This window comes from Monodelphis domestica, chromosome 7 (assembly GCF_027887165.1).
Source record: "Monodelphis domestica isolate mMonDom1 chromosome 7, mMonDom1.pri, whole genome shotgun sequence".
Lineage (NCBI taxonomy): Eukaryota > Metazoa > Chordata > Mammalia > Didelphimorphia > Didelphidae > Monodelphis > Monodelphis domestica.
In genome coordinates this window covers 173,556,256-173,674,029 of record NC_077233.1, presented here as the reverse complement: position 1 = coordinate 173,674,029, position 117,774 = coordinate 173,556,256, and the positions used below count along the sequence as shown (strand labels likewise).

Here is a 117,774-nt window from a genome sequence, read left to right as displayed (position 1 = left end):
CTTTAGATTGTGAGCTTACTGAAGGCAGGTACTGTTTTTATGTTTCTTTGGCACAGCAAACTGGCTCAGAGTTTAATACTTGCTGATTTGGACTCTGGTTTTACTGAAAACCTTCTCCAATGCCTCTTAGTGCTTTCTCCATTAATTATTTTCTATTTATTCTATATATAGCTTGCTTTGTCTATATTTATTTGCCTGTTGTCTTTTTATATGACAAGCTCCATGAAGGTAAATGCCAACTCTAATGACCTTTTCTCAATCTACATCTTCCTTGAGCTCTCTCAATTTCTCCCCTTGGAAAGTTTCTCCTCTCTGAATTTTCATGGCACTGCTTTCTTACAGCTCTTTTTCTACGTGTTGGATCATCCTTCAGTCTACTATAATGGTTCTTCATCCATATCATGCATACTAAGTGTCAGTCTCTCCCAATGCTCTGCCCTAGACCTCTGACTTTTTTCTCTCTCACTTGTAATCTCTTCAATTTGCAGATCCAATTAACATCTCTATGTAGATGACTCATATATAGAAATATATATATATATACATACATACATACACACATATACATGTGTGGAGAAAGAGAAAGAATAAGAAAGAGGAGGAGGAAGAAAAGGAAGAAAAGGAGGAGGAAGAAGTCAAGATGAGGAGGAGGAGGAAGACAAAGACAAGATGACAAAGATAAAGAAGAAAAAAGAAAAGAAAGAAGATGACAAAGATGAACAAAGGAAGGAAGGAAGGAAGAAAGGAAGGAAGAAAGGAAGGAAGGAAGGAAGGAAGGAAGGAAGGAAGGAAGGAAGGAAGGAAGGAAGGAAGGAAGGAAGGAAGGAAGGAAGGAAGTAGTTTGTTTTAACTCTTTAGCTGGAGTCCTGCATCACAAAATATCTTCTAGCTATCTCAAACTGGATGTCCATAGGTATCTCAAATTAAATCTGTCCAAAACACAACTCAAAATTATAACCCCAACCTTCTGATTCCAGATCAGATGCTATTTATACTAAACCATGCTGCTTTCTCTTGCTTCTAGAAACAAAAACTTCTATTAAAGAGTGACTAAGGGAAATGGTCATTCATGTGAGTTTCTCTTACAAACCTCTGTATTTCCCCTTTGTCAGAAGTAACTAAATGGTAGAATGTTAGAATAGGTGAGGAATCTATTCATTACAATCCTCTCTTGATCTTTTGTTGTTTTTGCTGACCTTCAAGTCATTCTGGCAGTTTTCTCAATGCTTTCTGAAGATGTGACTTACTTCTCTCCACTGCATCTTGACATGAGTTCAGACTCTGATAATCATGTTGAGAAGTATCCTGTTGCACTAGCCAACAAACACATAATAATTATATTCTAGCCATTTTGTGAGAAAAAATATGATTTATATGACTTATTTGATAACCTTTAAGACAATGAGATATTTATGGCATTAGCAAGACATTGTCAGGCATATCACAATATACCAAGAGTTTCCTGGCAATGTTGTGGACATCAGCAAAAAAGTCAATTACTTATAGAAAGAATAGACCACAGAGGAAGTACAGACATTCAATGTAACTCCTACGTTGCTTACTTAATCTCAAGACATCAGGAGGAAGGAAACAAGCACTTAATAAATGTTTACTATGTCACAGGCACTGGGCTAAAATATTTTACAAATATTAATATATATATGTATATATATATTATATATATATATAAAATATATATAATACAAATAAACAATGATTCTCCCAACAATCCTGGAAGGCAAGTGCTATTATTATACCCTTTTTGCAATTGAGGAAGCAGAGGCATGAAGAGGTGATTTATTCAGGGTCATATAATTACTAAATGCCTGAGATTGAATTTGAACTCGGCTTTTGCCAACTCCAAGGTCCAGCACACTGTGCACTGAACCATCTAGTTAACTGCCTCAGTGTCAGACAAAAAGAAGTTAGCCTTTAAAAATAACCTCAGTGCCTGAAGAAGAAACTTGCAAAGAGTCTAAACTGTTTTTAAATTTTCAGTGGGATATATGTAACTCCAAACCTTTTTGTAAATGGTGGTGGAAAATCACCCTCTCCAAGATGAAGGTCTTTAAAAAAGATGCTATTAAGAACCAAGAGAACATCATACCCAGAGACTGAGCCATTGTGGCACAACTGAATGTAATAGACTTTTCTATTAGCAGCAATGCAATGATCCAGAACAATCCAGAGGAATTTAGGAGAAAGAATGCTATTCACATTCAGAGGAAGAACTATGGGACCATAGGATCAATCACATGGTTCAAATGGGGATATGATTGGGGATTCTGACTTTAATTGATCACTCCATTGCAAATATGAATAATATGGAAATAGCTTTTGAACAATGATAAATGTATAACCCAGTGGAATTGTTTGTCAGCTCAGGGAGGGAGGAGGGAAGAAGGGAGGGAAAGAACATGAATCATGTAACCATGGAAAAATATTCTAAATAAATTGTAAAATTTTTTTAAAATGAATAATATGGAAATAGGTATCAAGTGATAACATTTGCACAACCCAGATGAATTGCTTGTTGACTCAGGGTGGGGGAGGGAAGAGGGGAGGGAAAGAAAATGATTAATGTAAACATGGAAAATATTTTAAAATAAAATTTAAAATAAAAAAAAGATGCTAGTAAATTAGTGTCATTAATGAGTCCCACAGTCTAAATATTTTATGCAGTGATGGCAGAAAAAAAGGCCCAAGAAAGTCAGTTGATTATCAAACCCCAAATAAAATAACTATAAAGGAAAATGATTTTCAAGATAGGAAAGGTAATACAAACCCAGTTCAGGGGCCAATTGAAGCCTATGCTAGGAGAGAAAATAGAGAGCACTTAGCTGCTTTAAATAAGTAAGTATGAATCTAAGGGGGTAATTAGGTGGTTCATTGGCTTGAGAGCCAGGCCTAGAGATGGGAAGTCCTAGATTTAAATCTGGCCTCAGTGACTTCCTAGTTATATGAGCCTGGATAGGTAACTTAACACCCCCCCCCCCCCATTGCCTAGCCCTTACCACTCTTCTACCTTGGAACCAATATTTAGTATTGTAAGGAATTAAAATAAGGGTTTGATTAAATATGTGAGAATTCTAAAATAATATAGTGGTTGCCGATTTAAAATATTATAGCTCAAGTCAAAATGACTTTTAATAGCTTTTATTTACAAAGAGGTAGAAAGAGTTAAAGTAGATAAATACAAAAAAGACAGTAGAGAAGATGTCTAGCCTATCACATTAAATATTGCTCCAGTGCTCGACTCAGCCTGGCAGGGTTTGTTAACCCTCAACCAAGCACTCACTCGGCATACTAGAAGGGAAGGCCTCTCTAGAACTAATCTCTCCAGAAGCCAGGAAATGAAGGCCAGCTACTCACTGTATCAAGGAAAGGTAGCAATTGAAAATGATTGGCAGGACTTAGAATCTCATGAGCCTATTGGGTCAAGGTTCCAAACAGTTGAGAGCTTTTTTTCCAACTGCCATTCTCTTTGGAGGAGCAGGGGAAGGAGTAAGGTGTGGCTGAAAAGATCTGGATCATTCATCAACAACTGGCCTTTGAGAATTTCAGCTGGGGTGAGAGAATATATCCGGTCAGCCTGTTGGACAGCCTGACTGGGGAAAAGACCTCTACCCTGCTGGGAGCATCTGTGCACATCAGTTGGGACTCCTGGTTCATCAAGGACTCTTGTGTGTGAGATTCTGTTACCCTGTTGGGCTTAACTTGAAGAAGCTTAGTTATTTAGATTTTAAGATAGGTATTAGAGGGTTTAATATCTGGGATAAGTGTTACCAGTTACCTTTCCCTTCTTTCTATTCCCAAATCCTTCATCCCTTTTCCTGTTAATAAAATCAATAATTTTTATATGTTTCCCTCTGTATTACTATCATTCCCTTTCCCCAATTAATGTTTTGTAATTATTAAAAAACCACTCACCCAAGAGCCAGTCCAAGAGCCAAGGTTCCAAGTTGAAGCCAAGGTTCAAGTCCAAAGTCATCTTGAAAAGGCAGGTCACCAGCCAAAGCTCCAAGCTGAATATTCAAGACAGACCTAAGCTGAAGAAGTTCAGGACTTTTTATAGTCCTTTTTCCACATCACTTCCCGTCACTTCCACTCTTCACAGGGGCCAATAACAGCTTCCAAATTGCCTAGCACTGCCTAGGGGGGCAGTGTCTATAGGATCCACCTCTCACCCTCTGAAGGTGTCAACTCTTATCAAAAGATTTATTCTGATTGATTGGGTTAAAAGGGTGGAGCTCTCCAAGTATATAACTTGTGAATTCTCTTACTTGATGGCTAACAAAGTGTTAAATAGGGGTTAAGAAGGGGTTTCTTGACTGATTAACTCAAAATAGACAAAGAGAATGAAGAATTCTCTTTCACAATATTCCCTGTGATTCTTTGGGAGACTAGTCTCCACAGTGAATCATTTACCGTAACCAACTTATACCTCTAAAGATCTTCTAGCTAAAGGTGCATATCATATTGCACTTTATAAGAGGAAACTACAATAGTTGGAGATAAGAGGGAAATAGAAGAGAGAGAGAGAGCAAAATCAGTGTTTGCTAGGCACATTGACGAAAAGCCAATTAGGGGGAAGTCCCCTTTGTAATTAGAGTTTACATTCAAGAAATATGTGTTCAACCCACTTCAGTTCAATCATTTACATCACAAAGTTCATTCTGAATCTTCTGATGAAGTGGAGGATTCTTTATGACACTTTCTTGAAACAGATCATTTTCTAGATTCAAGAAGTTGGCGAGCTTCTTTTCTTGAAATTTTTAAAAAGAATTTTAAATCTTGGATTTTACGAAAATTATATAATTCCCCCCTGAGGAGGGTGTTGATCAACACCTGGATCAACTCAAGATACATGGTTGAGTTATGGGGTATATAAATCATGTCAAAAGAAAATCAAAATCAAAACCAAAATATTGATATCTACATATATTAAAAAATTTTCTGAGTAAAACAAGAATAAATCTATAATAGGTTCTTAAATCAGGGTCCAATTAAAGTGATTTCTGTCCCACATGTCTGAAGGACAAATGCATTAATATTGCACTTACCCATTGGCAGCCAGGGCTACAGAAAGTTGCCATACTATAAGAGAGAAAAAAAAGACTAGATTTTTTTTTTTTTTGTAAAAAGGGAAATATGTTTCCCTGGTCTGATTTTACCTGCACTCTCAGGGATAGGGTAGACAAGATGGTAGCTAAACTTAGGTACTTGTCATAATGTGGCACGGGGAATGCCTGCATCTGACATATGTTAAACAGACACTACCTCAAACCTCAAAAAAGTCTTCTGTCTTTGTGCAGATCTCATTAATCCCACAAGGATTGTTGGTCTTCTTGACCTTGTGCTTCTTGGCACTGTACAATGGCTCTTTTGGGATCCCTTCTCCTGGAATCAGTCACAATTATTAATCACAGTTCCACAATATTTAACAATTAATGACAGGTTTCCATAGTCTAAAGCTTTTCATTATGCATTAATATTAGAGCAAATAGATATTTTAAACTTATTCTATTGCAAAATCAAAAAAGATTAATATTGATTATACATTATATATATACTTTAAGTACAAGAAATAAGAAAGGGAAAGAAAATAAATATTCTATTGAAAATAAAAAGAAAAGCAATAAAAAAAATTTTTTTAAGGAATTCAATGTTTCAGCCAAACCAGTGTCCACTTGTCTATGGATTCTTGTCTCCAATGCATGTGACAGGATACAGTTCAATCAATATCAATAGGAGGTACTCTCCTTACATATGAGCAATGAATCCAAGAGTCCTTTTCTCCAGTTTTTATAACTGTTGGAGTGATTAACAGGACTTGGCAGGTAGGGCAGGATGCACACACTTTAGAGGGTATGGCAGTTATATCAGGGGATATCCATACTCTTTTAACCAAGTCTACAATGCCCTGGGTGCCAAAATGACTGTTTTTATGCACAGATTGGCACATTTGGTGATAAAAACTTCTAGGGAGCAGGGGGTTAGGGTTAGGGTCTGATGACTTAGAAAGAGCATATGTAGACTCAGAAATTCAGAAGTGGAAGGAGAAATTTGGGGCAAGGAAAGAAAATGGAATATGAATTGTAGTATTAGATTTATTGGTTGGATTGAATAATTAATTTGTGGTTGCCAGGGACTTAATTTCTAAATCCCAAAATGAATTACTCAAGTAAATGGAATTATGGTAGTTTATTTTACAATAGAGGGAAGATATTAAGGAAGAGAGAAAAGGGGAGAGAGAGAGAGGGAGTGAGTTCTGGCTTCCTCTGAACCAGTTAGAATTTCTAAGGCACCAGTCAGGGGAAAGGAGTCTCAAGATTATGGGCCATTCTCAGAGGTTTACACCTCCAGAAAGGGCAAGGAAGGAAGTCAGTATTTTACACTCACCACAGTGACCATCTAAAAGGAAATCAGTCTGAGGTCTCCTGCATGAGCTCCTCCAGGGGTCCAGTTCCACCTCCAAGTGTCTTCACTCGAAGTCTGAGTGTCTATCTTCTAGTCTCTCTTCAAGTGCTATCTTCCAGTCTCTCTTCAAGTGTCTGTCTTCCCTCCAGCTCTGAGTGACTGTTCTTCACTCCAAACCCTGTCCTCCAGTCCAACTCCGAGTGACTGAATGATCCAAGTCCAAGCAACTTCCAGTCCAATTCCAAGTGACTGATTATCTTCACTCCAAGCCCAAGTGACTGATTGATCTCTGTGTGTCTCTGTTTCCACTATTTAAAGATCTTTTTCTCTTGTGTCACCTCTCCTAAAATTTGTCTACCAATCACAGCTGATACTTCACACTAGAACTGCCCACTCTTTCACATGTGGGTCACAGACCTCCCACTCAATGTATGAAATGGGTGTTCACACCTTTTCTAGTTAGTTCACACCTTTTTGTGATTAGTTCATACCTTTTTATGGTTAAAATGGTTAGATCTACTTTAAATACTGGGTTTACACTTTGGGGATTAAAATCTAAAAATAGACAGAGGATTACAATTTAATCTTCACAATAAAGGAATAGCTAAGTATCTTCATTGTTATAATCAGTAGAAAGCTAAATCCAATCTTCACAGTAGACACTGGAAAACTGCTGTTACTAAAATATTTATTTACCTATTTGTGTCAAGCCATTCACACAAAAGGTTATTTTGGTACTCAGGCTGTAATAGGCTCTGTAAAAAGGCAACTGATAGTTCCAGGTATAAGTACTGTTGCAAATAAGATCTGTACAAGTTGTTCTGTTTGCCAAAAATTCAATCAAGGTGCATTCAGAAAGAAAGGTTTGGGTGGTAGACCTTTTGCATATTGTCCATTCGAGAGTTTGCAAACTGATTACATAAGCATGCCAAAAGCTGGAAGATACAAGTTTTGTCTTGTAATTGTTGATAGATTAACAAAATGGCCTGAAGCTTTTCCATCTAATACTAATACAGATAGCTTTGTGGTGAAAGTATTGTTTAAGAAAATTGCTCCTAGGTTTGGTGTACCACTTACCATAGATTCTGATAAAGGATCTCATTTTACACAAGATATCCTGAAAAGAGTCTATGAGAATCTAGAAATAACACCTAAATATCATGTTCCTAATCATCCACAAAGTTCAGGTCAAGTGGAGCGTGTGAATAGGGAACTCAAGACTATGGTGGGGAAAATTTGTGCTGAAACTCATCCAAAATGGCCAGATATACTTCCCATAGCTTTGCTTTATATATATACAAGTCTAAGAGCAGACGTGCATATATCATCTTATGAAATGCTCTTCAGACATGCTCCATTGCAGGCAAAAACTTGTAAGAGTGTTTATACATCTCTCTTAGGAGGAGATTGTCAACTTGCTTCATATTTAACTACATTAAAAAACGGCTTCAAGAACTGCATGATATGGGAATATTGATCCAATCTGGTACATTGGATTATTCTCTCCATAATTTTCATCCAGGTGATATGGCATATGTGAAAAATTTTGCTAAAGCATCAGCAACACAAAAGAGTTGGGTAGGTCTACTAACAATTGTGTTAGTTTCAACATCTTCAGTGAAAGTACTAGGTAGAGATTCATGGTAGCATTGTTCACATATTAAATGAGTTCATGGAACTGATAATGAAAATGTACAAATTATTGAACAAGAAAATGAAGAAGAAATTGTGGAAAGCTGAGATTCATCAGTCAAATAGAGTCTTCAGTCAAAAAGATCAGTAAGAAGAGGACCATTCCAGTGGAACAGTACATTCAGATGGAAGAGGACATTACAGATGAAGAGAAGGATTCAGAAAATTGATGGACATTGTAAATAGACTGAAAGACATAAATATTAAGCAGATAAAGACTTTGAAGAGAATTTTTAATGAAGAGGATCAAGTGATTAATGGACTAATGGTTTTAAGGAATTTGAGTAACGTAATATAATATAACAACATATATTCACATGAGAAGTCACCAATACATTTTACTACCATAGATTCTGGAGAGGAAGAATTCTTCAAACAAGTTGAGAAGAGAAGGAATAATCTGAAGTTTTGGTAATTATATTGCATGCAACAGTAGCACAACAATAATACTAAAATAACACTAACAAAACAACATAACATAGCATGAATAGCAACATAACAAACACATATACATACACACACATACACAAACACAGAATGAGTGAAACAATGAATAGCTATATACTAACAATGTTATAGTTAGTTACTAACAGGTTAGTAAAAAGTAGTTAGTTACTAACAAAAATAGTTAACTACTTAGTTTAGTACAGGAATGTAGGTAGAAAGGAGATTTTATTAAGATAGAGCTTTAGTTACATAGGTTAGAGTTTAAGAGTGATAAGATAAGGTAAGATACTGATTTACAGTACAAAATACATTGCAACATACATAGCAACATACATTGCATAGCACATATGACATATAATATCACATATCACACATAAATTATGAATACATATGTAAATAGTGTGTATTATAGTTAGGATTGTAAAATTAATTGTATTATAGTGTATTTCTGTGTATATATGCAACATATCTGTAATTAGATATATGTATATGTATAGCACACACACGTGTGTGTGTGTGTGTGTGTGTGTGTGTGTATGTGTATGTGTGAATCCTCCTCCTCTCCTAACTCCTGTGAGGACTCTTCACCCTGAGACTGTTGTCTGAATCAAAGAAAGACTCTTGGTTGTGATATTTCTTTGGACTCCTGTTGTTTTGCTCCTACAAATCCCTCACTAATTTTAATTACTCCTTTAATTAGTTAGGTTAAGATAATTTTAGAAAGTATAGGGTTTTAATATCTGTGGTGGCTTTAGAAGTAAGGCATTCCCTGATTCCTTTCCATTTTCACCTTTTAGTTAAATAAATATTATATACATATATATATATATATATGTAAAACTTCTTTAACCCTACTTTTTTACCCTCCCCATAACACTCAGAGGACAGTATCTTCTGCTAGGCCAAAGCTCTCACCTATTCTCTATTTTCTCTATCTGATAATATATCCACTATGATCAATAAGGCTATTAAGGCCTTAATTCAATTCTCTGTATCCAACAAGAGAGATTGCTAGCAGTACAACCTCTCCCCAGGAGACCCAGAGACAAAAAGCCATTTCTTTTTTTTTTAAACATTATTTTATTTGGTCATTTCCAAACATTATTCATTGGAAACAAAGATCATTTTATTTACCCCCCCCCATCTTCTCCCATAGCCGACGCATGATTCCACTGGGTATCACATGTGTTCTTGATTCGAACCCACTTCCTTGTTGTTGGTATTTGCATTATAGTGTTCATTTAGAGTCTCTCCTCAGTCATATTCCCTCAACACTTGTAGTCAAGTAGTTGCTTTTCATCGGTGTTTTTACCCCCACAGTTTATCCTCTGCTTGTGGATAGTGTTTTTTAGATCCCTGCAAATTGTTCAGGGACATTATATTGACACTAATGGAGAAGTCCATTACCTTCGATTGTACCACACTGTATCAGTCTCTGTGTATAATGATTTCCTGGTTCTGCTCCTTTCGCTCTGCATCACTTTCTAGAGGTTGTTCCAGTCTCCATGGAATTCCTCCACTTTATTATTCCTTTGGGCACAATAGTATTCCATCACCAATATATACCACAATTTGTTCAGCCATTCCCCAATTGAAGAGCATCCCCTCATTTTCCAATTTTTGGCCACCACAAAGAGTGCAGCTATGAATAATCTTGTACAGGTCTTTTTCCTTATTATCTCTTTAGGGTACAAACCCAGCAGTGCTATGGCTGGATCAAAGGGCAGACAGTCTTTTATCGCCCTAAGGGCATAGTTCCAAATTGCCCTCCAGAATGGTTGGATCAGTTCACAACTCCACCAGCAATGAATCAGTGTCCCTACTTTGCCGCATCTCTTCCAGCATTCATTACTTTCTATAGCTGTCATGTTAGCCAATCTGCTAGGTGTGAGATGATACCTCAGAGTTGTTTTGATTTGCATCTCTCTCATTATAAGAGATGTAGAGCACATTTTCATGTACTTATTAATAGTTTTGATTTCTTTGTCTGAGAACTGCCTGTTCGTGTCCCTTGCCCATTTATCAATTGGAGAATGGCTTGATTTTTTGTACAATTGATTTAGCTCCTTGTAAATTTGAGTAATTAAGCCTTTGTCAGAGGTTTTTTATGAAGATTGCTTCCCAATTTGTTGCTTTCCTTCTGATTTTAGTTACATTGGTTTTGTTTGTACAAAAACTTTTTAATTTGATGTATTCCAAATTATTTATTTTGCATTTTGTGACTCTTTCTAAGTCTTGCTTGGTTTTAAAATATTTCCCTTCCCAAAGATCTGACATGTATACTATTCTGTGTTCGCCTAATTTTCTAATAGTTTCCTTCTTTATGTTCAAGTCATTCACCCATTTTGAATTTATTTTAGTGTAGGGTGTGAGGTGTTGATCTAAACCTAATCTTTCCCACACTGTCCTCCAATTTTCCCAGCAGTTTTTATGAAATAGTGTATTTTTGTCCCAAAAGCTGGGTTCTCTGGGTTTGTTGTATACTGTCCTGCTGAGGTCACTTACCCCAAGTCTATTCCACTGATCCTCTTTTCTGTCTCTTAGCCAGTACCAAATTGTTTTGATGACTGCTACCTTATAATATAGACTGAGATCTGGGACTGCAAGGCCCCCTTCCTTTGTATTTTTTCCCATTGTTTCCCTGGATATCCTTGATCCTTTGTTCTTCCAAATGAACTTTGTTATTTTTTTTTCTAAATCAGTAAAAAAAATTTTGGAAGTTCAATGGGTATGGCACTAAAAAATAAATGAGTTTGGGTAGGATGGTCATTTTTATTATATTGGTTCGTCCTATCCATGAGCAGTTAATGTTTTTCCAATTGTTCAAGTCTAGTTTTAGTTGTGTGGAGAGTGTTTTATAGTTGTGTTCATATAGTTCCTGTGTTTGTCTCAGGAGATAGATTCCTAAGTATTTTATTTTGTCTAAGGTAATTTTGAATGGGATTTCTCTTTCTAGTTCTTGCTGCTGAAATGGGTTGGAAATCTATAGAAATACTGATGACTTATGTGGGTTTATTTTGTATCCTGCAACTTTGCTAAAGTTGTTGATTATTTCTATTAGCTTTCTGGTTGAATCTCTAGGATTCTTTAAGTAGACCATCATGTCATCCGCAAAGAGTGATACCTTGGTCTCCTCCTTGCCTATTTTAATGCCTTCAATTTCTTTTTCTTCTCTAATTGCTACTGCTAATGTTTCTAATACAATGTCAAATAATAGAGGTGATAATGGGAATCCTTGTTTCACTCCTGATCTTATTGGGAATGCATCTAGTTTATCCCCATTGCAGATGATATTTGCTGATTGTTTTAGATATATACTGTTTATTATTTTTAGGAATGACCCTTCTATTCCTATGCTTTCTAGTGTTTTTAACAGGAATGGGTGTTGTATTTTATCAAAGGCTTTTTCTGCATCTATTGAGATAATCATGTGGTTCTTGCTAGTTTGCTTGTTGATGTGGTCAATTATGTGGATGGTTCCTAATATTGAACCATCTTTGCATTCTTGGTATAAATCCTACTTGATCATGGTGATTGACTCTTCTGATCACTTGCTGGAGTCTTTTTGCTGGTATCCTATTTAAGATTTTTGCAACTATATTCATTAGGGAGATTGGTCTATAATTTTCTTTCTCTGTTTTTGGCCTGCCTGGCTTTGGAATCAGTACCATGTTTGTGTCATGAAAAGAATTTGGTAGAACTCCTTCTTTGCTTATTATGTCAAAGAGTTTGTATAGTATTAGGGTTAGTTGTTCTTTGAATGTTTGATAGAATTAACTGGTGAATCCATCAGGCCCTGGGGATTTTTTCTTAGGAAGTTTTTGATGGCCTGTTGGATTTCTTTTTCTGATATGGGATTATTTAAGAAATCTATTTCTTCTTCTGTTAGTCTAGGCAATTTATATTTTTGTAAATATTCATCCATATCACCTAAGTTGGTATATTTATTGCCATATAGTTGGGCAAAGTAATTTTTAATGATTGCTTAATTTCCTCTTCATTGGAGGTGAGGTCCCCCTTTTCATCCTTGATGCTATTAATTTGCTTTTCTTCTTTCCTTTTTTAAATTAGATTGACCAGTACTTTGTCTATTTTGTCTGTTTTTTTTTCATAGTACCAGCTTCTAGTCTTGTTTATTAGTTTAATAGTTCTATCACTTTCGATTTTATCAATTTCTCCCTTAATTTTTAGGATCTCTATTTTGGTTTTCTTCTGGGGGGTTTTAATTTGTTCGTTCTCAAGTTTTTTGATTTGCATTTCCAATTCATTGATCTCTGCCCTCCCTAATTTGTTAATATATGCACTCATGGATATGAATTTTCCTCTAAGTACTGCTTTGGCTGCATCCCATAAGGTTTGAAAGGATGTCTCGCCATTGTCATTTTCCTCAATGAAATTATTAATTGTTTCTATGATTTCTTCTCTAACTAACTGATTTTGGAGTATCATATTATTTAATTTCTAATTAATTTTTGATTTGGCTCTCCAGATACCCTTACTGATCAATATTTTTATTGCTTTATGATCTGAAAAGGTTGCATTTATTATTTCTGCTTTTCTGTATTTGAGTGCCATGTTTCTGTGACCTAGTGTATGATCTATTTTTGTGAATGTCCCATGTGGTGCTGAGAAGAAGGTGTATTCCTTTTTGTCCCTATTTATTTTTCTCCATATGTCTATTAACTCTATTTTTTCTAAGATTTCATTCACCTCTTTTACCTCTTTCTTATTTATTTTTTGGTTTGATTTATCTAAATTTGATAGTGGTTGGTTCAAGTCTCCCACTAATATGGTTTTACTATTTCCTCCTCCAATTCTCCTAGTTTCTCCATTAGAAATTTGGATGCTGTACCATTTGGTGCATACATGTTGATTAGTGATATTTCCTCAATGTCTAATCTCCCTTTTAACGGAATATATTTACCTTCCCTATCCCTTTTGATCAGTTCTATTTTTGCTTTGGCTTTGTCAGATATCATGATTGCAACTCCTGCCTTCTTTCTATCAATTGAGGCCCAAAAGGTCTTACTCCATCCTTTAATTCTAACGTTGTAAGTATCACATATGGTAGAGTTTGGGGTTCTAATCCAATCTTCTATTTGTCTACGTTTTATGGGTGAGTTCATCCTATTCACATTCAAAGTTATGATTGTCACTTGTGGATTCCCTGGCATTTTTATATCTTCCCCTAGTTCTGACCTTTCTTCTTTAGCTATATCCTTTTGAACCAGTGATTTACTTTAGGTCAGTTCCCCCTAGTCCCCTCCCTTGATATGCTTCCCTTTCTAGCCCCTCCCTTTTTATGCTCCCTTCCCCTCCCCCCTCTCCTTCCCTCCCTTTTTATACTCCCTCCCCCCACCCCTCCTTAATTTTCCTTTCTTTCGTACCCTGTTGGATAAGATAGAATTCAGGATCCCACTGGATCTAGATGTTCTTCCCTCTCAGAGTTGATTTCACTGAGAGTAAGGTTTAAGTAATATCACTTCACGCTCTCTTCTTCTCCTTCTCATATGAGAGTTCTTCCCCTCCCCTTCCCATGTGTATCTTTGTATGGGAAAGATTATTCTATTTAGTTCCCCCCATTTCTTGAAGTAAATCTTAGTATCATCAACGATTCCCCCCCTCCCTTTTTCTTTCTTTTCCCCCCTTTCACCAAATCTTCTTTATGCCCCAATCTTTCTCTATGCATGATTCTTCTAACTACTCTTATGATGCATACAATTTTTGAGAGTTGCACAATACATTTTACCCACATATTAATATATATAATTTGATATAAATGTAGTCCTTATAGAAGAGAGTTTGACTTAAAGAAAAAAATAACATTTTTCTCCTTTTCCCTTTCTTTCATATCTACCTTTTTATGTTTCTCTTGCTTTCTGTGATTGGATAACAAGTTTTCCACTAAGTTCTGGTCTTTTAGTAGCAAATGCTTGGAAATCTTCTATTTTGTTGAATGCCCATACTTTCCCCTGGAAGTATATAGACAGTTTTGCTGGGTAGTTGATTCTTGGTTGGAGACCCAGCTCTCTTGCCTTTCTAAATATCATGTTCCATGCTTTGTGGTCTCTTAATATGTTAGCCGCTAAGTCATGTGTGATCCTTATGGGAGTGCCCCTATATCTGAAGCTTCTCTTCTTGGCTTCTTGTAGGATTTTCTCCTTTTCTTGGAAGCTCTTGAATTTGGCGATTACATTCCTGGGGGTTGACTTTTGGGGATTTAGTATAGAGGATGTTCTATGAACCCTTTCTATTTCCATTTTGCCCCCTTGTTCCAGAACATGTGGGCAATTTTCTTCTATAATCTCCTGTAGTATAGCATCGAGGGTTTTGTTTATCTCTGGTTTTTTGGGGAGACCAATAATTCTCAGGTTGTCTCTTCTTCCTCTGTTTTCCTGGTCTGTGACCTTTTCAGTGAGATATTTTATGTTTTCTTCTAATTCATTATTTTTTTGGCTTTGCTTTATTAATTGTTGCTGTTTTGCAAGCTCACTGTCTTCCAGTTGCTTAATTCTGGTTGTTAGGGACTGGTTTTGCTTTTCAGCTTTGTCTGCCCTTCTATTAGATGCTTCCAGCTCATTCTCCAATTGTGAAGTCTTGTCTATCAGACTGCTGATCTCTTTCTCCCATTTTTCTTTCCAGAAGGTTTCCATCTTTTGGGTAAGCTCCAATTTGAGTTCTTCCAGAGCTTGTGGATAATTTCCATTTTGGGGGGCATGTTTTGATTTTTTTTTGGATTTCATCCTCTTTCTCTTCTTTTCCTTGGGTACTCCCGCCATAAAAGTTTTCAATAGTCACCTTTTCCCCTTTCTTCCTTGAGGCTTGATTTTGGGCCATGTGAGACATCCCTTTAGTGGTTTTATTCCCCTTTCCTTTTTGGTCTGGGGTCTGGGTGATATGGGCAGGTTTTCTGTGAATTTAGGTTGCCTCAGACTAGTTCTTCCCAGCCTCTTAGGTTTTTTAGAGTGAAGGCCCCTGTGCTCTGTGCAACCTCCCCTGTGTTCAGCATGGCCACCCCCATGCTCAGTGCAACCTCCCCTGTGATCAGAGCAGTATTCTCCCATGGAACAACCCCGAGAGGTCATTTCCTAGCAGTCTTTGGATCCCAAGGACCCTGGTGTGCCCCCCGGACAGAGACATTCCTCACTCACTTGCTGTCCCAGTGAGCGTTCTGATACCTTACTCTGGTTTGGTGGAGGAGTTGGGGGGGAAGGGAGGTTCAGTTCACGTTTTTGTGCACGCTTTTCCTCCTTCTCATAGTGTGGAAATGTTCAAACCCCACATACCTTTGTTTCTGTGGGGTACTGGAGAGTCCTTCCATTCTTCTAAAGGTGATTTTTATGCTCTTTTGAGGTAGTCTATTTCGTTTGGTGCCGGGGAGAAGAAGCCATTCGCGTCTAGATTGCAGCCATGTTAACCTGGAAGTCCAAAAAGCCATTTCTAACAGTCTGCAACTTATAAACCACACTCAGCAACACCCTTCTAACTGTCAGCAACTGACAGTTTGCACTGCAGGGAGTCTCCTACTGAAAAAAGTTATTACTCCTTTTCATCTTAAATATAAAAAGTAGAAATTAATCAAAACTATCTTAACACCACAGAGTGGCAAATTCTGTGACAATAGCTGCTCCAGTATAGTGTATGCCATCACTCATAAAAGAAGAACCATAAGTGAGTAAGAATAGATCTGGGTTGTCTAAAGGAGTGTCCAGGAGGTTATCTCGAGGCTTTTCAGTCATGGATACTAAAGAGTCACAACTGTGTAATGGTTCTCCTGATACTGGTAAATCTGGAAGCAAGGTGGCAGGGCAAAAAGTTGAACTGTGGTTTAGAGTAATATTCTTGGTATTGATTCTAAGACAGAAGATAAGGTGTTTTTTTTTTCTTTAGCAAACAAGTTTAAATGTCTACATGAATTACTTACATTAAAATCATTCTCCACTTCTATCTTCCACACAACTACCAAAGTGATTTTTCTAGAAACTGTTAAGGGTAAGTTTAGGGCTGAGAGTGAATATAAATTTAGTTGGTCACCAGGGATTTAATTTCTAAATCCCAATGAGACACTCAAGTCAGAATGGAATTTTATGGTGATTTATTTACAATAGAAGGAAGAAATTAAGAATGAGGAGAGAGAGAGAGAGAGACAGACAGACAGAGGGGGGGGGAGGAATTTAAACTGCTCCAGCCTAGGCTGTTCCAGGGAGGAGTTTGGAGGCCTTGGCCAAGGGGGCCTCCCCAGAAAGCCAAAGGAAAGGGAAGTCAGTCTTATTACTCACCACATGACCATCTCAAGGAAGTCGTCTGAGAAGCTCCTCCAGGCTTGAGTTCCAGGGTCAACTCTGCCAAAGCTCCCTCCCCACAGGAAGTGATGTGAAATATAACCTCAGTTCTTTACATCACTTCCTGTGTCTTACATATGCCCATTGTGTCTTAAACTTGGCTTAGGACAGCCCAGGAGTCAGTCAGCTGTTTCTGATTTGACACTTGCTAGCACATGCCAGTCACAGGACTTTATCCCTGACAATTAATCCTTAAGTGTGGGTGTATACATTTCTGGGTGCTAGACTAAGCAAAATGGAGAAAATCTAAAATTCACAATCCCCCCCTAATGATGATTGAGGGACTAGTCTCCCCAACTGATCACTAAACATAATCATCATGCACCTCTAAATTTTCTAACTGCAGGTGCATACAAAATTTTACCTTCTAAGAGAAAACTACAATACTTAGAGATAAGAGGGAAATAGAAGAGAGAGAGAGAGAGAAAGCAAAACCAATGTTTTGCTGGGAGCACTGACAAAAACCAATTAGGGGGCCATCCTCTTTTGGCATAAGAGTGTACATTCAAAATAAATGTTCAATCAATCTTCATTTTAATCAACCATACCCCAAGATTCATTCTGGATATTCCTGAAGTAGTGTAAGGTTTTAGGTATCTTTATTTTATTTTATTTATTAATTTAAAAACCCTTGCCTTCTGTCTTGGAGTCAATACTGTGTATTGGCTCCAAGGTAGAAGAGAGGTAGGGGCTAGGCAATGGGGGTCAAATGACTTGCCCAGGGTCACACAGCTGGTGTGGGGTTTTCCTTAATGGACTTCCCTGACCAGCAGGGTCCCACAAGGGAAGGGGCTCACCTTTGTGATGGGAATGAGGAGAGATAGGAACCGAGAACCAGGGTGGAGAATGAAAGACACGGACAAGTCAGTGTTTGAATAGGGCAGGCAACCCCTATGATACTCCCTTTGATAGGAAAGTATGAGTACAAAGGAACACGAGGTGGATGAGGAGATTAAGATAGGGAATGCAGGCCGAGATGGTTACAGCCTTGGGGAAGGAGAAGGTTAAGAGGAGAGAGAGACATAGTCATTAAGGAGCCCAGTGGAGCTCCATGAAAGGGGAGAGAAAGCCAAGAGGAAGTTCATGGGTTTGCCTCTGAATTTAATCCTGTCCTGGTTGGGCAGTACTCCCAAGCACGTAGTAACCACATCACAAAGTATAGACAATTAAGATTGGGTGGCAAGGTAGAGGGAAAACCTTTGGGCGTGTAGATTGCAAACCGTGCTTTCCTGGGGAATTGAGTCCGAGCATGTTAATGAGTTTGTCTTAGCCAAGGGCCTCATGGCCAGTTCAAGGTTACATTCACAAGCCTCATTGGTATAACCTTATGCTTGGAGACACAGTAATCATACAGTCATTTATATTTCATAGATGTGAATATGCTTGGGATGCTACAAGCTGAGAAGTGTCTGAGGTCAGATTTGAACCCAGGACCTCCCATCTCTAGGCCTGGCTCTCAATCCACTGAGCCACCCCCGCTGCCCCCTTTAGGTATCTTTATGAAAACAGTTTATTCTCTGGATTTTAGGAGTTAGCAATCTTGTTTCCCTGAAGATCTTTCTCAAACAAAATTTTAAATCTTGGATTTTATGAAAATACAATCCCCCCTGAAGAGGGTGTTGAGAAATAACCAGTTCAGCTCAGGAGGCAAGGTTGAGTTATGGGTGTGTGAGCCAATTATCAGAAGAATAAAAAAACAACAACAAAAGAAATAAAAGGAAAAAATTGAAGAAAAATTAAACTTTTTTTGGAGAAGGAAGAATTCAAAATCAGAATCAAAATATTAAAAATCTATGTATGCAAAATTTTGAGTAAGCAAGAATAATTCATAATAGGCCCTTGGATTAGGGTTTAATAAATTTCTATCCCACAAACCAGTAGGACAGAATGCAGTAATATTTCACCCATTTGAAGCCAAGGTTACAGGAAGTTGCCATACTATAAGAGTTAAAAAAAAAAAGGACCAGATTTGTATTTTGATAGGGAAGTGTCATTCCCTGGTCTGATTTTACCTTCATTTTCAGGGATAGGGGGGAGCCAGGATGATAGCCAAAGTTTGGTACTTGTCTGTGAGTATTTCACAAAGAGTGTGGATACAAGGAAGTCCCATATGTCAAGCGCCGCAACCTCAAGTCTCACACTAGGTTCAAGTCCTTTTGTATAGACTTAGGAGCGCATCAATCCTACCTGGATTGGGTTCTTTCTTTTTGATCTGTGTGCTCTTTTTGGCACTATTCAGATTAAATCTGTGCTCCTTTTTGATCCTCTTTCCTAGTATCAGACACAGGTGTTCTGGCTCCAATTTAAGTGGTTCAGGGACCGAATTTTTTGTGAGTGCTACCAGGGGCTTTGTAATTTCTCCATAACAAGGGATCCATTGTCTACAGAATCCTGTTGCTCCTAAAATTGCTCTTAACTGTTTCTTAGTGGTAGGAGCACTCCATTTTTGAATATTTACAATTCACTTGGGAGAAATAGAATGGACACCAGCAGTCAGAATGAACCCCAAATATTCTACTTTGGGGAGACACCACTGAACCTTATCCTTTGAGATCTCATGCACTCTTTTGTGCAATTCCAAAAGAATGTGTCTACTATCTTCCTGACATGCTTCTGTGTCTGTTGAAGCCATGAGTAGATCATCTACATATTTGAGTAATTTCCTGTTTTTAAATTTTATATTATCTGCATCTTCACTCAAAATATGTCTGAATAAACTCAGGCTTTGCACAAAACAAAACCCTGGGGCAAACAACTCTATGTATACTAGGAGCTCTTCCAGGTGAACAAATCCACTACTGTAAAATATGCAGCAGTGCTAGGAATAGAGGAAATAATAATATTTATGTTGGAAACTATGGAGTGTCTATTTATATAATGTGATTGTTTACAGCCCTCAAATCCTGTACAAATCTATAGAGGTGCTTGCCATTGGGCCCCATTTTTTTAAATTTGTTTTTTTTTTATGGGCAGGATGGGTATGTTGTATTCAGATTTATAGGAAATTATGATGCCCTGGTCGATTAATGAGTTTATTACTGGGGTAATACCCTCTATTGCCTCCTTTGAGAGAGGATACTGAGGAATGGAAGGAGGTGGGATAGATTTAGTTTTTATTTGCAGAGGAACAGCTGATTTAAGTAAGCCTGCATCAGAAGAAGATGTGGTCCAAAGAGACTCTGGTATATCTGTAGCTATTTCAAAGGTGAGAGGCTATTTTTCCATCTGGCTCTCTGAGAGAAGTACAGGGTATAAATTTAAAGATTCCTCAGGCACTTCCAAAGACATAGAGCCATCTGGGGCACAAATTATTCTGGCCTGTAGTTTGCATAGTGTAAACCTTAAAATTCCTTAGACTTATAAATGTTGGAAATTTCACCATTGGGAAATTTCATACTTGAAAAATTTCCTATTGATAGTGGGTCTTGGCTATTGGAATGTGAACCCCATTGGCATGGGAGGTTCCTCTTCCTCCCTTCTTAAGATTACTTTAGGACAGAAACATTTTGCTGAACAATGGAAAGGACTTTGACCTATGCTTAAGCATAGAACAGGAATTTCTTTGAGTCATGATTGATTTTAGAATTGATACAATGGAGATACTTGGAATCAATCTCCACCCTATTCAGTCCTAACAGGATTGAGTAAGGGCTGCAGCCTAGATCAAAATTTAATTATTCCAATCTCTACCCTACTCAGGTTAACAGGATTTAGAAAGGGCTGTAGCAAAGGATCAAAGATTTAATTATTTGAAAATATGACCTTCAACAGACATGTGCAAAAGCCAGAAACCTCTGGGCGGTCCTGGGTTAAGCTAGAGCCTCCATTGGCACAGGGAAATTGATGGACAGGTGATTGGTAGATGTGAGGACTGAGGGGAGGGAACTTGGATGGTTTCCTTAAGGATAGGGGGGTCTGAAGACCGGAGAGGGTGGTGGAGGAGTTTGTCGGGGTGGTTGCAGTGTGCTCTGAGAAGCTTGCGCTGAGAAGCTGAAGGTGGGGGCCCCAGAGACTGTTTCTCCATTTTTGGTCACGTGAGTAATAGGGACTGATCTCCTTTCATTTCCCCAGCTATCTAAGGGCTTGGGCCTTTTGGCCCAGCCTAAACAGAAGGGGTATTTAAGCCCTATTCCCTTCTCTCCCCTTTCTCTCTCCCTCTATCTCTCTATCTATAATTCCTTTCTTCCTCCTGTTTGTAATTAAAACTCCATAAAAGGTTGACGGCTGACTTGAGTTTTCATTAAGGAATTACATAGCTGAATTCCTTGGCGACCTTAAATTAATATATATCAGTCTTTTAAAAGTGATTTCCTTGTCACAATAGTAACTTTCTGGGGGATAGAGGCATTAAAAGAAAAGAATGTTCAACAGTTAGGGGTCCCACACATACCATGAGAGGAGAAAGTTTTGGGACCCTTAAAGGTGTTTCTGATACACCTACTACATTTAGAGAGCCAATAGAGTCACATTTTGCATCTGGTTTGCTTACCAAGACTGACCTAGATGCCCCAGTGTCCAAAAGACAATCACCTTTAAAGTGACATGAGGTTCCTTACTATGTGTGTGTGTGTGTGTGTGTAATGTATAGGGATCACTGGCATTAAAATCAGGGTCTGGAAAATCAAAGGTTTCACTCTTTGATTCCAAGGCCCTCACCCCCCCCCATTTCACCTTAATAAAGATGCTTGGGCAGTTTTCTGGGATCCCCCATGCTGATGGGGATTTTCACCCAGACTATAGCATGGACGAGCTCCATCTTTTATATATTGTTGTTGGGCATTGTATCGAGTATTGTCATTTTCCTCATTTGGATCACTGTCATTATTTTGATTGGCATTACGATTCCTATAGTAATTATTTCTAAAGTTGTTATTATTTCTTTTTCCCCATAGCCAGCTGCTACAAACCATCATTGCATGCCCTCTCTTTCCACAGTACCAGCATGTTAATGATTGATCTGTGAATTCCTGCATAGGGGCTATGGTCTCTCCCTTATTTTTCAATTGTCCTTGTAACCTTTCAATTTCTTTCTTTAAGTCTTCCACCAATTTATTGTTTTCTCACATCTTTTTGCATGGCCCTCATAAACATAGACTGCTACTCTCCTCAATTCTTCAAGGTCCATAGAGTCCCAATTAGGACAGCTAGTTTTAAAGTAGTCTTTTACCACTGAACAACAATTCTCAACAAGTTGTCTATGTATTTGTCTGATGTTCCATTCTCTGGACAAATCAAGGTCCATATATGTATGTATGTCCTACATCCTACATCCTAGACATATATATGTCTATGAAATGGGAGGAGGTCTCATCAATTTCTTGTTGGGTTCTTTCAAATTTTGGCCATGAATCAGTCTATCAGAGCAAGCTCTCATGGCTGTCAATAATGCTTCTCTGGCCTGGTTTAGTTTTGTGTAATCTAGTTCAGCATTGGGGTTCCAGTGGGGAGCTTCACTTGGCCAATAATTTGCTCCACTACCTCGCTTCTGATTAGCCAGAGAGATGACTTTATATTTTTCTCTTTTTGTCATAATTTCTAATAAATTTTCAACATCCATCCAAGTGAGGTCAAAAGTTTTGAATATGTTCTCCAATTTGTTAATAATTAATATTGGTTCTTCCTCAAATGAGGGCAGATGTTCCTTGAATTTTTTTAAATCTTCAGGGCTGAATGGTGTATGGTGTCTTATAGATATCAAATCCCCATTTTTATTAAAAGTGAGTACTTCCCTTAATGGAAATAAGCTTCTATCTGAATTATCTGGTGTTCCTGTTTCTAGGATTCTTGCTCTATTTTCAATGGGGTAGGTAAGAGAAATGGAAGGGGTGGGATTGTGAGGAGTGTGTTTGGGGGATTAAGGTAGTGTGGGCAGGGCAGGTAGCATGGGTGGATGGGGTAGCCAGGGCAACAGGGTTGGCACTGGAACCATCATGGGTAGGGGTAGGGGCTAGGGTTGAGGGGTCAAGGCAGGAGGCATGGGAGGGGGTGGGGCAGGAGACATTGGTGTGGTGGTGACTAGGGCAGAGGGGGTGGGGCAGGAGGCATGGGCAGGTGATGAGAGGCTAGGGCTGAGGTGGCAGGGCAGGAGGCATGGTCAGGGGGAGGAGAGAGAGTTGAGGGGGAAAGGCAGTAGGCATGGGCAGGGGGAGGAGATAGGGTTGAGGGGGAAGGGCAGGAGGCATGGACAGAGGGAGGGGCTAGAGCTGAGGGGGTGGGGCAGGAGGAATGGGCAGAGGGAGGAGTGAGTTGGGTAATGGGGGGGGAGTTGGGTAAAGGAGGGGGTGATTTGAGAACTAGGAGACAAATTGTGTAGAGCAAATTGTGTACACCAAATTGTGTAGGGACAGGGATTCTGATGATGATGAAGCATGGAGGTATAAACCATTCCTATTATAGGATGTTATTGAGTCTCTTTTAATGCTTTTTATAGAAGCTACAAGCTCCCCAAACTTTCCTCTATAAGCTCAAGCTGAGTATTGTGTTCACCATATTTTGGAATAGTAGAAGGAACAATTGGTTGGTTTGGCTGGGAAATATGTTTTCCAGGGGGAGACTGATGTAATTCTCCTACTTGAGTCTCTAACTTATGTATGGTATTTTCCAGGTCTCTCTTAGAGAAAAATAGAAACAATATTACAGGTCCAACAATCAAAACCCCAAGGAGGAGTAGTGTGGTGATTAGACATTGCCATAAGTTCTCTGGGATGAGCCATTTCAGTGATACAAGGAATAATACATTTCCAAATTTGGTCATGGAGCTGAAAAGACAGTTGTTAAGTAATTTATGAATTGGCTGTAACCACATATTCCTAACGTTAATCATTAAGTTGCCTGTGATTTTGCCTTTTGTCAGTAAATGACTCTACTGCCTAGGATCATATTTTGTTGTGAATTTTCTTTTCTTTCTTTTGGCTAGGCATTTGGGTGTGGTTCTATGCACAGCCCTAATCCACTCAATTCTTCTTCATGAAAGGGCAGACAAAAACAAAGCCTTTTGCCTGAGGCTGAGGCTCCTTTTAAAATGAAGTTTGGTAGAGGTCAAAAGCTGTCTTCCCTTATCCCTCAGGCTAAACTGCTAGGACCATCTGCTATCTTCTTCGAGCAAAACCCACTTAATTTTTAAAATTAGAAAGGCTGAAACACAGGTAAGTGGGCTTTAAGCTGACTCTCTATGTTTACTCTGGTAGTCTAGCCACTTTTGTTGTGAGAGATCAAATCAAGGGCTCCTTTTTCCAGAGTTTCCTCACTGCTAATCAATGTGGATCAGCTAATTGGGCTGTTTGTTACCTATTTAGAAACAGCTTCCCCAGCTAATACCCCAGGGCCCTGTCACGTAAGGTTAAAAAAAGAAAAACAGCTGTTTTCAATTCAATTTAAGGAGAAAAGAGAAAAATAATTTTATACTCACCTGCGCTAGCAGCTGTGTTTTGAAGCCAAGTTAGTTGTTTAAAAGACTGACTAACTTGATGAGGAAGTAGAGAAAGAGGAAAGTAAATTCAGGGAAATTTGAGGGTACTTGTCACAACCTTCATGGATTAGCCAGACTGTTAAGAGTAAACCTATTTCCATGTTGTTGATATTGCACTAGGATGTTCATTTAGAGTCTGCATCCTGAACCATATCCCTTCGACCCATGTATTCAAGCAGTTGTTTTTCTTTGGTGTTTTTACTTCCATAGTGTTTCCTCTGAATGTGGATAGTGGTTTTTCTCGTAGATTCCTCCAAGTTGTTCAGGATCGCTGCATTGCCACTAATGGAGAAGTCCATTACATTTGATTGTACCACAGTATATCAGTCTCTGTGTACAATGTTTTCCTAGTTCTGCTCCTCTCACTCTGCATCAATTCCTGGAGGTTGTTCCAGTTCCCATGGAATTCCTCCAGTTTATTATTCCTTTGAGCACAATAGTATTCCATCACCAGCAGATACCACAATTTGTTCAGCCATTCCCTAATTGAAGGACAACCCCTCATTTCCCAATTTTTTGCCACCACAAAGAGCCATAAAATTACTTTTAAAGAAAAAGAAGAAGAGGCAAAAAAAACCCCAAACACCCCAGCAAAAACAAAAAAAAAAGTTCAAAAATGTACGCAATATATTATTCTCTTGGAACTCCCACTTCTGCAAAGGAATAAGGTTAGAGTATATTCTCTTCTCAGTTATTTTGAGTCATGCTTCTCTTGAAATTCTGCAGCATTCAATTTGATTCTTTATGGTTGTTCTTTTCATTTACATCATTGTAGTTTTACATATATTTTCTGGGCTTTGTTTATTTCACTCTACATTAGCTAATATAAAACTTCCCATATTCTATGTAGATGTCATCTTCATCATTTCTTACAACCCAATAACATTCCACAGTATTCATATTCCACATTTTGTTTTGTGGCATTTAAAAGAGTGGATGCCTTAAACTGTAAGAGTTAAAATAGGTTGAGGTTGTAAACTATAGTGAGTAAAATAGTGGAAGACTTAAATTGTAGTAGATATAAGAGTGGGTGAGTAAATTGTGACCACAGAAAATATGTTTTCACTACAGTGTCTTGTTTTTAATCAATATTTAAGGTGGTCACCAGGGAAATATTCCCAATTATGAATATACCCAAGTCAACTGGGTTTTATAGAGAATTTAATTAATAATATAATGATGAATCAAAGAAAGAGAGAGAGAGAGAAAGGAAATAAATGAGAAAAGAATAGGCTGGCCCACGCAGCCCTGGCCAACTCAGGCCTAAGCCCTAAAAGAAAAGATCAATCAGTCCTAATCACTCACCATAAGATCTGTTCAAGTGAGGATTAAGGGGGATTCAGTCTCCCCAGAGGGTGTTTCAGCCAGAGTCAGCCTCCCTTGAAAGACCTCCTTAGAGATTGTCTCTCAAGAGCCTGTATATCTCAAGAGATCTCTCAACACTCTGTCCTTTTTCTTATATAGCGGGTTTTCTATTATGTTACCTCCCCTGAGTTCTTCCATCTACCAATCACAGTAGACATTTTCCAAAGGACAGCCCATTCTGAATTCACAACTGAGTAGATTAATCCTTTTAGTAATCCACACCTGAAGAATCTCTGTGTAAGTTTTTTCCTCTTTGGTCCTTTTAAGTTCACAAGTTGCCTGACCTTTATAGGTACTTAGCAACCCTTTGTAATAATTCTAAAAATAGGCATGGCTTAAGTATGGGTTTAAGTACTTTTCATTGTTCTGCAAGGAGTTTTCTTCCCTAAAGCAGTCTTAAGTATGGTGGAGTAGAGGTCTTCCCATTTCTGATCTAAGTAGAGTTCTCACATTTTAGATCTAAGTAGCTTCATTGTTTAAAATGGGGAATGGTCTTAACCAAATGTTCTAAGGTAGAGTCTGAGAATCTTTTAACATTCACAAGTCTGAGAAATTTCAAGATTCACAGTTTAGCCACATCCCCATTACATCCTTTTTTGGGCACTTCCCTTAAGGGGAAAATGAATTCATAGTAATCATCTGATGGCTGTGATTCCTTAGAAATTTACTGTGGGGATGCAGAGGCAACATGGGTAGGAAAAGTATGGTAGCAGAATGAGATTTCTTTGGGGTTGGGGCTGGTTGTTGGATGGGAGAAAGTGCAGGAGAGGGTGGGGGATTAGAAGAAAGATTAGGGGAGATAAGATCAGCCAGGAGTTGCAGAGCATGAGAGAGATTTTGCAAAGTACAAGAGAGAAGGGTCTGCACCCGATGTATATGAGAGGGGTGTCTCATCTCCATTTTGGGAGAAATAGGATTGTCTTCCATTTGTGGTTCAGTAACAGGCTCACAAAATTCATACTTGTTGTGGATGGGATCAGTATTTTTCATTAGATCATGTGTTTGAAAGTTTTTGATTGAATTTTTCTGTTGGCCTGCATTTTTGCTTTAATCTCTCGTATAGTAGCATTTTTTTGTTGTTTTAAGAATGAAGATCAGAAAAATAAAATGTCCTAGGGGTACAAGGAGGAGAGAAGTGATGGAATTACACCTGTAATAAATTCCCTGATTGACCAAAGCATCAAAATTCTCTGTAAATTTGAACACAAAGCGCCCATACCACCTGTTAAAAAGTCAAAACTGGGGCCCAATGACAAGCATCTCTATTGATTTGTCCAGGATTTGAGAGCTGTGAAGAATCTCATTATAAAGAGACACCCTGTAGTTTCCAACATAAATACTGTTATTTCTTCTATTCCTAGCACAGCTACATATTTTACAGTAGTAGACTTGTGCTCAACTTTCTTCTCTATACCTATAAATGAGAATTCCAGGCATATCTTTGCTTTCACCTGCAAGGGTTTCCAGTGTACCTGGTCTCATCTGCCCCAAGGGTTCATGGACAGCCCTACTTTGTTTACACAATTCTTAACTGCGGATACAGAGGCCATTAAATTTAAATGCAGCCATTTAATTCAGTATATGGATGATTTGCTCTTGGCCTCAACAAATGCTAAAGTATGCCAAATGGATAGCAAACACCTCCTCTTAGAGGTACATAAGAGAGGCCACAAGGTCTCCAAGGACAAATTTCAGTGGTATCTTCCCAAGGTACAATATTTAGGCTTTATTTTGACTGCTGGGTCCTATTTAATTTCTCCCAAGCTTATTGAAAATATCTAAAAATTAAGTGCTCCTACAAGTAAAAAGCAATTGAGAGCTATTCTTCAAGCAATAGGATTTTGTAAGCAGTGGATCCCTTACTATGGGGAAATCACTAAGCCCCTGATAGCACTCACAAAAAATTCAGTCCCTGTACCACTTAAATTGGAAACACCTAACAGGTCTTTCAAATTTAAAACAAGCTATCCTGTCTGCCCCTGCTCTAAGCATACCAAATTATGATAAACCATTTACCTTATATGTCCATGAACAAAAAGGGGTAGCTTCAGGTGTTCTAACTTAACTTTTGGAACCTGCTCAACACCCAACAGCCTATTATTTATCCCAGCTTGACCCAGTAGCTGTTGGAGTACCACCATGCCTTAGAGGAGTAGCTGCCACAGCTTTACTGGTAACCAAATCCATCAGTTTGGTATTGGGATGCCCTCTAACCATAATGTGCCCACACAAGTTCGGGTCATTGTTATTAAGACACAGGACACAGGCATTTACTGACAAAAGGATTACTAGGTATGAGATAACCCTATTAAATAATGAACATACACACTAAAACACTGTGGCATTCTTAATCCTACAACCTTGCTCCCTGATTTACCAATTTCCAGAGAACTTTTACATGATTGTACATCTTTAGTGTCCACTTGTAAAGGTTAAAATTATGGTTGAGACTGAAAATCTAAATTTAAGTGGTCATCAGGGGAAATCCCAAATAATAAAACACCCAAGTCAGCTGGAATTTTTTATGGTGATTTAATTGATAGTGGAGGAGATTAAGGAGAAGGAGGAAGGAGGAGTAGGTTTTTTCTCTTCCTCTCCCCCACCTGGCTAGTATTGGGTGAGGAGATCAGGAGATAAGGAAGTAAGGTTTTGGAGTATGAAGGAGGAAGTAGTCAGCTGGAACTCCAGAAAAAGAAGGGCTAAACCCAGATGCCCGAACCTGAATCAACTCAAGGCAAACTCACCACCACCACCCCAAGATTTCAAAATGAGTCGCATCTCCAGGGAAAGAGGAAGAGAGGAAGTGACGTGCCTTATATAGATGGTTCTTTGTCACTTTCCTGCATCTCATCTGTACCAATGATAGCTTAGCTTGATTTAGGACAACCCAGGGGTCTGGCTGCTTTTTCTGCACATGTCTGTTGAAGGCCATTTCCTCAGATAATTAAATATTGAGTTTGGTGCAGACCATCCTAATCTTGTTAAACTAAGGAGGGTAGAAAAATGTATAGTTCCCAAGACTTGATTCTGTTAAACCAAGTATCTCCATTATTACTAATCAGGAAATAACTAAATCAGATCTTCTAAAATACGGTCTAATTAGAGTGGAATAGTTTTAAAATTCACACACTGTTGATAAACATTGTAATGATTTATTGGACACCCCTTGGATGATTCTGATTTAATATTATTTACAGATGGTTCTTCATTTATGAGGGATGGTGTGCGCTATACAGGAGCTGCAGTGGTTACTGAATTTGATATTTTGTGGTAAGTTTCCTTTCTCTCAAATGTAAGCACACAGGGTGCAGAACTCACAGCTTTGAAACAGTCCTTTATCACTGCAAAGGATAAAAGAGTCACAATTTACACAGTCTCCTGCTAAGCCTTTGGCATATGTCATGCTGTTGGCATGCTATGGCTTCAGAGGGGATTCTTAACATCAGCTGGAAAAATGTAAAGATTAAAATTAATATTCAATATTCCAAGAATTATTTTAATACTATTTATTAAAATCCACTTAGAGCAGAGAGAAATTAAAAACAGAGAAATTTAAAAATCCAGAAAAAAGTAAAAAAGCCACTCCCCCCTTCATGCCGATACCAGCCAAAGAGACCATGTGGGCAGGAATGGAAGCTCAAAATTCATTCTACATAAGGACACTCACAAACAGGAAAAGGAAAAGGGGATTGTGGGAAATGTAGTCTCTAGGGTTCAAGATTCTAAAACAATATATAGAAATTTATTTTGTTTAGTATTCTTTGCTACCACAGAAAATGTTGCTATAGTTGGAGACTTCGTTATTAATGGCATTGTGAAGATTGGATTTAGCTCTCCCCTGATTGTAACAATGAAGGTACTTCGCTCTTCCTTTATTGTGAAGATTAAATTTTAATCTCCTGTCTAATTTTAGATTTTAATCCTCAAAGTGTTAATTCAGTATTTAAAGTAGATCTACCCATTTTAACTACAAAAGGTGTTAACTAACCAAAAAAAGTGTTAACTAACTACAAAAATGTGCTAACTAACCTAAAAGGTGTTAACTAATTTAAAATGGTGTAAACACCATTTCATACATTGAGTAGGCAGTCCTGGAGAGGAGCATCTGCTGTGACTGGTAGACATAAAATTTAGGGGAGGTGACACAAGGGAAAAAGATCTTTAAATAGAGGAAACAGAGGCACAGGAAGGTGAATCAATGGATCATTCAGTTGAATGTTGAACTGGAAGTGATCAGTCACTTGGGCTTGGTGTGAAGAAATGTCACATCGGAGGAGAGACTGGAAGAGTCATTTGGAGTTGGAGTGAGGAGACTTGGCTGTGGAACTGGACCCCTAGAGGAGCCATGCAGGAGACCTCAGATTGCTTTCCTTTTAGATTGTCACTGTGGTGAGTGTAAAGGCTGACTTAGTTTCCTTGCCTTTTTGGATGTGTGGACTTCCGAAAGGCCCATTGTCCTGAGACTCTTTTCCCCTGACTGGTGCCTTAGAATTTCTAACTGGTTCAGAGGAATCTGGAGCTCTCTCCCCCCCCCCCCTTTCATTTCTTCCTTAATATCTCCCCTCTTTGTAAATAATCTATCATAAATTCCATTTTACTTTAGTAATTCATTTTGGGATTTAGAAATTAAATCCCTGGAGACCACAAATTAAAATATTCAGGTCCAACCATATGAATCTAATAGCATTCTTATGGTATAAGCCTGGTAACAGAACCTCTGGGTCAGTTATTTTAGTTATTTTATTTGCATATTCCAAATTGCTTTTAGGAGTGATTATAGTACTACTAACAAGGTACTAGTGTGCCAATCTTCCCACAATCCCTCCAACATGGACTGCCCCCATTTTTTGGTCAACTTTGCAAATTTTCTGAGTGTGAGGTGAAATCTAAGGGCATCTCTCTTATTATTGTTGATTTGGAGCATTTTTTCATATGGTTATAATTTATTATTTTGAAAACTGTTTGTCCACATACTTTGGCCATTTGTCTATTGGGGAATGGCTTTTGGTTGTGTCCCTGTAGCCACAAATTAATATATTCATGGGTGGACACCTGAGAAGGAAAGTTAGAAAACGAGGGAAAATGGGTGAAGGAGACAGAGAGAAAGGGAACAAAATAAAGTAGGAAATACTTAGACATAAAGAGTTCAATAACATGGGCTCCAGCATGCATGTTCCTCTGATGGTAGAAGAGAGAGGAACATAATAGGGAAAGACAGACACAAAAATAATACCAAAGAGTAGGCCTTATAGCTAGTAGGCTCTAGATGAAACAGAGCTCTGACAGCGTGTTGTCAAGAACATGGTGGAAAAAGCTTGGTGGAAAGAACTTCCTGTTCAGCCATACTCATTTTTATTGGGGTTACAAATAGGAAGTGGGGAAGGGACAAAGGTGGTCTGACACATTAACATTATGAGGTAATCATCACAAGATACAAACAGCTGGATCCCTAAGACAATAGGTAGAGTTAATGCCCAAATCAGGCATTCATATGGCCCAAGGTATATAAGCTCGTTGGATACATATGTTAATTGATTGTTATTGGCAAAACAGGTAAACTGAGATAACTAGCCAATCTTCTGGAGTGTAGCCTCAGGGAAAGGCTAGGAATTTGACAAAGTTAAGGTTCAATTTAAATCAATGTTACAGAAACCAATCATAAGAAATATCATAATGGCATGGGCATTGTATCCCCAGAAAATTTGTACCTTTACCTCTGCTGAAGAACAAAATATCATTGAATAAGCCCATGAACATCTTGTCTAAAACCCTTGTCACTAGATCCATCGAAGATCACATGTTGCCTTTGTTAATTTTCACATAGATGATGATGAATGGATTTCAATAAAACTGGTTAAATTATATACAACCTTCAGAGAATTTAATAAGCTAAGCATTTAATTGTAATTTTAAGGGGTCTTCAGAAACAATTTTAGTAACTAGTAGTTTCTGAATGGAGGATTTTAAAAAATATACATATATAATAAAGAATGTTGTATTAAAGGTAGAGAAACAAAGAAATATTCCTACCAAGGTGTTTATATGTAATCAGGAAGCCAGAAAAAGATTTCCTGAAAAACTCTTTATTTTAATTTACTTCCAGCAGAACAGTCTAGATTTCTTTTTTTCCCATTTGAATAAGTTTATTTAGTCAATTTAGAACATTATTCCTTGGTTACAATAATCACATTGTTTCCCTCGCTCCCCTCCACCCACTCTTCCCACAGGCAACATGCAATTTCATTGGGTATTACTTGTGTCCTTGATCAGAACCTATTTCCATGTTGTTGTTTATACTAGGATGTTCATTTAGAGTCTACATCCCCAACCATATCCCTTCAACGCATGTATTCAAGCAGTTGTTTTTCTTTGGTGTTTTTACTACCACAGTGTTTCCTCTGGATGTGGATAGTGGTTTTTCTCGTAGGTTCCTCCAAGTTGTTCAGGGTCATTGCATTGCCTCTAATAGAGAAGTCCAATATGTTCGATTGTACCACAGTGTATCAGTCTCTGTGTACAATGTTTTCCTGGTTCTGCTCCTCTCGCACTGCATCACTTCCTGGAGGTTGTTCCAGTCCCCATGGAATTCTTCCACTTTATTATTCCTTTAAGCACAATAGTATTCCATCACCAACATATACCAAAATTTGCTCAGCCATTCCCCAATTGAAGGGCATCCGCTCATTTTCCAATTTTTGGCCACCACAAAGAGTGCAGCTATGAATATTCTTGTACAAGTCTTTTTCCTTATTATCTCTTTGGGGTACAGACCCAGCAGTGCTATGGCTGGATCAAAGGGTAGACATTCTTTTATCGCCCTTTGTGCATAGTTCCAAATTGCCCTCCAGAATGGTTGGATGAATTCTCAACTCCACCAGCAATGAATTAATGTCCCCACTTTGCCACATCCCCTCCAGCATTCATTACTTTCCATAGCTGTCATGTGAGCCAATCTGCTAGGTGTGAGGTGATACCTCAGAGTTGTTTTGATTTTAATTTCTCTGATTATAAAAGATTTAGAGCACTTTTTCATGTGCTTTTATTAATAATTTCGATTTCTTTAACTGAAACTTACCTATTCATGTCCCTTGCCCATTTTTCAATTGGAGAATGGCTTGATATTTTGTACAACTGGTTTAGCTCTTTATACATTTGAGTAATTAGACCTTTGTCAGAGGTTTTTGTGATGAAGATTGTTTCCCAACTTGTTGATTCCCTTCTAATTTTGGATGCATTAGTTTTGTTTGTATAAAACCTTTTAAATTTGATGTAATCAAAATTATTGATTTTACATTTTGTGTTTTTTTCTATCTCTTGCTTGGTTTTAAAGTCTTTCCTTTCCCAAAGATCTGACAAGTATACTATTCCATGTTCTCCTAATTTGCTTATAGTTTCCTTCTTTATATTCAGGTCATTCACCCATTCTGAGTTTATCTTGGTGTAGGGTGTGAGATGTTGATCCAAACCTAATCTCTCCCATACTGTCTTCCAACTTTCCCAGCAGTTTTATCAAAAAGTGGGTTTTGGTCCCCAAAACTGGGATCTTTGGGTTTATCATAGGCTGTCTTGCTGAGGTCATTTACTCCAAGTCTATTCCACTGATCCTCTTTTCTGTCTCTTAGCCAGTACCAAATTATTTTGATAACCACTGCTTTATAGTATAGTTTGAGATCTGAGACTGCAAGTCCTCCTTCCTTTGCATTTTTTTTTCATGATTTCCCTGGATATCCTTGGTCTTTTGTTCTTCCAAATGAATTTTATTATTTTTTTTCTAAATCAGTAAAAAAGTTTTTTGGTAGTTCAATAGGTATGGCACTAAATAAATAGATTAATTTGGGTAGGATTGTCATTTTTATTATCTTAGCTCGTCCCACCCATGAGCAATCAATGATTTTCCAATTGTTTAGATCTAGTTTTAATTGTGTGGAGAGTGTTTTGTAGTTGTGTTCATATAGTTCCTGTGTTTGTCTCGGCACACTTAGATTCCTAAGTATTTTATTTTGTCTAGGGTCATTTTAAATGGAATTTCTCTTTCTAATTCTTGTTGCTGAAATGGGTTGGAGATATATAGAAATACTGATGACTTATGCAGGTTTATTTTGTATCCTGCAACTTTGCTAAAATTGTTGATTGTTTCAACTAGCTTTTTGGTTGATTCTCTAGGATTCTTTAAGTAAACCATCATATCATCCACAAAGAGTGATAGCTTGGTCTCTTCATTGCCAATTCTAATACCTTCAATTTCTTTTTCTTCTCTAATTGCTACTGCTAGTGTTTCTAGTACAATGTTAAATAATAGAGGTGATAATGGGCATCCTTGTTTCACTCCTGATCTTATTGGGAAGGCTTCAAGTTTATCCCCATTGCAGATGATATTTGCTGATAGTTTTAGATATATACTGTTTATTATTTTTAGGAAAGGCCCTTCTATTCCTATACTTTCTAATGTTTTCAGTAGGAATGAGTGTTGTATTTTATCAAAGCCTTTTTCTGTATCTATTGAGATAATCATGTGATTTTTGTCAGTTTTCTTGTTAATATGGTCAATTATGTGGATGGTTTTCCTAATATTGAACTATCCTTGCATTCCTGGTATGAATCATATCTGGTCATAATGAATAAACCTCGTGATCACTTGCTAGAGTCTTTTTGCTAGTATCCTATTTAAGATCTTTGCATCTATATTCATTAGGGAGATTGGTCTATAGTTTTCTTTCTCTGTTTTTGACCTGACTGGCTTTGGAATCAGTACCATGTTTGTGTCGTAAAATAAATTTGGTAGAACTCCTTCTTGGCTTATTCTGTCAAAGAGTTTGTTTAATATTGGAATTAGTTGTTCTTTGAATGTTTGATAGAATTCATTTGTGAATCCATCTGGACCTGGGGATTTTTTCTTAGGGAGTTCTTTGATGGCTTGTTTAATTTCTTTTTCTGATATGGGGTTGTTTAGGTAATTTATTTCTTCCTCTGTTAGTCTAGGCAACTTATATTTTTGTAAGTATTCATCCATATCACCTAGATTGCCATATTTTTTGCTGTATAATTGGGCATAAGTTTTTAATGATTGCCTTAATTTCCTCTTCATTAGAGGTGAGGTCTCCCTTTTCATCTTGGATACTGTCAATTTGGTTTTTTTCTTTCCTTTTTTTTAATTAGGCTGACTAGTACTTTATCTATTTTATTTGTTTTTTCAAAGTACTAGCTTCTAGTCTTATTTATTAAATCAATGGTTCTTTGACTTTCAATTTTATTAATTTCTCCTTTGATTTTTTTTATCTCTAATTTAGTCTTCATCTGAGGATTTATAATTTATTTGCTTTCTAGTTTTCTAATTAGCATGCCCAATTCATTGACCTCTGCCCTTCTTAATTTGTTAATATATGAACTCAAGGATATAAATTTCCCTGAGTAATGCTTTGGCTGCATCCCATAGGTTTTGAAAGGATGTCTCATCATTGTCATTTTCTTCAATGAAGTTATTATTTCTACGATTTGTTCTTTAACTGATTTTGGAGAATTGTATTGTTTAATTTCCAATTAATTTTTGATTTACCTCTCCATGTACTCTTACTAATTATTATTTTCATTGCATTTTGATCTGAGAAGTTTGCATTTATTATATCTGCTCTTTCGCACTTATTTGCAATGTTTTTATGCCCTAATACATGGTCAATTTTTGTGAATGTACCATGTGCTGCTGAAAAGAAGTTATATTCCTTTTTGTCCCTATTTGTTTTTCTCCACATGTCTATTAACTCTAATTTTTCTAAGATTTCATTCATTTCTCTTACCTCTTTCTTATTAGTTTTTTGGTTTGATTTATCTATTTCGGATAGAGGAAGGTTCGGGTCTCCCACTAGTATAGTTTTTCTATCTATTTCATCCTTGAGCTCCACTAGTTTCTCCTTTATAAATTTGGATGCTATGCCATTTGGTGCATATATGTTGAGTACTGATATTTCCTCATTGTCTATACTGCCTTTTATCAGGATGTAATTACCTTCCCTGTCTCTTTTGGCTAGATCTATTTTTATTTTGGCTTTGTCAGATATCATGATTGCAACTCCTGCCTTCTTTTTCTCAGTTGATGCCCAATTTGGCTCCATCCTCTTACTTTCACCCTCTGTGTGTTGTAATGGTGGAAATTTTTAGCTTCTGGGAGAGGTTATAATATTGAACAATGGCCGCCAAGGAATTTACTTATGAAATTCCTAAAATGAAACACTCAAGTCAGAATGGAGTTTATGGAGGTTTAATCACACTGGGAGTAGGGAAAGGAGAGGGAGAGAAGGAGAGAAGAGAAAAGGGAAAGGGGCTACTCAACCTCTGACCAAGGCAGAGTGAGTTCTAGGCCCAAAGGGCCAAGGTGGAAAGAATCAGTCCTTAACTCACGTGACCAATCTGAAGGAAAGCTGTCTGCGGGCGTCCTCTCCCTCCAAGCTCCTAACACCAACTCCTTCTAGCTCTCTCCACAGGAAGTCAGCGAAATCCAGAGGCTGTTCCTTACCTCACTTCCTGTGTCTCACAAGTGCCAATGGTTGGCTCTAGCTTGGCTTAGGACAGCCCAGGTGGGCAGTTAGTTATTTCTGATTTGTCATTGACTAGCACATGCCCGTGTAGTGTGGGTGTGCACAATTTTTGGGTGCTATACCAAGATGGAGACTTTTAAAATTCACAGTGTCTACCTTCCTCATGTGTGTGTTTCTTGTAAATAACATATGGTAGGGTTTTGATTTGTAATCCACTCTGCTATTTGCTTGCATTTTATGGGTGAGTTCATTCCATTCACATTCAGAGTTATGATTACTAGCTGTGTATTTCCCAGCATTTTGATTTCCACTCCTAGTTATGCCCTTTCTTCTTTCACTATCCTTCTACACCAGTGTTTTGTTTTTAATCAGTCCCCCTAGTTCCCACTCTTATTTTACTTCCTTTTCTACCCCCTCCCTTCTTATTCCCCCCTTATTTTCCCTGCAGTCTTCCTAAAATTAGCCCCCCTCTCCCTCCCTTTTACTTCTTCCCTCCCCACCAATCCATTTGTTACCCTTCTACTCCCCTATAGGGTGCAAATCTATTCTCTGCCCCAATGGGTTGGATTGTTCTTCCCTCTTTGGGTCAATTTCAAAGCATGTAAGAGTTGAGCATTTCCTATCTCCAACCTCTTTAGCCTTCTAGTGTATTGATGTTCCACCACCCCCCCCCCCCCCCCCCCGCCATGGGCTTCTTTGTGACATATGAATTTACCCCCATTTTTTTCTTTTCCAATTTCTTTTAGTATTAACCTTTTTTTAGCTCTAGTTGTATATATATATATATATATATATATATATATATATATACACACGCACACATGTATATGTATTTATGCATGCATATATCTATATACCTATTTATGTCTTGTACTTTCATCCTATAGAGTTTGTCACTGTTCCCTCTAAGTGTAATTCTTCTAGCTGCCCAGGTGATAACAACAGTTTTTAAGAGTTACCAATTATCTCTTTTCTTATAGGGTTATGCATCATTTTAACGTATTGAGTCTCTTAAATTTTTTTTGTTTTGCTTTTCTTTTATTCCTCTTTTTTTAATTACCTTTTGATGATTCTCTTGAGTTCTGTGCTTGGATGTCAAATTTTCTGTTCAGGTCTGGTCTTTTCTTTGCAGATTCTTGGAATTCTTCTATTTTGTTGAATGACCATACTTTCCCCTGTAAGAATATAGTCAGTTTTGCTCAGTAATTGATTCTTGGTTGTAGACCTAGTTCCCTTGCTTTCTGGTATATCATATTCCATGCCTTTTGGTCCTTCAATGTGGATGTAGCCAGATCCTGCATTATCCTCACTGTGGTTCCATGGTATCTGAATGACTTCTTCTTGGCAGCTTGTAATATCTTTTCTTTGGTCTGAGAGTTCTTGAATTTGGCTATAACATTCCTGGGTGTTGTCAGTTGGGGATTAAGTACAGGAGGTGATCTGTGAATTCTTTCAATCTCCACTTTTCCCTCTTGTTCTAGAATATCAGGGCAGTTTTCTTGAATAATTTCCTGTAGTATTGTTTCCAGGCTTTTTCTTTTGTCATAGTCTTCTAGTAGACCAATGATTCTTAAATTGTCTCTCCTCGAATGATTTTCTAAATCCTCTGTTTTGTGAATGAGATGTTTCATATTTTCCTCAATTTTTTCATTCTTTTGGTTTTGTTTTATAGTGTCCTGCTGCCTTGTGAGGTCATTTAGTTCTAGTTGATGTATTCTGGTTCTTAAAGCCTGGATTTCATCCCTGAGTTTTTTGTCATCCTTCTTCTGGTCTGATTTTCTTTGAAGGTCATCTTTAATCCTCTTTACCTCATCTTTCATCTCCTTTGCCTCGTCTTTCATCTTTCCAGTTGATTAAAATTTTGGCTTTCAAGACACTGTTTTCTGTTTCCAGATGACATCTTGCTGTTAAGGTTGTCTTAAGCCTCTCTTAATTTTGTTTTGAATTGTATTTTGAGTCCTTCCAATGCCTTCCAATTCACTGGGATTTCTGATTTAAAGTTTGCTGATCCCTCCCTCTATGTTCCGTTCGCTGTATAGAAGCTATCTATTGTAATTTCTTTCTTCTTTTTCTGCTGTTTGCTCATATCCACCCCTTCTTTGCTCCCTGTATTTGTCTGTGCTCTTGCTCCTCTCATTTTTTTGGTTTTGGGGGCTTCTATCAGTCTCCCCTCTTGGAGCTTTGACAGATGATCTCTCAGTGCAGTCTCAGGGGGAGGGTTTTTGGGGGTTTCGGCTTCCCTGTCCTCTGGAGGCTTTTGATTGGATTAAAGTCCAGCCAGCAATGAAGCAGGGGTATGGAGCCTGGATTTCCCTGAGTTCTGAAGACTTTTGATGGGATTAAGTTCAGCTTGGTTGGGCTAGGTGTGCTCTGAGGCCAACACCTCCTGTAAGGCTGGAGCAAATATGGAGGATCTCCACAGGTCTGGCCAGGCTGCCAGCTCTATGTTCCCTCTCTAGCTCCTTCCCTGCCATCTGTGTTTGAAGCTCTGAGCTTGGCACAGCTCTGCCCACAAGGTACACTTTCCAGACCAGCACCTTTGCCCACTCAGAAATTCCCGCTGCCGCTGGAGTCTCAGTGCTCTAGGTAGGCGGGAGGAGGGGTCCTGGGACCTTCCTTCTGCCTTCCCCTTAAACCAGAATGTTCTCAGTTTCTGGCTTTTGTGGTGGTGTACCTTTTGAATTGAGTTCAGCCAGGAGGGTTCCTTGGCTCTGTCTTGTTGTTAGGTTTGATTTTCAGTCACCCAGGAGCATTCAGTTTGTGATTAGTAAGGAAGGGTATTCAGAGGTCTGAACTTCTGCTCCTTCTAGGCCGCCATCTTGACTCAGCCTCTCTAGATTTCTTGATGATGTTCGAGATCCAAATAAGTTTTACTTTATTTAAAAATATATTTGCCAAGGTTGAAAGACTTGCTACATCTGTAAAAATTGTGACAAATATCCATCAGGTCATAGGTTTTTTTATGTCATACAACAACTTACGTGAAATAATAGTGGGTTTGTTTGCTATTATTATTAACTGGGATATTGTGAATTTTGGGATCTTTGGTACTTCCTTGAATGTACATTATCTACTGTGTTACTGTTTTATTCTGAAAATCATTTTGTACTCATACATGGCTGACATATTGTGTCACTGATTTTAAGCTATATATTTTTTATTTTTAATACTTTAAAATAACCTTTGATTTTCCCCCCTGCATGTGCAATATAGTATCTGAGTTTTATTTTTCTCTCCTTTTTATATTTGAAGCACATGTCACCAATATTGAAAGGATTTTTCTTTATTTTTTTATTTTATAGTAATATAAATTTTAAATACATTTGTTCTAATATCAATGCATACCCAAAAAGCTTTAGACTATAAAAATGATGCCCTTGATCATTTAAAAAAAATTATGGGACTTTGCTTAATGATTCTGTCTGACTCCAAGACTAGAGAATACAAAAAGAGCCATTTCACAGTGCCAAAGAAGTACAAAGATAAACTGCATAGTGCCAATCGAGCACAAGGTCAAATAGACCAACCAATCCTGGTGGGATTGATGTAATTTTGAGCCAAGACAAGAGGACTTGAACTTGTTTGGAGTTTGAGGTTGCGGCTGTTTAACATGTGTTAAAGGCAGGTTTTCCTTGTCCGACATTCTACCAAGTATCTCAAATTTGGCTCCTACCTGACTCCTATAATCTAGTCCCTTTTCTGTCTTTCATGGTGTGGCAAACTTTCTATAGTCCTGGCTACTGATTGGGTAAATGCGTAATTGCTTAAATCATTTTAATCGGGCCCCAATTCAAGGACCTGTTATAGATCTGGTTTTCTTTTACCTAGATTTTTTTTAGACATAAGACTTTTACATTTTGTATTTCATCTACAAGTTATTTTTCTCTTTTATTTAGATTTTTTCATGTTTTTTTGGTTTTCTTTTGCAAATTGATTCATATACCTCATAACATAGCCATGCAACCCTGAGTGATCCCTGTGTTTGTTATTATTCACTTCAGGGGGACCAAGTTATTGTTGTGAACTTTGATTTAAATTTGAACAATTTTAGGATAAGAATCTTGCTACCTCCCAGAATCCAGAATACCCCATGAAGATAGGTGCCTGCAGAGATCACATGCTGTACCAGAAGATCCAGAGTGAACTTTGGGATGTGAATTGAACTATGGGGGGTTGAAATGCCTTTGTTTTGAATGTATACTCTGATGCCAAAGGGGACTGCCCCCAAATTGGCTTTTTGTCAACCTCATAATCATTGATTTTGTTCTATTTTCCCCTTATTCACAAATTATTGCAATTTTTAAGTTATGTTTCTATGATCCTTTTGGGGAAACTGGTTTCACAAATAGAATCACAAGGGGGATATGTATAAATGGAGATTTTGAGCCTTTGGACTTCATCCCCCAGAAGTCCTTTAAAATTTCCCAAAATTCCATTTTTCCTGTGTCCCCATGTTTTGCATAATTATATTTAAGTGACTGTAACCCCTCCCTTGTTCTCTTTTGAACCTGCGACCGGGCTGAAGTCAGGCAGTTCTTTTGCTTTAGTTATTTAGTTATTATTAGTAAAACTTTATAAAATATAATACTTAGTTATTGATTATTAATTTTAAAACCCATACCTCCCAAGGAGAAGCTTTTCCACCCATGTTGTTCCACCTAGGAGGCAGGCTTCCACCTATGCTGCCCTCCTGGCCAGATTCAACATTACTTTCCAAATTAATAAATTTTTCCTTTTATTTTTTTAAGCTAAGTTTCATAGTCTTGCATTCTTGCAAAAGGTATTCTTCCCCAACCCCAGGGGTTCACCTCTGTACCCTACATTTTGGCACCCAACATGATTGGCTCTCCTGAAAGCTACTTCTGTACCCCAGATCGTCCATGAGGACAGTTTCACAGGTAGGAAGGAGCCTTTTTTGGACTCCTGAAACCCCCATTTTTTTGGATGACTTTTTGAGCACCCTTAAAATATTGTCAAGATTAATATATGCCTGGACTGCTACAGATTGTAATTATTTATAAATTCTAGCTAATAAACCCTTAATAAATATAATACAAAGATTTTCTCCTCCATTTGACTGCTTCTCTTTTTGTCTTAGATCTATTAGTTTCGTGCAAAGCTTTTGTTTCATTGTTATTGCTGTTATCTTTTGTAATTTTTTCCATTCCCTTTAAATTTAATAATACCTCTCCTACCCCATAGCTGTGCAAAGTATAAAATCTGCTTTATCTCTATTTTTTCTAATGGTATGATATTTAATAACAAAGTCATTTATCCATGTTGAATTTATTGTGGAATAATAATTATGGAATTTCTTCTAGACAATAGTTTTCTCAGCTTAATTGAATGGGAATCTTTTTTTAAATTATTTTTATTTAGTTAATTTAGAATATTTTTCCATGGTTACATGATTCATGTTCTTTCCCTTGCCGCCCCCCTCCTCCTTTAGCTAATAAGTAATGGGAATCTCTTTCTTAAGTAGCTTGTTTTCAGGTCTATCAAATATGGAGTTCTGGAGTCCTGTAGTATTTGGATTCTCCTCTGTCTGGTCTGTTTCCTTCATTTGCCTCTTTTTTTTTCAACTTAAACATTATTTTATTTGGTTATTTTCAAACATTATTCATTGGAAACAAAGATCATTTTCTATTCCCCCCCAACCCCCAGCCGATGCGTAATTCCACTGGGTGTCACATGTGTCCTTGCCTCTTTATTTTTTAACCAATACTACATGACTTTGATACAGTCTGAGGGTCTGGAAGTGTTATTCCTCTTCATTATTTCCTTTTCATTATTTCCCTTGGTATCCTAGATATTTTGTTTCTCCAAATGAATGATTGAGTTCTGGAAAGTATCTTTTTGATAGTTAGGTGAATATAGCATAAAAACAAAACTTTGTGATTATTACCATTTTTATTACGTCTGACACAGCCTAGTCTCACGATACATCACATTACTCTTCTTCACTTACATTTCCTCTTTTGTCAATTCTATCTTCAATTTTGTGATTTTTACATTGGCTGACCCCAAGCCTAGAATGTAGTCCTTCCTCATCTCTGCCTCTTAAACCTTTTCAATTTTAATCCTTAGTTTCCTTCAAGATTTGACCCAATTAACAGTTTTGAAATACAGCTTTTTAAGATCCCCCAAGTTGCTACTATCTTTTGTAAGGGGTATATTTAGGGTTGAGACTGAATATAAATTTAGTTGGTCACTAGGAATATAATTTCTAAACCCCAATAAAAATACTCAAGTCAGTTTGGGAATTTTATGGTGGTTTAATTAATATAGAGGGAAGGAATTAAGAAGAAGAGAGAGGGAAAAGGGTATAAGATTTCTCTGCCCTAGTCTGAGCCATGGGGAGTTCAGAGACTTGCCAGCCACAGGGCCTCCTCCAACATGAGGCGCCTCCTAGGAGGATGGTGTTTTAGGAAAGGTAAAGGAAAAAACAAGAATCAGCCTAAACTCTGAGGGAGTTCAGGGAAGACGCCTCACCTGACTCATGATATTGAGCTTCTCCCAGTCACCGCACTAAGGACGCTCACCGCCAAACCCAGACAAGAGCTGCAGGCATGCCAAGATGCCCAGCACACTGCCACCAGCCACGTCTCCACCATGAAAGAGAGGCTGGAGAGAGGAAGTGACATGAATATATAGACTCTCTTTTTTTACATCACTTCTTGCATCTCACATGTACCAATGGTAGCTTAAGTTTAATTTAGGAGTCTGTTAGCTGTTTCTTATATGCCACTTGCTAGCACATGTTGGTCATAGGCCATCCTTCTCAACACTTAATCCTTAAGTAGGGGTGTAGATATTCCTGTTTGTTAGACTAAGCAGGGTGGAGTAAATATAAAATTCACACTTCCCCAAATTACCTTCAACTATTTTGTAAATTTCTCCATCTATATATCTCTCCTGGCTAGAGAAATGCAAATTAATCAAACTAGCAAAGATGGCAAAAAAAGGAAATGACAAATACATCTCCTAATTGTATTGGGCATACTCTTTGATTCAAGTTGGCCCTTACCTCAAAGAGATCAAAGAAAAAGGACCTAATGTATGAAAATATTTATAGAAGTTCTTTTTGAAGTAACCAAAAAATTGGAAACAAAAAACTCCATTCTATTTGGAACAGCTAAACAAAATTATGGTATATTAAAATAATGGAATCACTGTGCCACAAAAAAAAATTATAAAATGGACAGTTTCAGAGGAAATTGGAAAAATTTTTATGATATGCTATGGACTGAAGTGACCAGAAATAGGAGAACAATTTAAATGACAATTTAACAACAGTGACAACATTAGAGAGAAAAAACTGAAAGACTTTTAGAACTCTGATTATTAATGCAATGATAAAATGAGAGTCCAGAAGACTAAAGATGAAGCATTCCACTCACCTTCTGCCAAAGTGATGAACTTAAAATAGAGATACATAATTTTAGGGCATGGCCAATGTGGAGATTTGTATTGCTAGTCTCTGCATGTTTAAGAATTTTATATTCTGAGGTTTGTGTTTCTTACGGAGTTGTTTAGTTATGTGTATGGGCGGTGGTGGCGGGGTGGATAGGAAGTAAAAGGGACTAACTGAAGATTATCATTATCATATAATAAGCTAACCATAAATTACTAGACTATATAAAATAAGTTCCCTTTCCTTAGAGTTCTTAAAATTGATAAGTTAATGAGAAAAAAAAAACTATTTGTCAAGCAGAGTATTACAAAATTAAAATTTATTAGCACTTCAAGTTTAAATTATCAGGTAGTCTGTCCATTTTCAAAAATAAATGTGCAAATGTGGAACCAAGAAAAATATCAACCAAATTATACAATTAAAAAAAACAGTATTAATGAAACATTCAAAGTCAGTATACTCCCCAGAACCAAAAAAGCCTCTGAATATACAAGATTAAAATGACACTACCTCATTTTTTGAGTAGGAGGATTTATCAGTCAGAAAATACTTGATTTGTTTCAAATGACATCATTTTCCTTTTGAGTTACAATCCCAGAGGTATTGAAGGCATTCACATTTGTCCACAGATCTATTTGCTTTCCTCTTGGGCTAATTTATATGTAGCTGTATACAAACACACTTCCATTTTTCTGTCCAGCTAGAAGACAAGAATCTGTATCTGACCATTTAACAAAAGACCAGTTTCCATCAGAATTGGGCAGAAGCAGAGCTGTACAATGTCCTAGAAACAAGTCCCAAACAGCAACTGTTCCAGAAGTTAGGACAGCTGCCGCTAAATTATCCTTCACTTCACCATCCAAAAACCTAATACCAAGCACAGAAAACAATATATAATTTCTGCATTTAAATTACATTAATATAACTCAAAGAACATTTCCCTTCTATATGGGTAAAAACACAGTATGATTAAATGCTGGTCATAGCACACGTTTATGAAATATTAGATTTGTTGTGACAATTAGCTGATAGACTTGGAAACATCTACATATTTGTGTTATAAAGAATTATCGTCCTGCTAATTTGCAAAAGATTACAAGTTCATTGGCCTTCAATTTCTTTATCTGTAAAAAATGCCTCAGTTAAACTAGATGACCTCTAAAGGAGAATGTTATAATAATAAAAAGGCTCTGCTTTGTGGGTGTGTGACCTTGTGCTGTGTGACCTTGCATATGTCACTTCCATTAGCTTGCAAAATCCTTAAGGGAAGGGATTGGCTTTTGCTACTTTTTGTATTCCCAGTGCTTAGCACAGTCCCTGACACATAGCAGGTGCTTAATAAATGTTTATTGACTGATTGATTTCAGTTCTTCTGGCCTCATTCTCTATATTTGTAAAATAAGGGGGCTGGGCTTGATTTTCTCTAAATTTAATTTCAGCTTTAAATTCATGATCTTACATTTGTCCTCAGTTTCCTCAGTAGGACAGTGCAGAGGACAAAAAAGAGGAAGTCTGGAATAAATAAACTTGTACTGTGCTTTATAAAAAGAAATTTACCATTTCAACTATAATAAGGATAAAGTTGTGCTGCATTGCTATACTTTTAGCTGTGGTTGTTAAGAGAAATTTCATTATATAATCAGCAGCTTTCAGAGAGAATTTTATTACCATAACAATAACAAGCAATGCATTACAAATAAGTACTATCCATCCCAGGAAATCCTGTAAGATATTACTATCTTGGTGTGGTGCCAAAAGTTAAATATTTCCTAAAATAAAGAGGGGAACAATTCAGGCTACAACCAGGGACACCATGAACTTAAGTTGACTTCAATGATTTCAAAGCCAAGATAATTACATAAACTGTTAAAAATGAACTAAAAAAGTTTTCACAAAATGACTTTAAATGAAGAATTTCCTTGTTGCTAAACATTACATAAAAAACAAATATTTAGCTTTATGTAGGAATATTTGCAATTTCCATGTAGGCATTGTGATGGTTGTATTTTAAGTTTTCTTTATGGAAATATACAGAGTAGGAGTAGTAGAGGAATGTGTTAGCTCAAATGACAATGATGAAATTGGCTCTCACACACAAAAAACAAATTCCACTACTCTAAATTCCAATAATTAAATTTGTAAAATGCTCTGAAAACTTTAAGATACTCCATACAGTTTAATATTATTATTGTTGTTATTCTACTTTTCCTTCCTCACATATAGGAATTTCATGGCCGCCTTTTCTCTTCCCCTAGTACCAAACCTTTTGGAGACAGAATTATTTCTAAGAAATATGAGGCTTTATATAGTATCCCCTCTATATACTTGCCTTCCAGTATGGCCTTGGGGAAGTGAGTAAGGTCTTACATCAACACTTAAGGCCGTCTTTGGATTAATAGCAATCAACCGAAATATGGGAGTTCCCATTGATTCAATTTCTTTTCCATGTGGATGACTTAAAACAACAAACAGGAGCCCCTAATTTGGAAGGAAAAATAGTTGTCAACAAAACCATTAGGCAACTTTTAAAAATGAAGATTTGGAGGGAATGAAATCAAATTGATGCTGAATTGTTCCACAGAATGTCAATGATGAGAATACAGTTGCTAGTAGCTAAGATTTAACCACTGATCTAACTTTTTTTCAAACAGGAATAGATAAATCCACTGTTAATCTGGCCTAGGTGATACTCTTGAGTTCCAGGTTTCCTGACATTTTTCAGTCAAGGACATATTGGTTGTCTTGCCAGGACACAACATGGGAGAGGGACATTGTTTCTCCCATCTTGCTATCCACTGGAACAACCAATTATTTACCTATACTAATTGCCAGCTTTATACCATAGCCAGCTTTTCTCCAACTCTTTGTCTATCATGTTTACTACTATTTTCACATTCCATTTTTTTCATTCCATAAATTGGCAAAGAAGAGTGAATAAGTTCAGGACATAGACATGTCGAAGTTATTCATTCAATACACATACATAGTATCCAACTCATACTGGCTTTTTCAAAAGTTTATTTTTAGGCAAGTAGTTTGGAAGTTTGAATGCATTTTCTCATAAAAGTGACAGTATTAATAGTGACTGGGTTCCTGAAATACAACAAAAGCCAGATTTCACCCATGAAATAGCCAAACCATACAATAGTATTAATGATACTATAAAAGCTAACCACAATTTCAAAGAGTGTTTTTATGGGGAAAATATTTAGATTTTATCTCTGGATGTCAGGAATACTTCTCCCTATGGCCTAGCAATGGTGACACACTACAGCTACTGAACCTGCCAGGCCTACTACTACTGATGATGGTAGATTTTCATATTGATGAACCACTTGTAAATCAAGGATGGCCTGATACATCAAGTAAAAAACATTCCCTTTCTCTTTTCTATATTGGAACTTTCTATGAAAAAAAAAAGAGGGGATATAGAGGAGTTAGGGACTAATTCATCACTCCCTTTTTAAAAATCCAGCATAAGTAGTTGCTTTATTAAAAGCAAATCTGGGGGGGGGGGGGGGGGGGAGAAGCAGCTAAGTGGCATAGTGGGTAGAAATCCAGGCCCAGAGATAGGAAATCCTGGGTTCAAATCTAGTCCCAGCTACTGCCTAGTTAGCTGTATGACCTGGGCAAGTCACTTACCTCCCATTGCCTAACCCTTACCACTCTTCTGCTTTGGAATCCATACTACTGATTCTAAGATGGAAGGTAAGAGCTTTAATAAAAAAGCAAATCATATAATTTTATTAGCCAAGTAGAATGCCAGTAATAATATTAGAATACTTTTTCAGCCTTATTTCTAGATATTAGTTCATAAATATTCATAATCACTGAATTTATGGCTATGGGAAATCTTATTACTTTGCTCTAAAATTTCTTTTCGTCCACCACCTTCATGACACCAGAATAAGTTTACTAATATCCTCCTTTGTAAAGATAAAGGAAATGGGAGAATGAATTTATTATTATTCATTAAGTCTCTATTCCTATATAAAAAAGGCACTAAAATTTGACAAAGATACATACCATATCAGAATAGGCTTTGTGACAGATTGAAGCTTGGTAGGAATTACCAATTTGCATCTTTTTCAGAAGTTGACCAGTTTTTAAATTCCTAAATACCAACAAAACAAGAATTTTTTTTATAACCCTTAAATAGGCAACTTAATGTTCCAAAAAGAATGCCATTACTTTCATTCTAGGGAACTGAATGAATTTCACATTAAGCATTCTCTTGGAAAATCCTCACAAACTATATTACTGAAAAACTAAAGGACAGAGTTTCAATAGAGTAAATCATTTTCAGGTGTACACACTGGCTTTCTCAATAAACTAAATTGTCACAGTAAACTGAGGTGGTATTTACCAAGTCACCAAGAACTGGAAAGAAAAATTGCATTAACAGGAATCTTTTACTGTTTCATTCTAGTGGATTCGGGGGAATAACAAAGGTTAGAGTTTTCTAGTTCTTTTGATTGTGTAACATATCCCACGATGTCAAAATTTTCCAAGACAAATGATAGACTGGGAAGTCCCCTTAATAATAAATTTGTCTGAGAATGAATCCAAAGGAATTCATATGGTGGGGATTCGGGAGATCAGACTAGGCCTTTGAAATATACATGTTAAATAATAATAATGATAACAATAAGCATAATAATAAACCAGTATTTAAACACACTCTAAGGTCAATGAAACACTTTACAAATATAATCTTATTTGATATGCATAAAACCCCTGATAAGTGCTATAATAATTGAAGAAATTAAAACAAATATGTTAGTGATATGCCCAATGTCACACAACTGGTAAGTACCTGAATCTGAATTTGAACTCAGATCTTCCTGACTCAAAGTTCAGCATTCTCTCCACTGTACCACCTAGGTGCTCTAATAATGATAATAGAACTTTTAGAAAAATTAAAAGAATGGTATGGGAAGAAAAGAGGAAGGCAAAAGAATGGATATGAAATAGAGCAGAGACAAAAAAAGAGAAGTGTAATAAAATTTCTACTTAAGTTTTAATGAAAACTAATATGGAATTTGATCGTTCAGAGCAGAAACCAAGTTTGCCTAGGACTCCTGGGGGAAATGATTGGTTGCAGAGAACCTTCAGAATGGTTCTACAGGGGTTCTTTCCTGAACCTCACAGAGGAAAGCAACCTCCTTGAGGTTAAGGGGTTAATGTCTTATTTTTATGTCCCCAGAACCTAATAAAAATGTCTTGTATGTAGTAGGTGCTTAACAAAATGTCTGTTGAATTGAGTTAGATTCTCTAAGGGCATTCACTTTAGAAATAGGGCATAAATAATTACAATATTGACCTCCTTACATTCTACTTTCAACTTCCTAGGAGCTAAAGCTCTAGACTCTAGATAAGGAAAGAAGAGGGGGTATTACTCACTATGGTAAGGTTAATTATCAAGCAAATTAAAACAATAACACATAGTTGCAACAATAAGCTCTGTACTTGTGACTTGACTCCCAAATCTATCTCCATCTCTGATCCCTCTTTTAAAACAATAGCTTTTCTCCAACTGCATAATGAATATTTCTACATTTTGCCATCACCTCAAAATTAAATATGGGAAATCTCCCCTCTCTGCCTCCAAACTAGCTCTTTCTCCTAAATTCCCTACTTCTCTCATTCTCTCAGTTATCCATAGCTTAAATCATAATTATCTGATTCACACTTAATAGTGAACCAATAGGACAACTTACATAGATTTTTCCTTGATATTCATCCATATCTCCCTTCCCATTCCCACCACGATCATCATAATGTCAGTTCTGTCTCCCTGTTCTTATATTGCATTAACTTCCTAATTATTCCCAACAGAACAGCTTTTCCTACTGCCAATCTCCTCTCTACCCAATACATCCTACACATTGTTGCCAGATTTAGCTTTCTAAAAGCTGTTTTCCTTATGTCACTTCCCTATCTTCAGTGGTTCCTTATTACTTAAAGATAGTATCCAAATTCTTTAGCCTGGCAATAAATAATTTTTATAATATAGCACAATAGTGATCTCTATTTCATCTGTATACAGTACCTCATAAGTATGAGGCACTTAATAAATGCTTTTTTGGATTGATATAGATTCTTAAATTGAGTAATTCTTCTACTCCCCAAAAAGCACCTGCTTCACTGTCCTAGTAGTATAACTGTATTTTGTTAATCTGCTAATTTGGAACTCCATGTACCCCTCCCCACCCACCCTAGCTTCTACTTATCCAAATTCTATGTACTCCTTATACTCAAGTACTCCTTGAAGGCTTCCCCGATTACTGTAGCATGCGTGTGTGCGCGTATACACACACACATATCTCTATAGACAAACATATTCTATAATTCAGATTGGTCTTTTCCACACTGTGTGTGAATTAATGAAGTTTTGTTGGGTATAGACTTCAAAATTCACCACAAAAGGAAAACTTACCAGATAACAATATTGCTAGTCAGCGTTGTACCAAGCAAAGCATCTTGCATCCCTTGAATTTCAGCAAAAGCCAGGATAGTTTCTTCTGGGGACATCAAAGTCTGTTTTTCTTTACTTCTAGATTTTAAAGAGTATTAAGAATTGGAACCTCATACCAAAGATTTTCCTAGGCCACTCTACTAAACTCTACCTAATAGTTCCCAATACCACTTTTTAAAGAGAATAAGCATACTAAAGGCAAGAACTTGGTCTTTCTACATTCCAAAAGTGGAATAGGCATTTAGGATTCATTCATTATTATAAACATTATTTGATAATGTCAGAAATTTAATTCAATTCTTTTCTAACAAAGTTATTTCTCTTTTATTGCCTGTTTCCTTTTAACCAATCAAAGACAAAACAGTGAATGGAAAATTAAACAAAGGTAACTTCAACGCTATTCAAAATAAAGTAGAACAAAGGTATAATTTCTAATTCCTGAACATCCTTTTTCCTTTGTCTCTCTATCAGGAAGGCCTGAACTTTGCTAAGAGACCTATCTTCTAACAGAGTTCTTGCTCCTATTATCTCTCTTAACTCTTCTTTTATACTTGCACCTGTCATGCCCCTTCTACCTTTGTATCTGAAATGTTTCTGGAAAAATCTCTATAAATGCTCAGTTTGACCACTGCCCTTTCCAGTTACAACTCTGAAACAGGGAAAATGCTCTTTTTTGCCGTTCAGGTTATACTCTGAGCCCTGTAACCAAAATAGCTCATTATCTTAAAAGTTATATCCTTTACCTTCCAGATTCTGAAAAAGTCATGAGGTCTACTCGGTGATCATGAAGAGTCCCATTGCTGCAGACTAGTCTCTTTTGTCTAAGTCCAAGCACAGCTTTTATATTTCCAGATTTTACTAGTGACTGCTTTAAGCATTCATCATCATCAGAACAAAACAATAGCCTAAACCAAAAGAGAATGAAAGAAAAATAAAGAAAATTCTGTAGATGTGAGGAATAAGTCAAAATAGAGAAGGGAATTTATTGGAGGTATAGAAAAGTTTCATGGCATATCTTTGAAACTTCACATTAGAAAAAGAAACAATTGTTGACTCAGGTTTATATGGTATTTTAGGACTTACAAAACATCCTAAAACAAGCATTATTAATCCCTTCTTCTAGACAAAAATGGAAGCTCAGAAAGATATTGCTAACATGAATTAGAGATAAAACTTGAATGTAGATCTTTTTTGACTAGTCATCAATCTTTCCAATAAAACATGTATTCAAGAATGCTATTTTTATGCCTATGAATTTTAAGTCTTGCTCTTTTAATGAAAATTCAAAATCCTTTCAAGATCACAGTATGAATAGGAATTTAAGGCTTAACAGAGTAGGAGGCACTCAACAAAAACTTGCTTATTTACTGAATTCAATTATAAAGAAAAAACATAGTTTTAGATTTACACACCTGATTTCTCTAATTTCTAAATGTCCCAAAGCAACGCACACAAGATTACATGCATCCAAAAGGGGAACGATTTGTAGGACTGGAATCTAAATCAAACAACAACAAAAATTGAACCATTTCTCAACTGTTATATTTAATTTTTTATTCATTTCACTAAATTTTCCAATTTCATAATGATCTAGACTGTTCTTACAATACCAGAGAATTCTCCCAAACTTTAAGAAGTGGGTGATACACCCATTCCCTTAAAAAAAGATACATCTTACAAATACCTTTTTTTTTCTTTCCTAAACCCTTATCTTGGGGGCAGTTCCGTTGCTCAGTGGATTGAGAGCCAGGCCTAGAGATGGGAGGTTTTTAAAAAAAAACCCTTACCTTCCATCTGTTACAAGGGAATCACTTTAAAAGACTGATATATATTAATTTAAGGTCGCCAAGGAATCAGCTATGTAATTCCTAAATGAAAAACTCAAGTCAGCCGTCAGCCTTTTTTGGAGTTTAATTACAATAGGAGCAAGAAAGGAATTAGAGATATATATAGAGAGAGAAAGGGGAGAGAAGGGAATAGGGCTTAAATACCCCTTCTGTTTAGGCTGGGCCAAAAGGCCCAAGCCCTTAGATAGCTGGGGCAAAGAAAAGAGATCAGTCCCTATTACTCACGTGTCCAAAATGGAGAAACAGTCTCAGAGGCCCCCACCTTCAGCTTCCTTCAGAGCAAGCTTCCTCAGAGCCCAGGAACCACACCGACCAAAAACTCCACCCCCTCCAGTCTCCAGACCCTCCTATCTTTAAGGACACCATCCAAGTTGCCTCCCCTCAGTCCTCACATCTACCAATCACTCTTCATCAATTTCCCTGTCAATGGAGGCTCTCGCTTAACCCAGGACCGCCCAGAGGTTTCTGGCTTTTGCATATGTCTGTTGAAGGTCATATTTTTCAAATGATTAAATCTTTACTCCTTTGTTACAGCCCTTTCTAAATCCTGTTAACTTGAGTATGGTAGAGATTGGAATAATTAAATTTTGATCTAGGCTGCAGCCCTTACTCAATCCTATTAGGACTGAATAGGGTGGAGATTTATTCCAAGTATCTCCATTGTATCAATTCTAAAATCAATCAAGACTCAAAGAAATTCCTGTTCTATGCTTAAGCATAGGTCAAAGTCCTTTCCATTGTTCAGCAAAGGGTTTCTGTCCTAAAGTAATCTTAAGAAGGGAAGAGAAGGAACCTCCCATGCCAATGGGGTTCCCATTCCAATAGACTATCAGTAAGAAATTTTCCAAGTATGAAATATCCCAATGGTGAAATTTCCAACATTTATAAGTCTAAGGAATTTTGAGGTTTACACATCTTAGAATCAATACTATGTATTGGTTCCAAGGCAGAAGAGCAGTATGGGCTAGGCAATGGGGGTTAAGTGACTTGTCCAAGGTCACACAGTTAGGAAGTGTTTGAAGTCATATTTGAACCCAAGACCTCCCATACCTAGGCCTGGAATTCAATCTGCTAAGCCACCCAGGTACTCTGACAAATACTTTTTTTTTTAGTGTTATTAGAGGATATAAATAAAACTCAGTGAAAGGAATTAGTATTAGTAAAGAATTGGTAAAGCCAAAAGAATTTTGTGATCCAACAAAAAAATTTATTGTGATAATTGGTATAATAGAGAATCATGTTTTAGAAAGCAGAGGTAAGAACAAATATAGAAATTCAAGTTAGAAATCTGATAAAATTCCAAATCTTTTAAGTAGGGCTTGTATAAAAATGGAAATCTACACTCATTTTTGCTTACCAATTACAGCCCTAGTAGGCCTCTTTGTTCTTATGCAAATGAAGTTTTTTAAAGTCAATTCCACCTATAAAAATCCTACCTCTGTGATTCCTACCTCTGTGAAGTGCCAAGTGTAAACTTTCCTCCATTGCCAGTTATCCAGAGATTTCCAGAGAGAAACTGTAAATTCACAGGCAGTTATGATACATGACTCTTTACAGCCTGTTACTTCCCACCACACAGAACTCACATCCACAGAACAGGAATCTGAAGGATTCTGTCACAAAAGAGGAACAGCAGTTAGTGTGAAGTAGTAACAAAAGCTCACACAAATCATTCTTTTAAGGTTTAAGAGGGGGTTCCCTCACAGTGACCCTTTGCTTGGTACAGGGAGTACAAGTGTTACAATCTCCATTTTATCGGTAATAAAAATGAACTTAAATGACTCCAAAAAATTACTCAAAGTTAAATAGCCAAGTTTTGATTCAGACCCATGTCTCTTGACTCCAAAGCTATGCTCATTCTACAGCATTCTATATATCTATAATGTTAAGCTCATTTAATGTAAATTTTACTAATTTCTGAGGCATCCAACCTCAGGCCGGATGATTAACTGTCTGAGATGTCTATACAAATGGGAGCCTTGTGATTTAGGTAAGGCTTAGACAGATGATCAATGTGAATCTGAGATAGACAACTCTGCCAAAAAACCCTCATTCAAATGTAATCATTTGATAGGACCCTAACTAAAGTAGATAGTAACAAAATTAATGTTCTATTCAGGACAAAGGAAAATTGTATTCCTGAGTCTTGCCAACTATATAGTAAGCTTCTTAAGCATTGAATAAGCCTCTGTCCTAATCATCTTTTTGATTCCTAAGAACCCAACAACACTTGATGCTCCAGATTCACTAACTTGAATTCAAATATTTACCTCCTAGTTCCCACTGCAAGATTAATACCCATTTTTATACTACACATAGCCTTTAAAAAAAAAAAAAACTTTTCAAATAATACATGTTGTGGAAAGGAAAACTGAATCAAACTTTGGGCCTTTCTGCCACTGAGGTGGAACCAACAGCAGTTGGAATGTTGGAGTGAAGATACTGACAGTGATGACACTTGGTGGGGGATGGGAGACTGGGAGAGTGACAGTTGTTCTTGAGGTCTCCTTCCTGGCCCTTGGACTGGAAGGAGCACTCTCTCTTCCAGTCTCTGGATAGAAGTACATCTATTCCTGGATAATTCCCAACTGTGTGCTTTACCTGGATTCCTGTGATTGTGTCATCGAACAAAAGGATTAAAGTGGAGCAGCTTGAACTGTAAGGCCAGTCTTTAGGGCTCTAGTCCAAAGAGACAGGCCCAACCAGCTCTGAAGGTCAGAATCTTTTCTTCCTCTTGTTATCTATTGCTAAGATTTTGAACTTAAGAAAACTAGCATGGATTAGCATAGACAGGAATAAAAGAACCCCTCCACCAGCCTGTGAGGCCTGGCCTCAGCTCAAAAGCTGAGAGATTCAAACCCAATCTGGGAAAAAGTATAGGGAATCCTTCTTCCCTCTACCCTGATATCTTTCTGATCCAAACTTGTTATTAAATTCATCTTGAGTTAAATAACCTACAGTCAGATAAGAGAACTATCATTTCAGGGGAACATAGAGGGAGCAGAACCTAAGGACAGCCATTCAACCATAAATGGTCCTTATCTGACCCCTGCCAAGTGACCTTGGTGGGAGATGGGGAGGTTTGTCCCTCAGGAGGGTCCATGCTTACCTGCCCTGGGGTATCTTCAATGTCAATCAATAGAGAAGACATCCCTTCAGGCTATCATAGGTGATCCATTTCTCAGGAACTCCACTTTTCAAAGACAGCCTCTCAGCAAGGGGTACCTCTCTCCTTTTACCTCACTAGGATCCATATTCCCTCTATCCCTTCAACCCCTCCATTCCCTGTTACAAAACCTTCCTTATCCCCTATACCTCTTCAATCCTCAACAATTTTTTTAACTATTACAATGTGTCAACTTGAAATCTGGAGACCCCAAGTTTGCCTTTGTCAGATGAGAGTTTGCCTCAAAGGAAGTCTCAGACTTAAGTCATTTCAGATTGAATAATAGACCTTAAAGTAATTTGCAGTTTAGGTGGAGTTTGCAGATCTAATTAAATGTTAAGTACCCTTTTAGTCTTAGAAGTTTTCCCCCATTGTATCAGAGATTCTTCCCAAGAAAACCAATACCTGGGCAGGGACTATCCTTTTAGTATCTATTAGGCCACTCCCTAGTATCCCAGCCTTTGGCTATGGTTCCTTTCCCAAGCCAGTTTGTGTCCCATATACTTTGAACTTCTTATTTCCTTATAACCATGATAATGTCAATCAATCATATTTTCCTGTCCCTTAGTTCCCCAAAAGGTATATAAGTTCCCCAAATTCCATTGTTCCTCCCATCTAGTGTGGTGATCTTCTCAGGGATATGTTCTGCTGATTAAAGACTTGGTTTTTCTGACTACTTTAAAAGTTCTGTGTTTTTTCCAAATTAACATATGTATAACCCAGACTGGATTGTTTGCATCTCCAGGAGGGGAGAAGGAAGAAAGGAAGACTGTGGATCATATAAATTCAGAAAAATTATGTAGAAATTTGTTATTTAAAAAAAAAAAAACTTTTCAAATAGTCACCTTAGATTTGAAGTCTATGAAATATAAGATAATGCTTGTATTTTTTTATCTGCAAGAGTTTATCTGATTTAAGTGTTTATTTTCTCTCATTTTCATAACTATAAATAGGATAATAAACTTAAATTAAGTAAAATATACTTCACTCTATAAAAATGCAGCTAGGTGGTTCAATGGATAAAGAGTCAGACCTGGAGATGGAGATCCTGAATTCAAACGTGGCCTCAGACACTTCCTAACTGTGTGAACCTGGGCAAATCACTTAACCCCAATTGCCTAGCCCTTACTGCTCTTTTGCCTTGGAATCAATACCCAGTATTGATTCTAATACAGAAGATCATTTTAATACATTGCTCTATGTACTAATCAAGAGTACAAATCAAATTTTACAATAAATGCACTAGAGAAGCTAAAGTACAATGTGCAATGTAAATCACTTTGACTTGGAGTCTTGGGACCTGGATTGCAACTCCAACTCTGTCACTTATCTCTGTAATCCAGAACAAACCCCTCTGTTCCTCAGTCCAGCTGTAAAATGAGGCAGCTGGACTTTGACGACATTTGTCCTGCAAACTGAAATCAGAGTTTATATAACAGAAGACTCCTGGATTAGCCCTTTCTTCCAATCACTGTTTTTGGCAGATGGTATTTTTGGTGTGGACTTACCCTGCTAAAAAGATAATTGTTATTTTATTTTTAAATCAGCTTCTGTCTTAAAATTGATATTAAGCATCACTTCTAAGGCAGAAGAGCAGTAAAGGTTGGCAACTGGGGGTTAAGGGATTTTCCTAGCATCACACAGCTAGGAAAATATCTGAGGCTTGATTTGAACCCAGAGGACCTCCAGGCCTGGTTCTATCCACTGAGCCACCTGGCTGCCCCAAAGATTCTTTTAAAAGTCTATACCTTTAAATTAAGGAATGTTATTCACATTACTAAAAGATCACCAAAATATTGGTGACTGCCTCACCTGGCCCACTATATATCCGGGAGCCCATGCTTCACTCTTCTTATTTCCTGGATGCTACACCAGCAGCCTGGTGGCTCCTTCAGTTTTAGAACTAAGATCAAAATTAACTCAGCTATTATTCCTGGAAAAAAAGCCAATTAATCTTACAAAGCCTCACTAGCCAACCCAATAATTTTCACATTTAAAGTACCCTCCTCCAAGCCACTAGTGCCCTTCAGAGTCTTCTCCAATTAGAAAAAATAGGAGTTCCATGAGGGCAAGGACTATCTTTGTTTTTGCATTTGTACCAGTAGTAGCATTTAGCAGAGTAGTCAGCCACAGAGTAAGTGCTTAAAAGAATACTTTTTCATTCATTCAATCCATTCTTCGGTCTCAGGGAAGTTCTAAACATCCTTACTAAAACTTCTTAAAAGAAAGTAGTGGCAAATCTGTTTCCAAAATGAAGATCTTTTTGTAATGTGATAACACTCCATAATTTATAGGTGTGGATTTTTAAAATAATGATTATCTTTATCAGAGCATGTCCACACCAAGAATACCATCTGCATAGCACAGAGATTAGAAGAAGGCTAATCCATGAATTAGCTATGGAACCTCCATGTAAGTAGCTAGGTGGCACAGTTGATAAAGCCCTGGGCCTGGAAAACTCTGGCCTAGCCATGTGACCTAAGGCAAGCCACTTAACCCTGCTAGCTTCAATTTCTTCATCTGTAAAATGAGCTGAGAAGGAAATGGCAAACCACTCCAGTATCTTTTCTAAGAAAACCCCAAATGGGATCACAATGAGTTGCACAAGGCTGAAATAAATGAACAACAACAAACCCTAATTTCAGTTTGCAGGAAATCAAAAACTATAGTTAGACTTCGGTCAGTTAGACCCTGCAATTCTGTGACTAGTTAAACATTAGCTGCATTGCTAAATGTGTAGCAAAATAATTATAGAACAAGCATTACAATCTAGTACATATAAAAGAAAAGTAACAAGTACCACTTTAAAAAATGTAACAATATCTTTTTCCCCCCTTCTCTTTTTAAGAAGAGTAGGAAGGGTAGAACAATATCCTTCTGCTCAGGCACAAAATCAGTTCAATTAAAAATGTTTATATAAGCCGGAAACTCTTAGAAATAGCTTAATATCATTTCCTCTTTTACAATCTGCCTAAGAAGATTTTTTTTTTTTGCTTAAAAACAAACAAACAAACCTTACTTTCTGCCATAGAATTAATACAAAGTATCAGTTACAAGGCCAAAAAAATCCCAACCCCAGTAAAGAGTAAGCAATTGGGGTTAATGACATAGTTAGTATCTAAGGCCAATTTGAACCCAGGATCTTCTGTCTCCACTTAACTGCCCCTGCCTAAAATGATTTTTTAAAATGTTCATATCACTTATAAGAGAACTTTTTTTTTAACAGAAAAAAGGAAAAAAATTGATTTTATTTCAGGTCAACTGTACTTGAATTTAAAGAGTTCTTAGACACTTTTAAAAACGATGGGCAGCGATATGATCAAATTTTTCTTTGTTTTCAGAACTAATATAATTTATCATTAATAAGGAGACAATGATATAATAAAGAAGATCATTTTCTGACCTTTAACTTTGAAACCAGTTGTAGGTTACCCAGTTTCAAACTATCACACCAGATTTCAGCAGGATGTTCTTCAGCTGCTTTAGTCTGTGGGGAGGAAGAAGCCAACATATTAACTTAAAAATATGAATGATATCTATATTTAATTAAATTTTTAAAATGTTCTACATATTTTTTTTCTAAAAAGGGTAGTAAGCCCCAAATATGCCTTTTATTTTAAAAACACTTCTTTTTATACAACTTTCCAATTTTTAAGGATATATTTTAAATTAACCATAGCATAACTATGGCTAAATATTAGTCATATCAAAACACATTAAAAAACATTATTTAACTAGACATTTCCAATGTTTTAATCTAAGTTCAGGACCAATTCATCAATTTATTGGGGACAGCTAGGTCACACAGTGGGTAGAGAGTCAGACCTGGAGTTGGGAGGAGCTGGGTTCAAATCTGTTTTCAGACACTTCCTAGTTGTATGACCTTGGGCAAGTCATTTAACCCCATTTTGTTACTAAGACAGAGAGTAAGGGGTAAAAAAGAGAACTCATTAATTATTATTCAACATTTATTTAATTCCTTTGAAGTAAATAAAACTTTTAACAAGTGGTTACAAATTTATAGTGCTAAATAAAATTCAGTTGTTATGAACAAAAAGCTTAGAATCCCAAGGGAAATAATGAAAAAATGGAGGAATGAAGGGGAAAACTACTCTAGAGAAGGGGTTGATTAGGGAATAAAATGTTTGCATAACATTTCTGATATCAAAACTATAGGGGGAATACAGATATATAAGATCAAAAGCCATTCCCTAATGAATAAGAAGTGGTAAAAGGAAATAAACAAATGGTTTTCAAAAGACAAACTGCAAACTATTAACAATAGGAATATCTGCTCCAAATCACTAATTCAAATAAGATTAATTCCTGAGGTTTCAACCCACACTCAGCAAAATGACAGAGATGACAAAAGATGGAAAGTCAATATAGGCTGCTTGAAGACAGACTTGCTAATACATTGCTGGTAGAGTTGTGAATCAATATAGCCATTCTGCAAAATAATTGACAATATGCTATGAAAAGTGACTAAAATATCCTTACCCTTTGACCCAGAGATCCCACTTCTAGGCATATATGCCAAAGAGATGAAAGTCCAAAATAAAGGTCTCATTTATAGCAAATTCTTCATAGAAGTACTTTTAAAAAGATTTGGAAACAAAGTGCTCATCAATTGGGGAATGGCTATACACATTGTGGTACATGAATATTACAAAATATTACTAAGCCATAAAAATGACAAATAATAATTAAAGCAATCAATCAATATACATTTATTTAGCACCTAACTATGTACCAGAGAAGCATGAAGACAACAACCAACGTAAAGTAAACAGAAGCAGGAAAATGACAATGTAAATAGAAAGAACAATAAAACTAAGTGCTGAATAATTAGTATGACCAACCTTGGCCTTAAAGAAAATTGGGGAAATGTACTAGCTCTCCCTTTACTGTAGAAGTGAATATGGAATACTATTGATATTATCAGACAGAGCCACTGACTGGTTCTGATGAACTACCTTTTTTTCCTCTTTTTTTGTTATATGATATAGCTTATTTGGGGTGAGAGGAAGTATATATAAGAAAACAAATATAACAACAAAAGGAATCAAGACTTTTTTTTAATTTAAGAAGAGAAATTGTACCTGAAAAGTGCTTCCTAATAGTGATGTTTCTTTGAAAGTGATTGCCTTAATAGAAGGAAGAGTTTCTTGAGAACTGCAGTCACCATCAAATTTTGTTTCAGAACAAGATACTGTTTGGTCAGATTTTTTTTTAACTTCCCTATCTAATAAATGCATATTAGTAGTCAATTTCAATGCATTGGGTGAACACTGATTATTTCCAGAGAGACTGTCTGGTTCTTTCAGGTAAGAATGTTTAGGTGTACAAAAAGTAGGTCCAATAATCTCTGTAGCCACATTTTCACTGTGTACTTGGGAGCCAAAAAGTGGAGTGGCACCCAGGATAGGGAAAACAGGAGAACATACACTTGCTTCAAGATGGTTATTTGTAGCAGGTAAGGCAGTACTAGGTGTAAACAGTAGAATATTTGAAGGAATACTCTTTGTTTTTTTTGGCTGTGAGTTTCTTGTTAGAGTAATAACATCCTTCACTAAATTCTCTTTTTCTGTAACAATTTTTTTTGGCACCAGTTCCTCCAAAACAAGACAATTTCCATCATTACACTTTTTTTCACCATCTCCAGATTCAAAGGATTCCATCTGTTTTGCTGAGCAAGACTTTAATTTCTCTAGCTTAAGAGAACCAAAGTCTTCATCAGGCAAGTGAAAGTCAGTGATGTTGATGTTTGAGGACAACTTCTCAAAACTGAATGTCATATTCTTAAGATGAAATGAAAGATCAAAACTGGTATTATCCACAATCAAAAAGTCATTACCAAAAGATGAATGAAGATTCTTATTTTGAATATAATCTTGTTTTCCTAATAAAAAAGGGAAAAAAAATTAAAATCTGAAAGGAAAAACAAAGACTTTTGACTGGCTTTCAATCCATATATCTAATAACCTTGGAATAGGACTCAAATAAAAAGTCACTAATCTTTTTTTTTTAATAACACTACAGTGCTACTATTAATGATTGTAAATATGTTTCTGCTTTTTTTTTTTTTTGTCACTGAAAGGCAGGGACATCTAGCTACAAAAGTCAGCTTCCACTTAAGCTTCAATAAGACATCCTCTGCTCTTAAGACACTGAATCCATACTACTTTTTTTTTTAAAAACCCTTCCCTTCTGTTTTAGAATTGATACTAAGTATTAGTTCCAAGGCAGAAGAGCAGTAAGGGCTAGGCAATGGGGGTTAAATGACTTGCCCAGGGTCACCCAGCTAGTAAGTGTTTGAGGCCAAATTTGAACTCAGAACCCCTGGTCTCTAGGCCTGGGATTCTAACCACTTCTTTTTAACATATACCATACTCCTCTTAAAGTTGCATTGGGAAATTCAACATAGCTATGGATATGGTGGAGACACACATAGACCTTGATCTAGGATGTGGTCAGAAACATTAATCAGGATCATGGAAGGGAAGAAGGGTAAGTAGAAAGGTGAGGAATATTTTGCCCCCATGTGCTTGGTTCCCAAGAGAATAAATGAGGATTTTTTTCGGACAATCCTAATAAATTTGATTTCCTACATTAACAGAAATGAGAGCTTATTATTTTGTAATGGGACAAGTAGGGTAGCAGAAAAAAAGAGCATTAAATTTAGGAAAGTCAGAAGACTCAGATTCATGTCCTAGTTCTACCTGTGTGACCTTGGGCAAGTCACAGCCTTAACCTCAGTTTCCTCATTCATAAAACTGGAATACTTGCATTATCCATCTTATAGGGTTGTTGTGAAGAAAATACGTTGTAAAAATAAAAATGCTTTAGGAATATGGTTATCAAACACTGTCACTTTTCCTATTTTTTATGTCCCAGAGAAGCAAGACAAATTACCTTTGGTAAAAGCATTTTATTCAGAGGCAATGGCATAGGTTCAGTGTTTTAGTGCATAACTATTCTCAATAAAAATAGATCAATTGATTCTCACAACAATCCTGGGAAGAAGGTTATTATCCCCATTTTACAAATTAGGAAACTGAGGCTGAGAAAGGTGAGGTGACTTGCTCAGTTATACATAATTAGTACACATCTGAGGCAGGATCTGAACTCAGGTCTTCCTTACTCCAAGCCTAACCACTGAGCCTCCAAACTGGGCTGGATAGCTGAAATCTTGCCAGTTGGTTCTCAATCTGGGTTTGTTCCCCAAATCATCTCTGGCACTATTTATAGCTTCCTCCCAGTGAATCAGATATATTTGGATGGATCTTAAACATGCTCTGGTTTCTGTGAAACAGACCACATACCTGATTTGGGAATAAAGACATGAATATGCAATACCTTGTATCACTGATGTGGGTACTTTTTTGCCAACATTAGCAAGGGTACACCTTGATTTGTTTATGACTTTTTTTTTACTCTGAGCATATCCCTTTGTCCTTGGAGCCTCTTTGCACAAGGCAACATCTTCCTTGGGTTTTTTAATATCCAGTTTATCAAAAACTTGCAACTCTGAGTCCTCATCATCTATTCCTTTTTTGCAAAAGAATCTTTTCTCTGTGTGTCTTCTACTTGATCGCCTCTTATAAGTATTGACAGCATAATCATTGTCCTTGGTGGGCAAAGCAGGAAGGTTGCCTTCAGTGGATGATGAAAAAGACTTTTGGAAAGGACTACTTGAACTTACTTGGTCACTACAAAGGTCAGATAACAGAAATTCATTTTGCTCTGCTTCTTGGGAGGACAGATCTACATTTTTAGTTACCTGCTTAGACTTTTGCTTAAATCCTTTTCCTCTGATACCTAATTGGCTTTGAATTACAGCTTCCAGGTCTACTGTCCTCTGGCAACTTGACATTCGTCGTGTTGTCCTAACATAATACTCCACAGGAAATGGAAGACCATCAAGCACCGTACAAGAATTTAATGGATTTTCTGTAGGATCAGGAGAGGTCATTTCTATGTTAGGGCTCATAGTCTCACTTAGGACCTCTTTCTTCTGAAGATTTTCACCTCTACTATCAAGTAAACTACTAGAAGATCCTGAAAGCTTCAAGCTTTGATTCTGTTCTTTGAAATGTATGTTTTCACTTAAGGAACGGTTGAACTCATTTACAGAAAATGCTTTTTCATCTGCTGGCAAGGTGAAATTGCTAGACTTTTTTTTATCAACATTCATATCATCATTTGCCATTTGGTCATCTGGAGAGAGAATATATTTTTTCTGTCCTCCTAATTTCTTAGGTGATGCATGAATAAGGTTCACTGAACTTTGGGTAGCTAGTTTATAGTTATCGCAGGGTTCTTCAAGAGGAACACACCCAAGTTGTTCAATATTACCTTCATCCAAAGGATTGTATAAAGAAAATGCCATCATATTAGGAAGATTATTTTCTTTCAAAATTCCATTAGCATCACTTTCTAGTTCAGTAGCTGGAGCAACACATTCAAGACATTCATTGATTTCCTTGATTGGTCTTAGAGAATTCTGATTCTCATTCTCACTACATGAAAACTGATTTCTTCTTTGAAGTTCAGGATTTTCTATAGCAAACACTTGTTTTTGCTGTTTTTGTCCAGAGTCAGAGAAAGAATCATTTCCTTTTGATATCAGTGTTTTTTTCCGGTTCTTCATTCTATTCAATGGCTGTTTGCTTTGCTTTTTCTCATTATGTGGTCCAGTGATACTACAGAGGAAATTCTCTTGGCAGTCATCACCTATATTTTCAGGACATATTCCTGAGGAACCATCACTAGTGCTCAAGATCTCAGACTCAGAATCAAGTGTGAAGGCTGTGTTCTCCTTAGTTTCAACATCAAGACAGGCATTGATTTGTAGTGTACATGTTTCTAATTTATCACCAAGGGATACTTTGTCTTCTGGCTCTGGGGAGACAAAAATAGTTTATGAGTAGCATGTTGGGCACTGGACTACAATTCAAATGAAAAATGAAACAAACTTTATAAAAAAAAGATATTCCACTAATATGGAAAAAAATCAGTGGCCCAAGAGACAAGAGATCTGAATTTAACTCCTGCTTCTTCTACTGAATAGATATAATAATAGGCAATATATAATATAATAGGCAATCAGGAATTCTTGGAATTACAATTTTCTCATCTATAAAATGGGGACAATAATACCTGGCCTATCAACCTCAAAAGGGATCAGAAAAAAAAGTGTTATGAATGCAAAAGTGCTCTTTGAATATAAGTTGTTACTCTTCCAGTATCAAGTTCTGAATATGCTTAGTGCATTGTGTGAGGCTATAGGAAGATACATAGAGAAGCAATTCAATCTTTGAAGTTTGCTAGGCACCCTAATCTTAAAGCTACTTAATACAGAGAATAAATTTCAATGACAAGAAGTGGATTTTTCTCCTATACTTTAACAAGAATTTCTTATTTCTCCATCTAATTTTAAATTATTTTCCTTCCTTTATTCCACCTTAGTCAAAATTTATCTTTGAAAGCTGAGAGAAAAAAAGATTAAACATAAAAATGTTGTCTAATCAGCTCTGGGAATGGGGAGGGAAGAGGTTTGGGGAAAATCATGACTTGTGTAACCATGGAAAAATATTCTAAATACATTTTTTAAAATTTAAAAATGTTTTCTAGTTAGTAATATCCAAATAAATTTAAATGAACTAAGGGAATACAAATGAATAAAATGAATTAGAGCTTTTTACCTTTGTTTGTTTGTATAGAGGTTTCCTGCTTGAGCATATAATTCTGTTCACTCTTCATAGAATTTTTTGCCTTCTCAGCTCTCTGAGCTCGCTAAAAAAACAAAACAAAAACAAAAGCAGGCCCAGAACCAAGTTCAATAAAATAAATTTTCTCAAAGCATATTCCATTAAAGTGATAATTAGCAGTATGATAATAATACTGTTATTTGTGAAGGCAACATTTCTTTTTCTGGAAAAGAATGTCCTACCTGTAATCGAGCCAGTGTCTTGCTGTACTCTCTTTTTAAGAATGCCAGCTTTTCTTTCAACTGGAGAAAGAAAGGTACCAAACTAGAATTACACATTTCCAAAATAAACCATACAGTCACCTAAACTGGAGAACACTGATGGCTAAGGAATGGCCCAGATAGAAGTGCCAGAGCTGTTTCAGTGAGAGCAGGGGAAGCATGCAGTTTGATCTCTCTTTCCAAAGTCCTCTGAATAGAAAATACTCACTGGATTCCCCACCACCCCATTCTCGGGGATTTTTTCTTGTTTTTAGCGGGTAGGGGCAGAATGAGCATTCCAGAGCCAGCACTTCAATACAACAAAACATTTATTTAGTTCCTGAAGGATGGCAGTTATGTGGGGCTCGCCATCACGAGGGCTTGCAAGCATCAGATGTACAGCAGGTGCTTAATAAGTGTTTGCTAAGGGTCAGCTAAGTGGCTCAGTGGATAAAAAGTCACAACCCCCATTAGCCCTTATCACTCTTCTGCCTTGGAACCCATATACAGTATAGATCTAAGACGGAAGGTACCTGTTTAAAAAAAATGTTTGCTGAATTGAAGATTAGGTACAAGGCATTGTGGAAGACACTGGAAATATAAAATTTTTAAATTGCACAGTAGCTTGCCCTCAAAACTTACATTCTGGGGGGAGGTGGGGTGGGAAGGTGGGGCCGAAGTTTCGCTAGACTTGACTTAGAAACCTGCGTCTCAGACTAGCTCTGCTGCGTAACCAACTGGGCGTCAGTTCTTAATCTGCAAAATGGGGAGAGCCCTTTCCTGACGTGAGACTGGGACCCAAAGAGACGACAAATGTAAAGCCCTTCGCAATCCAAAAATCGATATGAGAATGCTATTGTTATTGTTGTTGTTGTCAGAGGTCCCGGGCTATGGGGGCGGAGGACAAAGAAAGATTCACTTCAAGGCTCACTTTAAGCCGGGGATAGGAGAGAGGGCAGAATAGTTCTCCCTGATCCGCTCCACTAAACATAAGACCCCTCTTGCTCACCCCATCCCCCGGTTTTCTCCCCAGCCCGGCACCTTCTCCTTCTCCTCACAGCTGAGAACTTTCCCCGCAGGATCTTCCATGGCTGCAGCCGCCAAGGGAGGATGGGGAGCTATTGCTTCCTACCACCTCCGGCTCGCATGGATGCCGGGCGCCGGGCCCCGGGCCCCCCGACCCCCCGGCCCCCGGCCCCGCCGAGGCCGCGAGGTAAGCACAGAACAGCTGCGAGCACCAGGCCTTCTAACTCCCGCCAGCTCAGCCCAGGCATCAAGGGCAGCTAGCCGAACGAGTACGGCTAGAAGAAAGCAGACCAATCGATCGAGGGGATGGGGCGAAAGTAGAGAACGTAGGAGGGCGTCTCCCCTTCCAGAAAGGAAGTGACGGTAGAAACCGGAAGCAGGAGGAAGGGAAACTAGAGATTGGGAGACGGAGGTTGCCGAGATGGAGCTAAGCGAGCAGCTTTACAACAAGTCGGAGTACATCGAGACGGTGCGCTGGGCGATGCCGGGCGGCGGGGAGTGGGGCGGGGGCTGGAGGGGGCAGGTCGTCCTAGAAGACTCCCCTCTGATGGCTGGGCCGCCTCGTCCCGCCCATCCCTGGGCAGCCCTAGCCACTCCCCTACGTCCTGCCTCTCCCGGATTTAGCCTTGTCTAGGCCACCTGTCACCCCTTTGGCAGAGGCCCCGGCTCTCCCTGCCACCCTTTGCCTTTGCTCTGTTCGCACCATCGGCCCTTTGCCTTCTTCCCTCTACAGAAGAAATCTTCTCGAGTCCTCAGAACCTGAGGGAGTTTTAGAGATCTTTGCTTGTACAGATAAGGAAACTGAGGCCCAGAGAGAGGGAACATGATTTACCTCAGACCTTTCAGAGGACACATAGATGTGGATACTAAACCGCACCTCATGACTCCTAATCCAATGCTTATTCCATTTCCACGATACTTTCTGCATATCTTTATATGTTTAGTTTGAATGCTGCCTGCCACAGGAACTCTTTTTTTCCATGAGACTGGCCACCTACTTCATTCTGTTTTGGGTTTTCATCTTGCTGGTCCAAGGTCTGCATAAGTGGTAGCACTTAAAGAAATAGGATGGAAAGAGTAAACTTATCCCTCAAAGATATCAAACAATTTAGTTCCATACCCCCACTGTTCTAGTCCTTATCCTGTCTTTATTCAATGGAAATGTCAAAAAGAGCCTGAACCTAGCAACCTAGTTTTCCTCAGAAATGTAGCTGAATTTTCCTTTAGGGAAATCTCTGCAGAAACCCATCCTTAGCATCTCTGTGCTATGACTTCTAAACAGGAGTGGGAAGAGGGGTCCAGAGAGAAAGGGGCTGTGAAGGGAACCCTTTTCTACCAATTCTTCCTTTTTTTTATTTTTAACTCTTACCTTCTATCTTAGAATCAATGCCCCCCCCCCTTCACTTTCCTTTTTGTTAGTGTAGAAAGTTTTTGAAAATCTCAGAAGCACCAAATTAAGCTTATCTTCTACCTCAACATTGGGCTAGAGAAAGAATTGATAGCTGTGGGGGACAGCTGGGTAGCTCAGTGGATTGAGAGCCAGGCCTAGAGACTGAAGGTACTAGGTTCAAATCCAGCCTCAAACACTTCCTCACTGTGTGACCCTGGGCAAGTGACTTAACCCCCATTGCCTAACCGCCTAACCCTTACCATTCTTCTGCCTTGGAACTAAGGCAAGAGGTAAAGGCTTTTAAAAAAAAGTAGTTGAAAGCAACAGATTTAGTAGTGTCCCACAAAGAAAACTTAAAGGATTTCAAACTACTATGTTGAGTAGACTACTTAGTTTTTCTTCTTCCTTTTGAAAATGCTAGATATATTGAAAATGCTTTTAAAATGAAATATCACTAATGCTTTGGAGTGGAGTCATTGTGCCAGGGTTCTAAACTTTTTTTGAATAATAGGTACCAGCAGAAGCCTGGTAAAGTCTATGTAGACCCCCTTCCCAAAGTAATGTTTGTTGCCTATCTTCATAATTAAAGAAAATGCTACATTTTAATTAGAGGTTAGTTTTCCAGTTCAAGTTCATAGGCTCCTGAAAATCTATCCACAGTTTGTGGACCCCAACACTTTGTGTAGTGGAAAGAACACTGAAGCTGACATGAGAAGACCAGGGTTTGTTCAAATGACAACCTGCCACTTGTGTGAACTTTGGCCATTCATTTTAGAGTGCTCCCAAAAGTCCTAACATTCTGTGCTTCTTTGAAGACAAAAGGCCTATCTGTGGGGTCTCACAGAAGAAAAGAAAGTGAACCTGAAAATTTTCTTGAAATTTTTCTTAGCTTGTAGGCCCTAGTACCAAACTTATGCTGTTCCTCATTCCCCAGTTCCTTCCCTACTGGAACTCATGCCCCAGACCAGTGATGGTGAACCTTTTAGTGTGCCAAAATTGTAGCCCTAGTGCATATGCAAGCCTCTCCCTTACCCCAGACTGGGGAGGGAGGAAGCACTCTGATTGGGCTGCTGGGCAGAGGGGCAGATCATGTGAGAAATGTCCTCAAGCATGTGTGGAGAGTGGAATGGGAGCAGCCTCCTCCAACATGCTCTGGCACGTGTGCCATAGGTTCACCAACACAGCCCCAGGCTGTGGAAAGTAACACCTTCACCTTTAAGCTGAGAGAATTCCCTTTCCAGTTTGGAAAGGTGAAGTGAAGATGTTTTCAGGTAGACCATTAAACAATGGGTTCCTTGGGAGCTGGAGCTATTCTTTATCTTTCTTTGAATGGCCAGTGCTCAGCACAATGCCTAGCACATAGCAGGTGTTTAATCCTACTAAGAGAGCTGTCCCAAGTTGGAATTCTGTATTCTTTCTTCATAGAAACATTGTTACATGTTAGTTAAGTTTTTTTTTAAACCCTTGAAGAGTGGTAAGGGCTAGGCAATGGGGGTTAAGTGACTTGCCCAGGGTCACACAGCTAGGAAGTGGGTGAGGCCAGATTTGAACCTAGGACCTCCTGTCTCTAGGCCTGGTTCTCAATCCACTGAGCTACCCAGCTGCCCCCTAGTTAAGTTGTGTAGTACTGTTTGATTAAAACTGATACTGACATTTTAGGCTAGATGGGCTTTTCTAGAATGCCTGAGAACCTAATCACTATTTTTTTTCTATAAGAAAATAAATTTCAGTTTCTCAGCCTTTGATGTCCATTGCTTATTTTAATGCCTTGTGTCTTTAACTAGAGCATCCTGAGGACTAGTACTACATCTTAAAATATTTCTTGTCCCTTGCATTAGGAAACACAGTATCTTGCATACAACTTCAACATTTGTTGATTGATTTTGATTTTCACATACATTCACTCCCAATTTATCTTCTGTAGTTGTGATTCTCAAGTCTTTATTTCCTGGTCTTTGATCAAGTTCTTACTCCAACACAACCTCTCTGGATAAGAGTTTTAGTGCACAGAACTTGTTGATCTCATCTAGGTTCTTTGTTGCTTTTCTTCAGGCATCTGGAAACAAAGTCAGTCGCCAATCAGTTCTGTGTGGAAGCCAAAATATTGTGCTAAATGGAAAGGTAAGGAACCAGATCCAACTGCGTTCATTTGCAATGCAACTAAATGTTATATTTTCAGCAGATGCTACCTTTTGGTTAAGGTGATTATCCATATGTACTATTTCTCTCTTTATATTTTCCAATTATCCTTGTAATCCCTTTATTTCAGAACTTTGATTTAATATTTATGGTTTCGTGTATGTTCATGCTCCTTGATTGATATATAAGTAAAAGTCGAGTATCCTTAATGTTTCTAGATTACCTATATATATTTTGGTCAAATCCATTTCTAATCTTAATACAATGTTCTATATGCTGCCTTGGTTCTGACTCACTGTGCCTTAGTACCACTCTGTGAGATTAGCTACCAGTGTTCCAGTCTGTGTGTGTGTCTTTAGTCTCTTGAAGTCTGATCTCTTACCAGGTTTTTATATTTTCTAATTTGGGGGTTGAGGTCTACTACCAAATAAGGAACTTGTGATTTTTATTCAATACAGTGGAACTCGTAGTACTTTAACCCAACAAAGAGAATTTTTTCCCTTTAATTACAGGAAGGAATTATAAAGGTAAAATTATTGACTGTACTTACTTGAGATAGCAGATTTAAAAAAAAAATTAAAAAACAAAATAAGTGAGCATCCATAAAGCTTACAGGATGTAGCTTTAGAAAAATACAAGGAATTACATTATTACTTTACAATTAAAAATAAAGGCATTGAATTCCTTGCTCCTAGAGGTCATACAAACCAAAAATAACTTTTAAAAAAGGAATATTTAACCAAAAGATAAGAGGTTTATAATGTATAACTTTGATTATATAAAATTTAAAAGTTTTTACACTGACAAACCCAATGCAGCTAAAATTATAAGAAAAGCAGGAAGCTGAGAGGGCAAACTTGGCAACAAGTTCTTTGATAAAGTTCTCGTTTCTCAAAAATATATAGGGAACTAAACCTAATTTTTAAGAATAAAAGTTATTCCTCAGTTGATAAGTGGTCAAGGAATATGAAGAAGCAATTATCAGAGGAAGAAATCAAAGGTATCTATAGTCATTTAAAAAAAAATCCTCCAGTGAACTGAGATCTAAGGCCTATAAATGGATGTTTCTAGGTTCAAATCTGGCCTCATACCCTTCCTTGCTGTGTCACTTAACCCCTATTGCCTAGCCCTTTCCATTTTTTCTGCCTTGGAACCAATATAGAGTATTGATTCTAAAACAGAAGGTAAGGATTTTAAAAAATCCTCTAAATCATTAATAATTAGAAAAATGCACATTAGAACAACTCTTAGGTCCTATCTCACACCCATCATATTGGTTAAGAAGTCAAAAAACATAAAATGGCTTAGTTGGAGGAGGGATTGTGGGAAAATTGAGACATTAATGCTCTGTTGGTAGAGCAATGAAGCCCAAACATTCTAGAGTGAAATTTGGAACTATACCCCCAAAGCTATTAAACTCTGCATATCTTTTGACCCAGCCATACTGGATCTCTATCCCAAAGAGATCAAAGAAAAAGGAATGGGACCCAAAGCTACCAAAATATTTATAGTAATTCTTTGTGTATTGCAAAGAATCAGAAAGTATAGGATACCCATCAGTGGGGGGATGATTAAACAAATTATGGTATATGAATGTAATAATAGCATTTTGTGAGGAAATGATGAAGAGCATGATTTCAGAAAAACCTGGGAATACTTATATGAACTGATACAAAGTGAAAGAATACAGAGAACAATTCACACATTAGCAACAACATTGTAAAGATATTCAAATGTAAAAGACTTAGGAACTGGTCAATACAATGATCCATGATGAAAATACTGTTTCACCTCCGCATGGAGAATTAATGGTCCCAAAGTACATATTGAACATTTTTTTTCTCCTTTTTCTTATTCCCCCCTCTTCCTCTGAATATGGCTAATGCAGAAAGTTGTTCTTTATACGGCTTCATATTTGTAATAGGTTTTATATTTCTTGTCTTCTTGTTGGTTAGAAGATGGAGAAATTTGGAACTGAAAATAAAATAAAATTGAATGAAAAAAGATATATTTGTTCAAGACAAGGGCATTAAAAGATTTATATTTGCTTACAAGCCTAGCATTTAAATTATTCAATAAAGACTGAATTTATTTTTTTTAATTCATGAATAATTGCTTTATAATGGACTGTTAAGAGGAAAGTTAGGGTTATTCTAGTTATGTCCCTAACCTCTTGAAGTTGATGTTATAGAAGCTGTTTACTTTGTTGTTTGGAAGCATTTACTAGTTCATGGAAAAGGAACTATTATTCCCTCCCAAAAGTAGTCTCTTGATGTTACTGTGAGGGAAAGATAACCGCTAGATAGACCTTTAGTCTCACTTTATTAGTTTACCATGTTTTATATTCTTTCAGTGCAATTTTCTCTTTATATATTCTTTTAACCAGAAGACCCAATGGAAATAGCTCTGAAAGAAGCAGCTATCCTTTTACCTCTTACCTAAATGAAATACCTTTTCTTTTTTTTTATAGACAATCATAATGAATGATTGTATTATTCGAGGGGATCTGGCAAATGTAAGGATTGGGCGCCACTGTGTTGTGAAAAGCCGTAGTGTTATAAGGCCACCATTTAAGAAATTCAGCAAAGGGTAGGTATTTCATTACCATTTCTCCTTTTTCATGAAATTGGGATCAACCCAGAATTACCACCATTAATGTTAGGTGGTACTATTAGTTTCTAAGCATTTAATTACAATTTAAAAGAACAAAGGTCTCGCTCTGTTGTTTTAGGCTTTGGTCAAACCTTCGATCACATCTGTAGAATCTGGTATGCTTTCTGGTTCTCTGAGTCTCAAAGTCAACATATCATCCTGCCTTCAGATGAGTCATAAGCTATCTGTCCTCTACTCTTTTTTTTCCTAGTGTTGCCTAATGGGACCTTAAAGCATTTTTCCAAATAGAGGACATTAATTTTCTTTATTGTTTCGAAGCATTTACTGGTTCATCTTCTACACCCAATCAATTGATCAATCAAACTTTTTTAAAGTGCCTGATATGAGGTGGTATAATGAGGTATAATTCTCACCTTATTTCTCACTTTCATATAGTACCTTCCCTACTCATTTCTTTGGGGCCAAGCGGAATTTCCAGTTAGGCAAGTAAAGCCTAGGAGTATAAAGTAACTATGTATTTTTATTATTTATTAAGTATTCTACTTGACAGGAAGTTTAGCATGATGGATACAGAGCTGGTTTTAAAACTAAGAAATCCTACCTTCTAGTACTCCCTCTGACACATACCATCTGTAGAACCCTGGGCAAAGGGTACTTTCTCCCTACTAGACCATCTGTCAGTTATACTTGCCTCCAAAAAAATGATTAAGAGAGGTATTATATTGAAGTGAGAAAGAGGTTAAGTGACTTAACTTGTTAATGTTCTAGGCAATCCTTTATTACTATAAGTTTCAGAGAAGGTACTGACCTGCATTGACAAAGGGAATTTCCTTACCTAGGAGTTCCCCATACCAATAAAAGTAGAGGTTTGCCTTAAAGTGGGCCTTGAAAATAGGCAAAACTAGCATGTTATTGTATCTGCTATCTCTGCCTACCATTGACAAAGAAGAAAGAGAAATATAATATAACTGTACCCACAACCATGTTCCCAGTTGGTTCCCTAATGGTAGCTAAGTAATGGCACAGCTTTTGTTCACTCATTTTTTTAGTCATGTTCAACTCTTTATGACTCTTTTTTAGGGTTTTCTTGGCAAAAATATGGAGTGGCTTGCCATTTTTTTTTCTCCAGCTCATTTTACATTTGAGGAAAAGAAAACAAACAGGGTTAGGTGACTTATCCAAGGTTGAATAGCTAGTAATAGTGTCTGATTTGAATCTTCTGATTCTGAATCTTCCTGACTCTAGAAAGTTCTGAATCTTCCTGACTTTAGGCCTGGCACTTGATCCACTGTGCCACCTAGCTGTCCATTGCATGGCATGAACAGAGGTTGAACAGCTGAATTTCACCTTAGGAGAACTAGAACTAAAGAGTTCTAATGTTCCCATTTTTCCATTTACCTAAAGGTATTTCTTTAATTGTCCTGTCACCCCTTTGTTTGTGTGACTTTTTCTGTCTTTTATTGTTTTAGGGCAGGTTTGCATATATTCACTGAAAATTGATCTATCCATTGCTTCTTGCTGCTCAGCAGTTCAATAGAAGAAAGTAGTAAGCAATTCATGTCCTCTGCACCTCTAGAGAGAAGGAAAACAAGAAGACTAAGGAACCAGATATATCTGATCTAAGCTCCTTTCCCTTCCTCCCTCTGAAGAAAATGGAATTTTAGGCTCTGAGGTCTAAGACTTCTAGACAGTATTAGAAAATACAAAAGAAGTACTCCATGAAATGGAGAGGCGCTATAGTTGTGCTTCCTACAGACATATCTGTGAGACAGGTATCCCTTTTTAGTCTAGATATAGATACCAATTCATAACTGTTCTAGAATTTCAAATAAGATATTGCCAGTAATTTTTTTCATGGCTGCAGTTTTGATTTTTTTGTTACTCTCAAATCTCTCAATGATTTATCATCTGTATCTCAGGATTTAGAATATTGCCTTAGAAAACAGTAGATTTCTTCCAGAAATATTTTTTTGGGTTCAGTTTCTTACTGCTTTTTGTGTAGGACAAGTGACATTAACAATTCTTACTTTTTCTGCAAAACTAGAATCCACATAAAATAACCCAACAAGTGACTGGAATAATTTCCAGTGAGATAAAGAAGTATCTCACTATAGTATCAATACAAACAAAACTTTAAAGATTTTATTAAGTGATTGCCAACATAATAATAAAGCTTAAAGTCTTTATTGATCTGTGAAGAACAACAACTTCCTTTGCTATTCAGAATTGTTATTTTAATGATTTCAAAATGTGTTTTCCTGTTTCCCAACCCTAGTCTTTCATGGAACACTTCATCTTTCCAAAAGCCAAACATTAATATAAAAGAGTTTTTAGCAGGTCCAATGGAGTTTATCAGAAAATGGTGTTCTACCCACCCACCTCCATACCTGCTGAACTTGTCCTCCAAAGTTTAAAAAGGAAACTGTATGTTCTCTGTGGTTTCTAAGCTCAGGAAGAATATTTTTAGTAATAGTAACTGCCAGTACTTTTTGGCAGTGTTCTGTGTAAAACACTTTTTGTCCTTTAATTCCTACCTAGTGCAAAAGTATTAAAAAAGGTTTCTAAAAGTACATCGAATAAGAGGCATTCAGTGGATTGAGAGCCAGGTCTAGAGCTAGGAGGTCCTAGATGGAAATTTGGCCTCAGACAATGCCTAGCTGTGTGACCCTGGGCAAGTCACTTAACCCCCTTTGCCTAGCCTTTACCACTCTTCTACCTTGGAACCAATACATTGTACTGATTCTAAGGCAGAAGGAAGGGTTTAAAACAAAAAAGTACATGGAGTCCAAAAGTAGGACCATTAATACTACCACCAGCCATCAGATGGCAGTGTAAGCATAACAATGAGATTTGTCTTTTCTAGTAGCTATAATTAATTTTAACCACTTTTCCTCTGTTTCCAAATAAAAGTCATTTTTCAAAATGCTTTTACAAATACCTCACAGAGAAGAAAGGGAAAGAAGGGAATCTGAATTGCAAAAAAAGTCTGATAAAAATTGTTCAAAAAATTATTTCTATGTGTAATTGAAAATAATTTTAAAAAATTAATTCTTAAGGGCCAGCTGGGTAGTTCAGTGTATTGAGATCCAGACCTAGAGATGGGAGGTCCTGGCTTCAAATGTGACCTCAGACACTTCTTAGCTGTGTGATCCGGGGCAAGTCACTTAGCCCCCATTGCCTAGCCCTTACCACTCTTCTGTCTTGGAAACACTACATAATATTGATTCTCTTCAATAATATTGGATGGAATATTGGAATGGAAGGTAAAGGTTTAAAAAAAAAACAAACAACCTCACAATTACTACAATTTTGCTGCTTAATGTCTATTTAGCATCCATAGTGGTCTGAATATTGGTAACTGGGTTTTATTAGAGGCAACTTGATCTGTGGATTGGCAAATTTAGCAACTCTGTATGAAAAATTCAACTTCTAAATAGGCTAATTTGAAAAATATTGGGTTAAAGTTGTAGCCCTTGGACCTAGGAAATGCACCAATTACTGCCTTTTGGAAAATAGCTACTAACTTTGTGAAAGCTTTTAAAGGAAGCCTCAGATCAGCTTCAGACATCTAGTTAGCACAATGGGTAGAGTACTGGGCTTGGAATTATAAAGACCCAAGTTCAAATTCAGCCCTAGACACTTAGCTGTATAATCCTGGGTAAGTCATGTAAGTTAGATGTTCCTTAGTTTCCTCATCCATAAAATATGAATAATAATAGAACCTCCTTTCCAGGATTGTTGTGAGGATAAAATGAGGTTATATTTGTCAAGGGCTTTGCAAACTGTAAAGCACTTACTGATGTTGTTAGTCAAAAAATTGAATGCTGGAACATAACTTTAGGAAACAACAATATAAGTTTCTAGAAGGAGGGAAGGAGACAGGAAAAAAAAAAGATATTTTTATTCCCAGTTAGTGGCTGTTGAGTTTTTTTTTTTTAATAAGTTAGGCATGGGATCATTTTATTGAGATTTTTATTGACTTCAGAGCAAATAGTAGGCATAAAGTGATTTTTATTGCTCTCAGATATAGACACTAGAAGTTGCTGAATGAAAATCAATCTATCTTTAAAGTGCCTTTAGAAATTAAAAAGGCACATGAAAAATAAGAGAAATTAGCAATGTTTTCTTATGAGTCCTGAGCTATTTTTAGGTACCAGGATTAATTTATGTTCCATTCAGTTTAATAAGAAGTAGAATTAGTCCTGGTCTTTGAGTGTGAATGTCTAATAAGCATTCTCATCAAACAGTATTAATTAGATGTCCACTTATTTCTTAAAGTGTCAAGCAATTCTCATTTCCTCTCATCTTTTCTTTCCACATCGCTTTCTCTTCCTTTCTGTGCTACCTATCCTTTGAGATGCCCAGGGCTCTTATGCCATCCTAATGACCCATCTGAAAGGAAGAAGGAAAATAAAATGATACGTTAATTCACATCAGTGTTTCTGACTGAACTGTGGAACTGCCTCAAAAAAGGCTTCAGTGAAAAGAATAAATCTAATGATGGAATTTCAGTCAATGTGAGACTTGAATAGAAAAGGGTTGAGGTTTTTTTTTTTAACAAAATGTCTTCCCGATGTTCACAAGTTAAACTAAGTAGGCAAATACTTACATGATCCCTTCCTTCCAACTTCCCTATTTATGTTCAGTCTTATCATCTTCCCAGTCACTCAAGCTCAACACCAAGAAGTTATTATCTTTGACATTTTGCTCACTGCAGTTCATTCAGTCAAGTCCTATCAATTCTCATACCTTATGAGATCTAGAATCCGCTCTTTCTTCCCAGTTTCTACATTTTTCCCTTCTCTGATTTTTCCTTCTAGTCCATCTTAAATATTGCTTCTAGACAAATCCTAAACCATTTTAAGCACAGCTCTGATCTTAATAAACCTTATTCAAAAATCCCTAACGACTCCATCTTATCAAATATAACTTTTTCATCAAATACAACATTCCCAGCCTCATCTACCCCTGCTTCTCTTCATTTATCATACACTTCAAACTAGGCTATCTGCTATTCCTCAAACACATGCTCCCTTTCTTTTCTCCATACCTTAATTCAAGCACTTCATTCATGTATAAACCATTCTTCTCATCTCCACCTGTTCTAACCCTATTTGTACTTCATATGCCACCTCCCCATGAAACCTTCCCTCATCTCTCATTGAAAGAAAACTTTCCTTTTATTCCTATAGCATTTGGTTTATGTACTTCTCTATTGCACTTACCACATTCTACTTTGTATCATAATTAATTATATAAAATTTATCTCCCCGACTAGTTTTTTAGGTTGTTGAGGGCAAAGGCCGTTTATCTATCTTTCTGTCCCAGCATAGTGCTGTACATTTATTAAGGGTTATTAACAAATTGATGAACCAATTAAACCAATAGTGCTGGCCTCTAATATATAGTACATGACATCTAACTTCTTGGGAATTCAGCTTCCATGAACTCCAGGTTTATTCTTTTTCTATTTCCATGTTTATTCACTATGGGTTACCAGAAAACTACTCAGTTGCCTTCTTTCACTTAACTTCAGAGTCCTAGTATTTACTACTGCCATTCCAAATCTGGCCATTATAGAATGAATGCTCTAACACATCCCTCTGTGATCAATCAATCAGTCTATGGATTGTATTTTTTTCATTGTTGCACATTGAAGGAAAGGGATGCAGAAGAGAAAAATTATGTTGAGAAATAAACAACTGACTAAGAAAGTATCTTGAGAATGGGATTTGGAATTCTCGATTGCAACTTTTAAAATGTGGGAGTGACAGATTCCTGATTGGACATGGAGTAAAACTGACAGTTTGGCAAAGATATATTTGCCAACTATATTTGCAAATCTAATTTTTTAAAAGGCTTTTTAAAAGATAGGGACAAGATAAGACTTCATGTGTATACACATATATAAATTTGTGTGTCTGGATATAACATGTGTGTATGCATCTACTCATGTTGGATACCTTAAGAGAACAACTAAAGAGAAGGAAGAAAAATAGCAGTTGAGCCATCTAGAAGTTGGAAACAAAATCCAAGAAAGGAATTCTTTCTTCATGGTTTCAAAAGTCTGTATACAAATACCTGAGAGGTTGGGAAGATGGAGAACAATGCTCTTCTGCATTTGGCAAAGAGATAATACCAGCAGATATTTGGATAATTAAATTCCCCCTCCTCCACTGTACTATAGATCAGAGTCAGGCTTGTGATCCATTTCTCAGATACATCATTCCTCTACAGATCATATGTAATCTACTTCTTTGTCAAAATCACTTTTCCAATTATCATCCTTCAAATTTGGTCTACCATAATTTCCCCTTCTGGTTTCTGGATCTTTCCAGAAACAAATATACCTTCTCAGTAAATAGTTCTCCCCTCACTTTCCCTTTCATTCTTCATGTCTTTTGTCTCTGTGTCTCTGTTTTTTAAAAAGTCTGCCCATTCAAAGCCATATTCTATCATAGGTTTCTTCAATGATATTTATAAAACCAAAATTCTCTTATTGGGGTCTCTATCTTATTTGATACATAAATCTATTTGGTTTATAATCAGAGGTAAGCTGATAAATGTTTAATAACCAGCTCTCTGGGCAAAAAAAAAAATTATGTACAACACATTTTTAAGTTTAATCTGAATTATTACATTTTCTTTATCACTTATATCCAGACAATCAACAAAACAGTAAGCCAAATCCTGATTTGTATTTCTGGGGTATAAATTTTCATACTAAAAATTTAACAACCAGCTCTCTCAAACAAGTATAAACTGGCTCCAACACACTCCTGTGTGCAATGGACATTTGAGGACACACATTTTAACTACCAGCTTCTTTCTTAGATTTTATCTCCTGTGAATTGTTGTTTATCTCTTCTGCTATTCTTTCATTATATCAATTCTTTGGTATCTGGGTTGGAGACTATATCTAGGCAGTTTTCTCTTTCTCCTATCTCTCTCTTTAAAAAAAACATCCTTACCTTCCAACTTGGAATCAATACTGTGTATTAGTTCCAAGGTAGAAGAGCAGTAAGGGCTAGGGAATAAGAGTTAAGTGACTTGCCCATGGTCTCAATCTACTAAGCCACTTAGCTGCCCTCCCTACCCCATCTCCCCACTCTTTCTTAAGGACTTAGATTTAAATGAATCTCATTTACGAGATATCACACAAATAATATTCTTGCCAGCTTTTAAGTATATTACATGCCTGAACCTGGCAGTAGCCATTCCTTTATGGTCCAGAAAACCAAATCCCATTACCAGACATCATTTTCTTGGCCAGCTATCCACTTTACATATCAACTTTTCTCTTCTTCATCAATTGTCTTCAGTAGACAATAGTGAGGAAAACAATATCTGTGCCCTTTCAATCTCCACTTTTCCCTCTTGTTCTAGAATGTTGGGGCAGTTTTCTTGAATAATTTCCTGTAGTATTTGTCCAGGCTTTTTCTTTTGTCATGGTCTTCTGGTAGACCAATGATTCTTAAATTGCCTCTCCTCAAACAATTTTCTAAATCCTCTGTTTTGTGAATGAGATACTAGCAAAAAGACTCCAGCAAGTGATCATGAGGGTTATTCATTATGACCAGGTAGGATTTCTACCAAGAATGCAAAGATGGTTCAATATTAGGAAAACCATCCACATAATTAACCATATTAACAAGCAGAACAGACAAAAATCACATGATTATCTCAATAGATGCAGAAAAAGCCTTTGACAAAATACAACACTCATTCCTATTGAAAACACTAGAAAGTATAGGAATAGAATGGTCTTTCCTAAAAATAATAAACAGTATATATCTAAAACAATCAGCAAATATCATCTGCAATGGGGATAAACTAGAAGTCTTCCCAATGAGATCAGGAGTGAAACAAGGATGCCCATTATCATCTCTATTATTTAAGATTGTACTAGAAACACTAGCAGTAGCAATTAGAGAAGAAAAAAGAAATTGAAGGTATTAAAATAGTCAATGAGGAGACCAAGGTATCACTCTTTGCTGATGATATGATGGTCTACTTAAAGAATCCTAGTGAATCAACTTAAAAGCTAGTATAAAAAGATCAACAACTTTAGCAAAGTTGCAGGATACAAAATAAACCCACATAAGTCATTAGCATTTCTATTTATTTCAGCATCAAGAATTAGAAAGAGAAATTCCATTTAAAATTACCCAAGACAATATAAATTACTTAGGAATCTATCTGCTAAGACAAACACAGGAACTATATGAACACAACTACAAAATACTTTCCACACAATTAAAACTAGATCTAACCAATTGGAAAAACATTGATTGCTCATGGGTAGGATGAGCAATAATAAAAATGACAATCCTACCCAAATTAATTTACTTATTTAGTGTCATACCCATTGAACTACCAAAAAATTTTTTTACTGAATTAGAAAATACCATAACAAAGTTCATTTGGAGGAACAAAAGATCAAGGATAGCCAGGGAAATAATGAGAAAAAAAATGCGAAGGAAGGAGGCCTTGCAGTCCCAGATCTCAAACTATATATATATATATATATATATATATATATATATATATATAGTTTAAAGCAGTGGTCATCAAAACAATATAGTACTGGCTAAGAGATAGAAAGGAGGATGAATGGAATAGACTTGGGGTAAGTGACCTCAGCAAGACAGTCTATGATAAACCCAAAGATCTCAACTTTTGGAACAAGAATCCACTATTTGATAAAAACTGCTGGGAAAATTGGAAGACAGTATGGGAGAGATTAGGTTTGGATCAACATCTCACACCCTACACCAAGATAAACTCAGAATGGGTGAATGACTTGAATATAAAGAAGGAAACTATAAGTATATTAAGTGAACATAGAATAGTATACATGTCAGATCTTTGGGAAAGGAAAGATTTTTAAAACCACGCAAGAGTTAGAAAAAAAAATCACAAAATATAAAATAAATAATTTTGAGTACTGTTGAGTACCTTCTGTTTTAGAATCAATAGTAAGTATCAGTTTCAAGGTGTAAGAGTGGTAAGAGCTAGGCAATTAGGGTTAGGTGACATGCCCAGGGTCATGCAGCTAGGAAGTGTCTGAAGCCACCCAGGACCTCCTGTCTTCAAGACTGGCACTCTGTCCACTGAACTGCCTCCTCAATGATCTCTTCATTGCCACATCCAATGGTCTTTTCTCAATTCTCATCCTTCTGACCTCTCTAGCATTTCTGACACTGTTAACTACTCTCTCTTCATAAATAATCCCTTCTCTTTGGATTTTCAGGTCACTGTTCCACTTGGGTTCCCCTCCTACCTTTAAGAGTATTCCTTCAGAAACCATAAGTAAATTTTGTGAACACAGAATAATATACATGTCAGACCTTTGGGAAGGAAAAGATTTTAAAACCAAGCAAGACTTAGACTCACAGAAAGTAAAATAAGTAATTTTGATTACATCAAATTAAAAAGGTTTTATACAAACAAAACCAATGTACCCGAAATTAGAAGGGAAATAACAAATTGGGAAACAATCTTCATAACAAAAACCTCTGACAAAGGTCTAATTACTCAAATTTACAAATAGCTAAATCAATTGTACAAAAAATCCAGCCATTCTCCAATTGATAAATGGACAAGGGACATGAACAGGCAATTTTCAGTCAAAGAAATCAAAACCATTAATAAGCACATGTAAATGTGTTCTAAATCTCTTATAATCAGAGAGATGCAAATCAAAACAACTCTGAAGTACCATCTCACACCTAGCAGATTGGCTAACATGACAGCAACAGAAAGTTATGAATGCTGGAGGGGATGTGGCAAAGTCGGGACATTAATTCATTGCTGGTAGAATTGTGAATTGATCCAACCATTCCCAAGGGCAATTTGGAACTATGCCCAAAGGGCTCTAAAAGACTTTCTACCCTTTGACCCAGCCATAGCATTGCTGGGTTGTACCCCAAAGAGATAATAAGGAAAAAGACTTGTAAAAGAATATTCATCGCTGCACTCTTTGTGGTGACCAAAAATTGGAAAATGAGGGGATGCCCTTCAATTGGGGAATGCCTGAACAAACTGTGTTATCTGTTGGTGATGGAATACTGTTGTGCTAAAAGGAATAATAAAGTGGAGGAATTACATGTGAACTGGAACAACTTCCAGGAACTGATGCAGAGTGAGAGGAGCAGAACCAGGAGAACATTATACACAGAGACTGATACACTGTGGTGCAATCAAATGTAATGTACTTCTCCATTAGTGTCAATGCAGTGATTCTGAACAACTCCAAGGGATCTACGAGAAAGAACACTATCCACATTCAGAGGAAAAACTGTGGGAGTTAAATGATCATCCTAGTGCAAACATCAACAACATGGAAATAGGTTCTGACCAAGGGCACATGTAATACCCAGTGGAATTACACGTTGGCTACAGGAAAGGTGGAGTGAAAGGAGTGAGGGAAAGAATATGATTCTTGTAACCAAGGAATAATGTTCTAAATTGACTAAATAATTTTTTAAAATAAAATAAAAAATATAAAAATGAAAAATAAAAATTATGGCCAGAGAAAGCTATTCCCTCCTGCTACCTTCACCCACTTCCTATCCTAGACTCCACCCCAGCTGCATCTGTCTCAGTCCCTAAAAACAAAACAAAACAAAAAGCATTACCTTCTGTCTTAGAATTGGTATTGATTCCAAGACAGAAGAGTGGAGTGTGCTAGACAATTGGGATTAAATGATTTGTCTATGGTCACATAGCTAGGAAGTATCTGAGATCAAATTTGAACTCAGGCTCTCCTATCAATGAACCTGGCTCTCTGTCTGCTAGTCTCTAAAATAGTTTTCAAAAGATGAATTGCAACTGTGAACAGCTATTCTCAGCAATACAGTGATCCAAAACTATCTTAAAGGACTCATGATAAAGATATTCTGTCTACTTCCAGAGAAAAAGAACTGAGTCTCAATCCAAACCAAAGGAAACTTTTTTCACTTTCTTAATTTTTTTTCCTATTTGAGTTTCCTTCCACAAAAGGATTAATATGGAAATAATGTTTTACATGATTTCCCTTGTAAAATCTGTGTGATTGCTTACCATCTCAAGGGGAATAGGGAGTTTGAGGGGAAGGAACAAAGAAGAAAATTCAAGATTCAATATTCCTTACAAAATGTTGGAAATGGCTTTTACTTCTAATTGGGGAAAACATTTTTTTAAACCCTTACCTTCTGTCTTGGAATCAATACTGGACATTGGTTCCAATGCAGAAGAGTGGTAAGTAAGGGCTAGGCAACTGGGGTTAAGTGACTTGCCCAGGGTCACACAGCTGGGAAGTGTCTGAGGCCAGATTTTAACCCAGGACCTCCCATCTCTGGGCCTGGCTCTCAATCCACTGAGCTACCCAGCTGCCCCCTGGAAAACATTTTTGTTTTTAAAAAGATGAGTTGCAAGTTATCAGCAATCATGAAAATCTTCTCTAACACCTTATAAGAGAAATGCAAATTAAAGCACCCTAAAGTTTTGCCTTTCACCAGATTAAAAACAGAAATAGTAAGTACTGAAGGGACCGTGGAAAGACATCCATAATAATACATTATTGGTCCAGTTTGGAAAATAATTTGTAATTATGTGAGAAAAGTAATTTAACTGTTCATACTCTTCAACCCAGCATTTAGTGGATGCTTGTTGAAAAATTTGTTGATTCACTTCTGAGCATATATCTCAAAGAGATCAAAGGCACAAAGGCCCCATATGTATGCACATAGTTATGAAAGTACTTTTTAGTGCAGCTCAAAATTAGAAATCATGTGAATGCGCCCTTTGCTTTTAGGTGATTGAATAAATGGATGTACATTACATATCACATATACTATAAGAAATAACTAACATGAAGAATTTAGAAAGCATGGAAAGACCTATTTAGACTGACACAGAATGAAGTTAGAACAAAACTAACAACATACATAAAGACTGTAATATAAATGAAAAGGCATTGGAACTCTGTATGACTTTATTGACCATTGTTGCCCTTAGAGGACAAATGAGGAATTCTTGCCCTTTACTTAGAAACAAGGTATAGGATGAGGGAAGAGGAATGCTCAGAATTCTGGCAGACACTGCTGATGTTAGTTTGATTTTAATTAATTTTTTTCCTTGTTACAAGGAATGATTCAGTAGACATGTAGGAAGGTATCACGGAGTGATTGATATAGAAAAGAGGCATCTACAGAATTTTAACTGGAAAAATTTGCTGTATCCCAAGACCCTATTACTTTTATTTCTCCAGGGCTTATTTTTATAGCTTGCCTCACCTATACCTTTCAATTCCAAATGCATGCCTTTTGTCTAAAATCTGTGACTTTTGTTATCTTTGAGAAAACTAATGTTTTGTTCATTCTTTTTGTCACTATAGAGATCTCAAAATAAAAAGAGTCTTTCTTTAGAGTTAGTTGTCTTAACTTTAAGATTCTGATCACAGAATTCTTTCCTTGTCAAAAATCACTTTTGGTTAAGACAGTGAAGTGGAGTAAATCTAAATGATCTGTGGTTATGTAAACTTAATTTCAAAGTATATTAAGTTAAACTTTATATTCTCATCTTCCATTTCCTTTTCCAGAGTTGCATTTTTTCCTCTACATATTGGTGACCATGTCTTTATTGAAGAGGATTGTGTAGTCAATGCAGCCCAGATTGGTTCCTATGTCCACATAGGCAAGAACTGTGTGATTGTAAGTATTGTGGAATCAGGTTGCCTAAATAGTCTTCCTTCTCTACCCTCAACCTACAATAATTCAATTCCCCCCCACACACACACCCCAAATCTCTGGTTCCAATTACCTGACATTCAGGCTAGTTTTGGTACTAGGGATTTAGCTGTTAGATCTACAGGAGCCCAAGTTTTCACTTGAATTAGGTTGTCCAAAGGCTTCACAGATCAGGACCTTCATTCAGATTGGAATTTATAGTCTTGATGAAGGCAAATTAGAACTTCCTTAACATGTGGTGAGACAGTTCTATAAATTCTAAACTTTTCCCTTACTCTGGAGCAGCAGTTCTTAACCTAGGGGTTCATGAATGTTGAAGGGGCCTGTGCATAAATTTCAGCAAGTGATTAACTTGGATGGGGGGGGGGGGCATGAACATCTTTATTTTTGTTGACCTCTAACAATAGAATTTCCTTCACTTATTTAAAAATATTATTTTGATAAAGCATGTCTGGGTTTCACCAGACTGTTAAAGAAGTCTGTGACACACCAAAGTTAAAGAACTGCTCTAAAGTGACAAAAAGCCAAGAACCTCTAAGTGCCCCATTCATGTCCACTTATTTAAATTCAAAAGCGTAGTTCAGCCTATTGGCTTTATTTGTGTGGCTTTTTGTACCACCATTTGGATAAATAAATCCAAGAGGCATTAATTTTTTTTTTAACCCTTACCTTCCGTCTTGGAGTCAATACTGTATATTGGCTCCAAGGCAGAAGAGTGGTAAGGGCTAGGCAATGGGGGTCAAGTGACTTGCCCAGGGTCACACAGCTAGGAAGTGGCTGAGGTCAGATTTGAACCTAAGACCTTCCATCTCTAGGCCTGGCTCTCAATCCACTGAGCTACCCAGCTGCCCCCTCAGGAGGCATTAATTGCTAATCATTGCCAGTGATCACTTGCTAAGCATTTCTGAAATCTCAGGTGACCTCAGCAGTAAGATTTTTCTGATTTCCTGTATATGCTTTAAATATACTGTTTGAGTTCTCTCTTCTCTGTTCTATAAAGTTCCTTGCCTTAAGACAGTATTAGATATAAGGAATTCTTTTAGATACTTATTAATCTTCAAGCTATGTTCAGCTTGGTTTTTGAAAGAAATAGACTGTCCCCATATTGGAAATCCATAGGAGAGATCTCTCAAGTAGAGAATAAACAACAATTTTAATAATCCAATTCATTCATATAAGTGCCTACTGCCTGTCATGCTCAGTGTTGAGAATACCAAGATGAAGTAAACCATAGTTTTTGCCCTTTAAGAACCTAGAAGTAATTCAGTATGATCAAGGTCAGGGCCCATTAAATTGGAGGAAAGTGGAAACATCTGGTTAATTAAATAATTAAGACCCTGGAGATTATGAGTGCTGTAGAGAATTCACTTGACAGTTTGCCTTTTTCATGCTACACAGAAGATTCTTCCAGGTAAAGTAAGAAAAAAACAGTAGATCTAACCAGAATAGAGTGTTTAGAATGCTCTTTGGGTAGAATATAAGGTCCAGGTAATGCAGCATTATGCTGACATGAGTTACTGTTCCTACTCTCTGAGCTGGGGACATTCTGTTTTGCCAAAATGTATAACTATAGCAGAATGAAATGATAGCAGTGTGGGAAAGTAACCAGTGAAATGTAGGATTTGTATTTCTTCTGTAAATACAATATGGTACAGCTTCAGATAGTAAATAGGAACCTCTTTCTTCCATAATCCATGAAACAAATAAGTCTCAGAGACCTCATATCAGCCCCACCAAATTATACAAGTTAAGACATGACTAACAAAGTATTCACAAATAAAGCAGCATAAGTGCAAGATACTATGGTTTGTTAAGAAAGTGGCTAATCTTTTTAAAACTTACCCTCAAATCTGAGAACCTTCAGCTATTTATGAATCTAAAGGAGACTCTTACATTAACAAGTTATGAATTCATCACTTGCTGGTGTGCATTACACATGGAATTAAAACAGTTCTCTAGGTATAGCCCCATTTAGTGAGGTGGGGACTTGAACTTGGGCAGCCTATGACTTTTCTTGAAAATTGCTTATTATAACTAATGGGAAAGAAACTCAGAATAATAACCACCTAAGTAGTAAACCTGAAAACATTCCCCACCTCTCCCATTTTCTGATCTATTTTCTCTTAACAAGATTTTGTTTTTAGGGCCGACGCTGTGTGTTGAAAGACTGTTGCAAAATTTTAGACAATACGGTATTACCTCCTGAAACAGTAGTCCCACCATTCACTGTCTTCTCAGGCTGTCCAGGTAACTCTGAGTTTGATTATATTTGACTTTTTCATATTACTCTTTATTCCAATTATTGTACATTAGCAGACCAGAAAAATAAACACTTGTTGATCATTCACTTAAAATAAGCATCTGTGTGGAGAGAAGCATTATGTGATCATTTTTCACAATCTAGAAAGGACCCTAAAGATCATTTTAAGATCATAGAATATAGGGATATGAAAGGATCATAGAGGTCAGCTAGTTTAGTGTTGACAAACATTTTAGAGATCATGTGCCCAAACTGCACCTTCAAGCCACCTGTGAGCCCTCGCATTACCCCAGACAGTAGAGGGAGGAAGTGCTCACATTGGGCAGCTGGACAGAGGGGTGAAAAATGACCTCTGGTGTAATAGAGAGGAGGAACAGAGCAACCCTCTCCATACCGCCAGGGCACACATGCCATACCTTTGCTAACAGGGATGTAGTTCATGCCTTGAGTTTATGGAAACTACAATTGCTTGCCTAAATTCACACAACAATTTGGTGGCAGAGCTGGGACTAGAACTCAACTAGCCCGACTCCCATCCCTTTAGACATTGTTTTTCTACCTTTTTTTTACTCCAGCCTAGATCATGAATGGCATGATATTTTTGCTAGTGTAGGCACATTCTGTACCTACAGGCACCAAGAATGAGAATTTCTGATATCCAGAGAGAACTAAAATGTGATGGAGAGGACCCAGAAAGGATCTAGCCTTTTATACAGGTTTTTGTTGGGAGTATTTTGTTAAGAAATCACATCTTCTCTCCTCTCACTTAGCTGTTGTGATCTGGCTCTGCTGTCACATGTTTAGGGAAATGCATTCTTGTTTTATCAGAGTGAATGTGCCTGACTCGGATGACCTCCCAAGTGATTTCCAGAAGAATGTTAGTGAAATAGCTAGAAGTTTAAAATGTTGAGGTGTTATTTGATTCTTTCTACTCACCTGCACTTGTTCTTCTGATTTATGTAGCATATTTAGTCATAAGTCAGATTTCTTTAAAAAAAAAGTTTTTTGGTGTACTTTGTTTTTTTAGATCACTGTATTCCTTCCCCTCCACTCCCAGAAAGCCTTTTCATAGAATAAGTAGTATTTTAAAAGATTAATAAAAGGAAAAATCAGCATAACATATCAGCACATCAAAAAGTCTAAAACTATGTGCATTATATAAAATTTATGAGTTTCCTATGCCTGTGAAGGATGAGGTAGGAGTGTCTTGTCATATCTCTTCTTTCAAGATATGCTTATTCTTTATATATTTTCAGCACTTTTAATTTTTTTGTGGTTCTTTGCATTTAAATTGTGTATATTGTTTTCTTAAATCTACTCTGTATCAATTCATGCAAATTTTTTGATACTTTTCTATATTCATTACATATATCATTTCTTATAGCATCATTCTCATATTCCATTAAATTCATGTACCACAATTTGGTTAGCTATTCCCAATTAGTGAACATTTATTTTGTTTCCCATTTTTTGCTATCACAAAAAATACTACTATAAATATTTTGGTATATATAGGGACTTTCTTCTTTTATCAGTGGACTCTTTGAGGATTAAGCCTAATAATGGAATCCTTGGATAAATGAGTATGGATATTGTAGTTACTTTATTTACATAAATCCAAATTGCTTTCCATAATGGTTGTGCTGAGTCACAGCTCTACCAACTATGTACTAGTGTACCTGTCTTCCCACAACCTCTCTAATGTTGATGATTCCCATGTTTTTTTTCATTTTTGGCAATTTTCAGCATATGAAGTGGAACCTCAGTTGTTTCAATTTGTATTTATCATTAGTGATTTGGAGCATTCTTCCACATGGTTGTGAGCAGTTTACAGTTGTTTTGAAACTCTTCATATCAGGGGCAGCTTGGTAGCACTTCAGATAGAGTAAAAGGCCTGGAGTCAGGAGGATCTGGGTTCAAATTTGACCTCAGATACTTCCTACCTCTGTCATCTTGGGCAAGTCCTTTAACCCCAGTTACTACTCTTCTGTCTTGGAATTGATACTTAGTAGCAATTCTGAGACAAAAAGTAAAGATTAAAAAAAAAAAAGAAAATAAAACTGTTTTTGTCCTTTGGCCACTTATCTCATCATATACATTCCTAATAGTTTTATCTGTAAACTTGAGTAACAAACTTTTTAAAAATTCTGGCCTGGAATATTATTTCTACTTTGCTTGATACAAAACCCTGGGACTGAACATGCTATACTTACTCATGGGAAAGTCATGAAAATATTAATTTTTTAAAATTTATTAGGTGGTTTAATGTTGTTGCCTCATTTCATGTTAAAATGCTTAAATGTATTCCTACACTTTAGGAAGTGTCTTATTTATCTTAACCTAGGTGACATCATCCTTTTATATATTAAAAGTATGACCAATAAATGCAAAACTACAGGATTTTTTTTTCCTTTTGCAGTGGAAAGTCAAACATTTAGATCCTGATGATAAAATAAAATTGCCTATAATAATCTTAAAAAGCAAAATTTCTAAGAGCTTCCTTCAACTTCTCTGATCTCTTTCCTTAGGACTCTTCTCTGGGGAGCTCCCAGAGTGCACACAGGAGCTGATGATTGATGTTACCAAGAGCTACTACCAGAAGTTTTTGCCTCTGACGCAGGTCTAGTACCCATGTTCCAATCCTCCGATGACTAGAGCTCTAGGAAGGACTTTGGAACCAGGGAGCTTTAGGGGTCCCAAGACCAGGATCTTGTGCAGTCTCCTCCTCCCACTTTTAGCTTTTTTTTTTCCTTTAAATTTCTCAGCTTTTCCAATTCTCCTCAGATGGTAAAAGCAAAAACACTGGAGAAATTGCTGAGTGTTATAGTTAACTTAGGTCTATTTGTAGTCATTTCATTCCAATTTGTTTTGAACTACAGAATTATTTTTGTCTGATTTCTAACTCCTCCATCCCATGGATGAATGGTTCCTGCTGAACCACACCAGGAAAAAGTTGGATTTGAAAGACTTTCCAAGAAAAAAGTTACCTTGCTGTTACACTGTATTCAACTAAGCAGCCTAACACCTACATGGACAGATGGACACCAGATTGCTTCTTTGTTACTAATAAATGCAGTTGGCTGCCACATTTGCTTATAAGCCTTAAAAAATCAATAGACATTTATGAATTTTCAAAGCTCAGACTTTTAATTGTTTGGGATAATCGTGACACTAAAAGTGGGAAATGATGTCTCTTTTTCTCCCAAACTGTATGGAGATATATTCAGAATTTGTGGTGACAACACAGATAATTAGATGGTGATTAGAAGCTCCCTGACTGCTCAGTTTAAGGCCCTTTCATTTGATGTAAGGTGGAGTAGAGTTCAAGCCTTAAAGCTGTTTTCTAGTCATGAAGTGGGTAGCCTCAACATTTATCTGACTTTAAGTCCTGTCCAGATCCAAAACTGTCAAGTGGAGATGACCTAGGCCAATGGTAATTCATTGTTTCACAAAATAACCCTATTGTATTTGGGCAGGAACCCATGTCCTGTTTTATTAATGTTTAACATTTGTAAATTATGCTATTCAAGAAGTAACATGTAACTGATAATCCCCCTTTGCTGATGGTCTAGAGAACTATGTTAGCACCCTTTATTTGATCCAAACTGCTTATTACAGGCAGGCACTTCTGTGTTTGGGCCTTCTTCCTGATAGTTGTACCAACTTGGACACAACAACTTACAAAAGGACTAAATGTAACTATTGGTGGAATTTTTTCGTGGTACCTAGTATCATTCACATCCCTGAGTTTTGCCCTCCCTCTGGGTCTAACAGGACATAACTAGAATTGAGTCTAGGGAAGATGATTTGGTCTGGTGCCCTAAAAAACAATGCTAAGATGGCATGCTCTTTGGGGGTTAGTAACTTTGAATTTAGTAGCAAGAAGGGCCTGTGTTATTTATCACGTAGCACCCAGATACTTATTAACTAGTTGTAAATTATACACACACTGCATTGTGTAGTAAGAACTACTCAATGTAAAGCTTCTAGCTGGTTTGTTTGTTCTTTTATATGCTTAAATTAAAAGTCTTTTAAATAGGTCAGGCATTTTGAAGGTGTTGACTCCTCAGGTACAGCTTTGTGGAAGCTTGAAAAACCATCTTGCTCCTAATTAGGTACTCTTGATTAGATGATCTTATTCCTAATAAGTAATTAGGCCAGTCATTCAGGATTCTTCATATTTTTGGTCATTTCTGAGGAAGAGGAGGGGTTTTCCATTTAGACAGATTGAAACCTATAATAGCTACCACTTCATTCAACTATCACTTAGAGAAATGAAATCATAGAAATAAAATCTTAAGAGTTTGGAGGGGACTTTAATGATCATTTAGTCAAGCCTCCTAATGTGGTAGTAGACACTGTTGTCTCCTGTAGCAAGTAAGTGACTCAACCTTTGCTTAAACATTTCCAGTGACAGGAAGTTCTCTGTTTTATTAGACAGCCTACTCCATTTTTTAGCTTTGATTTGTGGACAGAGTAGGCCTGTTTTCTCTTCAGATGACAACCCTTCAAATATTTGAAGACTGAGCAGAGAACACATTTATGCATCCTAGGCACAATTTTTAAAATGTTGCTACTATATGTTACTCTCCCAGAAGCTTTGAGCCATCACTCTAATAGGCTTGACTTAAAACAAAAGAGACATTTGCCACAAATAGCAGAATTTTCTGACATTAAAAAGTGTGTATTTTAAAAAAATGATGTGTCCCTAATTTTATTTCCCCTGTGTATTATACCCTAAATAATGCCCTACTTTGTTTACCCTTTAGTTCCTGCTCTGTTTTAAGATAGTTATCTCCTCCCTAATATTTCTTAAGGCTGAACATTCTTGAACATTTCCTCAAAGGAAGTGGTTTCTAGTTTCCTCACTAAACTGGTTACCCTCTGGAAGAGTTCCAGTTTGTCAACAGAACTGAGAATGGTGCTCCATATGTGATTTAACTGGGAGTGGGGACAGTGAAACTATTACTTTCCTGGATATAATACAGCTAAGATATTCCTTTTTTTTTTTTAAACATGATATTTCACACTATTGACTTTTATAGTTTGTAGTGAACTGAAACCAACCAGATTTTCCCCAGTCTATTCTATCCTTGCATAAGTGGTTTTTAAAAAATCCAAATTAAGAGCTTTATATTTTTCTCTATTAAATTTTACCCTGTTTTCAGCTCATGGTTTATTTTCCTAAACTAATTTGGAGCTTGAACCATTTTGATAAAATTCAGAAATAGCGGCTTTAGGGGCTGTCAGGGATATAAAATACCACAGGAATAAGAGCATCATGGGTTACAAACTGGGAAAGGACCTTAAAGGCCCTCTAAGTCAACCCTCTCATTGTAAAGATGAAGAAATCAGTCAGAGATCTTAAATAATTTGTCTAAGGTTCACACCAGTAATAATAGAGATGAGATTTGAACCTAGGGCCTCTGGCTCCATATCTATTATTTTTTTTCACTATTCCATGTTGTCAGATCTTTATCCTTGTGCCTCATCCCTAGTCTGTGAAATTTTACTACTCTTGCTCTAAAAGAATAAGAGGATTTGGGGAGAATCTGAAACAATATATAGAGAACTAAATCTTTTTCCTATAGAAAATCCTTTATCAGAATTATTTGATGCACATATAATTTCACTTTTACACATTTAAAGGGAAATATTTCACTGACATTTTCATTTTCACATAGAACACAGTCATCCATGAAGCAGTAAGATTCTGTGGAACATAGTTTAGGAAAATTGGACTAGACCTTTTTCAATTTTTGATTTCATTTTTGTATTAACTATCCCTCAGGTACCTTGGAACCTGTTGTGTTGTTCTTCTGAAGGGAATAAACAAAAATGCTCGTGGCTTAAATTAAGGACAAAAATGTTAATGAATCAAACTAATTGTATTCAAGATCCTGTTCTCTAATATTAGTAATGGATGCTCAGAGCCCAAAAGATCTGGGAGAGAAGTTGACCTAACCCCCTCATGGTTGTCACTCTGTGATAGACTAATCCTTAGTGCTCATGGGATAGAAATAAGTTAGCAAAACAGAAACAAAGAACTCCTGTGATATTAAAATACCAAGATGATAGATTTCTCTAACGGTGAAAATTTCTATTCCTCTTATCTTAAGAAACAGATAGTTTCATAGAAAAATGGGAAGATTTCTATGAACTCTTACCTTAAGGAAGGTGACTCAGAACCTTGGGATTTTTAATGCTTCTTTTTTTATTTATTTATTTATTTTTTGACATCCTTGCCTTCTGTCTTAGAGTCATTACTGTGTATTGGCTCCAAGGCAGAAGAGTGGTAAGGGCTAGGCAATGGGGGTTAAGTGACTTGCCTAGGGTCACACAGCTAGAAAGTGTCTGAGGCCAGATTTGAATCTAGGACCTCCCATCTCTAGGCCTGGCTCTCAATCCTCTGAGCCACCCAGCTGCCCCCAATTTTTAATGCTTCTGACAGCATAGATTTCAATGAACTATTACAATGGTTAGAAGCTAGGAAAGGACAACAAAGCCCTTAAAAATACAGAGGATAAGGCAGACTGTGCACAAATGAAGATTAGACAGTCACCTGTTTCCCAAGCCATCATTTAGAATCCAACAGGTAAAATATGTAGTGACCTGAAGATGAATTTGTGATGTTTATTCATTCAACAAGTATTTATTAAACTAAAACTATACCTGGAGGAAGGAAGGAAGGAAGGAAGGAAGGAAAACAAAACAAGGAAGGAAACAAAACAAGGAAACTATACCCAGACCTCTGCCGGTTTGCTAGGGTGGATACAAACAAAGTAGAAGACACTTTCTTCCCAGAGAGGGGATATAGTATGGTTGGGGAGAGGAGACCCACAGTCAGAAAAATAAGCAATACAAGATGGTGAATAATGAATGCTTAAAATGATTGAAATGATTGTGTATAGCCAGTAAATCTTATAAGTATTCAGATGAGGGAGAGATCATTAGCTGGAATAGTACTTGAGGTGGGCCCTAAGAGTTAGAAGAATTTGAATAGTAGACAGAAAGTATAAGCAAAAAACAGGAGAATAAGTAGGACCTATTCATGGTTTCAGAGAGGAAACTAAACTAACTGGATCAGATAAGTCAATATAGAAATCAGTTAAAGTTAAGATTGGGACCAGATTGTAGAGGATTTTGATGTTGGGCTAGAGTTGAGACTTTGTCCTTTGGACAATAGAAGCACCAAAGGTTTTTTGACATGACCCGTTTTTTTTTGTTTTCTGGTTTTTTTTTTAAGTTTAATTAATTTAAATGTTTTTCCATGGTTACATGTTTCATGTTCTTTCTCTCCCCTCCTCCCACACCCCTTCTGTAGCCAACAAGCAATTCCACTGGGTTTTACATGTATCACTGATCAAGACCTATTTCCATATTATTAATATTTGCATTAGGGTGATCGTTTAGAGTCTACATTCCCAATCATATCCCCATCAACCAATGTGATTAAGCAGTTATTTTTCTTCTGTGTTTCTACTCCCACAACATGACCCATTTTTTAAGTAGGACACCCAGTTGGAAATGACCAATAAGAAGTATTCCCTCCTTTTTCAGCTCTGTTTAGTTAGGAACTGCAAAATGAAATTTCAAAGTAATTCTGTAACTACACCAAGGTCACCTAGTAAAAATAAGATTAAAACTAAAAGCCCTAGAGTTCAGGTAGTAGATAAACTCCCAGCACTCTAGCCTTTTTTGTTTTTTTCCATATTGATACCACTAAAATTTCTTCCTGCCTTCAAGTTAAAAAATAATTTCACTCAACAAGTGATTCCAGGCCAGGTTCTCACTTGTTTTCAGAGCAAAGAGGTGGTGATGAAGGAATGGATGCCCTGTTTAGGCCCTAAGCAACTGTGGGTTGTTACCTACATATGGAACATGCCATTCCTGACCCTAGACTGTGCTTCTTTGAGGTCCAACCTTCTAATTTTACAAATTAGAAACTGAGGCCCAGAGAAGTTACAAGACTTGCTTAAAGTCATATAAGTAGTACATAGCAGAGCTGAGATTCAAATTCTCCATACCTAATGCAGTATACCATTGCTCCTTCCAGTTTCCTTGAGAACCTGTTTATTTCTTTAATGGTTCTGATTTAATAGTAATTGATAGGTGGGTTAGAAATACCTTCCCAGGAAATCCAGTTATCCTGTATTTGAAAATCCTGTTCCTCGCTATTTGAATTCTTGTCATGTTTCAAATCAGTTTTTCCTGGGATGATATACTCAGTCTATTAAGTCACAATTCGGATGCAAAACATTCCATAATTATAATTTGTCCCCCACCCTCCCACACCAGTTAATACTCTGGAAATTACTTTGTATTTATTCACTTGTGTTCATGTTATATCAACTCATTAGGATAAAAGTTCCTTGAGGACAGGGACTATTTTATTTTTCTAGCCCCAGTACTTAGCACAAATCCTTGCTAGTTAATAAATATTTGATTAATTGAATTGAATTGAAAATATACACTACCATGCGATGAGAAGCCCAAGCTTCCATCACTATCGCCTCTGAAGTCCAAACTTGACTTTGATCTTAGAAAGCAAGGTATGGCTAAACATTAACTTCTGTAACTAAAGTTGGAGTTCTCAGCCTTTTCCTAATGCTAAGGATTAGATGGATCTAGATGTTGGTTTAGAAACACTAAATTTGCAAATTATTAACTTTTCATTGAGATAGATTTCATGTAGAAATGGTTTGCCATATTCCAGCTTCACAAATGTTAAGTTCCTGGGCTTATATTTTCCTTTTCCATATTTCTATTTGCTTATGATTTGAGTTTTCTTACACTATCAAATCTTCTGCTCCCATACTGATTGACAGGATTTCATTAATTCCTTCAGTTAGCACTTTGTTAGGTGAGTTTCTCTGGGGAAAAAAAAAGAGAGAAATTTCCTTGTAGAAATATTTTATCTGATTGCTGTTTGCCCCAGGGAAATTTTGTTATAGCCATAAAGCCTTTCCAGACTGGATTAGTGACTAGAAGACCCTAGAGGTACCCAAATGAGAAGAGAGTGAAATCAGATTGATCTGTGTAGGAAACCTAACTCTCACTTAGAAATAATGTATCATTCCTACATGTGTCCCCTGTGTGTATTGCTCTGCAGAGTAAGAAATGGTGGAAAAGCTTCAGTAAATGACCAGGTTAAGAAATCACTTTCAAGCTCTCGGTTACTTCAGCACAAATGTAAGTGCCCTGTTCAGATGCCCCATTTCAAGCAGCCAATCACAATCAGTAATCTCTGATTATGAGACAAGAATGCTAGGGGATTTTAATTATATCAAGTACCAAGAGAGATTGCTTGGATGGGAGAGAATGGTTGAAATTTGGAGGTGTGGGTAAGAGATAGTAACTAATTCATGATCCAAAAAGAGGCCAGATTGAACATACCTACATGTTCTAGGAGAAGAGGAACATTCCCAAAGCTTGATGAACTTGATGTTCTTTCCTTCCCCTTCAGATTTCACAATCTCTCTTCGGATAATTCAATCCTCTGAGGCCTAAATTAAACTTTTTTTTTTGTCTTTTATCAAGGTGACCCCAGCCAGGGTATAAAAACAAATCACCATCGAAGACATCAAAAAAGAAACCTGTTTAAAACCCTTAAATTTGCCATTTTAACCTCGCAAGTATCAACCCTAACTGGTTCTATTGGAAGCCCAGCTTGAGAGGATGTGGAATTGTCAGAATTGCGTATTGAAAGTTGTAGTTTTGGATGTGGGGGTAGGAGAAAGGGGGAAGATAGGCATTTTGTCTGATTGTTGCTGCCTCAGGAAGATTTGACTTCAAAGACCTTAATCTGTAAAACTATCTTGGAGCTGATTAAGTCTTTGGGGAAACACTGGTGGGGAGAAAATGCAATTAGATTGGTCTATGTAAGAAACTAATTTTCGACTTTGAAAATAATAAATCATCTTTCTTTGTACCCTCTATGTGTGTTACTGATTCCTGAATTACCCACCAGAGGCAATATGGAAATTAGTCTCTTAAAAGGAATTGTAGCCACAGCTCACCTATTCTTCCCAACTCTTCCCTCCCAGTAGAAAAAAAGAAAAAGGGAAAAACTCATAACAAATATGGCTAGCCAAGCAAAATAAACTTGCATTGAACATCATTAAGTCTTCAAAGTTGTTTTTCTACATAGTACTGTTAATTCATAAATTGTTCTGCACATTTCATTCTGTATCACTTCATATATCTTGAATGTCTCTGAAATCATTTCTTTTGGGACTTCTTAACAGAGCAATAATCTTCCATTATAGTCATATACTTCATACTGATGAATTTCCAATTCTTTGGTATTAAAAACTGCTATATGTATTCTTATATATATGGATCCATTTCCTCTGTTTTTGATCTCTTTGCCTTATCAGTATGTTTTCCATTCTGTCTTGTTTCTTTCACTTTTCTTCCATCTTTCTTCTGATACAGGTTAAGTTTCTCTTCTGTCTCTTTAGGTCTTTATCTTTTTTTTTTAATCCAGAAGCATTTTTTGTGTGACATTTATTCTCCCTGATAAACCGTCAAGGAAGGAAATGGTTTTTTACTTTGGGGATATGTAAAAATTATTTGGCTATGGCAGAAAAATAACATCAAGCACTCCATGTAGATCATTACAAAATCCTTGCTCTCAATACTTTCTGAAATCAAGATTTTCATATTTTTGTCCATCTTACAAATAGCTTTTGTGACTGGCATCCTTGCAGGACTGCTTTGGCAATCCACTTCATAGCACCTTAACAAATACCATGTAGAATGTTCTCCTGGTGCTGCTCACTTTTCTTTGTTTTACTTCATAAAAGTCATGGCAGTTTTTTTTATTATCATCTTGTTTGTCATTTCTTATAGCACAATAGTATTCCATTACAATCATATAACACAGCTTGTTCAGCCATTCCTCAATTGATGGACATCCCTTTAGTTTCTAGTTCTTTGCTGCAACAAAGAACTGCTATAAATATTTTAGAATGTATAGTTTCTTTTTCTTTCTCCTTGATCATCATAGGAAATAAATCTAGGGTTTTGTAACTCTAAAATGACACCAGATTGCTCTCCAAAATGGTTGAATCAGTTCACAGTAAATTATGTATTAGTGTCCCTGTTTTTCCATATTCCTGCCAACATTTGTTATTTTGACATTTTTACATTTAACCAATCTTATAGGTGTGAGATATCTCAGACTTGTTTTGATTCACATTTTTCTAATCAATAATAATTTAGAACAATTTTTTCATGTAGTTACATGAAGCTTCGATTTCTTCATCCAAAAACTTCATGTCTTTTGACCATTTATCAATTAGAGAATAGCTCACACTCATATATTTGACAAAGTTCTCTATATATTTTAGATATTAGACCTCTATCCAAGAAACTGTCCATAAATATTTCCCCAACTTATTCTTTCCTTTTAATCTTGGTCATATTAATGTTATTTGTATAAAAACTCTTCAATTTAATGTATTCAAATTTATCCATTTCACATTTCACAATACTTTCTATCGGCTATTCATTCAAAAATTCTTCCATCCATATATGTTAGAGGTAATATGTTTGCTCTTCTGATTTATTTATAATATCTCCCTTTATACCTACGTCATATATCCTTTTTGATCCTATCTTGATAAATGATATAGGACTGGGTTGGCAAAGTAAGCAGCTCCTCCTGAGTCCCTCTCCCTTTTTAGTAACGAACTCTGGCTAGGGACAATAGTGTTCATGTCCACAGAGAGCGCTCTGTATGCCCTCTTTGGCATCCCTGCCATAGGCTCACCATCACTGGTATAGGACATCAGTCTATATCTGGTTTCTACCAAACTTCCTTCCAGTTTTCCCAACAGTTTTTTCAAATAGTGAATTATTTTTCCAAAAACTTGGAATTTAACTTGTCAAACACAAGATTACCATAATCTTTCACAACTTTCACTGATCCAATTTTCTGTTTCTTAGTACCAGGATAGCTTTATAATACAATTTGAAATCTAGTACTGCTAGGCCTCCTAAACACTTTTTAAAAATCATTTCCTTTGATATTCTTCACCTTCTGTTTTTCCAAATGAATTTTGTTTTTATTTTTTCTAGTTAAATAATCTGTAACTTTCATTCTGCAGATAATATTCCATACTTTGCAGTTGCATTGCAAAAGGGAGTTGGGGACAGAATAATATTAAAAAGTTGGGCCTTTTTTTCCTAGAAAAGTTTGTGATCTTTAAAAGCACTATCCAGTATCCCAAATATAATCCAGTGGACCCAGATCATTGTCCATCTGCTTACATTGTCCAAGATATATGCACTTATGGTCCAGATTCATGAGGCCAGCCATTCAATTGCATAGCTTTCTCCCAAATCATTGTATTTAGTGCAGAAACAAAATGTCTCCACTTTAGAGTTAGGACTATATTGCACATACTTTAGAATCATTTACAAATTAGTCAAATGAAAATGTTGGGAGTGAAAAAAAATTTCAAGTGAGATATTGGGTGAGTTAAGATCAGCAAGAATTGTACTGTTATTACAATGCTAAATTATTCATCCCTGCTGAGCACTTTAGAGCTTATTACTCATCCAGCACTTTCAAGTGTTCATAAATTGAGAAATTAGAAAGAATATTGATGGGGGTAGCTAGGTGGTTCAGTGGATTGAGAGGCAGATCTAGAAATGGGAGATCCTTGATTTAAATCTGTCCTCAGATACTTCCTAGCCATGAGACCCTGGGCATCTCTTAACCTCCATTGCCTAGCCCTTATTGTTGTTTTGCTTGGAACCACTATGTGAGATTTAAAATGGTTGAGGTCTTAAACTGTAGTGATTAAAATAGTGGAAGATATAAATTGTGATAGATATAAGGGAGGGTGAGTAAGTTTGACCGCAGAAATATGTTTCACTACAGTGTCTTGGCTTTAAAATCAAATATAAGGTGGTCACCAGGGAAATATTCCCAATTATTCAAATACCCAAGTCAATTGGGTTTTATAGAGATTTTAATTAACAATACAATGAGTAATCAAAGAAAGAGAGAGAGAGTAAGAAAGGAATAAGTATGAAGGGCCTCAAGCCAATATGGCCTAGACCTGAGTCTTAAAAGAGAAATCAGTCAGTTTTTTATAACTCACCATAAGATCTGTCTAAGTAAGGATTTCTAATGACACCAGGCCAGCAGCATCTCAGCTGCTTTCACCAGCTCCCTCCTCCATCTGAATGTTTCAGAATCATTCTCCTCAGAATGAGTCTCTCCAATCTGAATGTTTCAGAATGACTTCTCAGCTCTTCCCTGAGCTCTTATTTTTAAGGGCAAAATCTCCTCTGTCACCTCCCCTAAAGTCCTTACATCTACCAATCACTGTAGATGTTTCTAAAGGACCACCCATTCTTAGTCCACACCTAAGAAGGTGTGGATTTTTGAGTAATTCACACCAGGAAAGCTCTGAGTAAGTTTTCCAGTTCTTTATTCCTTGTAAATTCACAAGTTGCTTGACCTTTATAGGTACTTAGCTTAAGAAAAGTATGGGTTTAAGTACTTTTCATTGTTCAGAAAAGAGTTTACAACTTTATCTTCCCCTAGGGCAGACCCAAGTAGGTAAAGTAGAATTCTCACATTCCTGCTTTAAGTAGAGTTCACTGCCCAAATGGGGAATGGTCTTAATCCAATCTTATAAAGTAGGGTCTGGGAAATTTTAAGGTTTACAACTACATGGTATTGATTCTAAGACAGAAGGAAAAGGTTTTTTCAGAAGAACAAGAACAAGAAAAAGTAAGAAAAAATATTGATTTACAGCCATCAACAGATACAAAATAGCAACTCTTTTCCACCCAGAAGGATAGTAGGAAGGTAGTAGGAAAGAAATGGAAACCAAAGGATTAATCATAGATTTGGCAATGACTAAACAAATTGTAGTATTTCAGTATAATGGAGTAGTATTATACAATAAGCAACGATGAAATAAATGGTTTCATAAAAACCTGAAAAAACTTGTATGAACTGATTTGTAGGAAAGTAACTAGAATCAATAGAACAATTTGTACAACAATATTACAATTCAACAATACATAATATATTTTATACAACAATAATACTACTATACAACAATAATAAAAGCTAAGAACTTTGAAAGACTTAACGTCTTTGATTAAAGCAATGACTAACCACCGTTCAGAAAATTGATAATGATGTACGCTATCCACCTCTTGACAGATAATCTAAGATGAAGAATGAGCCATACATTTTTGAACGTGTCTAATGTGGGAATTTGTTTTTACTGCATTTTTTTTATTGCCTATTTCTTTTTTTTTAATTTTATAGTATTTTATTTGATCATTTCCATGCATTATTCATTAAAGACAAAGATCATTTTCTTTTCCTCCCTCCCACCCCCCGTAGCCGACATATGATTCCACTGGGTATCACATGTGTTTTTGATTCGAACCCATTGCCATGTTGTTAGTATTTGCATTAGAGTGTTCGTTTAGAGTCTCTCCTCTGTCATGTCCCCTCAGCCATTGTAGTCAGGCAGTTGCTTTTCCTCAGTGTTTCTACTCCCTCAGTTTGTCCTCTGTTTATGGATAGTGTTTTTTCTCCTAGATCCCTGCAGATTGTTCAGGGACATTGCATTGCCACTAATGGAGAAGTCCATCACTTTCGATTGTACCACAATGTATCAGTCTCTGTGTACAATGTTCTCCTGGTTCTGCTCCTCTCACTCTGCATCAATTCCTGGAGGTTGTTTCAGTCTCCATGGAATTCTTCCACTTTATTATTCCTTTTAGCACAATAATATTCCATCACCAACATATACCACAATTTGTTCAGCCATTCCCCAATTGATGGGCATCCCCTCGTTTTCCAATTTTTGGCCACCACAAAGAGCGCAGCTATGAATATTTTTGTACAAGTCTTTTTGTCCATTATCTCTTTGGGGTACAGACCCAGCAGTGCTATGGCTGGATCAAAGGGTAGACATTCTTTTATCGCCCTTTGTGCATAGTTCCAAATTGCCCTCCAGAATGGCTGGATCAGTTCACAACTCCACCAGCAATGAATTAATGTCCCTACTTTGCCACATCCCCTCCAGCATTCATTACTTTCCATAACTGTCATGTTAGCCAATCTGCTAGGTGTGAGGTGATACCTCAGAGTTGTTTTGATTTTCATCTCTCTGATTATAAGAGATTTGGAACACTTCTTCATGTGCTTATTAATAGTTTTGATTTCTTTATCTGAAAACTGCCTATCCATGTCCTTTGCCCATTTATCAATTGGGGAATGGCTTGATTTTTTGTACAATTGATTTAGCTCTTTATAAATTTGAGTAATTAAACCTTTGTCAGAGGTTTTTATGAAGATTTTTTCCCAATTTGTTGTTTTCCTTCTGATTTTAGTTACATTGGTTTTGTTTGTACAAAAGCCTTTTAATTTGATGTAGTCGAAATTATTTATTTTACATTTTGTGATTCTTTCTATGTCTTGCTTGGTTTTAAAGTCTTTCCCCTCCCAAAGGTCTGACATGTATACTATTCTGTGTTTACCCAATTTACTTATGGTTTCCTTCTTTATGTTTAAGTCACTCACCCATTTTGAATTTAGATCAATTCCTAATCTCTCCCACACTGTCTTCCAATTTTCCCAGCAGTTCTTATCGAATAGTGGATTTTTGTCCCAAGACCTGGGATCTTTGGGTTTATCGTATACTGTCTGGCTGAGGTCACTTGCCCCCAGTCTATTCCACTGATCCTCCTTTCTGTCTCTTAGCCAGGACCAAATTGTTTTGATGAATGCTGCTTTGTAATATAGTTTGAGGTCTGGGACTGCTAGGCCCCCCTCATTTGTGTTTTTTTTCATTATTTCCCTGGATATCCTTGATCTTTTGTTATTCCAAATGAACTTTGTTATGGTTTTTTCCAAATCATTAAAGAAATTTTTTGGGAGTTCCATGGGTATGGCACTAAATAGATAAATAAGTTTGGGTAGGATGGTCATTTTTATTATATTGGCTCGTCCTACCCATGAGCAGTTAATATTTTTCCAATTGCTCAAGTCTAGTTTTAGTTGTGTGGCGAGTGTTTTGTAGTTATGTTCATATAGTTCCTGTGTTTGTCCCGGGAGGTAGATTCCTAGGTATTTTATTTTGTCTAAGGTGAGTTTGAATGGGATTTCTCTTTCTAGTTTTTGCTGCTGAGCTGTGTTGGAGATATATAGTATTGCCTATTTCTTACAAGAGGGTTTTTTTTTTTCCAGTTGAGAAGAGGTTAAAAAGAGAGAGAGACTAAGGTTAGGCTCTCTTTATCCACTCAAAGCAAATAAGAGGAGCAGCTAGGTGGCTTGGTGGATAGAGAGCCAGGCCTGGAGATGGGAGGTCCTGGGTTCAAATGTGGCTTCAAACACTTGCTAGCTGTGTGAGCCTGGGCAAGTCATTTAATCTCAGTTGCCAGGCCCTTACTTTATTACTCTTCTGCTTTGGAACCAATACTTGGTATCCTTTCTAAGATAGAAGGTAAGGGTTTAAAAAAAAAGCAGAACTATTTTCAAAATTATATATTGACTTTGTCATGTATTTTAAAAGAAAAGTGAGCTTTTTATAATAGCAATTCCATGTACAATCTACTTCTGTTCCACATTGTATATGAGAATACATTTTATTCATATTTAAGTTCAGACTAAAAAAGAAGAGGAGGAAAAGCATTCCAGGTAAAAGTGACATTTTCAGAAGTGCCAAGGAAGGTACAGAGAGTGCTGGTCCATTTTCCCATAGGCCTTAGTGCTGAGACTTTTAGAACCAATTAAAATCCCTGAAGCCAGACTCAATAGAAACAGCTCCTGTTTAGACAAATTCAAAACTGATTGCATTGATACTGACTATATTTTGGATCAAAGTTGATCTCCATTGTTGACCTAAAACTGATGTGAGCCAGAAACAGGATACTCTATTCCTAACATTTCATTCCTGTTAACAAACTAGAACCAAATCATTCTTTCCAATCTATGGAAGACTTTTGAATTTCCTGTCATTTGTACTGGCCATGAATCAACATATCCCATGATAATGGAGAATTTGTTGAATTCAGCAAATGAAATTTTCCTGAGTACATTGAACATTGTACTAGATGACAAGGAAGGCAAAGTGTAAACTATGTTCCCTGCCTTCATCCCCTAGTCCCAAAGATCCCTAGTAATGGTAGAGATAGTAGAGATCTGGTTGGTAGAGATCAATGTTCCCCACCTGTGTGAAGAGCAGGGTAGAACTGAAGTGTGCAAGACAAATGAGAGCTCTTCCTTCTCTTCAACTTTGCTACCTCTGAATTGTCTTCAAGTTCTCTTCAAACTTAGAGTTATTTCAATTGAGTTTGCTTCAGACACTATGGCTTCTCATAGTTTCCAATCTGGCTTTGGCTGGTTTCATCACCTCACCTGGAATCCTGAATCCAAAGTATAACTCAAACTCTGTCCTGTCCAGATAATGTTAGCATCTGGAACAGTGGAAACACAACTAAAGGCAAAAATAAACACCCTCAGGCTCATTTCTTAAAGCTGGAATAAGAGAGGTAAACTGGGGTAGGCAAGTCCCTCCCCTCTCAATGGTTCAGTTCATGACATCCAAACTGTAATATTTAAAGGAATTGAAGGGATATTGAAGGAGTACAGGGGATAAGGAAGATTTCGCAACAGGGAATGGAGGGGTTGAAGGGACAGAGGGAATATGGCTGCCAGAAGGTAAAAGGAGAGAGATATTCCTGCTGAGATGCTATCTTTGAAAATCGGGGTTCCCGAGAAATGGGCCTGAGGGGATGTCTTCTCTATTGATTGATGTTGAAGATACCAAAGAGCAGGTAAGCATGAGGGACAAGCCTCCCCCCAACCAAGGTCGCCCAGCAGGGGTCTGATAAGGACCATTTATAGTTGAATGACTATCCTTAGGTTCTGCTCCCTCTATGTTTCCCTGAAATGACAGTCCTCTTATCTGACTGCAATTTATTTAAATAAAGATGAATTTTAATAACAAGTTTGGATTGGGAAGGTATCAAGGAAGAGGGAAGAAGGATTACCCTAGATTGGATTTAAGTCTCTCTCAGTTTTAGAGCTGAGGCCAGGCCTCACAGGCTGATGGAGGGGTTCTTTTATTCCTGTCTATGCTAATCTATGTTAGCTTTCTTAAATTCAAAGTCTTAGCAGTAGACAGCAAGAGGAAGAAAAGGTTCTGACCTTCAGAGCTGGTTGGGCCTGTCTTTTCAGGCTGACATCCCTAAAGACCAGCCTTACAGTTCAAATCACTCCCCTTAAATCCTTTTGTTTGATGACACGATCACAGGAATCCAGGTAAAGCACACAGTTGGGAAATATCCAAGAATAAAGGTACTTCTATCCAGAGAGAGGGAGAGAGAGCACTCCTTCCAGTCTGAGGGCCAGGAAAGAGAGCCTTTTGAGAGCAGGTGTCACTCTCCAAGTCCCCTCCCCCCACCAACTGTCATTCTTGTCAATATCTTCTCTCTAACAGTCCAACTTCTGTTTGTTCCACCTGAGTGGCAGAAAGTCCAAAATTTGCTTCAGTTTTCCTTTCCACAAAACTGGGCACAACAGAAGAGGAGTCCCAAAATGTGTAGCTGAAAAACTGGTGTAAAGAGAAAGAACCATCTAGTTTCTCTACTTTTAATGATTCAGACAACACATCAAAGGAGGCTATCCTCCAGTTCCAGTTTAGACAAACTATACATGCTCAAAATCCTAGTTATCCAGATTAGTGGAGGGATTATGACAAAGAAAATTGTCAGTCTTATGGCTTGTATACCAAGGGACTTCAATATCCTGTAAGACCCTGGGCAAATCACTTCACCCCATTGCCTAGCCCTTTCCACTCTTCTGCCTTGGAATCAATATACAGTATTGACTCCAAGACGGAAGGTAAGGGTTTTAAAAAAAAGGAAAAAAAAAGAAAATGAAACTTCCAAAATGCTAGCTACTTCGGCTACCAGCCAAGAAGAGGACAAACGTCTTTTCTTCTATCACATCCTTCCTGTCACTAAATTGGAGGGAAAAATGGGAAGTGAAGAGTGGACAGGTAAACGAAAGGAGTCCTCTATTCTGGAATGGAGAAGGTACGGAAGAGTTATGGATTGGACCTAAACTATTTCAATCACCATCATCTCCTGCTTAGACCAATTCGCCTTCTGCTAACTTGACCAATACCAGTTCATTCACCTCTCCTTGCATCTGGTCAACAGTTCTCTATTCTCAATCTAACAATTCAAACCATCAGGGAAGTAATGGCCAAAGTTATCACTGTGTTCCATGCTCAGACAGTCAGAATGGAATCCTGGATTCCTCAGGTAAGAACTGTTCAGTCCTTACCCTCTTTTCCCTGACACCCCCCCTCCCAGTCTCTCCTAGCCCACTGTTTCTAAATTGTAGCCATTATTTCTCCTCTAAAAGTCTTTCAAAAGTCATAGAAACTTGGGGAGACTCAGGATAGCACCTGTGCCAACCAAGCTTCCATGGGAACTTCTCTAGAAGAGGAGTAATCTTCACTAGATAGGAGAGCAACCCAAATAATATAGGATAAATGCATTAAGGAGTTGCAAATGAAAAGTGATTTTTGGATTAAGGAATAGAGAAATAGGTTAGAAACCTTAAAAAAAGAGACAAATTGGGAAACTGAACCACCTATACTTGTTATTTGGAAACCCTTAACCAAGGATCCAGGTTGTGTTGACCAGATCTAAAGACAGATGTAATGAGTTTTCTCATAATTGTAAATCTCAAGCAACCCATATGTCTCCTTACTGATTAATTATTTATTGTTTTCATGTTCCTTTAATTGTTTACAGATAATTGGTGTGAAAGTAGAACACACCTCTTCTTGCCTTTGCTGATTGGCCTTTATTGTAGAACCTGCCCATCTCCTCCTGGCAACCCTCATTACTGGGTGCAAATCTGGTTTCAGAACTTCCTATCTGTGTAACCCTGGGCAAGTCACTTAATCCCCGTTGCCTAGTTCTTACCACTATTCTGCCTTAGAACCAATACTTAGTGTTTTAGGTAAAACAGAAGGTAAGGATTAAAAAGAAAAAAGTGGACTAGGATACTTTCAGGTAATAAGTTTCCCATTTCTTTTTTGTTGTTGTTGTTATTTCATTTTTTAAGAGTTAAAAGAGTTAAGTGACTTGCCCAGAGTTACCCAGCTAGGAAACTTCTGAAATCATATTTGAACCCAAGACCTTCTATCTTTAGATCTGGCTCTCAATCCACTGAGACACCTAACTGCCCCCCAAGTTTCCCATTTCTGAAGTTCTTCAAGAGGAAATTAGACTATGTGTCACATTGTTGAGGGATACTTGCTTAGTTATATATTAGATCAGTAGATGACCTTTGGGGCCCTTTCAACTCTTGGGTTCCATAAAAAATTTGAAGGAATATTTCATTTGGCTTTGTAAATAAGCTGAAAAGCAGTAGCTCCATGATACTGTGGACAAATCTAAGACAATGCATTTTGGGAATGATTCCAAATTTTATTTAAAGGATTATAGATTTTGAGTTATCAATGCTAACTCAAGAAATTTCTTTCAGAGCCATTATAGACTGTTCTCTGAGGATAATGGGATTTATTATTATTTTTAAACCTTTACTTTCAGTCCTAGTAACAACTCAAGACATAAGGGCAAGAGCTAGGCAAACAAGATCAGGTGACTTGTTTTGGATCACACAGCTGGGTAGTGTCTGAAGCTAGATTTGAACCCAGGTCATCATCCTTAGTCTAGGTCTGGCACCATATCCACTGTGCTGCAGGCCACCTAGATAGCTGCCCTGGTAACAAGATTTAGAGCTGGAAGTCAAAAAGTATTTATTAAGTACCTTCTATATACTATGCCATTAAGCACTGAGGGTACAAAGAAAGGTAAAAAAGCAAACAACCCCTGCTCTCCAAGAACTCATAGTCTAATAGGAAGACAATATAGAAACAATTATGAATAAACAATATATAGAAATGGGTCTCCATTACCTTTTCCTACCTGATTTATGCTGAAGAAGTGTTTCTGCTTGTCTGAAGATCATCTTATGCCATCATTTCTTTCTTGAAAGACATTTGATTTCTCATCAAATATAGATATAGTAAATATAGGGTTAGGGTCTACCCACTCCCTCAGCCCTTCTCTTTTCTCTCTTATATCTCTTTGCCATAGAAATAAATTATTCAATTAGTATATCAAGATTTGTCTCTGAAGTTTATAAAAAGGAGGGAAGATTCAAAGTCATCAAGAAGCAGAGTTGGGAGGGGTTTGACTCACTCTGGGTCAGGTCCAGACTCCATTAGACTCTGGTGGAGAAAGAAGTGCTGGACCCTAACAGCCCTTCCAATAGCTGGTTTCCTGTTTCCTAGTTGGGAAGGACCCCTCTCTCAATCCCACCAAAACAGCCCCGTTTCTATTTTAATTTGGCACCACTGTTAAAGATCATCTACAGAGGAAACTAAGACAACTGGCCCAGGATCTCATGGTGGTAAGTAATGAAGTCAGACACCAATCCACATCCTCTGAATCCAAATCTAGCTTTCCACTACACCAGCTTCCATGCCTTCAATACACCCACCATACTGTTATAGCCAAAAAAGCCAAGAAACCTCTGGTATTCATCAAGAAATGGGTTGGAATTAGACAGTAACAACAATGTTGTAAGGATGAACAGCTGTGAAAGACTTAGCTGCTCTGATCAAGAAAATGATCCAAGACAATCCCAAAGGACTCTTGGTGAAAAATGCTACCCCCACCTTCAGAGAGAATTAATGAATTCTCGAGAGAGTGCAGGTTGAAGCATACTTTTAAAAATATTTTTAAAATATTTTTCTTGAGTTTGTAGGTGTGTTTCTGTTTTCTTTTGCAATATGGTGAATATGGAAATATATTTTATATGATTTCACATGTATGATTAATATTATCCTTGCCTTCTCAAGGCATAAGGAAAGGTCAAGAGACAGGGAGAACATTTGGAACTTAATTTTTTTTAAATGAATGTTTAAAGGTTATCTGGATAGCTAGATAGAGAGCCAGACCTGGAAGTGAGAGATCCTGGGTTCAAATCTAGCCTCAGATACTTCTTAGCTGTGTGATCTTGGGCAAGTCATTAACAATAGCCTCACAGGAGCTGGTTCTCTCCAGAGACTGGCTCAGGAGAGAAGGGAGAAGAGAGAGAAATCCTGCATGGATGAGAAATTGACAAGATTGAGGGGGTCATGAATGGGATCACAGATTCCATTTTATTGAGTATATAGGTCCAATATTTATACAGTTTCTATACTCTATGACCAAAGGAAAACAATAAGAGCATACATCCTTGGTGCCAATTAAGGTATGCAGGTGACACCTGCATTAAGGAGTACATACACTTCATCAATAGTAATCTTCAAAGCTTCTTTTGTTGTTATTGCTGACATAAGGATTTCTTTAGAAGTACAAAAGCACTAAGGTATAGCTGCTATGCATGAAGGCCACTCGTCCCAGAGATAGTGCTTGAGGTTTATGATAGTAACTGTAAAAGGGTGAAGTTATGGTTGAGATTGAAAAAAATCTAAATTTAAGTGGTCATCAAGGGAAACCCCAAATAATAAAATACCCAAGTCAGCTGCCAAATTTTATGGTGATTTAATTGATATAGTAGAGAAGATTTTTAAGAAGAAGGAAGAAGGAAGGGGCTAGTCCTGGGAGGGAAGATTAGGAGATCTAGAAAGTAAGGTTTTGAGTGTGAAGGAGGAAAGAATCAGCTTGATCTCCAAAGAGGCTTAGCTAAAATGCCCAAACCTGAAATCAGCTCCAGGACAAACCACCCAACACTCCAAGATGTCAGAACGCTTAGCACAATGCCAGCCAGAGTCTTCTCTCCAGGGAAAGAGAGAGAGAGGCAGAAACTGACATGCCTTATATGGACGTTTTACATCACTTTTCTGCACCTCATCTGTACCCATGAGGACTTAGCTTGACTTAGGACAGCCCAGAGGTCTGTCCTTTTTTTACACATGTCTGTTGAAGGCCATCTCCTCAGATAATTAAATCGTGAGTTTGATGCAGAACTTTCAAAATCTTGTTAAACTGAGTAGAGTGGAGAATGTGGAGTTTCCAAGACCTGATTCTATTATTCCAAGTATCTCCATTGTTACTGATCAGGAAATAGCTAAATCAGATCTTCTAAAGACTGATCTGATTAGGGTGGAATAGTTTTAAAATTCACATAAGTCAACTGATGAGGATGTTCTGAGCCAATTAAGAAAGCCAGGTGTTCTTTAGACAGTTATTTCAAGGTCAGATGGGTCCTTGCCAGAGTCTTGAGACAGATCTGCAAGTATGTCTTTTCTGACTGCTTTTGCCTCAATGGGCCCAGAATGTCCTTATGGAATTGTCAGTAACTCTCTTTTGCCTTAGTAAGGTGTTTTGTTTTTTTAATATTGAAAAGTGTTTTAGATGTCATTAGGAAATACTTGATGAAACAAAAAATATGTTTTTAAAAAGAAATTAGTTGGAAACAAAACAGAAAATAGTCTTCTCCCCTTGAGTAATAGCCTAAGAATATCATTTGTGACTCTGATCATCCCTGAGGCATGATAAAAAGAGAAATCACTGTGTGCAACTTTTCTCTGAAACATTTCTATCCATACAAAATTAGGTTGAAAAGAATGACCTTGAAGGGGGAAAGAATAAATGTATGTGAAAGGGGAGAAGGAAATTATACCTTTTACTTTGCCACCAACATCAAAGTCACCTCAGCCTCCCAGAGCCACTGACTACTTAGCCTGGGGCAAGCAGAAACCTGGAGGTAACCACCACAATTCACCTGGGGGTGGATACTAGCTCTACATGAATCATATACTACATTTTTTAAAAAACCCTTACTTGGATCCCAAGAATCCATTCCAAGGCAGAAGAGTGGTAAGAACTATGCAATTGGGGTTAAGTGACTTGCACAGGATCACAAAGCTAGGAAGGATCTATGGTCAGATTGAACCTAGGACTTTCTATCTCTAGGTTTAGCTCTCAATCCACTAAGCCACCTGGCTGCCCTAGTCATATGCTACATTAATAAAAGTATAATATTTGATAGGAGGGGGGTAATAATAGTTCTGCTATACCCTACCCTGGTAGACCTCATTTGCAGTCTTGTGATTAATTCTGTGCTCCTCATTTTAGGAAGCACATGGACAAACTTGTGTATTGCTAAGGATGTTTAACCTGGAGAACAGAAAATTAATGGGACCCTAATAGCTGTCTTCAAATATTTGAAGAACTGTCAGGTGGAAGAGAGATTAAATATTCTGTGAGGCTCTAAAGGGGAGAACAGCTACCAGTGGTTAGGAGTTAAAGAGAAGCAGATTTTGGCTCAATATAAAGAGGAAGCTTCAGAACTGTCAATAAAAAGAATGGACTTCCTTTTTAGGAAGCCACTATTGTTAGAGATGGAACAGAAGTGGAGCAGCTAGGTGGCACAGTGCATAGATCCCCATGCCTAGATTCAGAAAGACCTGAATTTGAATATGGCCTTAGACACCACTAGCAAGTCTAGGCAAGCAAGAGACTGGGTGAGTCACTTACCCTGCTTACCTCAATTTCTTCATCTGGAAAATGAGCTAGAGAAAGAAATGGGGGTCATGAAGACTCAGGACTAAAAAATGACTAAACAACAACAAAAAGGAGTGATAAAAGGAATCTTTTGCCATGGAGAAACAGGGCAAATGCCAAAGGACAGTGATGGCAAACCTTTTAAAGACCTTAGAGACTGAGTACCCAAACTGCAATCTTCAGGCTGCATATGAGCCCCACCCCCTTAACCCAAACAGGGGTGGGAGGAAGCATTTCCATAGGGCTGTTGGGCAGAGGAGAAGGTAATGAGAGAAATATCCTCAGACACAGATGGAGAAGGAACACATGCCATAGGTTTGCCAACATGTCTAGAGGGCATATCCCAATCAAGCAGATTAGGGGGTTTCTCTAATCACTCTGGATATAGAGGTATCCAAGAGGAGTCTAAAATGTTCCCTTTTAAGCGTTCTGTAAAAGAGGTTCCTGTACCGAGTGAGATATTGAGCTAGACTTGCAAGCTCCCTTTAACTTCTAAGATTCTGACAGTGCAATAGAATACTGGACTTGGATTCAAGGAACACCAGAATTCAAATTGTGCCTCAGGCACTCCCTAGCTGTTGTGCTCTGGGCAATCCATTTAATAGCTTGTGTGTTTCAGTTTCTCCATCTGCAAAATGGGGATAAAAATACTCCAAAAGACTGTTGGGAGGATCAGATGACATGCATAGAAGCATTTTGCAAACCTTAAAGTGCTATATACGTGCTAGGTAATAATCATGATTATTATTATCTTGTGACATTATAATGATACCATCTTATATCTAGAATTCTAAGAGAAAAATATACTGGTTGGGGACCAAATAATGCCCCCTCAGAACTCAGGAATGTGAAAGTCTTGACTATCTTCTGAATAGAATGTTCTAGATATTGTAAAACACACTCAGGGTTAAGGGGCAGTTTGGTGTAATGAATGCATAAGTGGCTCTCTACCCAGGAAGACTTGATAACAAGACCCACCTCTAGCATATTGGTTGTGACCCTGGGCAAATCTCTTAAGTCTACAACTCTTGAATAAAGATTTCAAAGCTGAGGTCAATCTATATTGGTAAAGTAGGCTTCCTCTGTACCCCCTCCAGCAACTTATACTGATGAAATCACAAGTATAGCTAAGGAAATGAATGAATAGATGAATTGATTCATTAATGAAATAAAATTTGCCCCCAAGAAAAAGACTTTCTTACACTAATCACCATTCTACTTCCATTAAATAATTTTATCCAAGGTATCAAGAATGGAGAGATTTTATCTTCCAGAGATCATGTTCTTGGGATGAATAGCCTTTCTCTGCCATCTTTTTCCCAACAGTATTCTTCCCCCAACTGTGTGCACTCCACCGTAAATCTATTCAGGTGCACAGATATTTTTACTACAGTGTAAGAGAATGTTAATGTACAAACTATATGCAGTTCAAATATGTGATAAGTACACGTCTCACATTATCCAATTAGCTTGGCACAGGTTTAAAGTCCTCAACAATCTTTCCTACTAATCTACTTAGCTTCTCTTGGTACAGGTCACCCTTAACTCCATACTGAAATTCACCTGGTCATCAGGAAGGTTTTGGTGACCAGCAAGGTCTTCAGAAATCCACCAAGTTAGAGGAATCCTAGCTGTTCATGGGTGGGATACTTATTATGCCTTTGGGTGACTAGGAAACTGGATGAAAAAAATCCAAGCCAATCAGTTCTGGAGGACAGTTGTCCTTTGTTAGGAAAAGCTTATCCCCTATGGAAAGAGGGAAGGTGGATGGACCTGGGTTTAAGGCATATTAAGAGAAGTCTATCATAAGTACAATAAATGAAACAACCCCTCCTTGCAGGGAGTTCCCATTTTAATGGAAGCAACAAGTTATATATGTAAAGTGAATGAATGTAAATATATACGAAGTAGTTCATGTAAGTTACTTTCAAAAGGAGGATACTAGCATTTGAAAGAATCAGGAACAGTCTCATGTAGAAGTCAGCACTTAAGTTGCACCTTAAAGCAGGGGTCCCCAAACTGTGGCCCCTGAGGTATTTTACTAATAGCAATTTGGAATCCCTAGGAGACAATGATGTCAAGAAAGAGAAGAATTGACTCGGAGTGTAGGATATTCAAAGGCTTATGATTACTTTTTCATGCAGTACAAAGAAAAAGCTGTGTGATTGATATGCCAGAATATAGTATCTGTGTTCAAAGAATACAATTTGCATTGACACTATCAAACTCAACATAAACATAAATATGATTGTTTGGTCAGAGATGTCAGAAAAGATTAAATATTAAATATTAAAACTGAAAAATACATTGACAACTCAGCAAAATATTTTTGTGAAGCAGAAGTAGTTAAATATTTCATCACTGCAAGCAAGTTTTCAAGATGCCAAGCTAATAGTGTGCACTGGCAGACCAATCCTGGAGGGAGAATTTGTTAAAGAATGCCTTCTTTCTGTTGCCAAAGAGATGTGCCCCGAAAAGGCAGACTTATTTAGTACAGTTAGTCTTTCAGGATCTACAATTACACAAAGGATTGAAGAAAAGGGAGACAATTTGCATCAACATTTGCAAAACTCCACAAGAAAACTTTCCTATTTTTCCTTGGCACTTGATGAGAGCAATGATATTCATGATTCTGCACAATTTCCAATTTTTATTCGTGGAATGAATGACAATTTTGAAGTCACAGAAGAGCTTGATGCAAAGCATCAAAGGAATGACTACAGGAGAGGATATCTATGAAAAAGTTTCCCAAACTATGAAGGATTTGGAGCTGGACTGGGCTACACTAGCCAATGTGACTACTGATGGTACTCCTAGCATGGTGGGGTCTAAGAAAGGAGTAATTGCTCACATTAACAAAGAGATGGACAAACGTAACCATTCTCATCTAGTAGCCATACACTGAATCATCCACCAATATTAAGGGTAAAATTTAAGGTTGAGATTGAATATATTTTTAGTTGGTCGCCAGGGATTTAAATTCTAAATCCCAATGAAATACTCAAGTCAGAATGGAATTTTATGGTGGTTTATTTACAATAGTAGAAAGAAATTAAGAATGAGAGAGAGAGAGGGAAAAGGGGAGGAGAGCTGCCCTGGCTTGGTCTGAACCCAGAAGGAGTTCAGAGCTCTCATCCAAGGGACTTTTCGAGACACTGTTGCCTCCAGAAAATCCAAGGAAAGGGGGGTCAGCCTTAGCAGTCACCACGTGATCATCTCAGGGAAGCAGTCTGAGGTTTCACACTTGAGCTTCTCCAAGTCAAATTCCATCACCAAGTCTCTCTCACAGGAAATGACACAAAATATAAAGGCAGTTCTTTACATCTCTTTCTATGTCTTACATGTACCAATGGTGGTTCAAACTTGGATTTGGACAGCCCAGGGATCAGTTAGTTGTTTCTGATTTGTCACTTGCTAGGGCACGTGGGTCAAAGACCTTCCTCCCCCACACTTAATCCTTAAGTGGGGGTGTATACATTTCTGGTTGCTAGAATTCTAAAGACTAAGCAAGGTGGAGTAAAACTAAAATTCACACCAACAAGTGCTGCTATGTAGTAAAGCACTGAAGTGGGACTCTGTTATGAAAATTGTGGTATCTTGTGTTAACTTCATTAGAGCTAATGCACTAAACCACAGAGAATTTCAGGAATTTCTGTCTGAGTTAAATGGTGCCTATAAAGTTGTTCTGTACCACACAGAAGTCCATTGCCTGAGTTGTGGAAAAGTTTTGAGACATTTCTATGACTTACTTCCACAGAGTACAGCTTCTATGCTTTCAAAAAACAAAGAAGTACTAGAACTCAATGATACAGAATGGAAATGGCACCTCACCTTTCTGACAGATGTAACAGAACTACTCAATAGTTTCAGTGTTCAACTTCAAGGAAAAGGGAAGCTCATCTTTGATATGCAATCACATGTGAAAGCATTTGAAGTAAAAGTAGGTCTTCTTATCAAACAAGTGAAAGAGGAAAATTTTTGCCATCTCCCCTTAACTCAAAATCTGTTAGCAGAAAAACCCTTTATTGCATACCCAAAAGAAAAATGTGGATTCACTGGAAAAGTTGCAAAAGGAGTTCCAATTCAGATTTAAAGAGCTTCATCTCCATAAACAAGACATACAGCTTTTCTGTAACCCATTTTCTATTGACATTGAAAATGTGGATATAATTTATCAAATGGAACTGGCTGAATTGCAGAATTGTGACTCTCTGAAAGACGCATTCAAATCAAATAGCTTGTCTAATTTCTATGAATCTCTCCCCTCTGAGACATATCCTAATCTTAGGAAACATGTACTCAAAATGGCAACCATCTTTGGCAGCACTTATGTCTGTGAACAGACTCTTTCCAGAATGAAACATTTGAAATCTCCAACTAGATCTAGACTAACTGATGCACCCTTGCATCACTTGTTACAACTAGCAGTGGCAAATATGGAACCAGTCACTGACCATCTCATTAGCCAAAAGCAGGCACATAGTTCCCATTGAAATACTGGTCAGTTTGTTGATTTAAATTTACTTGTTCTTTATTTTAAATCTTGTATTTGTTCCTCTTTTGTTCTTTTTTACTTTAAAATAAGGTATGTGCAGTGTGCATAGGGATTTATTCATAGTTTTTTTTTATAGTCTGGCCCTCCAATGGTCTGAGGGACAGTGAACTGGCCCCCTGTGTAAAAAGTTTGGGGATCCCTGCCGTAAAGGAAATAAGGGACTCAATGAAAGAATGGTAGAGAGGGAATGCATTCTAGGCATGTTGGGAGGCCAGTATAAAATCATGAAGATGAGAGATAGCGTGTTGTGGGTGAAGAATAGAGAAGTCCAGATTGGAAATTTTAGTCCAAAGACCCTGACTTGGCATGTCACAGAATTATTTTTTGTTTTGAATAAATTTCTTTTGACATTTTTTAAATTTTAATTTTTTTTAAATTTTATACATTATTTTATTTGGTCATTTTCCAACATTATTCCTTGGAAACAAAGATCATTTTCTTTTCCTCCCCCCTCTCACCACCCCTCCCATACCCAATGTGCTATTCCACTAGATATCACATGTGTCCTTGATTCGAACCCTTTTCCATGTTGTTGATATTTGCCTTAGGGTGTTCACTAAGAGTCTCTCCTCATTCATGTCCCTTCCACCCCTGTAGTAAAGCGGTTGTTTTTCTTTGGTGTTTTTACTCCCACAATTTGTCCTCTGCTTGTGGATAGTGTTTTTTCTCCTGGATCCCTGCAGATTGTTCAGGGACGTTGTATTGACACTAATGGAGAAGTCCTTTATGTTCGATTGTACTACAGTGTTTCAGTCTCTGTGTATAATGTTCTCTTGGTTCTGCTCCTCTCACTCTGCATCACTTCCTGGAGGTTGTTCCAGTCCCCATGGAATTCCTCCACTTTATTATTCCTTTAAGCACAATAGTGTTCCATCACCAACATATACCACAATTTGTTCAGTCATTCTCCAATTGAAGGGCATCCCATCATTTTCCAATTTTTAGCCACCACAAAGAGCGCAGCTATGAATATTCTTGTACAAATCTTTTTCCTTATTATCTCTTTGGGGTACAAACCCAGCAGTGCTATGGCTGGATCAAAGGACAGACACTCTTTTGTCACTCTTTGGGCATAGTTCCAAATTGCCCTCCAGAATGGTTGGATCAATTCACAACTCCACCAGCAATGAATTAATGTCCCGACTTTGCCACATTCCCTCCAGCATTCATTACTTTCCTTTGCTGTCATGTTAGCCAATCTGCTAGGTGTGAGGTGATACCTCAGGGTTGTTTTGATTTGCATCTTTCTGATTATAAGAGATGAAGAACACTTTTTCATGTGCTTATTAATAGTTTTGATTTCTTTAACTGAAAATTGCCTATTCATGTCC

General features: G+C 37.1%; 2 protein-coding genes across 5 annotated transcripts; one reads left to right on the top strand and one right to left on the bottom strand.

Annotated features, from left to right (window-relative positions):
• Window positions 1-43,979: 43,979 nt before the first annotated feature.
• On the bottom strand, window positions 43,980-66,449 carry PALB2 (partner and localizer of BRCA2). 3 transcript variants are annotated; one of them, XM_007498761.2, is made up of 13 exons: window positions 66,151-66,449; window positions 65,124-65,183; window positions 64,876-64,966; window positions 62,528-64,072; window positions 60,271-61,070; window positions 58,572-58,655; window positions 53,454-53,615; window positions 51,568-51,653; window positions 50,899-51,060; window positions 50,117-50,233; window positions 47,704-47,791; window positions 46,007-46,155; window positions 43,980-44,544 (listed from the first exon to the last, which is right to left on the bottom strand). In XM_007498761.2, the coding sequence occupies exons 3-13, from the start codon at window positions 64,931-64,933 to the stop codon at window positions 44,334-44,336; spliced, it is 3,462 nt and encodes a 1,153-aa protein (XP_007498823.1). In that variant the 5' UTR covers window positions 64,934-64,966; window positions 65,124-65,183; window positions 66,151-66,449; the 3' UTR covers window positions 43,980-44,333. The 3 variants fall into 3 exon arrangements, 2 of the variants coding, with proteins under 2 accessions (XP_007498823.1, XP_007498822.1); XM_007498760.2 differs by having other exon boundaries at window positions 66,183-66,449; XR_008913611.1 differs by lacking the exon at window positions 43,980-44,544 and adding an exon at window positions 48,494-48,566 and having other exon boundaries at window positions 46,139-46,155; window positions 66,183-66,449.
• A 52-nt stretch (window positions 66,450-66,501) lies between these two features.
• DCTN5 (dynactin subunit 5) lies at window positions 66,502-97,236 on the top strand. 2 transcript variants are annotated; one of them, XM_007498758.3, is made up of 8 exons: window positions 66,502-66,636; window positions 69,610-69,678; window positions 72,167-72,285; window positions 84,893-85,004; window positions 87,185-87,287; window positions 89,829-89,920; window positions 96,413-96,492; window positions 96,841-97,236. In XM_007498758.3, the coding sequence occupies exons 1-7, from the start codon at window positions 66,589-66,591 to the stop codon at window positions 96,443-96,445; spliced, it is 576 nt and encodes a 191-aa protein (XP_007498820.1). In that variant the 5' UTR covers window positions 66,502-66,588; the 3' UTR covers window positions 96,446-96,492; window positions 96,841-97,236. The 2 variants fall into 2 exon arrangements, with proteins under 2 accessions (XP_007498820.1, XP_007498821.1); XM_007498759.3 differs by lacking the exon at window positions 96,413-96,492.
• Window positions 97,237-117,774: the final 20,538 nt, after the last annotated feature.

Bases quoted from the DNA above. Each gene is read 5' to 3' on its own strand.
- DCTN5 (XM_007498758.3), top strand. From the start codon at position 66,589: ATGGAGCTAAGCGAGCAGCTTTACAACAAGTCGGAGTACATCGAGACG. The intron at 72,286-84,892 runs GTAGGTATTTCA...TTCCTTTTCCAG, and splicing joins TTTAAGAAATTCAGCAAAGG to AGTTGCATTTTTTCCTCTAC. The intron at 87,288-89,828 runs GTAACTCTGAGT...CTCTTTCCTTAG, and splicing joins TGTCTTCTCAGGCTGTCCAG to GACTCTTCTCTGGGGAGCTC.
- PALB2 (XM_007498760.2), bottom strand. From the start codon at position 66,230: ATGGAAGATCCTGCGGGGAAAGTTCTCAGCTGTGAGGAGAAGGAGAAG. The intron at 64,073-64,875 runs GTAAAAAGCTCT...TTGTCTCCCCAG, and splicing joins CTCTATACAAACAAACAAAG to AGCCAGAAGACAAAGTATCC. The intron at 46,156-47,703 runs GTATGTATCTTT...CTTCCAAATTAG, and splicing joins ACAAAGCCTATTCTGATATG to GGGCTCCTGTTTGTTGTTTT.